The following is a 114,649-nucleotide window of genomic DNA, read 5'->3' on the forward strand; positions in this document are numbered from 1 at the left end:
GTTTTGTTGCACCAATCACTTATCTATGGTTATGATCTGATAACAGAGCTGGAAAGGTCAAAGAGCAGTGACATCCACAAACAAACACACACACACACACACACAATTCAAAGGTCAATGATTTCAAACTACAAAATGATGCTTTGACGACAATGAAATATTGTGAATATATATTTTTAATGTATGACGTGGTGTGACACATTAAATGTACAACACAAAATGTCAAACTTTTTGTAAGTTTGCATTACTGCTAGTTTAAGTTATATGAAGTTGTACAATATTTTATCCGAGACAAACGTGCTCATTGGTTCTTTAAAAATGATGTCAATATCGTCAAATCTCATACATGACATCAGTTAAAAGCATTACATGCATTAGCTGCAACTGGAATGATTTTTAAAACTAACATATTGTACACCCTGCATAGTATGGAATCACCTGTTGTTATAAACATATTTGTGTAGCAGTACACATAGTATGGTACAATATAACCAATCAAAAATTTATTTTTGGGTCCACACCCAAAAAACAGTACCCAATGAATCATTCACTGGTATTTTAACTATTTTCATTGAATATATTTAGTTATTCCCCAATATTTTTGTCTTCATTCAGCCATGAAATATATGAATGACCTAAGCGTGCTTTGTCACTAAAAGTCACTAGACTCATAGTGACAATACCTTAGGTCACGAGTATTTTCCAGCTCAATGAAGAAAAATATTGGAGACTAACATAATTATACAAGTTCCAGTAATATCATTGAAAAATCAGGGAAAGTAATGGCAATTTTGAACATTTTGACAAAACAGAACCAGTGGCTTAGACACATGTTGATGTGATATAGATGTGTTTTGTCATGACATAAAATGACCAGGGTATAAATTCCATATTTTTTGTTCAACTTGGCTTGTGCATGGTATAATGATGGTTGTTTGATTTTAAAAAAATGATATCTTACTTACAGCTAGTGCAGGTTAACAAAATATATTGCAGATTAAAGGTACCATGTGCTGGAACCGCTGAACACTTTTTCCATAATATTAGGTGTACAGATTACTTATATAAAACATTTTGTACAAATGTAATTGGTTTTAAGGATACATGCCCCAAACTGTGTTGAAATACGTCTTCTGGCATTATTCATACACGACAAATCGTGAGTTGGCCTCAGGGCTGAAGGCTCCCTATAATATAAACACTGACTTTGTACGGAAAAGAATTGCATTTCAAAAGCTATAAATATCTCAATTTCTTAAAAATCAAACACTAGTTATTCAAAAATGTGTGAAAATTAACACATTGAACTTCAGTTGGTAGAGAAGGTGATAACATTTGCTTCACATCAACATTTGTGCAGTTCTCTGTATTATTTGAGTTGGGGTCAACCCCAACAAGAAAAATATTGCTTTAAAGCTACATCATATCAGGTTATAATCTGAAGTATTCTGCCAGTAACTACCGATGTTCAGACATTTTTAGTAATATATACATAAATAATTTTTTGTTTAAAATTTTGTTTGTTTAAAATATGCAATTTTAAGTTCCAGACCCTGCCCCTTTAAGATATTAGACAGTACTGTTTAAACACATAGTAGCATTGATACGCAAGAAATGGCATGATTTTGACCAAACCGTGTGAATTCCATGGTCCAGCATTAGTACTATACTATCAGTTAGTTCACTAGGATCAAATAGAATCATTCATTTATTCAGAACCAATTTGATTAATATCTAATGTTCTCACAATTTATTTATTTACTTCCGTTTCCTACTTTAATTTTATTGTTGTTTGTTCTTTTTTGTTCTGTGAGCGAGTGCCTTGTTCCTACATTTGACACAATACATGTACCATAATAGTTCATGTTCAAATTCCATGTGATGAGTTGATCTACTCAACCAATGAGAATGCGTAATAAGCCAAAACATATGGGTACAGTACCCCAGAATGCTCTGTTTGAAAAGACCTTGAGCACAGAGTACAGACAATGATATTATTGCTATTGTTTGGTGGTTCTGTTTCTTTCAATTATGATCATTGTGTTATACTGTAAGATGGATTCTAATTGGCTACATGTATGTATGGTACTGAACGTGAACTCCTGTGGTATTGAGTCAGATGTAGGTACAAGGTGCTCACTGACGGAACAAAAAAGATCGTAGGAAACACTAGAGAGATAAATAAAGAAATCGAGCCAAGTCCACTACAACAGATTTTACTCAGACTAGTTCAGAAACAAATTTTTCTAAGGTCTGTGTGACAACTATTTTTTTATTACACCCAAATGCTAATCCCATTCTGACACTAGACAATACCATATCATATCAACACAAAATACAGCCCTTCATACCTGAGTCTAAACAAATGATCTTTACAGTTCATCATATATTGCACAAATTTGTAAAGTATAAAAATATGGCCACCATTTAGCCATACATCATACATGATATATGCATAATATAAAGTCATGGAAGTACATCCTGCACTGTGTAGCACCTTTGTACAAGGTTTGAATGAAATTTAAATCTGTTACACTTATCAGGTTCTTATGGTATCTGAAATTTTCAAAGAAAGCACAGTTTTGAAATATGACCTGTAAGGTCAAGATTTCAGTTCCCAAGAAATCTTTGCTCATATGGATGACTTTGCCACTAATAAGGTGTAGGCATCCCTGCTATGGGTGTTGACTGTATCGGCAAATAAGGGTTTAGTCACCCCTGCTAAAATGGGTGTATATCCCAGCTAATATAGAAATAGCTATCTCAGTTAACATGGGTATAGATATCCCTGTAATATGGGTGTATGTTCCAGCTAATATGGGAGTAGCCATTTCAGCTAATGTGGGAGTAGCCATCTCAGCTAATATGGGAGTAGCCATCTTGGCTGTGACACAGGTGTTGACATCCCTGCTTATATAAGTGTATATCCCAGCTAATATGGGAGTAGCCATCTCAACTAACAAGGGTGTAAACATCTTTGCTAATATGGGTGCTAACATATCACCTGTAACATGAGTGTAAACCATTTCAGCAAATAAGGGTGTAGACATCCTTGCTTATGTTATGGGTACTGCCGTTCCGGCTAATATGTTTGAAGACATCTCTGACTCAGCTAACAGTGCAAACATCCTGACTTCTAATGGTGAAATATGCTAGCTATTATGGGTGTACACATCCCTACTAATTATATTAGTGTGGACTGTGTTGGCAAATAAGGGAGTAGCCATCCCTGCTTAATGAGTATATATTTGCTAATATGCATGTATATGTCTTTTCTTTTATATGTAGCTCTATACGAGTAACTATTCTGCAGAAAAGAGCAATCATGTATGATATGGAAAAGTTGGTCACATTCAAAGAAATTTGATTGAGTTGCATAACAAAGTAAAATGACTCAATGTAACCCTGCACAATCTCACATTTGTGCCATGTTTGTATTTCTTTGCCATCATGGCAGAGAAATGGCTATGGATGGACAGATGATCACTTCCACACTGATAATGAAAAGTGAATTTATATCAAAATCTATTCTTTGACTAACTGTAGTTAGTCTGTGATTTCACTTTGATTTGGATTTAATTTTGGCACATTTGTTTTCTTCAAAATGAGCTAAACAGCATTACTGTGTTAAGATATATAAAAACAACATATCTATTCTCAAGAAACTTCTAACCCTACAGTGCCTCTGAACTCTCCATCCAAGTGAAAACTGGCACTTTATAAATTCACTGATTGATTGATTGATTGATTGATTGATTGATTGATTGATTGATTGATTGATTGAAACAATGGAGTGTATTAGTTACAAGGAATCACCATTGTAATGGCCTGATAATTATTGTAATTTACAGACAGACTGACAGACGGAGGCAAAAAGACAATCAGAGAGGGAGGCAGACAGACAGACAAACAGACAGACAGACAGACAGACAGACAGACAGACAGACAGACAGACAGACAGACAGACAGACAGACAAAAAATTTCCCACAATGATGGCACTCTAGTTGCCTCAATAGTGTTAGTACAGTCGTATTCTGACCAGTGATAAAGAATCCATAGCACTAGTACTCTCATGACCTCTTTCATAGAAAATGAATATATCATTTCCATATTTGAGAGTGTTTTGGAAACTGGTCATACAACTATATCCACTGTAATCTGGGTTAATAGCTAACTTTCCAGCCCAAGTAGTTCCATTGTCATAACTCCATTGTAAGTTTAGGTTTACACCTATAAAAGACACAAAGAAGAAATTTAGACTTCATTTTTATGGACATGGCTCATTGAATGTTAATATATGCATGCTAGAAATCTACAGGCCCGTGGCAGGGTTGGCTTGTCACAGGCATACAGCAGGCCTGCCACAGCCCTGATGGAACAGGCCTGCATCAGCCCTCATGGAACAGGCCTGTCAAAGCCATGATGAGACAGGTATGCTTCTTCGATTTTCTAAAAAGTACAAAAGGTATGTAAAAAATTGTTCTTGAACATACAGAAGTAGACTGTAAATAAAGTGTATAAACACAAGGAGGATTTGTACATGGACAACAAAGTATTCAGACCCCTACCTGAGATAGGGCGGGGGTTCATGCACATTATGTGATTAAACTGATGCCTTTGCAAACTCGGGGGTGGGGGTGGGGGGGGGGTGTCAATGTATACTTACGTTTACTCGTACTCATTGGATTACTGAAGAACAAGACATCATTGTGATAAAGTATACTAGCTGCACAAACTGGTTCAATCAAGGCTGTATCAAAATATAGATTATCAAATGAGAACGTTTCAGCACCATCAAAACTTCGGGTAACTACGCGACAACTACAATGATAACGTCCCTGATTTCGCATATTGACCATGATGGAACCATCGGGAAGTTCAACTGGCTGTGGGAGAAAAAGACATGATAATAAGTTTGTGTTAGATCATAACAACATTTAATGTGTGTGCACAAGGTTCAAGGATGTCACATTTCTACATACTTCATATAGCTCAGGAAACCCTTTCTGGTTTCCTGGCTCAATGACTACCTGGTAGTAATACTACACTAGCCTGGTGTTAGTATCAGTATGGGGCAGGCAGTAACCTGTCCAGTTCCTACCATATACTGTTGAGGTGTTGGCACCAATCTGGTGTTCACATCAGGCTGGTGCAGGTAATAACCCTTCCAATTATTGATGTTTGCTGGTAAGGTGTGCCTGTCTAATATTATCACTGAGCTGACAGCAAAATTGGAAAGCTCCTTTTGAGTTTCCAATGTATCTAAACAATCAGAGTTCAAGTTCAAGATTTTAATAAAAGTGACTCTACAAAACAAAGGTCAATTCTGCAGTTAACATTCATTGACTAGCATGTACCAGTAAATTAAGTATTCAGTACACAATGCAATCTGATCATAATTTGATCTATAGGCATTAACCCCCCCCCCCCCCCCCCCCATAGACTCATCTTTTTTTCTGTCCTTCTGATGTATTTATGTCAAATGTAAGGTGGAGGCTGACACCAACCATACACAAAGAGAATGCAAAGGACAAGCACAAAAGACATGAAATGTGGTAAACGAAATCATAAATTGAATCTTTGCCTGGATTTTAATCAGACTGTGAACATTTGGGGAGACTGGTGTCATTCTTGATTTGATCTTAGTGATTGGTTTATACTATTTTTTGATAGGGGAGGCTAGTTATAGGTAGGGTGACAATGGCCAATGTAACGGTATGAATGACAAACATTTGACTGCCAACACAACAATTGCTTGTCAATAAATGTTATTGAGATGGGTTTTCAAGACCTAGTTGAAAAATACTACCGGTACTTCATGCTGATAATATGGCTACACAATCTCGGACAGTTTAGTTTTTCGACAGGAGTTTAGGATTCACTACCCATAGCGGGAGGAGCAATGTAGTGGGCAAAGTGAGTAGACTTTCTAATGAGTAGCTATTCCTAACCTCTTTAGAAAATTAAACAAAATGAAACTGGCTGTGATAGTTATGGTTATTGTTGATAGACTGTTAGCCTTGTTTGGTTCATTAGCACCCTGCTGCATTGGTCATGTCACCCTACCTATGGCCAATCTCCCCAGTTGAAAAATAGTACAGTCCATGTTGCTGTGGACAAATTCACAACAACACCAGTTTACACAAAAAGAAAAAGAATGATAGCTACACTTTGAAAAAGATCTTCCTCAACTAGTTGTGAATTTTTCAGTCTGTTCAACTCACAACACTATCGTTTCCCTACTCTTGGTGTATTCATCTCCTTCAATCCCTCTGTCCTACACAGAGACATTTTAATAGGAGTGATCTATAGCAGTGTTCTCCCCTGGATAAGGATGGTGGCTAATTTGCATGATAATTTACATATCAATAATATGGTAATTTACATAATGATTCAAATAATGATCAGCATATAATATACATGTCTTCAACATTGAAACATAAAATGTTTATTTAACACATATACACATGGACATTGGGATCAGCCAGTTCTCTTCATGTGAAAGGATTATTATGATTTTTGTCATTCAAAGATTACTAAAGCTCAAGGATGGTAGAACACTTTTCAAATGGTATAAACCTATCAAGCAGGGCAGCCTGGGTGGCAAGGATGCACCATGCTTTAGTTATACTAGTGGTTAGAACACAGCTATTGTTGTTAGTAATCATGCAGAAAGAAAAAGTTAATTTTATGGGGTTAATCACCTGGCACTCATCTGGTTCAAAATCTCCACTTTTCTTGGGTTGGTTGTACGGAATACTTTTAATCATACCCCCATACCTCCACGTATCTCCATGATCATCACTCAAAAGACAAAACACTCCGTCCCCACTAATTGTACCATGACCACATACAATAAGCCGACCCTTATGAGGCGCATACTTTTTCTACAGATCAAATGACAAACCATGCAAATTCATAAGTAAAAACAAGTGATCACATGATAGTCACCTGACATTCATTAGGAATGAAATCTTTGTGTCTGGTTGGTTGATTAAATGGTATAGCTTTAACACTGCCACCATATCTCCATGTTTGACCGTGGTCATCGCTTAACAGACAGGCCACACCCTTCGAGTTATAGTCATTGTTGATTGTAAAATGACCACATACTATCAACCGACCTTTGTGTGGTGTGAAACGTTTCTGTCATAGATAAAAATTATGCATTTCAATCATTTTTTTCCAAACACAATGATGAAAGTTTGACAATTAATATGTTACCACTATACTGAAAACAGTGCCAAAAAGTCACAGCACAAGTGATTATACTTTTTTTTCATTTATCGTTGACACTTTGCTTTCATATTTTATAATTTTCCTACTACAGGAACAGTTTATTTCCCTTCCCTCTGTCATGAACCCTTATCGTATACTTCAACTAGCAATTTTTATATTTATGTTTTTTAAAACAAGAGAAAATTCTGTCCATTTCGTATGATGATGATTATTTATTGTACCATAGTTGTAAGCTAGCCTAAGTGAATAATCCTGTCATGAAAAAAATTCAGACACATTCTTTGTATGATGTATTTTAATAGTCACGGAAAATGCTTGTAATATTACAGGCCTTGCTTGATTTGTAGTACCCATTATGGCATACAACGTTGTAAGTATCTTCCAATTGAACAATACAAAATATTGGAAAGTAATTTTATTATAATTGCATTGGCTTGATTTTCAAAAATTGTGTAAAATAATGGTGATATAAATTTGATTTTGATAATTATTTTGACGCTGTAGAATCGACATCATAGGAGTATGTTATTTATTGAGACATAGAATACTAGTAACCAGAATCATAAAGCCTGTATTTTCTGTTTGACTATGTACAACTTGGCTTGTGTATGGTATAACAGTTGTTGTATAATAATGGTGGCAATCCTACCTGAATACCATAGCCTGGTCCAGGAGCAAACATCTTGGTACCAATTTGTTCTGATATGTTGATAGACTTACTCCAACTGACACCATCATCTAAACTCTTAATGACATGAGTTGTGGAAGTACTGCAGTCCTTGTAATGAGCACACATAGTGTACATTATAAAGACAATATCTTTTTCATGATCTGCAAGTATCACTCCGAGATTCAAACCATCTGTGACAGAACCGTCATCCAACAAGAAATCTTGAGACTTCCATGTGTAACCTACGATTGAATATTGAAGGCATATAGTTTTAGATCAAGGATGACACTAGTCTGTAAGGTACGCCATGACAAGGTGCCCTCACACATCAGCCAACCCCTCCCACAGGGTGAGAGGAGGCTGGTGAGGGTGGAATGTCATGATGTATCTTACAGTCTAGGATGACACTGTCATCCTATTAACACCTTAACAATTATGAATTGGTCCATTAATGTGACAAAAAAAAAAAAACATCTAAATTCACACTTCACATTTTAGGGGATGTTCAAAGTAATAAATACAAAGATATGACATGATGATTGAGGAAAGAATTTCATGATGAACTTCATGACTTTGTTTTAAAACTTTTAGATGTCAATAGTAGAATAACTGCAGGAAATCTGGCTTTGTATGGCTTATATAATGTTTTGTATAACAACATATAATAGATTGACCTTCATTTGAGGTGACTGGTGAACTGTTGGTGTACTGGGCATTGTGGATTTTATTATCTTACTTTGAGTGAGTGTGTGTGTGTGTGTGTGTGTGTGTGTGTGTGTGTGTGTGCTATTGTTTTTTTGTGTTTTTTTGTATTTAGTTTGACAGCTGTCATCTCAATTACCTCTTGTGGGGATGAACAAAATGGTCAACTCTGTTAAGGAAAAAGTGAATTTAGTTGAACTTGTGTATCTGAACTTTTCCACCCCCACCCCCACCCTCATCTACATGAGTGGTTTATGAAGCCATAAAGCTAACCTATGACTTGTAACTGGCAAAAAAATGATGAACAGTTACCTGTATCTAGGGACCTTCTAATTGCCAGAAACTTTGCCCCAGAATCACCACTAGGAGATTTCCTGGCTTCTGACACTGCTATCAAGGTACCCCTCGGAGTGGAAGTAATAATTGGTATCCTGTAGAGGGACACTTCTGCTTGCTCTTTGATCCATAATAACTGTTCTTCAATCACAGTGGGCGTTACCTGTCATACACAAAACGTTGATAAAAAATTTAGTTTTTCTTTTTGAGATCATTCTCGGGCAAGGAATTCCAAGTTCAAAGTTTTCTGAATCTACTTGAAATACACAATCTACAAAGAGGTAGTCAGTGAAATTGTACTAAAGTAAAATTTCATTTTAAATTACCACACTTTCTTTCTCTGTGAAATTAGAAATTTGAATAAATTAAATCACAACATTCATGTCTACTGTTGTGTTAAGCATATCAGAGACATATTACCTATTAGTTTGTTTGTTTGTTTGGTTTTTTTTTACACTACCAGTCATCCACGGAGAAAGTGTCTGTTCTGGTTCGATTCTAAAGAACCTGTTGTATTGATTTGGGAAAAAAATTCGTACATAGCTCTGGTGTAAATCATAACAATACCGTACAGGAACTAGCCTATGGATGTATATGCTACGAGGTTCGACACATCTTCCCTCTCCGCTATCGTTCCTTATAGCTGCAATAATTGTAGCGTTTTGCTGCAATTTTGAGTGTTTTTTCGTCTGTTTTGGCGACTTTTTAAGTTTTGGTGTTTAACCCGCATCAAACGTTTGCACAGTCAAACACCACAACTTCAAAAGTCGCCAAAACAGACGGGGAAAAAAACCCTCAAAATCGCAGCAAAACGCTACAATTATTAAGGGAAATCGTGTCGAAACTCGTAGCGTATATCCAGAGCAGAGCTAATTTCCTACAATGATGACAGTCATACGACTCTTACGAGTCATATGACTCTTGACTAGACTATGAGTGTTATGACTCACAAGGACACTGAGATCGAAAATGTCTACGTAAACAACACAAAAAGTAAAACTCACATTACGGTACGCAGTAAGAACACCTGAAAGAGCGAAAGAAACGACCAGTAACGAAATTATTGGGGTACACACAGGAGACATAATAAACTCGATTCAAGTCTCATGCAGTGCAGTATTGTTGTGTATGTTGTCGATCGGAACCTCAGAATCGATCACCTGACTATCACATGATACAAAAGGGATAGGGTCACACTCCAGGGTCACGTACACATTGCCATGTTGACTTTTGAGAGATAGACCTACTGCTCTTACAATAACTGCCGCTTGGGATCTCAACATTGTGTATATGGGTGTATGCAATGAAATGAACTATTAACTTGTAAAAAGAAATGGCAATTTTACACCGTGTCACTATGCTAAAACCCCATGGTGGTGGAGAAAAGACGCGGCGAGCATACCAACTCTGAAGAGGAATATCAAACTTCCGGGTACGTTGACCTTACTTCGCTGCTCACTTCGTGTTGCATGTATTTCTACACGTTTTAGCCAAAAACATCTGCTTTAGTAATTCCTAACCCATTCCTGGATTAAATGAACATACCAAGATGCCGGTTACAACACGATTACAAGCTGCTGCTAAAAAGAAGCAACGCGAATCGGGGATAACTGACGGGGGTGATCTTGGGACCGTTGATGGTGACAAAACAAACAAACGGGTCAGACCGGCTGGAGGTCGAAAACCAGAGAGTGGTGGAACGAAAACCGCAAATTCTTCTCCTAACGACAAAGAGTCGACAAAAGAGATCCTGGGTAGTAAACTCTTGCAAACCACCCCGATCTCTCGTACTCCAAGTGTGACAACTTCTACGGAATATGAAACATATAGTGAAAGCCAATATTCAGAAGAAAAAAGTACTGACTTGTCTGAATCTGATTTTCAAGATGATAGCGAGGACTCTGACTATAACGAGAACGACGATCAACTCCAGAAAACAGAAAATGGCAACGAATTAAGACAACGCTATCCATCAGAAAAAATTGATTTTGAGTATTCTGAAAATGAAGATTCCATGGTGATGGAGAAAGATATTGAAATAGCTACTAGAGAACTTGACAAAGAAACTGAGAGACAATCAGAGGGCCCTTCAGTATTTCTGACCCTGGGACCGAACTTTTACTTCTCCTTGATAATGACAGTCTTATTTTTTGTTGGTATTTTGACGTTCTATTTGTTTGCTATCTATCCAGTTCGCAAGACAGACCATTTTAAAGACAGAGCGAATGTCTTAGACACCAACATCAAAACATTGAAAGTTAAGTATGGTGGTCAAAGTCAACGGTTTTGGTCGACAATCCATGCACCGCTACGTTCAATCGTCACTGGTTCATCGCGAGGCCAACCAGCAGTCATTATGATAGCCGGTCTAGTTGGGACTGACACTGCAGACAATATTGCTAGAGATGTTGCTAACAGTTTTCCTCCATCAAACGGTAAAGCTGTTGAAATTGATAGTGAGGCTTTGGTGAAGTTACCATCATCAGATGACGCGAAGGAAGAGTTGGATACATTGCTTGAATCTGCTCTTGGTGGGGAAAGCAAAACAGCAGTTGTCTCTCACATAGAAACCTTACCACTCAAAGCCTTGTTGATTTTCTACAAGTACTGTGATAATGAGAATGCTCCGTTTAAACAATCTGTAATCATCATGACCGTCAGTTTACCCATTGAACTTTATGAAACAGAAGAACAAGATCGGGAAGCATTCATAGAAAAGTTCCTCATTGACAGTTGGAAAAAAAAATCTGCTGATGACATCAGCATTGATCAAATCAGTGCTCTTTTTAGTAGAATAGCAAACTCTGTCGCCATCACAACACTTGACCCAACTCATCATGATACAGGAGACAAAAAAGATTCGACTGAACAACTAGTACTGTACGAAGATAATCTTCACACCTCACTAGACTCTGTCCAAAAGGATGTAGAACAAGGTACTGGTGACAAAATAGTTTCAGAATCATCTGAAAACTTACCGATCCAAAGTCCAGATGAAGCAGCTTCAAAAAGTGATGCACGTCAGGAAATAGGTGACATAACTGTGGACTCTAATGTGAAGCAAAGTGGCAAAACTAAAGATGGCAAAGATATTCCAGATGCCTCTCCAAGAATGAGCACATTAGATAGCCCATCAGCTATTGAAACTGCTGGTGACACCTCTACTGAGACTGGTGAGAGTGCTGCACATGCAGATACAAAGGATGAAATAGACCCGACTGAGTCAGTCAATAATGTAAAATCTGAAACCTCCATTGACTCCAATGGACAAGAAACAGAAAAGGTTTCTGACAACAAAGTGTCTTCAGATGCCAGCCAACATACAAAAACATCTGAAAGCCAGCCAGCTATTCAAAATACAGAGGAGTAATATAAGATATGCATGGTTTGTAAGAAAAACAATGTGATGATAATGTTTTTAGTTTCAAAGCCATTTCTGGCAGCAGAAATGTAAATTACTCATTTGTAAGAAAAATAATATGATGATATTTTTTTGTTTTCATTGCCTTTTATGGCAGCTTTATGTTGTAATGCCAAGGACCATCTTCTCAGAATCTGCCTGCTGAGGTCTGATTCTCAATCCTCACCAAAAGAGAAATAATAAAATGTAGTAAATGTAAATCATTCAAGTGCAAATAATCTTGCTGTACATTTCATGTAGCTTGTTAATATTGAACTTTAAACGTGTGTATATAACAGATTTTGAAATATTTTTGAAACTTCGCAATAACTTTAAGTGTATTATCATTGTATCAATATTTCATAGTTTGTTGATATCAAACTTTGAACGTGTGTATAAAGCTGATTTGAAATTTGAATTTTGTATGAAGTATAAATTTGTTATTCATATCATGAAACCTTTGTAATTATCTTCCATATGTAAATATATATTTTAAATTCTTATACCATTTGGGAATAAAGTATAAATGCACTGGTGAAATACTCCTCTAGCTTTCTCAATAAACCATTTGAAAATGCAAATTAAGGCCACCCTTATATGACATTACTTTTTTTAAATTTTATCTGCATTTATATATAACAGACACATTTGAATGTGTGACCATGTCTGTGTGTGCACGTGTGCGCGCACATGTGAGTGTGTGTGTGTGCACATGTGTGTGCATGTGTGTGACCATGTGTGTGTCTGTCTGTGTGACTGTGTGTGTGACCATGTGTGTCTGTGTGCATGTGACTGTGTGTGTGTGTGTGTGTGTGTGTGTGTGTGGCAAACTCAAAAATTTCTTGACTAATTGCTTTGGTAATTGGAGTGGAGACATTATTAAGGGTGTGTGGATGAGAATTTGTTCAAATGAAAATGATCACGTGTGATTTGGGTAAAGAAAAGACAAGTTTTGGTAACATCTTAAAAAATTCCTCAGCAGGTTGGAAATTTGATGGGATGTCCTTAGGGATGTGTAGATGAAGAATTGCTCATGACAATGATCCAGTAAATCAGTGATTTGAAAATAAGGTATACAGAATTTTTGATAAAAAAAATTCAGAAACAACTGGACAGATTGGGCTGAAATTTGGTGAAGAATGTTTCGTTGGGTGTGTAGATAAAGACTTTTTGATGTATAAGAGACTAGCCATAAACAGTATTATATGTCAGATAGCCAAGGCTCTGGGTTATGCTATTTAATACCACCAGGTTGGGCTTGCTGACCACAATATAGTAACTGCAGTTACAACAACAACAACAACAACAACAACCCCCCCACCCACCCACACACACACATACAAACTATTTTAGAACTCGCCAGCTGGTGACAGTAGAAACGTGCACATGGTTTGTAATCAGTCTGTTTTTTGTCGTTTTTATTAAGAACTTATCTATCTCATTAATTATCCCTGGGAGTGGAGTAAAGACTCAACGAGCATATTCATTTACATTTCTGGGTTCATGACACTGCGACACTGCAGTTGTGTTGCATGTCATTGCTCCTGCTACCGGCTTTGGTCATTTAAACTGTTATCATATCGTCATGTCTGCAGTTAATCAACAGACTGCAACTCTACAAGGTCATCAAGATGAAACGGAGAAGACAAAAACTGTCGAAAACAGTGACAAGAGAGCAGAGACAGGTTGCGACAGACAAGCAGACTCTAATCAAGAAAAACAAAGCCCTGAATCTAAGCCTCCACCTTTTAGGCCACCTTTGCACCCTGATGGAATGAAAGCAGCAGACCATGATGCTAATAACATGCAACAGACAGGTGCCAGTATAAGCAGTAATGGAGGTCAAGTTCCCGAAGCTTTTCAGAATCAAACTGGAAGTGATGCAGCGACGACCAAGGAACCTGCGAATTCAGTTGAAACTAGCGCCGCAAACAAAGTAGCCAGCCCATCAGCTATCGAGACTGCAGTAGATGACACCACGATAATTCCAGACACCAGCCAGAGCACGGGAATGTCAGATAGCCAGTCAGAAATTCAAATGACAGAAGTTAGAAAGGCCACTGAAGTGAGACAACGACCCAAAGGAAGCCAACAGGGTGAGTCGGAAGACAGAAAGTCAGAAGTCATGGACAAACCACAGGAAGATAAATCTGATGGACGACTTTTCCCTCTAAACTTGGGTGTTAATTTCTACGTCTCTGTAATAATGATAATATTATTCATATTCTTCGTTGGCATGTTGTATTTGAAAATGTTTGCGAATCCACCAGAGCCCGAACCTCAGACTGAAAATCATGACACGACTACACCTTTGGATGGAAATTCACATTTGATTGACATGGTGACAGTCTTAGATAATAATATCAAAACACTGAAAGATAAATACAATGGTCAAAGTCCGCGATTTTGGTCGATTATCCATTCATCGCTACATTCAGTCGTCTCTGTCTCTTCACCAAGTCAACCAGCTGTTATCATGATCGCCGGTCTAGCTGTGGCTGGTACTACAGATAACATTGCTAGAGATGTTGCTAACAGTTTTCCGCTGTCAACTGAACCAACTGTTGAAATCAGGAGTGAGGCTTTAGCGACGCTATCGCCGGACAATGCTAAGGAAGAATTGGATACATTGCTTGAATCTGCTCTTGGCGGGGAAAGCAAAACAGCAGTTGTCTCTCACATTGAAGCCTTACCACCCGAAGCCTTGTTGATTTTCTACAAGTACTGTGATAATGAGAATGCTCCGTTTAAAGAATCTGTAATCGTTTTGACAGTCGGTTTACCGAGTGACTTTGACGATAGTATCACAGAGAAAGATGAAGGTAGCATAGAAAAGTTCCTCAGTGAAAGTTGGGAAAGAAAATCTCCAGATGATATCGGTATCGATCAAATTGACGATCTTTTTAGTATAATAGCTAACTCCGTTGTCATAGTAAAACCTGTCAACAGGCAAGATGATTGACGAATCGTTGCTGTGGTCAACCGAAGATCGATGATTGACGTCTCTTTAACATTTTTTGACAATCATAGTGCAATACGATGTTACGGCAGCTTTTTTTAGACAATTTGCGCACGCGTGTCGCCAAAAGAACTATTGGTTAAATTTTAGTAATTTCATACCATAAATTTACAAATTTGTTTATAATCTAGCATTCAGGTGTATTTTATGTCTTGTTAATGCCATTTTTTGCCTCTTTTCGCAAAGAATGTTTAATTTCAAAGGTTTCTGTATGAATTAAGATATTGGAAAGTAATGTATATTAATTATAATATAATATATTGATATGTATTTTGACAAATTGAGACAATTTACCCTGCAACGAGTTTGACAAAACAATGAAATACTAAACCCGCGAAAAAACACCAGTTTTATTACCTCCCGTAAGGGTACGGGAGGTATTAAAAGGGGAAGGTGTGTGTGTGTGTGTGTGTGTGTGTGTCTGTCTGTCTGTCTGTCTGTCTGTCTGTGTCATCATTTTTAGCACAACATACTGAACTGAGGTTCAGTAGTGCTATAGGGATCGCCCGGCGTCTGTCTGTGTGTGTGTGTGTGTGTGTGTGTGTGTGTGTGTGTGTGTAAACAACTTAAAGTCAAAAACTGCTGAACCGATTGCCATGATATTTGGTTGGTCCATTACCTTTGGTGTCTAGTTGGGAAATTGTTCAAATCAAAATGATCGCATCACGGGTGTACATGTGTGATTTGGGTCAGAAAATGTGATTTTTGGTCAAAAAATTTAAACTCAGAAACTACTGGGCAGATTGGTGCGAAATTTGGTGGGAAGATTCTTAAGGGGGTGGAAAGTAAGATTGTTCATGACATGATGATTCCATCAGTGATATGCAAATTAGGGCTAAAAATGTGTCTTTTTGGTTAAAAATCTATAAATCCAAAACCACAGAGCAGATTGGGCTGAAATTTAATGGGAATGCATCTAGGGATGTATGGACAAAGATATATTAAGCATACAATGATTCCATGAGTAAGTAGGTGTAAGAATGTTCATTTTTGGTCAAAAACTTATATCTCAAAAAGTACTCGGTCAATTAGTCTGAAACTTGGCAAGATGTTTCTGAAACTGTTATTCTGCAGATCTTCTTCAAAACATTTGACAAAATTGGCTCTAGCGACCATTACCACGCCCATAGCAACAGCCAAACGGTGGTGTATTTCACAAAGATAACAACAGGGTTTAATAGACAATTGAATAAACATCCAAAAAATGTATGTAAATTTGCATAGCAACAAGACCACGCCCATAGCAACAGCCTAATAATCACGTATATTGCAAAGTTAACAACAGGAATAGAAAGACAAATGAATAAACATTCAAAAATTGTATGCAAATACCCTAGTAACCATGACCACGCCCATAGCAACAGCCAAACGGTGGTGTATTTCACAAAGATAACAACAGGGTTTAATAGACAATTGAATAAACATTCAAAAAATGTAAATTTTCCTAGCAACAAGACCACGCCCATAGCAAATGCCAAATGATCACGTATATTGCAAAGACAATATCAGGAATTCATACACAAGTGTACAAAAACATACACAAATGTATGCAAATATATCTAACAACATGACCACGCCCATAGCAACAGCCAAATGATAGCATTTATCGTAAAGATAGCAACATGGTAGGATAGGCAACTGGATAGTTATTCAGCAAATGAACACCTATTGTTAGCATGGACTAGCATATGGATAAACATTTTTAAAAACTACAGTTGTACTACAACGCCATTGGCGCTATTTTTTAAAAATCGACTGGCTCAATTGTAATGAAATTTGGGATATATAATCTTTAGGGTAATAGCTAGACCTGATTAGGTTTTGAGCCAGATCTGTTAATGTTTAATTAGAGAAATTTGCATATTAATGAAATCAACTAATTAGGCAATTTTAATCATGATTGTGAAAAGAATGGGCCCGAGTTTAGTTCCCTGTGGGACACCTGCCCGAATTCCTTTCCAACTGGATAGAAAATTCCCTATTTTAACTTGTTGTCGACGCCCAGATAAAAAATGCGCCACCCAATTCACAATTTTGCTATTAATGCCAAGTTGTATAAGTTTGGCTATTAAAATGTTATGGTCAATCTTATCAAATGCTTTACTAAAATCTAGAAAGCAGATTCTAACCATTTTACCATGGCTTTCGAGTTGTTCAATCCAGCTTTGAACCATGTCTACAAGGGCAAGTGTAGAAGAAGACTTTTTGGTACATGCAAATTGCTTTGTATCTATTTTACCAACAATCTCTCGTTTCAGCCACTTTTCGATCAAACTTTCCATTACCTTGGCAATGCTACTCGTCAAGGAAATGGGGCGGAAATCGTCAAGAGACAGCGGGTTTGATGTTTTCGCTAGCGGTACAACCGTAGCATCCTTAAACTGTTGTGGTACAACACCTTCTCGGAATGACGCATTAAAAATATCAACTAGAGGTTGTGCAAATTCCTCTGCGAATTCACTCAAGAGTTTGTTTGAAATATGGTCGGGTCCCCCAGCTTTGTTTGAAGGAAGACGTTTCAGCAGTTTAACAAGACCTTGATAGGTAACAATAGGAAGAGCGTCATCCTCAGGAAGATCCTGCACACAACCAGAAAGGTTGAGGGGAACATAGTCCTTAGTGATGTTAACAAAGTGACTATTAATGGCATTAGCTAAGTAGTATCTGGTTGATGATTCATTCAAACTTGACTTGTTTTTGAGAAGACTCTTATGGCTCATTTATAAGTTAAACACTTCATGGGGGCCATGAACTGTCAAGCTTTGGATAAACGTAAAATGATGTAATGAAAGATAACAACAACTCTCTGCAGTTGTATTTTCAATACTTTATTTAACATGGAGAAAATAAATAAAAATGAATATGTAATATATATATGTGGCTAATAAAATATATAAATACATAAAATATATCATCTGCTTCAGTTTACACTTTGTAACATGTATTGAAGTTCACTTGTTTGCAATGGTCCTGAGTCCTGCTATAAATAGTTGTCAGCATGTCAGTCAATATCTTCACATTTGACTTTATGTAGAGGAAGACTTTCATCTTGTACAAATGTGTAATTTTTCATCTGTTGATAAGAGAGAACCAGAAATTTAAATTAGACATTGATTCCAATTCAAATCACTGCTGAGTAATTTCATGGGACAATTGTGGAAACTGTTTCAAAACAAAACAAAAATATAGGTGTGCGTGCAAAGTCTTGCATATGAGATAAAATTAAAGTTTTGATGTGATGGAACAAATCAGGTGATTTGTTACTAATTGTCAGTCACGGCCAACAAACAAGAAACCCCTGAACATCAACCAAATAAGTGTGCTGATTAGTATTTCTTCACACTAATACATGTTAAAGAAATATCGTTTCAATGGGTACAAAATACTTATTTTCACCAAATACCATATCACTGTTTTATCAGCATAAATATTGATTCTTAGTATTTCCAAGTCACAATAGTACCCACATTTGAATTTATATTCTCAACAAAAATATTTCGATCAATTTAGAACAAATTACATTAATTACAATCAATTGAAATCATACCCTTTAGCACGTTTTTTTGTTTATACAGAATGTTATTCCTTAGTTCACAACCTTACGTGTTTTAGCCAGTTATAAAAGATAATATACACATTTGCCTATGTGCTAGTCGTCGCCTCGCTCCGTAGCACTGAATACACCCGTACTGATAGGAAACTGTGACTTGCTGTGATGTTGCGAAATAATCAGTACATCGGTTATAGTATTGCTCCGGTTCGGAGCAATGCGACGACTTTCGTTTTAGATAAAATGTAGCAAAAAAGGCACGAACGAACGACTATCGACAGTGTACTAGTGACAGTGTAGTCTCGAGTCCCAATCAAGTAGCATAGCATGCATTGTGTTGAGAGGTGTTCAGTTTGGCAATTTATCCTTTAAAAAATTATATTGACAGTTCTTTTTTATCCAGCATGTAGTCAAAATTTAAAACTGAGAAAGAAGAGTACCATATTTACTTTGATTTTAAAAGCTCAGCCACGCCGAAAACTCCCGTAAGCCACGAACCATACACGCCGTAGGGTACGATTGACCATTGAAGTGCTCGACCATGTACACAGGAAGTTAGGCGTGGAGTAATGGATATAAGAACAAACGCGCGTAACCTCTGACACTGAAAAGATGACATCATCGATCCTCTCATTGGTACCCTTACAGACATAGAAGTTACAGATCCGACAAGCAGACACGTACACAAGTTGTAATCATTTCGTCTGCACACAGCGCTAACCAAATGATAGACACTAGCTTTGTCTCATTGCAACAGACATATGGACCCTTTAATTTCAATGGCTTGTTAATCAAACAAGCAGACAATGTCACAACTTTAGACATTACAACCAAAAAAACACCGGTGAGTTTGGTTGGTTGCTTATGGTAACCATGCAAAGACTAGACATGCAATGAATAACCACGACACGGACATCAGATGCCATAACTATACTGTTTACTGATCGAAGACTACGTACACATTACTGAGTCGGACAGTTACTGTTACATTATAACTTCCACCAGTATCAACAATTACCAGATTTAAACTGAATGCCTCCCGTAAGGGAATCACTAATTATGCAAATAACACATTAAACTAAAAAAAACTATGGTAACAGGCTTTGTTTTTTGGACAAGCGTGCTTTCTTAGGTTAATGTATGTAAGAGTGTATGACACTGCTTAATTACTGAATATCGCTCATTATTCAAAATACTCATAAAGGAAAAATTTGTAGCAACAAACTTCATAGGACAGGTGCGTATTATTATGGTTGATGTACGTATCATATTATACAAAATTTGAAGCTTGCATTTTTAAGATACAACCTAGTTACCTAAAATCATTAATTATGCAAATTTTTCATTAAAACTAAGCTATATAAAAGATTTTGTAGGACATATCCGCTTTGTTATGGTTAACGTATGTACTAAATTGTATTGAAATTGAAGTATGAAGTCTTAAGATATAGCCTAATTACCGAATATCATTAATTATGCAAATTATTCATTAACACTGTAAGGTACATCAAGTAACTTTATAGGACATACACAATTTGTTATGGTTAATGTATGTACTGAATTGTATTGAAATTGAAGTATGCAGTCGTAAGATATAGCCTAATTACAAAGAATCATTAATTATGCAAATTATTCATTAACACTGAAAGGTACACCATCAAACTTTACAGGACATATGTGATTGTTATGGTTAACGTGTGTACTGAATTATATTGGAATTGAAGTATGTATTCTTAAGATATAGCCTAATTACCGAAAATCATTAATTATGCAAATTATTCATTAACACTGTACGTTGCATCAACAAACTTGATAGGACATATGTGTTTTCTTATGGTTAACGTATTTACTAAAGTATGTTGAATTTGAAGTATGTATTCTTAAGATATAGCCTAATTACCAAAAATAATTAATTATGCAAATTATTCATTAACGCTGTAAGATACATCAACGAATTTTATAGGACAAATGTATGTTGTTATGTTTAACGAATATACTAAATTATATTGAAATTGAAGTATGCAGAAGTTTGTATTCAAGAATGTATAGAATGCTCACATTTTGTATTCATGGATGACACCACTCTATCTGAGTGTTTCAATCGAAGTTCGTCCTATTCTGCTATGCAGTTACAATTAGACAGGGTGAACAACTGGTCACATATTAATAACATGAAATTAAACCCCAAGAAATGTAAAGAAATGGTTATGTGTTTCGCAAAAAGTGTTACTGATCCCCAGCCCCTCATGCTCGATGGTATTTCCTTGTCATCAGTTGAAAATTTTAAATGCCTTGGAATCACTATTAATAATCAGTTAAAGTGGGAAAACCACGTTAATGAAATTGTTACCAAAGCTTCCATGAGATTACATATTCTACGGATATTATGTCGGTTCGGTGCTAGCGTAGAAGACCTCAAGCTCATTTATGTATCCTTAGTTCGTTCAACTCTTGAATGTGTTGTGTGGCAGGGGGGTCTAACAGAAAAGTTAAAGACGCAAATTGAGCGTATTCAGAAACGGGCCTTGCGGATAATATATCCTTTTTACAGTTACAATGAATCACTGTCCTTGTTGAATCTCGATTCACTTGAATCTAGGCGGAAACAAATCTGTCAAAAATTTGCTAAGGATGTAATTCAGTCCAACCACAAACTCAACTATCACATCCCAACTCCAAGTAATCATAACTATGCAACCAGAAATCGTAACCGTGTGAATTTTTCATTTCGCACAAAACGCAAAGAATGTAGTCCGATAGTGTACTGTGTAAATTTGTTTCGCAATAGGTAAAGTGTTTACTACATGCTTTTCCTTGCGTTCTCGTGTTTTGTGTATTTCATCTGTAAATTGTGTTTTGGAGTTCTGTGTCAATTTTATGCTATTGTGGTTTTACCATGTGAGAGATTCCTTTTTAAATTGGTTTTGTGTATTTCTGTAATTTGTGTTTTGGGTTCTGTGTAAATTTTTATGCTGTTGTGGTTTTACCTTGTAGAGATTCCTTTTTAAATTTGATTCAATTGTATATGTGTTTTTTTTGTAACTCAGTGTAATTTGGCCTTTTGGCCACAATGGCTGGGATTAATAAACCATTATTATTATTATTATTATTATACTTCAATAGAACAGATAAGCCAATCATTGAGGAACATGTTTGGTATGGTAATATCACAACTAAACTTTGTGGTACCTACATTGGCTGTCATTGTTACATGAAATAGATTGCACTAATCCTGGTATATGTTACAAGGACATAGTCAAGATCAACCTAGTAAATAGTCCAAGCTAGAAGTAGACAAAAAGAAGAGATTGAATTTTGTGTTACAAACCACCAAATATGTACAGAAGCTTGATAATGTTCTTTCCTGGAGAAGATTTATGAAGTGAGTTGAAAAACAGACTGTCCTTTTGTAAATGTATCCATATGGGACTGTTGTGATCACAGCAACTTAAATTTTATATTGAAGGTTTATTTCTGCTATCTCAATAGTGAGAAGGTCATCGACTTCCTCATACAATTCAATGTGTTTTTCTTTTTTCGCCTATTTTGTTTCAACAAGTTTCTTGTTTACTTCTAATCTGTATTCATCAATAGCAGTTAGATCATGAGGGTTGTCGACTTCCGGATGTAAATCCATCTATACACTTGTGGGACAGTCACAGAGAGCCTGATAGCTATAAAAACAAAACAAAAGAAAAACATTTGTATGGATCATAATAAAATATAACCATGCATACACAGCAGATAAAATTAACTAGAATAAATTTATAGAAATAACTAAGATGATACACATTACAAAATGACATTACTCAAAGTAAAATTCTGTTAACTTTGTCTTTGGAACTCGGGCAAATCTGGTAACATAATGTGCTGGGTATGATGGTTATCAGAGTACTATCAACCATATCTGTTGTTGTTGTTGTTGTTGTTACTACTATTAAAATTATCACATCTTGGATTACATTTTGTTTTATGGCCTGGTTTCAAGTGCATGTTTACTATGTCAGATCATAAGCAAGTGACACAAAGTAATAATAAGATATTGCAGTACGTGATATCGGAAATATGTCTCACATACCCTCTTACACTAGTCTCAATTTTGATATCTCCTGGCTCGATTTGCTTTGGCTCTGTGGATGGTGCTAGTAAGACTGACGATGATGCTGTCGGACGAAAAAAAATTCATTAGTACTCTATAGACCAATATTGAAAGCAGCTGGCAAAAATTGACACAATAATTTATCTGTAACAGTTACATTGTCATTACCTACCAAGTGTCAACATATGATTACATTTACGATTGTAAATGCTTTGCATACGATGTACGTCTAGTCTACGTCTACTCTACGCGTCTAAGGGACCAGTCAGTTTCTTCGGCCTGGGGGGGGGGGGGGGCGGTGGATTGGTAGGGGGGGGGGGGGTCACCCTGTTTTTGAAATTGGCAGTGGGGGGGGGGGTCATGCTGTTTTGAAAATTGGGGATAGGGGGGGTCATTGTGTTTTAAATTGTGATGGAAGAAAAAAATCCTTTCTACAATGGCACATAGCCTTGTCTGAAATGTGGTACATGTCAATATTTGTTCTTGTCCCTGTTTCTTACATGAATTCTTTAATATTACTTATTAGTTCAAACATAACTATACATATACATATACATGTATTACCTAGCTACCACACTAGTTACAGAACATGTTATGTAAATGCTTGGCTGTTTCACAATCAATGCTTCACTTATATTGCAGTTTGGGGCAAAAGTGAACTTGTGACTTGAAGGTTTCGTAATGGCAATTTTCATAGATAGTTTATAAATGAAGTTAATCTAAATTGTTCTACTCGTCATGTTATTGACACTACAAATCACCACATCTCATCAGATTCCAGTTTCTATTATACACTAGGTATGACCACCTAAAGTTCTCTAACATACCGGTGACTTTATTATACATATATTAATGCCCCTATACTAATGTTACATGTCTATTTATGTGATATAGGAAACTCATTTAAAACGTACATTTAGGTTAGCTTTTCGAAGCTTGGAAATATTACCTCAAAGGTTATGAATAACCTAAACATTGCCTTAGTATCTCAAGCAAAAAACTCCATATCTGCCAGGGGGAAAACCCCAAGGACTTCCTCACCCCCAGAGGTCACTCATGCATTCAACCAACAATCAGATGCACCAACAACCTTTTTACTGTCATAATGGTATTAAACTTTTCTTAAATATTTTCACCCTATTCTAATTTGAGATGATATTGTCTTTTCAAGATGTGAAATGTTTGCCAAGATAGTCTAAAATTGCCTTAATCTCCAAATCTCCCCTACCAATGATACTACCATTAGATGTGCTGACCTACATGTATATAATGATGCCATTTAACTTTTTAAGAACATATTTCAACCCTAAGTGTAAGTTATAAAGAATAGTTTCTGATACTTGCTGTCTTGTAAAGCATGGATTAAGTTATTGCTTGAAGGGTCTAAATAGCGTAAATATTGGCTATAAGAGTAAAAATCCTAGAGGGAGACCTCTCAGACCCCCCGCATGAGGTGAACATATCCCAGTCTCAAGCTCTTCCCCTCTTACTGTCAAGATGCTATCAAAGTATATTTCAAAAGTATTTCAACCCTATGTAGTTGTTTTTTTACATGTTGGTGTTGTCTTGTAAGGCTTGGAAATTATTGTCTGAAAGGGTCTGAATAGTCTCAAAATTGACTTTTCAGAGTTAAAAACCTCCTGGGCTTCTAGGAGGAGACCCCCCAGGACCCCCCATGACAGCTGTACATATTCCCTTCTCAAGCTTTCCCCCTACCTTTCACTGTCAAGATGCTATTAAACTCCTTTTCAAATATATTTACCCTGTGTAGTCAATAATTATAATTATGATAGTGCTAACCCGGGATCTTATAAAGTAGATGCAAGACAGTCAAGCAGTCCACACTGAGTCACGATCAAAAAATACCTGTCACTCATGCGAATATCATATATGGGGGGGGGGGGGGGTCATCATGTTTTAGAATTAAGTGATAGGGGGGGTCAGCCTGTTTTGGGTTTTACAGATAGGGGGGGGGGGGGTCAGTGACTTTTGTCGGCCCGATTTAAGAATCCACCCCCCCCCCCCCCCCAGGCTGGAGAAACTGACCGGTCCCTAATCCATTTACTCACGCATAAGCTTATATCCGACGATCGATCGACAATGACCACACAACACAACGAAGCTTTCATCCACATATCACGCATGTAAATAAGGCTTACGTTACCGTGATTACGTTTTCCAGAAATTCGTTTTAGAACTCAGATAGCTATTCCCTCACCAAAACAAATCTACTCCAAGAAAGTCAACAGGCGCTAGGCTGACAGTGACAAACAACGTGTCACACATAGTACACAGTGTTGAATACGTGGACACTCTCGCTCTGATCACCGAGAATTTACACTGCTCCCGAAAAAAACGCGCCCCATCGCGCCCCATTGTCTGACAAAATTATGACCCCTCGTTGTAAAGCTTGGAAAATCCTCTTTCAGACTGACTACAGCGATATATGCAAAGGAAAACCTCTAAAAAGACATTTAGTCTTACATATGTACCCATGAACTTAGCACGGACTTTTGAGCAAAATCTGACCTCGCTGCCAGACAGATCAATAGGTCAAAAAGGGATGATAACTCGTACGAGCTCGTACTTACCGCTTTCAGCAGTTGCCATCTTTCTTCGTACGTCGTATAGTGGCACGTGTGGCATGTTTACATCCGAAAACTACCGAATCTTTTAAACAAAGGGCGAAACTTCTGCCGACAAGTTCCGAAGACTTGGGGAAGAATGGCGGTGAGCCGTGCTCATGAATATTCATGATATTTCGTGACAGTGAACTGTCCATCCCGATGACATGATCAGTAACTTCGCCACGCCGTTTTTCCCCATTATCTTTAGTGACAATAGTGTATGATTGTAACATGAGTCACGGGCCATTTCCATGTCGTACGATAACATTTTTTTAGTGCCTTTCACATGTGCAAAGAAAATTATACTATTGACGGAGAGAGAGAGAGAGAGTGTGTATGTATGTATGTATGTATGTATGTATGTATGTATGTATGTATGTATGTATGTATGTATGTATGTATGTATGTATGTATGTATGTATGTATGTATGTATGTATGTGTGTGTGTGTGTTTGTGTGTGTGTGACCGTGTGTGTGTGTCTGTCTGTCTGTATGTCTGTCTGTGTGTGACCGTACGTGTGTGTGTGTGTGTGTGTGTGTGTGTGTGTGTGTGTTTGTGAATGGCAAAGTCAAAAACTGCTTGACTAATTGCTTTGGTATTTGTGGAGACATTACTAAATAATAACATAGTGTTAGCACATACAATAATAGTAACTGTACATAATAAACTATTTAATGCACATAATAACATAATGTTAGCACATACAATAATAGTAACTGTACATAATAAATTATTAAATGCACATAATAACATAGTGTTTGCACATACGATAATAGTAACTGTACATAGAATAATACAGTATGCACATAATAACTTAATGTAAGTACATAATAAACTATTGAATGCACATAATGACATAGTGTTTGCACATACAATAATAGTAATTGCACACAGTTTTTGCTTTCCATAGTAATCAGTCTATTTTTTGTCGTTTTTATTAAGAACTTTAAGCTATCTCATTAATTATCCCTGGGAGTGGAGTAAAGACTCAACGAGCATATTCATTTACATTTCCGGGTTCATGACACTGCGACACTGCAGTTGTGTTGCATGTCATTGCTCTTGCTACCGGCTTTGGTCATTTAAACTGTTATCACATCGTCATGTCTGCAGTTAATCAACAGACTTCAACTCTACAAGGTCATCAAGATGAAACGGGGAAGACACAAATTGTCGAAAATACTGACAGGAGAGCAGAGACAGGTGGCGACAGTCAAGCCGACTCTGATCAAGAAAAACAGAATCCTGAATCTAAGCCTAAATCTTTTAGGTCACCTTTGCACCCTGATAGAATGAAAGCAGCCGACCATGATGCCAATAACAAGCAACAGACAGGTGCCAGTATAAGCAGTAATGGAGGACAAGTTCCCGACGCTTTTAAGAATCAAACTGGGAGTGATGTAGCGACGACCAGGGAACCTGCGAATTCAGGTGAAAATGAAAGTGAAACTAGCAACGATAAAAGTGAAAACCCAAACAAAAGAGAAACAAAAGTGACAAGTCATATCGGAAACGATTCGATTAAGGGGACACAACAAGACAAACGTCAAACATCTAAGTCTGACGAACAAAATATAGAACACTTCGCTGATGGTGGTGGTGATGGTGATGGTGATGGTGTTGGTGATGGTGATGGTGATGGTGGTGGTGGTGGTGTTGGTGTTGGTGGTGGTGATGGTGGTGTTGGTGGTGGTTATGGTGATGGTGTTAGTGGTGGTGATGGTGATGGTGTTGCTGTTGGTGATGGTGATGGTGTTAGTGGTGGTGATGGTGATGGTGTTGCTGATGGTGATGGTGGTGGTGTTGGTGGTGGTGTTGGTGTTGGTGGTGATGGTGATGGTGTTGGTGGTGATGGTGATGGTGGTGGTGTTGGTGATGGCGATGGTGATGGTGATGGTGATGGTGATAAAGGTGTTTCAGGCGCCGCAAACAAAGTAGCTAGCCCATCAGCTATCGAGACTGCAGTAGATGACACTACGATAATTCCAGACACCAGCCAGAGCACGGGAATGTCAGATAGCCAGTCAGAAATTCAAATGACAGAAGTTAGAAAGGCCACTGAAGTGAGACAACGACCCAAAGGAAGCCAACAGGGTGAGTCGGAAGACAGAAAGTCAGAAGTCATGGACAAACCACAGGAAGATAAATCTGATGGACGACTTTTCCCTCTAAACTTGGGTGTTAATTTCTACGTCTCTGTAATAATGACCATATTATTCATATTCTTCGTTGGCATATTGTATTTGAAAATGTTTGCGAATCCACCAGAGCCCGAACCTCAGACTGAAAATCATGACACGACTACACCTTTGGATGGAAATTCACATTTGATTGACATGGTAGATAACAATATCAAAACACTGAAAGATAAATACAATGGTCAAAGTCCGCGATTTTGGTCGATTATCCATTCATCGCTACATTCAGTCGTTTCTGTCTCTTCACCAAGTCAACCAGCTGTTATCATGATCGCCGGTCTAGCTGTGGCTGGCACTACAGATAACATTGCTAGAGATGTTGCTAACAGTTTTCCGCTGGCAACTGAACCAACTGTTGAAATCAGGAGTGAGGCTTTAGCGACGTTATCGCCGGACAATGCTAAGGAAGAATTGGATACATTGCTTGAATCTGCTCTTGGTGGGGAAAGCAAAACAGTAGTTGTCTCTCACATTGAAACCTTACCACCCGAAGCCTTGTTGATTTTCTACAAGTACTGTGATAATGAGAATGCTCCGTTTAAACAGTCTGTAATCGTTTTGACAGTCGGTTTACCGAGTGACTTTGACGATAGTATCACAGAGAAAGAAGAAGGTAGCATAGAAAAATTCCTCAGTGAAAGTTGGGAAAGAAAATCTCCAGATGATATCGGTATCGATCAAATTGGCGCTCTTTTCAGTAGAATAGCTAACTCCGTTGTCATAGTAAAACCTGTCAACAGGCAAGATGATTGACGAATCGTTGCTATGGTCAATCAACCGAAGATGATTGACATCTCTAACATTTTTTGACAATTATAGTGCAATACGCATGTCACGGCAGCTTTTTTGAGACAATATGCGCACGCATGTCGCCAAAAGAACTATTGGTTAAATTTTAGTAAACCGATTGTTCCTAGCATAAATTTACAAATTTGTTTATAATTATTATTATTTATGGTTTATTCATATTGTACATAGCAGCCTACTGGCTGAATTGTGACAATATTACAATTGATAATTGTAGATAATTTAAAATGGGAAATATAATTGATATATTAAAATATTAAGTCATATTATTATCCTGTGACCACTTGTCAAATCGTTGCAGTTCTGCTTGCATGTTGTTGCGGCAATTGACTGATGTATTTTCGACCAATGTCAGGTCATCGACATATTTCAGGGCAAGCTTGCCCCTCTCTGTGGTCTCAGCTGCATCATTGATCATACAGAGGAAAGTGGCTGGTCCTGCATCTCGCATTCATTGTGTCTTGTTGATGCCTCTTTTCGCAATGAATATTTAATTTCAAAGGTTCGTGTATGAATTAAAATATTGGAAGTAATGTATTATAATGTAATGATTATACTATAATATATTGATATGTATTTTGACGAATTTTAATACCCTGCAACGAGATTGTCAAAACAATGAAATAATAAACCCGCGAAAAAACATCAGTGCGTTTGCTTGAATGAAGTGAGCCAAGGAAAGACTTCGTGCAAAAGACAAAATTAGTAAAATCAACAACACAGCTGATACAAAAACAACAGCGAGTGCTTCCTTATGTCGGATCACCCAATGCTTTCATCAGTTTTAACAGTCCGACTCGGTAATGTGTACATAGTCTTCGATGAGTAAACAGTATAGTCATGGGATCCGATGCCCGTGTCGTGGCTATACATTGCATGTCTAGTCCTTGCATGGTTACCATAAACAAGCAAACAAACGCATCGGTTGTTTTTTTTTTCGCTGGTTGTAATGTCTAAAGTTGTGACATTGTCTGCTTGTTTGATTAACAAACCATTGAAATTAAAGGGTCCATAGGTCTGTTGTAATAAGTCAAAGCTAGTGTTTATCATTGGTTAGTGTTGTGTGCAGACTGCGTGATTACAATTTGTGTCTGCTTGACAGATCCGTAACTTCTTAGTCTGTAAGGGGCGCCCTCACACATCGGCCAACCCCTCCCACGTCGGTGAGTCGGAACGTCACGACGTATCTTACAGTCTAGTAACTTCGCTACACCGTCTTTCCCCACTATCCTCAGTGACGACAGTGTGTGATTTTAACATGGAAACACAGGCTATTTTCACGTCGTACGATAACATTTTTATTTAGTGCCTTTCACTTGTGCAAAGAAAATTATACTATTGACGGAGAGAGAGAGAGAGAGAGAGAGAGAGAGAGAGAGAGAGTGTGTGTGTGTGTGTGTGTGTGTGTGTGTGTGTGTGTGTGTGTGTGTGTGTGTGTGTGTGTGTGTGTGTGTGCTCGTGTTGTATTGGGCACATACACTAAAAAAACTTATTGTAAATGAAATAAAGCGGACAATCTATGTACTGCCCGCGCCACGCTTGAAGAAGTTTTATTCTAACCACTTACCAAATATAACCGATGTAGAGGTCAATTATTTGTTTACTGGTACCTTTTTTTTCCTGTGTGAACTTTTTTTGTAATACTCGCAATAGTATACATATTCCCAATAAACGACACTACAACCAAAACGAATTGAACCCGGTCTTTACTGGCCTGAGGGAAATTCATGTTGAACTCCAAAACACCCCCTCGGCCAGTTAAAATTAATCGACCCCTTAAACTAGACCGAGAGACCAACCCAGGGCCTATCCCCCTAGCTGCCCCATACAAGCTTGAATACATTTATAGAAATCATGTGTTCTCTATTGTACAGCCTGTGGAGTCCTCTACATTCTTGCTCGATATCGGAGTCCAGATTCCGGCCGGGGTCCAGATAGTTGTCATAGTTATCATAAATACTAGTAATCTGTCTTGCTAAATGTCATTGTATGTGTTTTTTGAGCTACAATAGACAACTTACTTTAGGTCGCTTATTATTGTAAGAGAACTAGAAATATCCACCATTTTAAATACTTTCAAAGGAGATTTATGACTAGCGATTCAATTTCTAAGAGGGTCAACGTCATAGACCAACTGTTTAGTCCTTCTAAGTTCTGTACAATACTGATAAGCCTTGGAGGGAATTCCCCGATTTTTTACCAACGCATGACCTTGTTCCAAATAAAAGTAATCACATATCAGAATATCTTGATTAATTGTTGCTGCGTACCGCGCGTGAGTGTGAGTGTGAGTGTGTATGTATGTATGTATGTATGTATGTATGTATGTATGTATGTATGTATGTATGTATGTATGTATGTATGTATGTATGTGTGTGTGTGTGTGTGTGTGTGTATGTATGTATGTATGTATGTATGTATGTATGTATGTATGTGTGTGTGTATGTATGTATGTATGTATGTATACTATGTATGTATGTATGTATGTATGTATGTATGTATGTATGTATGTATGTATGTATGTATGTATGTATGTATGTATGTATGTATGTATGTATGTATGTATGTAGGTATGTATGTAGGTATGTAGGTATGCATATTGTGTATGACAATGCCTCTTTGCTTCTGTATACAATATGTGTTTATGCCTTTCAAGACTTTGTACTTGAGGGGCCCATATGGACACAGACACAATTGAAATCCGAACAGATGTAATATAGATTGATCGACCAGGGATTTACATAGAGTAATACAATCTACTATCACACATTTCCAGTCCACAGAACTGAAATAAATGTTTATGGTTAATTCTGCAAATTGTACACCCCTGGATGTACTGCCCATAATTATAACAATATAATGCAGTAAATTAAACTGTATCGTTAAAACATTATTGACCTTTGAACTACAGTAAATCTAAAAACTGTCATGATCAGCTGTGTGGCATGTTGTATATTTCCTATGATGAAAATATACAACTTGATATAATACGGTACAACCAACATAAAACAAATGTTTAGTTCCGCTTACATTTAGCTTTGATTAATAAGCTGTGGCGGAGTTGAGTTGTTTATTTCTATTCGGGTGAGGAGAAGAGATCGTGAAATACTTATGTGCGTGCGTGCGTGCGTGCGTGCGTGCGTGCGTGCGTGCGTGCGTGCATGCGTGCATGCATGCATGCATGCATGTATGTATGTATGTATGTATGTATGTATGTATGTATGTATGTATGTATGTATGTATGTATGTATGTATGTATGTGTGTGTGTGTATGTGTATGTATGTATGTATGTATGTATGTATGTATGTATGTATGTATTATGTATATATGTATGTATGTATGTATGTATGTATGTATGTATGTATGTATGTATGTATGTATGTATGTATGTATGTATGTGTGTGTGTATGTGTATGTATGTATGTATGTATGTATGTATGTATGTATGTATGTATGTATGTATTATGTATATATATGTATGTATGTATGTATGTGTGTGTATGTATGTATGTATGTATGTATGTATGTATGTATGTATGTATGTATGTATGTATGTATGTATGTATGTGTGTCTGTCTGTCTGTCTGTATGTATGTATGTATGTATGTATGTATGTATGTATGTATGTATGTATGTATGTATGTATGTATGTATGTATGTGTGTGTGTGTATATATGTATGTATGTATGTATGTATGTATGTATGTATGTATGTATGTATGTATGTATGTATGTATGTATGTATGTATGTATGTATGTATGTATGTATGTATGTTACAGTTACCAACATGATAGAGCTGAAAAGGGATTCGTTTGTTGGGGTTTATATGTTAAAACTCTACTTTGCCAGTATGGATTTGCTGAGATTTGGCAAAAGCAACGTACTGAAAATGACGAGTACTTTCTATAGCTATTTAAACCAAGATGTCATGATATTCACATGCAAGAATTGCATTCTGATGTAAACACTTCACCTAAATTACGTATGTATTGTAAATTTAAAACACATTTAACGTGTGAAAAATACTTGGAATGCATACCACTGTCTCACTTTAGAAATGCTTTATCACGTTAACCAAACTCGATTAGCGGAAAGCTATTTTTTTGGTCTCCTAAATTGCCAAAATTTATAAATAAGCTGCCATGAATTATATATATTTATTGATATTTTTTCTTTATTTTGTTGGCAATAAAGATTGATTGGTTTGAGAATGTCAACCCATGACCTTGCTATTGAAAAGGGTAGACATCTTGGTACACCACCCGAGTCAAGAATTTGCCCATTTGGGTGCAACTATATTGAGGACGAGTACCATTTTGTACTAGTGTGCCCTAAGTACAAACTTGTTAGATCTAAGTTTATTTCTGAATTTTATTACTCACCAGCATATGATTGGAAATTTATCTTCTTAATGCAGTCAACAAATACCTTCATCATTCAAAACCTTGCGAAATTTATTTTCTTTGTCATGACAATATGTAAACAGCTTTTGGAAGAAAATCTCTCTACATAAGCTGACTTGTCAATTTAGCTATGTTGAACATACCTCTGTAATCATGATCATTATTCTATGTTCAGTTATGTACATTTAAGGCCCATGGCCTACAGTACGGAATAAAATTATTATGTATGTATGTATGTATGTATGTATGTATGTATGTATGTATGTATGTATGTATGTATGTATGTATGTATGTATGTATGTATGTATGTATGTATGTATGTATGTATGTATGTGTGTATGTGTGTATGTGTGTATGTGTGTGTGTGTGTGTATGTGTGCATGTGTGCATGTATGCATGTATGCATGTATGTATGTATGTATGTATGTATGTATGTATGTATGTATGTATGTGAAAGAAACTGGAATTGAAACACTGGACTTTCAATGTATCAACGCCTGATATACGTGGTATACATAGGATATTTATGTTAGATTACTCATGTACATATACTCAGTACCTATGTGTACTATTTCTAAAAAAAACCCTGTACTTATCTAACGTCTAAATACAAGTCCTACCATCATATACATTGAGTACACCTAGAGGCCAATGTTATACTAATACTATATGAATAGTTTTTAAAGTAGCTCTATCAGCAACTTGGAGGCCTATGCTTCAAGTGTGACACCAGTTTGACAATAATGGATTATTTCTTTTCTCACACAAAATTTATTTCATTATATATCTTGCGTAGATGTAAGTATTGTACGTTTTTTTTACATTATAGAATATAACAATGCATAGTTTCTGTCGAGTTTCTGTTACCCCCCCCCCACCCCACATCATCCATCCATGTAGAAATGTCGTTAATCGTAACCCCCCCCCCTCCCCCCCCCACGTAAAGCTTTAAAAATTACTTTATATAGTTGGACCTACACTGAGATCAGGTTCAATAAACGTCCGATTTTGTATTTTTAAACACAATGTGGTTGAGATATTCTTATGCACTGGTTTATTATCTCTGAGTTGTGCTGTTATTTTTTATTGTTTCAACGTAGACTCAGACCACAGGTGCTCGTGAAGTTGCTATAGCATAGAGAGACTACGGCAGTGAGGCCGTCAGGCCGACCATAGAGAATTAGCTACGACCTCGTGATTTAGTTTTTTTTATGTGACTGTCTCCACTTTTAAAACTTTTGTTGACATGTATCATGTTTATGGTTGTTTTTTATTGAAGGAAACCCCCCCCCGCCACCACCACCACCACCTCACCCGAAACGCAGCATTGATCAGTGAACAGCTTATTTGATAATATATCAACTTCACTAAAGTTCCATGCCCCCTTTTCGAAATCTCGTGGCTGCTGTGCTTTGTCAATAACACTGAATACCGTGAGTGACAACATCTCTGCCTGAGGTCATGACCTTAAGCGACCTACATTATTACCATTCTGTTCTCTGTTCAATCAATAACGACTCCTTTCTGAGAAGCCCCTATAGGTTATATATAACCAAACCCACTATAGGCTGTTTGTCATGCACGTAAAGTCCCAGACGGTAGTTAATACGTGCACAGACACGCCGTTTGTATCAGTCCGAAGGCAGAGACAGACGCGGCAGTAACATGAGGTAAGTTATCAAGCGCTGATTTCACTCGTAAGATTGCCCGCCCCGTTCGAAATGACATCTCTGTTTTTGAGGATGGGCATATACTTGGTTTATTTTGTACCAAAGTGTTTGGTCAGTTTTTGTGTGAAAATCTGTGAACTTTGCCCGGGTTCTCACCGACAGCTCTTACGTGTATATGCCTTCGCCGAAACTAGTCAATGCCGTGTTTTTAATGTGTATAGAACATAAACAAACTACAGAGTCGCTGTACTTGGGTGTGAACTGGGTACGACGAGCATGTTAAAAAACTTGTTGGACATTTTTTAGAAGTTTTATAAGGGTACACAGCCTTTATTTAGGTCGCTATGTACTATATTGAATTTGCCTTTGTTATGCATGTCCGATTGAGTGAGGCTGTTTACTGCAATGTATACAATGCAATGTACGGGGACGATGTGAAACGGTAGAGTGGCCATGGACTTTGCCATGTCTAATAGCACCACCTCGAATGGGGGAGTGAGTACTCTTGTGAGTGTGTTTGTGTTTCGATTACGTCAGAAGAACTTTACGGTCCGAAACCGAAAATAAAAGTTACGAATATTTGGGTTATTGTGTACGACAATTGGAACTGGAATGTTGAAAACCCGGGTTTTACCCAGAAATAAAACTCGCGCAAAAAAAGGGGAATACCTGGTTTGAAATGAATAGTCGAAGGTCAGGGGTTGGACGCCATGATTTACAATGAAGGGTGTTACCTGTAGTATGTATAATAGTTTACTTTAGTATGTATACAATAGACACCAGTGGAAAGATAACCAACAAGGCGGAGCCGCGTTGTTTATCTTTCCACCGGTGTCTATTGTACTTATGCCCGACAAGTTCACAGGATAGCAGGATTAGTCCATCTCACCCTTGCTAGACTAGATTAAGATAAAGTACACACTGTCTCACCCCTTGCCAGGCTAGGTGATGATAATACTGAGATAACATTCGGATGGGGACACACACAGCATGCAGTGTTCACGGCGAAACAAATAAGCCATGCAACATTCACAAGCCCTGATTGGGCTGAACAACGAGACGTGTCTTATGTTATAGTGTAGCTCATATGAAGATATGTGTAAAATTCGTTTTTTAAATGTTTACCTTTCTTTTGAATGGTAACAGTTGTGCCCTTCATGAGTGTGTGCAGTCACTACATACTCCATTCATGGTACAGTAGTATGACTTATTTTTAATACTAGCCACAACTATTTTTCTCCGTAATTAAGTTCTCCTCGTAATTTTGGCAAACTATTTTGGTCCTCTTGCATTTCATTCTTGAGACCATGGAGGCTTCCCATATACTTCCATGTGCAGGCATATGGTTTCTGACTTTGCTGGACTGGTTTTACTTGCACTACAAAGGTCAACCCAATTCACACCTTCTAAATCCCCCTTTGTCTTACACTATCCAATACTGATAAGACCTCAGCAGCAACTCAGACAAGGAGTTGGTTATAACCCGCTACACAAACTTTAATATCAGCTCCGGTAGAGGACTGCTAATCCCGTACATGTCAAACAATGTGTCAACATTATGACAGATAAAGGGCATAAAATACAGTGTGGTATACGAGTAGTATAGGGATATTTATGAAATGTCCCGTATGAAGTTATCACGCAGTAAAGAACGACAAAATCTAGCAACTCAAAAGTCGAACTGAAAATAAATAAACATGAAAAAAGCCCACACCTAGTGAATACTCTGTTAGCTGAGATATTTATGACGGTGTCTCTGTTTAAAAAAACCCCTCAATGATTATTCTGACATCATTTCCGTTACACTCCTCCTCCTTCCCCGTACAGAGATTGTGTAAACACGGAAAGCATTCAAGCGAGTGGGTTTAGAAAGTGTTACTAAGGTAACACAACATACCATGACGTCATGAAAAATCACACTCTTTAAATGTATGAGTAACGTTTCTTTTTTCATATACACTAGTAGTTGTTTGTTTGTTGGTATAGTGTTTACTTGTAGTAAGAGCTTCTTTGTGTCAACATAGTTGAAAATGATCTGGGACTCGGATTGTTAAACAAACACATCTCTTCACAGTACACAGTGTCCCCATAAAAAATATGTACGTGTACCTTTCTGTTTCTGTCTGTCAAAATGTTGACATGGTGTTTTATCTCTTTGATATAATATTTTCATTTCTAGACCTTGGGTAACCACTAGGCATATATTGTAAACGATTGTGTTATGAAAATCTAACGTGACTTTTCATGAAAATTGTTGTAGTGATATCAAAGATGGCCGAACATTTGGACCCATGTGTCACCATGACAACTAATCTGTATGTTTTACATCCCATAATTATTCGTAAACACCAGAAAACTCGTACAAATAATCGTCACATTCCACTATGAGTATGACCTAAATAAATGTTTACTGGTACAGTGAGTTCGAGCACACGAGTCTGGCTACTTTAAAGGACTAGTCACAAATTACAGGGGGAGGGGTCTCTTCAGAAGTTAAGTGCGTAAAAAGATTGACTCTCCCACAAGTCTTTGTAAAGAAAAAATACTGACCGCCCCCCCCCCCCATTGGACATCTGCCATTGGACATATCATTGCATAAAAATTAGTGACCGTGCTCCAAACGTTAACACGGTTAAAATGGTGACCCGCCTCTTGTAATGTATGTCTACTCCCTTGATTGGTATTCATCATCTATCAGTTACTCGGATTCCATGTGACTAATACTAGTACTGTTGTCATAATCTGAGACCCTGGTCTCAGGACAGAATCCTTTAGTACACAAGAGCATTAGATTTCTTTCTCTCTCCCTCCGTCTCTCTCCCTCCCCCTCTCTATCTCTCTCCCTCTCTCCCTCCCCTCTCTCCCCCTCTCTCTCCCTCCCTCTCTCTACCCCTCTCTCCCTCTTTCTCTCCCCTTTCTATCTTTCTCTCGCTACCTATCGCTCCCCTCTTTCGCCCCCTCTCTCTCCCTCTCTCCTCTGTCTGTCTGTCTGTCTGTCTGTCTGTCTGTCTGTCTGTCTGTCTGTATGTCTGTCTGTTTGTCTCTGTCTGTCTGTATGTCTGTCTGTCTGTCTGTCTGTCTGTCTGTCTGGCTGTCTGTCTGTCTGTCTGTCTGTCTGTCTGTCTGTCTGTATGTCTGTCTGTCTGTCTGTCTGGCTGTCTGTCTGGCTGTCTGTTTGTCTCTGTCTGTCTGTCTGTCTGTCTGTCTGTCTGTCTGTCTGTCTGTCTGTCTGTCTGTCTGTCTGTCACCACATAAATATTCTGACGAGACATACATATACAAGTGACACATGCAAATAATTAAGACACTTGGGATTTCAATAGGAACCGAAACTCTTTTTTGATAACAAGCTCCTCATCTATTTCAAGTCATTATGACGTCATAGTGTCTGCGTACGACTACAAATAACAAGGGTGTGGTAGGGGTGTCCCCCTCCTAGGTGAAAACTTGTATTGAGTACAAGGACATGAAGGAGGCAATTTAACGTTTTACACGGTTGAACATACTTATGCATGATCTACTTCAATAGAAAGACTGGAATTATAATAATAATTTATAATTTATATCAATGAACGCCTTCCTTTGTACAGTTCTAGGCATAACAGCGATGTCCAAAACATGTAGAACAATAGCATGTGTGATCGAACCCTCGTATGTATTATATAATGTTAAAATACTAATGGTTGTCCCGCCCTTGCTTCAGTAAGTCGTAGGCCTGTACTATAGGTGGCACTTTTAATGTACAACAACCCCCCCAACCCCCTCCCCTCTCGCCCAAAAAACCCCAACAAAACAAAATCGCACGATCAACACAAACACAAACACAAACACAAACACAAACACAAACACAAACACAAACACAAACACAAACACAAACACAAACACAAACACATACACACACACAGATACAGATACAGACACATACACAGACATAGACACAGACATAGACACAGACACAGACATAGACACAGACATAGACACAAACACAAACACAAACAAATAGACAAACACAAACACAAACACAAACAAATAGACAAACACAAACACAGACATAGACACAAACACAAACACAAACACAAACACAAACACAAACAAATAGACAAACACAAACACAAACACAAACACAAACACAAACACAAACACAAACACAAACACAAACACAAACACAAACACAAACACAAAGCTTACATTCACATATTCGATGGTGTTTTAAAATAATTTCATTCGACGGAAATCCACGCGTGGCACGATACGAGGAGTATGTTGCCCAACCCAATCTCTTTGTATATGACTGCATAGGTAATTCTAGACGTTAAAATATTTGATTTGACTCACTTCAATACATGTACATTTATTATTCTTCACAGACCCATCGACACAGATGCCATTGACACACACGTGCCCGACACACCTAACGTCTTTCTGGGGCACAAAAATCTCCGACTCGTCGTCGAAACACCACGACTTGTAATCAAACCATGTACCTCAGTACAGACAACCAACCATCGCCAGTTAACAGTTGCAGCCTTTAGTACCGGGGGAAGGAGGGTCAAGCACGATGTAACAAAGACGAAGAAAGATGACAAAGTGAGAAGTGGTAAAATCGAGAGGAAATGCCGAACAGAACCAAGTTTGAAGATTTCTGCAGCAAATAGAGGAATAGTATGGAGTTGTTTCATAACACAACCCAGAAGAAGCTTGTCCTGGAACCTACCAGAGAGAGGCAGTCTTCGAACTTTGGTTGACTACCTTAAAGAACACTCGGATGACGAAGAAATTAGTTGAATTGCTAAAGGAAAACATGAATATGACGTTCAATTTTTTTGGACTGAAATGCTTTAAAGTATATATATACATATATAATATAGATATATATTTTGATAACATATTGTAAATTGTCCAGGAGTACAAATTATGGCATTCATTAAATGGATAGAATAATGTACTATTACTTAACTACTAGGTACAGGATACCCGTATGTTAAAGTTACACCGTTGACCCTGGGGGTCATTGAGATTGGTACTGATCACAGATTTAAATTTAAATTACACACAAGTATGACGTTCGTTGAACAGAACCACTTCCTATCAAATAGATGAATGTATATATCTATATATTGTATAACTATAGACAATATACTCATGTTACTGCAATACTAAGTTATGTTTATCATTTTCGATATCGATGTGTATACTGCCTCAAGTATCCGTCGTATCACGTGATGACTTTTTTCATAGATGACTAGACTGCCGCTGACGGCCAAACGCTGATCTCTGTATAAACAGAGGGTATGAGGCGCGGTCAACGACGTGCAGTAAATTAACTGAACCAGATGTGGCCAACAACTGAATTGTGGTAACCAGGCGTGGTTAACGACTGATGGTAACCAGACACGTCCAACGACATGTCGTTACCAGATGCGGTCAACGTCTTGCGACGACCACGTCCGCGGTGACCAGGTGCGGCCAATATCGTCCGGTAACCAGTGAAACGGATGAAGACAAGCGGAAAACTTGTTTGAATTGTCGGATTTCACTTAAGCCAAGCTCTGCCGATTATTGAACACAATCATTTGACTTGGGTTTCAAATTACATATTCATAAAATTTATAAAGTATTTCTGAAAGTAAAAAAAAAATGAAAACAAATCTAATTTACATCATAAGCATTTACTTGCATCTTAATTCAGTTTATTTTACTCTGGTTTTCAGACTACCTATCGAAGTTTTAACTGTAATGCTGCATACAGGTTTTATTTTCTACTCCGGTACAAATTCATTTATTTGATGTTTTTTGTTGTTTCTTTTTTTTCTCGAAGAGTTTTGCACTCCAGTAACAAAATAGAGAAATGTGATTTAATTGACACTTTCTCTTATTATGTTGCCAAGATGAAAAAAAAACACTGATTTCATGGAACATATCCTTGACAACTCGTGTCCTTAATGGGAAAATGCAGTGGCTGATTTCATCCTAGCTGTAATTCTTATATAGTAAATTTCACAATACCATTCTGACATTAAGCTTTTCTGTTTGATACAACTACACAGAAACCAATAAGAAACTGGACATGCTACACTTTACCAAGACTGGATGAGTACAGCTTCTTGCTACATTTTGTCTAAGTGAAATGAACTACATGTGCCACCATACAGACATCAAATGGACACCACAAAGGGCATTTTACGCGCTATTCATCGGGTGTTTGATGCTAAGAAAAACATTGGCACCGAATGTCTGCATGGAGTTGCAATATATTTAAATGGTTTTATTTCATTTTTAATGTAGCAAAACATGCGATCTTGCTATTGAAGTGTGGTATATACTGTTTCTTATAGGTTTCTGCATGGTTGTATCAAACAGAAAAGATGAATGGTGTTGTGAAAATCACTGTACTTCAAGTTATTTCTTCAAATTCTACATGATACGACATCGCATCTCTAAAATAGGAACATCGTTTATTTCTCAATGAAGGCCTCAGCATTGTTTGAGCATGGTTGTTCGCTAAGGCCGAAAAAAAGAATGATTTCTAATCAGGACAGTTTGTCTAAAATGGTGCTACGACGCGATTTTTGTTTATTCTTGACAAACCTGTCTTCACCGTTCCTTTGTAACAAAACACGGCACATTAAAGTGACCATATGGATGAGGAGTTGTATTCATTTTGGGTTTTGATATACAAAACAATTTTACCATGGCTTCATATTTGAAAAATCAGTGTGAAACAACATCATTGACTACGTCTGTGTTTGTAACTCAATACATTACAAAAGTCTTTATGAATCTTTTGTAATTTATTGAGTTCCAAACACAGACTTGGCATAAGTTGTTTCACGTTGATTTTTCAAGTAGGAAACCATGATAAAATTGTTTTATTAATTAAAAATCCAAAACAAATACTCAATCCTTATCCATATGACCACTTTAATTAAGTCTAGTTCATGTTAAAAACTTTTAAAATGAGTATAACATCGCCAGAAAGACAGTAGTTGTGTGTCTCCAGCCCCTAAACATATGGCTATAAAAGTATGCTCAAGTTTTATTATATTCTATTATATGTTTTGTTATTATTATGCTTATATTATCGATATCATTTTTTCTGTTCTTTATTGCTTATTTTAACGGTTCTATTTCATCATACCCAAGAGCATTGATATGAAATAAATGTTTATGACATGCAAACAAAATGACTTTCCGTTTAAATTATTATTCGTACTTTTCATCTCGTAAAATCCTGTACGCACCATACACCACGTACGTATAGCTGAAGAAGAAAGTAAAATGTTTGTCAGGTGGTAGGACAAAAGTACAGCTGGTGCAGAAAATAAAGTTTTTGGCTACACTACAAGTGCGTATATAGGCAAAATTATATCGTTTATCGTAGAAATTCGAGACGATACATTTTTCCTACTCATACATGTAGTAATACTTTTTTGCATCATAAACATTGCATCACAAACATATATAATACACACTTTGTGATATTCATCATTCTATATTAACTGTTTTTTATTAACAAATAATGTGGACCTAGGCTTTTGTAAGTCCACACAAACGTCGTTGCGGAAGATCTACTACGGCTAGACCGACTTGGCCAATCAGAGGCCTTGATTTCAGTTGGTTATAAGGAGCCTTAACCCTCCCAGACTCGTTGACTATGCGTATACTGTTGTTTTCTGCTTTACAACATATGCCTTTCGTTGGATACTCATGTACCGACAGAGGGCGTCCTAATGTGAGCGATCATTCAAGGTAAGATGGCGGCGTCCATGTTATCGTCAGACGAAATGAGTGATCCAGGAAAGTCCAGGTATTTCAGTGCATTTTCCCGACATGATACAACACTAAATTTCATTTTAGAAGGAAATTATACATCTGTTTGTCAACTTTAGCGTTTTTGATGCTGTGTAGGTTTTAGGAACCTGCAATATTGACTTGAACAAGCAAAGGGAACGAAACACATAAGCAAGTCGTGATGCTGAGTGAGAGTCGTTGATTCGCCTTTCAAGAGTCTGGGAGACGCTTAGTCGATGTCGCTGTGGGCTATAAACAGTGTACTAGTATTTGTGACATGTATTACATCACCGTAATGGCGAATTTCGAAGTTCCAAATGTACTACCATATTATATTTTCATAACATCGCATAGTGAATGGGCTATTATTAAATGTGTAGATGTTATTTTAGTTCACAGGAGGAACGGGGTCATGCAAAGTTCACAGAATAACAATGAACCTGAACCCGTGGCTGGATCATACTTTTCTAGTAGATCCTGTGATTTTTGTATTATATGACGTCACAATTTTATGACGTCATATTCTACAGCATGGCACGTTATACAAGATGTAATTACACTCAGAACTCAGTGCACATACTAATATTTTTCCTGTGCAGTATTAGCCATATTACTAGGCATGCTTGCAGACGGTGAACGTGTTTGACTTTTCTCCATATGCAACTTCGCAAGCTGGACTATATTGGCCATAAACAAATGAAGGATCATGTTAAAGTTTTTACAAAACAAAATCGTTCATTTTTACAGCCAACGGGAATATAAGTATCATGGAAGTATCACCCACAGTGTCGGTTCTACTTCCATGAGGAAATGAGGACACTATAACATCATAATATGTATATCAATGCTTCAATAGCATAAGACTATCACTGTTGGTGGTAAAAAAGGAATGTTGCGCTAGATAAAGGCATTTGACTATACAATGGCGTGAGAGATTATAGAAGATCAAGCCAATGTATAGACTGTCAACAGTCGCTCGCGCCTTTTTTTCCTACGTTTTATCATCGCCGCACTCCGATCCGGCGCAACACTACTACTATAATCGCATACTGATATCGAGGGCCGAAGGCCAGAGAGAATGAGGCCTGAAGGCCTGACCCTCGATTATAGTAGTATTGTGCCGGATCGGAGCACGGCAACGACTTAAGTTTAGATAAAATGTAGGGATAAAAAGGCGCGAGCAACTGTCGACAGTCTTGCCAATGTATAGCAACTAGACTAACTTAAATAAGGATGGCCTGGTGACATAGTTTACAGCCTGCATCAACAATAAATCATTATGTATGTAACAAAATTTTCCTCCAAAAATACTCCCTTCACAGCTGTGTAGTCTAGTTCCTGATGACCGTATTCCAATTGTACACTACGTTATCTTCACATTTTATGTCTAGTCAATGTCGTTAGGTTTACTCATGGCGTTAAATGTGCTTCAACCCCATGCTTGGCGAAGCGCAAACAGTGCATGTCAGTAGTAATCGATCACAAAATTGACAGGCTGTCGTCATCGCTCATTATTCATTAGTACAGCTGGACTGATATGATATGCAGGTGTCCAACAAGGACTCTATCTCTAGTCTGTTTAAACTAAAATCTCATGGGGACGCGACAACGTCATCATGTTTATATGAACGCTGTAGGGTCAGGGAGCACAGAATTCTGTGTGAGAGTAACGACATTGACTAGATGTAATGTGTGAAGATAACATAGTGTAAAAATCGGAATACGGTTGTCAGGAACTAGACTGCAGCTGGTGTAGCTTTCAAGTTTATTCATCTCATGTATTTGCATAACATTTTATATGAGATTTAATAATTCACCTTGATAGCTAGTGTGTGATATTTTAATCCGTTCATAATTTTTACATTTCAGTATATCAAGTTGAAGAATCATGTGATACTACCATAGTCCACACATACTTATACAGCTGCTAAACTAATCTACAGACATGGCCTCCACAACTGTAGATGCCAGTGAATTATTCAATCTGTTAGAATCCAATGATATTCACGTCGTGGAAGAAATTAAAACTCTTATTCATGAGAATCTGAGTACAGGTAAAGTCTACATACATGTCCATAGTTGTTAGAAAGACAAAAGGGTTTGTACTTTCACCACTAGGAGTGCTGGTCAGAAGCAGAAGTGTTTGCTCTTTTTAAAAAAAGAGGGGGTTGGTGGTGGCAGAGTGCTGTCAAATTGAAAGTGCATCTATTTTTGCCACTTACCACTGCACTTACAATGTACCTAGAAGGATGTCATGCAGTTTGATTGCCAAACAGTGCAAGATTTTTTTGGGGACACTGCACTGCTGTAACACTGAATCCATGAGAGCCAGTGATCACTGCTCTTACTATCATGAGACAAATTGATGAAAAAGAATTATAGAGAGTATCATTACTATTTTTGATATAATATTGTTGCCTTTGAAAGTTTGTATACATGAAGTATCTTTGAATTGTCTTTCTATGTATTAATTATGAAACTAAGTAAACTTTGCTGGCTGTGTTTTTTAATAGCACGTGAACCATGGCTGTTGAATGGATTGGTAGATTACTACATGGCGTCTAACTCACAGAGAGCTATAGAGATCCTTACTACAGTCAGAGAACCTCTAGATAAGGTAAGAATAGACTTATTTATAGATAAGGTAAGAATAGACTTATTTAAATTGTAGATGAGTTAAGACTTATTTATAGATAAGGTGAAAATAGACTTATTTATAGTCTATTTGTAGTGATGACTTGGCACAGACTTAAAACTATACTAACATAAAGGGAATGGATACTTTGTAACTAAAAACCTGGATGTTTAACAAGATAAAATGATTTGTTTCATTCATTTTTGCATATCAGTACAGAGTTGACATTGATCAGAACTTAGGTGGAATTACAGTGCAGGCCTTACAAGGGGACCTCTACAACTTATGTTATACAAATTACAAGGTATCCTTTCCCCTTTAATGTTTGTATTTTGTATGGCCCACTTAGAGTCCAGTATGTATCCATGGTACAGAGGCCATGAAGTAGGTATCCATGGCAACAGTAGACAGGCTTCAATCTCAAGCTGAGTACAATATAAACTTGCATGTATTTTTATCTTTATTTCAGCACTTATTTGAAAAACTCAACGAGTGTCTGAAAAGTTCTCGTAAAACAGTGGCGTTGACATTACTGGGTTGTACAGTAAGAAAACAACCCTCATGGCTACACAAGATAGTGCACACACCACTCTTCAACTCATTGCTGCAGTGTATAAAGGTAAGGGGAGATAGTTCTATGACGTGTGCCCTCTATTGCAGTTTGTTGCCCTGTCCATTACAATGTTGACTTCTTTTTTGTCCTTACTACATTTGAAATAATATTTTCATTATTAAACAGTGGAAAGACATGTTGACTTTTTTTAATTGTGAGTGACTTCTGAAAAGAAAAACCATAGTCTATGGAAAAACTAACAGCCTAAATGACAGAAAGTGTTTTTACTCCTAAATGCAGGATGCAGTCAGGTGACAATTATCCCTTATGAAAACAACTTGTACAGTCATCTGTGCGTACAGAATACACGTCGTTGTGAAATTGACAACAGGTCATTACTAACACAGATTTCTTTGCCTTACAGAGCGATACTGATGTTCTTGTTGTTATGAGCTCTGTTCTCATCATAACTACATTGCTACCAATTATACCGTCATTCGTTGGTCCATATCTACAAGATATATTCGATGGCTTCAGTCGTCTAGCATCATGGAAATTAAACCCACCGGGTAAGTGTCAGTCATCTACTCTGTAGCTGATGGGCGTGGCAAGACATGTCAATCAATCAATCAATCAATCAATCAATCAATCAATCAATCAATCAATCAATCAATCAATCAGTTTACTTCAGAACAATAAGGCCACAGGCCCAAAGAGCAAACAATGTTACAAGCGTTTCAGTTCATAGAGGGAGATTCCTCTCTATTTTTCATTTCGAAAATAAATAAATGAAGCTAAGTTATTTAAATAAGTTACTTTATCAGAATTCAAAAGTGAAATGAACTTATCATAGGAAGGGTTTAAACAAGATATGTCATATCTTACAGACTAACTGACCTGATTAGCATTTCCAGTGATATTTAATTCTGTTGAAGTATCTTTGTCAGTGAAGCGCCATTTGTTCATAATTACAAGCATTGAATTCACTTTGTAAAAGTCTGTTGTTCAATTTATTAAGTTGGTATAATTTCTTACATATTGTTTACAGGCATTGTGCCAGACATATTTATTCTGCATTTACAAGTAGCTGTTTATTCATTATTTCACCGTCTGTATGGAATGTATCCGTGTAACTTTCTGTCATACCTGAGAGAAAGGTATGGCAAAGATACCAACAAAGAATTCAACAAGGTTATTTTGGTAGGTACAATCTTGTCATTTTGATGGGTAATATTACCATAGGAATGCGGTTGCCATAGTAATAGGTTTGCTATACAAGTAAAAATGCTAAGGTTGCAGGTTACCATAGGACTAAGAGTGTCAGGATTGAGTTTCCTTAGGAATAGGGTTGCCAAAGGAATGGGGGTGTCAAGAATGGGGTTGTCATGGGAATAGCGTTGCCATTGGAGATGTACTAGTATTTGGTGTGTCAAGACCCAGTTAGTGAGTAGCTGTAACTAGGAATTTGTTTTTCTCCTCATCAAAATTCTACTAGTATTTCTTCAAAAATACTTTTTAGTGGTCATTTAGCTACCATGACTGTAATGGGCATCAGAGATATTTGTTACATGATTTGTATAATATATTTGTAATATTGGACTTGGACCCCACCATCTTGAATGATGCATCATGGGAAAGTAGCATCATTGGGATGTTGTATTAATCACATTGTGTATAACCACAAATCATCTTGTCTTTGTCATCAAGACCCAAGTTGAGGGCTTCCCATCCAATCAAACGAAGATATAACTTTGTTTGTTTTCCATCTACTTACAGCCTATGTTGGAACATGTCAGAATGCATCCTAACTTAGTGACAGGCTCTAAAGATATGGAGACAGATAAAGCAAGGTAAGGCTAACACCAACACCATACAACTATTAGACACACATACTGAGATAGTGACAATCAAGAGAGAGAGAGAGAGACAAAGACAGAGAGAGAGAGAGAGAGAGAGAGAGAGAGAGAGAGAGAGAGAGAGAGAGAGAGAGAGAGAGAGAGAGAGAGAGAGAGAGAGAGAGAGAGAGAGAGAGACAGACAGACAGACAGACAGACAGACAGACAGACAGACAGACAGACAGAGACAGACAGAGACAGGCAGACAGACAGACAGGCAGACAGACAGACAGACAGACAGAGACAGATAATTAGATGACAAGCAGCCAATCTTTTTACATAACAATTAAACTATATTGACATTTTATTTGACATAGATGGAAAAAGATGGAGACCCATGATATTGTGATGGAGTGTGCCAAAGTATCCCTAGACACATTGGAATCTACCCGGGATGATATACCATATCATGTACAAGTGATGAAATCAGCTTCAAAGTCAGGTTTGTTGAGTTTATGTATAGAAACATAACATGTACTTACCATGTATGCAATGACAATTTTCGTCCAGGTACACACTTGTGGTTTTGACATCATTCCATCATTGATATTGTGATTCTTTCCTGATCTGCCTGTAGGTGGTGCTATTATTTGTCATTTTCTGGCCAATTGCATAAATATAGGGTTGGTCAAATCATGAGAAACAGAGCTATAAATATGACCACCTAGGGAGCTATAATAATAAATATGACCACCCTAGGGGGTCATCATAATGCAATAATACATTAAAGCTGCACTGAGCTGCAACTGGAATATTTTTTGAAACTGTTTTGTTAGATCTACTGATTTACTTGTAATATTGTATACCATGCACAGTATTGAGCCACCTGGTGGTAAATATATTCATGCAGCTGTACACATAATACAGTACAATTAATGCAATCAAATTGATTTTTGGGTCTACCCCAAAAAATCAGCACCTCCAATACAATTTCGAGTGACTGTATTATTGGTTGTTGGATTGAAAAATAATACTTCAGTTGCAGGTCTAAGAGAAACTATTTTGACTTTCAAACTGTTGGTATTCTTTTATCACAGGTACTATTTCTCAAGATGGATCAGCTGAACAAAGACATTTTGAAAAAGATGTACGACTGAAGAACCAGTTGGACTACAGCACACCCAGTACTCCGCAACATCCAGTGAAATTATCCTTATCAAGTGAAGTGACAACAGTATGGAGTCCCTCTGTACTTTGTGGTCTGACAACCCCTCCCTCGCAAATATCACCATCCAGTAGTTTGGCTGATATTTCAGGATCACTGTACCAGTCAGTTCCACAAACTCCCACACATCTTAGTTCAGGAGGTACATCAAGTAGTTTCCAGTTTAATGAAGAAGCCACAGAAAGTAGTGGTGATCCAACTCAACGAATGCCAAGGGGTAGAGCAAATATTCTCAGTCGACTTACTCAGTCATGGGTGGTCAAATCTGCAACGCCATCACCACCACTTGAGAACGAGGACAAGTGTGCATCTCTGCCAGCGACACCAAACAGAGAGAATGTAGCAACGAACAGTGTCAGAGTGCAGAGTAGAGAGAGTCACAGTGATGAGACTAACAGTTCTGCTAACAGAGTAAAAGTGGAAAACATGGCTGAAAAACTGTCAGAGAGGTTACAGGAAGAAGCCGACAAAGAAGCAGAGACTAAGAGAAGTGATGAAATACAGAAAAACGTGTCTGTCAAAGACTTGTCCAAAGTTATCGAAGGTTTGTCACAGAGTATGGAACAAGATGAGAAAGAATTGGAAGGTGAGGACTCAAAGGTTAAAGGTTGAAGATCAAGGGTCACCAAATGAAAAATGTCTGTCAAAGACCAGTTTAAGTTATAAGGGTATCTGCAGAAAATCTTGTTTGTAAAAAATGTGTTGAAAGTTATAGAAAATTTGTCATAGGGTATGAAATGAGAATGATGCAAAATTAGAATGTTGGGGTATTCACATGTATGTTTAAAGACTTCCCAAACACAGGTTGAAAGATAAATAGTATGATGATTTCTTTGAATGATTTCAGATGTCAATGAAGAGATATCTAGCATAGTCAACACTCCAAGAAAGCCAGATGCTAAAAATGATGCCGCTGAGAGGTCCCGTTCAGTGACACCTTTCAAAAGTACCACTGAATTCCTCACAGGACCATCTAGCTACCCGGAAACAACACTACATCATGAGCATAGCGTAGACTACCGGTACGATGAAAGGATAAACTTTTGTAGTGACTTGGAGCCTCACATAGATGATTTGGACTTTAGACTTCGAGCTAGCAGTTACCCTGTCAGTTCAAAGGTCATGAGAAAGCTACAAGATGTGGACGACTTTAAAGCTGGTGGTACTTCGTTTGAAAAGCCTGATAGTAAGAGAGAAGAGTTAGAGAAAGCCAGTCGAACCAGTACAATAGATGCATGCGTCGGTACAGATGATAACGGCAAAGACATAATCACGCAAATCGTAACGTGTCAGACCACGACTGTTACAAGTACTACTCACAGCTTTACTCCAATACAAGAAGACAGTGATACAACACAGACTGAAATCCATAATAGAAATGTTGAAACAGATTCTTTCCCGTACATGAAACTGTTTCCGATGGTATTGCCACCATCAATGCTATCTGAGTGTATTCTACAGTTAGAACAGTCTCCGCAATGTTCCAGTCTTTTCCAGAGTCCTGGGGGATCATTTAGTTCTATGGGTGGAAATGTTTTGTCGGCATTATCACCACCACAACTACTAGACAGGCATATTGAATTAGGTAGTGAAGTCCACGCTGAAGAACTTAGCAGGTTAGTGTTTTCTATCATCTGTCAATATCATCAAACCTACTACACGTACTGTCACACAGTGCTCTCCCCACTATCGAGAAAGCACAGTGCTAACACCATCCTTACCACCCAGGCCGCCATGCTTAATAGGTTTCTCCCATGCTTCATGAATATTCAACCCTCCGTGAGCTTTAGTAATCTTTTGAATGACAGAATCATAATAATACTTTCACGTAAAGAGAACTGGCTGATCCCAGTATCCATGTGTGTATGTGTTAAAGACAAACATGTCAGTGTATGTTTCAATGTTGAAAACATGCATATTATATGCTGATCACTATGCAAACCAATATGCAAATTACCATGAAATGCATAAGGATCTGGTGAGACAGTCCGAATAAATAGATGTAATCCGACTTTTCGAATAAAAATTCTTTTTCAAGGTATTTATAGGCAAGACATATTAGGTAAACACCTGAATATATCAAATACAAAATATGCAAATTACCATATTAATATATATGCAAATTAATATGCAAATTAAAACCTGTGATGACCAAATCTTTCTGCAGTGAAAAGTCAACTAATCCTGATGTGTATAATGTACAATAATCTGTTTGCTGCAGTCTTCACAGTTCTTACATTTAGCAAGACTGACAGATGATGAATAGATTATCAGAGGGGTTTGGGGGGACTGACAGGTTTGTCAATAATTTTTAATTACCAGGATGTCATGTGATCAAGAATACTATAGTCTTGTCTACCAAAGTCATGTTTCTTCAGTCCTATAGTCATTTAAAGACGAAAAATATCCCATGAACATGTTTCTTATGTGAGAATGAATGTTCATGGACTTGGGTTCATATGTTAATAGTAATGAAAATTTCTATTCATGTAGTCAAATGCAGAGTCAGCCTCCAAGCCATTTTTTGACTCTGTGAGAAGAAATTTTCATTACTAATTTTTTTTTATCCCTGCTGATTTTATTGCCTTGTTACTTAGGTTACCATTGACGAGTCAACCGTCAGTCAACTGGACTCATTTTGGAGGTATGTTGTACACTTCTATACATGTCAGTATTGTTGTGATTTTAGTCCCCCCCCCCCCCCTCCCCATGGCACAACTAGGAGGAGGAGGACTATTACTATTGGTTCTGTTCATGCATACATCTGTACACAGCCATTTTCTTTCCATCCATACATCTGTGCACTGGCATATCTCTATGTAAGTGAAGTACATCCATAAAGAACATCACCAGAAATCATGCTAATACATCAAGTACACCACACTAGCATTTACACACCACATGACCACCTAATTACCATATCTAATTAGCATAATATTCATGTACCCTATATTCATGCGGGCTACATAGCCTATTTGCCACACCATGGGTGTTCTTTTATAGTATGGAGGTAGGGGTGGTTTACAATGGATTCCATACATCCATACATCACGTGGGTACTCTCATACCATCGGGGTACTCTCATAGTACCAACTATGATGTTTACCTGCAGCATTGTGTACATGGTACTAACACACCATAGGGGTACTCTCATAGTACCAACTATGATGTTTACTTGCAGCATTATGTACATGGTACCACCATGTACACAGTATTGCTGGTAAACATCAAGGCAGTAAATTTTGATAATACCAGTAATTTATTTCAATTCAGTTCTTTCTGTACACTGAGTCAAGATTGAAGGACTATTATGAGATTAACAGTAATCACAAAGATTACAATGACACAAAGCAATAATTGATGTTTCACAAATCGGTATTTTTATTAGTTAATAAAAAAACAGTCCAGAAGTAATAGTATGTAGACGAGTATTATTTTTAAAAAGTGTAATTTGCTAATCTTAGTATGAATAGCACTATATGTACTATTTTTATTATTATCATTTAATTTCTTAAAAGTACACTACACTACGTCTCAGTACTCTTTACACAACAAAAAGGATAAAATACAAAATATACCAACACTAAAATACTTAAAATTATCATACCATAAAGTATTAAAAGTGTCATCTGAAAACAAAATGAAAAAAATACTAAAAGTGCCACACAAAGAAGAGAGAGAAAAACTGTTTTAAAAAGTTACACTCCGTAATGAACTGTAGAAAGGTAGGTTTTCAGGGTGCATTTAAAAGATTCAGTTGTACCATTTACAGCATGTTGCAGGTTAGTGTTTACTGGTTCAGTTTGATGTTTGATACAAGCACTCAGAAACCAATAAGAAACTACACATACTACACTTCAAAACTATACTAGTTGTAACTGGGTATCATTTTTTTTTGAATCAGGCAACCAACAATTTATTTATTGAAAATTGTTAAAATATCAATAATTTAGACATTGTACATGTTAATTAGATGTCTATTTTATCTATCAGTAGTATAGTAATAAGTTGAAATTGTGATTTATTGGTGTGCTGATTTTTGGGTGCGGACCCAAAACTTAGTTGTATTGGTTATATGAACAGTAGCCAGCAATGGACTGTAGTATTAATTTTATTTATTTATATTCTTAATTATTATTAGTGCTACAAGTGTGCTTATCACAGGAATCAACTACATGTAACATTAACTTGTTCAAATGTAGCGAGGGAGGGGGTTACCACTGTGAAGCATAATACATGATTGATTGATTGATTGATTGATTGATTGATTGATTCTTAATTAATTAATTGATTGATTGATTGATTGATTGATTGATTGATTGATTGATTGATTAATTAATTAATTATTAATAGTACTTGTCATTGATCTCAAAGCCATATCATAATAGTTGTCGTTTTGAGTCTCAGTAAAATTATACATGTAAGACTAGTACCTGTCATTCATCTCAGAGTTTGTGAATTTCTGATTTCTAGATTTTGTCATAATACGTTTTGTAGTGAAGTGAAGGTTATTTTGTGTTGATGTATTTAATCAGGATAGACAAGATAACCAGTGAATATGTTGACAGGCCGACTGGAGGAATAATGAAATCCCAGATTTGTACCTGAGTCTAATACTAACTTGATTTCATCACCTTGATTTAGATGTAACATACCACTCTGAGATTGCGTTCTGTAACTTGATAATGATGATTGAAAGATTCCAAACTGAACAGAGTTGTTGTGTTTTAGCTTCACATTCAGATATTTATTATTCTGTGAAAGAAATGAAAATGAAAAGTAATAGATACCAGGTACTTGACAAGTAAACACACCAGTGTTGATATCAATATTAGCATTTTCTTGTAGAATGATACCTGTGTAGGTGATGGTTTGTTCAGAGGAAGTACCAGATAGACTAGCATCACGTTTCACAGTAAATGCCACCTTGACTTGTTGAGTAGTTTCACCTTTGTCTCCTTTTTGACCCAGGTTTCCTTTCACACCATTATCACCTACTTCTCCTTTAGGACCTATGGGTCCAGTTTTTCCAGGTCGACCAGTCTGACCTTTGACCCCAGGTTGACCTTAGAAAGAAAGAGTGACAGTGTGTGAAACTACTAGTTTAGAATAATAGTTTTTATAGTAAACCAACCTTTAACTTCACTTTTTAATGCAATGACTTTTTATTGTAGTATGTAATGAACAAAATTCACCATTTTCACTCGGCTACATACCTACCAGGTGTTACGGGGGGGGGGGGGGGGGGGGGGGGCAATTTAAAAAAACATAGGATGTTTTGGTTTCTGATATGGTCATAGAGGGCATAGATTTGTAATGTTTTTGTCAGGTTCAAGATATATTTATGGTGTTCAGCTGATAACAAATATAGAAATAGATAAGACAACACATACCTGATTCTCCCTTTGGTCCAAGGTCACCATTTTGTCCTTTGTCACCAGGTTCACCTTTTATACCCTGACTTCCTATAGGACCAATAACACCAGGTTGGCCTGCAAAAGAAATACCAGGTTGACCAGGAGGGCCAGTAGGACCTGATAGAGGGTAGTTCTTATCTTGTCTTCCTACTGGTCCATTAATACCTGGAGAACCAGGTTGACCAGGAGAGCCAGTAGGACCTGATAGAAGGCAATTCTTATCTTGTCTTCCTACTGGTCCAGCAATACCTGGGGCACCAGGTTGACCAGGAGGGCCAGAAGGACCTGGTTGAGGGCAGCTCATACCCTGTCTACCAACTGGTCCATTAATACTTGGAGAACCAGGTTGACGAGGAGAGCCAGTAGGACCTGATAGAGGGCAGTCCTTACCTTGTCTACCAACTGGTCCAGCAATACCTGGGGCACCCTTGGAGGGCTAGTAGGACCTGATAGAGGGCAGTCCTTACCCTGTCTTCCTAATGGTCCATTAATACCTGGAGAACCAGGTTGACCAGGAGGGACAGTAGGACCTGATAGCGAGCAGTTCTTACCTTGTCTACCAACTGGTCCAGCAATACCTGGTGCACCAGGTTGACCAGGAGCACCTCTAGTATCTGGCCATGAATTGGAACAAATACTTAAACACTGGTCATCAGTGGTCTGAGTAGTAGACATCTGTATTAACACTGCTAATGTTAAAATGACTACCAAAGTGTCCATGCTGAAATATCAAAATAGAGACAGTTTCCTTGGTTTACAAGCTGCTAGCAATTTCAGTGCAAGCTGAAGTTAATGCAAGTATTTGCACAATGACATCCATTAAAGTAAACTTGATACTGAATGCTGACACTGGGCGTCAATATTAATTTTCAATTTTTTTTCCAATCATACTTGATACTGAATGCTGACACTGGGCGTCATTGATCAATTCTAACTCATAAATCATACAACAAAACTACCACTTGACTGCACAACATCAATGTAAGAATGCCTTTATATACTAGTAAATAGAACTCTAATTATTTTGTGATTCGCACAACAAGTCTGATAAAGCTGTTTAGAAGTATTGTGTCAATGCCATTCAACACAATCCTGTAATACAGTTTTATCAGAATCAAAATACAAGTATACTCATTTTGTTATCCTGATCATGAAGAAATGAAAATTGTACGCCTTGTAAAATTGATGAATGGAGCTTCTATAGAAGATAGATATCAATTTACTAATTTCCCGTGAAATTTTACTATTTCGTGCGAATTAGTACAGAGGTCATAGCAAGGCCACAGCCTCAGCAGAACACTTAGAACTCAAGGTTGTGGTTCAAGAACTTCTTATTAATAACATTTGACTGATTGAAAATATATTGTTAGATACAATTATTGTTTATGAATACAAAATAATTCATGAATAAACATAACATATGTACTTGCACTGGTGCACATATGCATACTAGTGGTATTTGCAGTGCAGTGCAATACTGGAAACAACATTGCATACCTGTATGCAAATGAGGATGTGACCATTCTCTACACATGAAATCTTGTGATGACACTGTATGATTTTTATGATTTTTGTAGAAATTTGCCATTTCAGATAAACATACATGAATGTAAAGATAACAGAACCCCATGCCACATGAGTTCCAGTGTGGGTACTCAAGGGGTATTTGCACTCATGCTTGCAGTGTTTTCTGTTACACTTTCACTCACTAAAAATCTTTAATTCCAAAAGTACTGAACATATTGGGCTTAAATTTGGTGGGGATGGTTATTAAGGAACTAATCAGAACATAGTAATCCTATCAATGATATGCATATTAGTCTAAAAATGTGACTTTTTTTCCAAAAATCTTTTTAATTCCAAGAATACTAATTAGGCTGAAATTTTCTGGGGATGTTTACGAGATGTGTTGATGAAGAATTACTCAGAACATGATCCTATCAGTGATATGCAAATTAGGTATTTAAAAAGTGAATTTTAGTCAAAAACTTTTATCTAGAAAACTTCTTGGTGAATGGAGCTGATGAGCAAATAAGACAAACTGTACAGTTGTGCTACAACACCAATAGTGCTATTTGGATGGGTTTGAAATGTAAATGAGTCTGTTTGTCTTCGGTAGAATTACAAAATCTACTTTATTTCTGACATTTTCTTATAGGTGGACTGACAGTGGCTTTTACTATAAACTCATACATTTTCTCCTTCATCAGTCTTTTGATGTTGTCCCATAAAATTAACTTGTGTTCATTGATTATTAGAACAAATGTCCTATCATAAGAAATTGAACTTCCTGTCTTTGTGTCTCACAGTTCACAGCCATTATTCAGTCTTGGAACTACCATGATGGCAAACATTTTAGTCACAAAAAGAAAAATTGTTAACATTGAAATATAATAATTTAAGTTAAACTTACCTTTAAAATGAATGAAGTGTGTTTTTCCCAACAGATGAAAACTTTTTCTGTTAGAGTACAAAGAAGTCAGGCTCGTACTGAGTGAAAAGACTTGTGATGTCTCATTGTAATATTGTGTTGTCGGCTCAAACCATTCTGATATAGGGGATTCACATATAAACAACAACTTTTGTGATTTTGTAATAGCATTGACTTTGTAATTAGACCCAAGAAGTCATATTTTGTGTGAATTTTGTCCTAAATATCAGTACAGTCTACAGGTACAATATACGTCCTCAGTGTTATCTTTAAATCCATCTTTACCAAAAAACATCCTGCTATCCCCTCCTGTCACAATTATTGTGTACTTCATTCTCTGAACATCTTTGGAGGTCTTTAGACTATCATCAGATGGTACAGAAATAGTGCAAGTCTTATGATGATAAACATAAGACAAGAATTATTTCAGTTCAAATAATTGTTCACATAAATCATTCATTTTATTACATAGTGGTTCGTGATTTTGAAGACTTTCCCACGCGTCTTTCTTTCTCAGAAATACAATAACATCATGGTGTGATAAACAAGTCCAGCAGTGTCAGATTCAATCAGGCTGTATTTTATTTTATTCTTTTTTTTGTGAAGGATGATTACTATTTTTAGGATATTTGTCACGTCACTTCAATCGTATGAAATTCTAGAACATTCATGTAGTCCACCATAGTTTTATCATGAATCTTTGAAGAACACTCAGTCTGATGTTGTTATCTTGTGTCAATATTAATTTTCAATTTTTTTTCCAATCATACTTATGTGCTTCTAAGAAATTCTAAAGTGGTGCATTTTTGTGATCTTGTAACTTCTGTCCTTAGGTCTGTCCACAGTTGGTTCTCTCCCATGCCTGGGCCATTTTTGCAAAATTGGTACAAAATGAGATCCTATGTACCATATGTATACCATATGTGTACCATGTGTGTACCATGTATGTACCATGTATGTATCATGTGTGTACCATGTGTATACCATGTGTGCATCATGTATGTAACATGTGTGTACCATGTGTATACCATGTATGTACCACGTGTGTACCATGTCTGTACCATGTGTGTACCATGTGTATACCATGTGTGTACCATGTGTGTACCATGTATGTATCATGTGTATACCATGTATGTACCATGTGTGTACCATTTATGTACCATGTATGTACCATGTGTATACCATGTGTGTACTATGTGTGTACCATGTGTATACCATGTGTGTACCACATGTGTACCATGTATGTACCACGTGTGTACCACGTGTGTACCATGTGTATACCATGTGTGTACCATGTGTGTACCATGTTAGTTTTGCAATCTTGTTTAATACATCTGTAGTTCTACTGCCATCACTGAAAAGGTTCTTTTGCTTCTGTAGTTCTGTTACCGCCAAACAAACAAACAAACAAACCAAACAACAACAAAACAAACAACACCATACTTTGCTTTGCTGTACCTCAAAGTATTGGAGAGTTCATTAAAATGATCATATTTTGTTTCAGGGCCTCCACCAGCTGATGAAATCAATATTTTGAAAGGACAGATTCAACTTTTACATCACCAACTAATGTATGAACGTCATAAAAGAGAATTACATGCACAGCGTAATAGAAGATTACTCGGTAAAACTCATAAAGTAAGTTATTAAGTGTCAGAAACATACTTCACCCTAGACTCACAGCTCTGAATATACCAGCCAATATTTGTTGTAACTGCTATAGAACACTTTCTTTTCATAAATCTAAGCGTAACATGCAAAGTGCACAACATGATGGTTGGCATGCAACAATATTTGTGTATTGATTCTGAGATAGAAATTAAGATTAATATTGATCATAATATACCTAGTGATAATGCTGTGCCATGATTCGCTAGAATCAGTCACGTGATAGGAAGATAGAATGACTTTCCCTAGGGGAATAGTTCCATCAACTATTACATGGTCACGTGACCACCGCGAGTTCACAGCAGGTCAAAATGGCAGCTTCTGACGATGTCGTCTGCCACCGCGAGTTCACAGCATGAGGTATATTATAAAACACATATTGCCAGGCCTATATTCGGGCTATAGCACCCGTTCATTACCCCCTCGTGACTGTGAGTTACCAGAATCATGCTATTTCCCGAGCATGTGATTCTGGTAACTCACAGTCCCTCGGGTGTAATAAACGGGTGCTATAGCCCGAATATATGCCTGGCAATATGTGTTCAATATTAAGATTTACATGTGATAAGCAGTTGTCTGGTAGAGTTATCTTTGTCCAGAATAAAATAATGATCCTGTGTAATCCATATATGGCTCCACTGATAGGTCAATACTAGGAGCGAGGGATTGAATTATGGGCCTTTAACTATCTACGCTATTGTTATTGATTAATAGGCATCTGCAATGGAAGAATTAGCCAGGACTCGACTCGACGATGTTAAGTTACTAGAATCACAACTCAAAGATGCCAAGATGGAAGTGAAGAGCCTCAGAGAAGAAAATGTTAAACTCCGACTAACAAACAGAGATCGTGATAAACACCTTCAAGATTCTCTAAGGCAAGTTTAGTGTCAGGGATGAGGTTGTGTGTGTGTGTGTGTGTGTGGGGGGTGTGTGTGTGTGTGTGTGTGTATGTGTGTGTGTGTGTGTGTGTGTGGGTGTGTATGTGGGTGTGTGTGTGAGGTCTTGTAGAAACAAGATGGCAGCTCACATCCATGTCTCACTACATATACTATCATTTTATCAACATCTATGTAAACACTTTCATTCAAAAATTCGTGTTAAAAATACTATAAACACCAAATCATCAACAAGTAGAGCTGTTAGTGTAATGTGAAAGTATGCGTTCAACACCATATTCTGGTTATGAGTCCAGAAGTGAGGGCCAGAACAATATTGTACCATAAAGACAGCAGATGACATTAATAGCACTCATATTCTGTGTTGTTCCTCTGCTGTAGTGTTTTATTTGCGACTACCAGTAATCAAAACATGCCTTACCACTATTGTAATGCTCTTTGAAGAACTCAACAGAGTTTATACTTGACACACGTCATTGTGTATTGTCATACAATCAGTAGCTATGACCAAATTTTAACATTCGCTATGCCAAATTAGGGGGTACCCTCTTGTAATCCTTAAATGTGAAGTTGGCCAGAAGTTTGGTAAACGGAAGGTTTGCATTGAGAGGGATGTGTAGTAGTTTATAGTCACTGGAAAGATTTAGTACACAAAGGATAGGTTTAACAGATTCACCATATTATGACCACTCTGTGTCTTATCATTCAACAATGGCTAACAGATGGACTTATACCATGTGTATGCCAAATTGAACACATTCAAACAAAAAATGTGGAATTTATACCCTGGTTGACACCATATGTATGCCAACTTGAACACATTCAAACAAAAAAATGTGGAATTTATACCCTGGTTGACACCACATGTATGCCAAGTTGAACACATTCCAACAAAAAAATGTGGAATTTATACCCTGGTTGATACCACATGTATGCCAAGTTGAACACATTCAAACAAAAAAATGTGGAATTTATACCCTGGTTGACACCATATGTATGCCAACTTGAACACATTCAAATAAAAAAATGTGGAATTTATACTGTGGTTGATACTGCAGGTATGCCACATGTACGTCAAGTTGAACACATTCCAACAAAAAATGTGGAATTATACCCTGGTTGATACCACATGTATGCCAAGTTGAACACATTCAAACAAAAAATGTGGAATTATACCCTGGTTGATACCACATGTATGCTGAGATGAAAATGTTCAAACCAAAAAATTAATATGGGTATATACCCTATTCATTTTACATCACAACAAAATGTGTCTGTATACACCTATGTCTTTTGATTCTGTGGTGCTTCAAATATGAATCAAAACTTTCAAAATCACCATTACTTTTCCGCAGTCTTTCATAAAGTATACAGGTATGATTATATTATTCCTCACTAAACTATAAAGTACTCATGACCCTAAGGTCTCCTATATCACTTCAGTCAATTTTTCTTGGCTGAACCACGATATTGATGTTGAGGACATCTAATAGAGAACTTGCAAACGCGCCATGTTGAATGTTGCATCATGGGAAATGTGATAATAAATACTAATCAATTAGTATTGTAAACAATGTTGATACATTGTTTGTAACCACAAATAATCAATACATAGTTACCCTGACAATTGTGGGAGGTTAATTTTATCAGTAGCTCCAGATTAGGTATTACGATAACCACAGATATAATCCCATAGTCCTTTGCATCTGAGCATGCTCAGTCTGGATTGCAAGTTCCCTATTGTCTTGTGTAATTCTGTTTCAGTTGTTTCAAGGCTGAGAATGAAAAGCTGAAATATCAGAACAAAGAATTTACAGAGAAAACTAAACAGCAGATGCAAGATGTGGAAAAACTGACAATGGTATGGTTCAATTTTATCTCCCGATTTCAAACTTTTATTTTACGTTGTATTTGTAATATCATTCTTTTGCCATAATATTGGGCTGAAACTATATATTTGATTGACTTCATACAGAATTTTCTATACGTAGACACACAAATACGAGTTTCCCAATTGGTATGCCATTAATTCCTGGAATATATAATCAAAACATGATAGACAAAAAGAGGGGTCATGAATTTATACAACAATACGACATCAGGCTTGCAGTCATTTTTGAAAGCATGTCACACGAGGGCATCCCACATGAGGAAAAATGGGGGCTACAATACATGTCTGCTGCAGTATATGACACAGTTAACAAAATGTGGGGAACAACTCTACAAGAAACAATCAACAAATTGTGTCTAAAATTACTGTGAGTTCCTAGAAATTACGTGATCTGAAACAAACTTAGCGGAATGCTTTGATTGGTTGAAAATACAACCAATGTTTGCCATGAAACACTAGGAAATACTAATTTTATCAAATTGAAAATAGTACTGAATAGTCATAGCCAGCTTCTAATCAGGACTCCTCGTGGCCAAAGTATGCAATCTTTTGTTTTTCTGATAACTCAATATGTTTATTTTTACTGCTTCACTTTGATTGCAGGATCTGAAGTTAAGAAGTGAACAACTGTTTAACTGTACCAATGAAGTTGAGGATTTAAGAGAGAAAGTAGCACTGACGGATCAGTACAAAAATGAGGTGAGATATTAACCATGACAACTCAGTTTAAATTTAAGAGTCTATTTTCAATTTCCAAGATGCATTACTTGAGACAACATCGCTTGTCTTAACAAAGAGGTAGAAAGGTAGGAGACAGACATGTATGAATGGGTGGCCCGACAAAGATGGACAGACAGAGAAAGAAATTGTCCCAAAAAGACAGGTGGGAAAAGAACATAGAAGAATAGATATATGATAAACAGATAGACAAAAACAATTGATAGACAAGTATGAATAGAGAAATACATTGACCAGGAAGAGGTACAAGGAAAAGTTTAATAAACATGAATGGATAAATAGACAGAATGAAAGAGAGATCTGTAAACAATGATGGACAGATAAAAAGGCATGACAGAGAAAAATACTTACAGACACCAGGACAGACAGGTATGGATGGACAGATAGACAGACAGACAGACAGACAGACAGACAGACAGACAGAGCAAGACCATACATGTGCTGAAAGCATGAGACTATAAACTTATTGACAGTATGGAGAGTTGTCATGGTTACACTTACTATGCTTAGACAACCATGGTTATATAATAGGCCCTGCTTCCTAAATGCAGTGTATGATGTCATAGTGTTATTAACTGTATTTACAGGTCACCAGGTTAAAGAAAGAAATCATATTGATGGGAGAGTTTGCTCAGAAACTTCAAGACAAACTGAGCAAAGACAAAGACACTATCATTTGTAGTAAAGATGAGATTGATATGATAGAAATGACATACAAGGGAGAAATCACTTGTAAGTATTATTTTGTGTTATTGTCATTGAGTACATATACATCTATCATAGTTATGTATATGTGTGCATGTCTGAGACTATGTATGTGTGTATGAGTATGCATATGCGGTGTGTGTGTGTGTGTGTGTGTGTGTATGTGGGGGGGTTAATTCATGTGTGTATGTGCATGTGTTTTGGGGTAGATGTCTGTTTACATGTCTGTGTGTGTATGTGTGTGTGTATGTATAAGTGTGTACATACATACATACATGCATGCATGCATACATACATACATACATACATACATACATACATACATACATACATACATACATACATACATACATATGTATAAGGGTGGATGGATGGTCGGTCAGTATATACATGTGTATGTGTGTACTACTGTAGGTACGATATGTACATATGTTTGTGTGTGTGTGTGTGTGTGTTTTTTTTTCTGTGTGTACTACTGTATGTATGTATGTATGTATGTATGTATATATGTATGTATGTATGTATGTATGTGTGTGTATGTGTATGTATGTATGTATGTATGTATGTATGTATGTATGTATGTATGTATGTATGTATGTATGCATGTATGTATGTATGTTTGTGTGTGTATGTGTATGTGTGTGTGTCAGTGTGTGTCAGTGTGTGTGTGTGTGTCAATTGGGTATACAGATGGCCACATTTTAAGTCAGATTGCATACATACAGTTGGTGATCATGTCATGAGAAACATCTCAATATATTATTTTTATAGGCTACAAGGAGAAGGTACAACAATTAAACATTCAACTAGATGCATCTAAAGTGAGAATTAATGAACTAGAAGCTACTGTAACTCAAAAGGTAAGATTTGTCTTAGTTTAAGTATTTCTTCAAAAAATATTGTGTGGCTGTATTCTGACTGTAGCTATGAATTATTGTCATTCTGTAATATTGAGAAAGGAACAATTTTCCCAATGCTCATGTGCTTAACATTTCAATGTTTTTGTCAGATTTGGTGAAATGTGACTCTGAATCCAATCACCGTCTACACTACAGGAGGAATGAAGCTACCTTAGTGTTTCATTCATGGGACATGATGTTTTTTAACACAAAGATAGACACACTTCAACTGCAGACTAACAATAACAGAGACACAACACACACACAGCAGGATCTGTACCCAATCACATTGAACACTGACAAGCATTGCTATCTGTTTACACTGGTAGAAGTAGGCTTCTGCTGAAAAAATTACACATGTATGGGGTGATTTTAATGGCTTCAATTATTTACTTTCCAAATGATAATCAACGTAGTACTGGGGTAGCTTGTCTAGTCTGCTTCTACACCCCACTGTGTGCAGCACCTTGAAAGTTTATAGTTGTTTTTATTGCCTTTGAAGTTGTGTAAAAACATTGTGTCTAAATGAGTGAATCACCAAGGCAGCTTCATTTCTCCTGTAATTGATACATAACAAATTTCATTCCAGATCTAGCTATGATTATTTTCATATGTCAGACATTGGTCATCAAAATTTTGTTGTTTTTCATTCTGCAATTGTACATAGGAAACGGCAGCCACTGACCAGAAGAGATTTCTGGAAAACGTAAAGAGTTTATCAAAAGGACAGATCCAGGTAAGTTCTATGACAGAACCCCATGGTGTGCGAGTGTAAGTGTGGTGTATTGTGGGTATATGCATAAGTGCATGAAGTGTTCTCTGTGGCAGTACTAACTTTCACGAGTGTATTGAGTGAAAGTGCAGCAGAAAAGGCAGCAAGTATGAATACAAATTTCCCCAAGTACCCACCTTTGCACTCATCTGACAGGGTTCCTGTTATTATTACATGTGTTTATCCGAAACAGCAAATTTCTGTAAAAGTGATACTGTTCGATCACATGCTTCTGTGTACAACGAATGGTCATGCCTTCATTTGCATATCATTTGCATGCAGGTATGCAATAATGTTTTCAGTATGGCACTGCAGTGCAAATACAACTAGTATGGTTGTTGAGGAAGTGTAAAGGGCCATTGTGCCATTGTGCCACTATAAGAGATCCATGCCAGGGGTAATGGTTGTTAGCACCTGAAGCTCTACAGAGAACAAGCACATTATAAATAAACTTTATTAGTATTATCATTGGAAACCAACACTAGTTATCTATCAATGTCTGTTTTAACAGCGCCATCTATCATGGAGTGAACAGGACTGACAGTTTGTAGTCAAAATCTCTCTGGTTATCAACAGCGCCCTCTATCATGGAGTGAACAAGACTGACAGTTTGCAGTCAAAATCTCTCGGCTTATCAAATTATGTTACGTGTATTGGTTACATTTTAGTATTGTCTGTTTTAAAACATGTAACCTTTTAAAGAACTGTAAACATATTATATTAGTTGATTCTTTAAAATCCCTCTGTTTTCGAAAAATCTGTTTTTAGGCCATGGAAGCAAAATACCTTTCACTAAAGAAAACCAACCAGCGACTAGAAGCACATATACTAAAACTGTACAACAACCTTGAACAAAAGAAGGGTGGCATTACAATACCAGAACACCAATCAGCTATGAGAAAACGCAACGGAAGTGATGGTGTGAGGAATTCTAAAACAGATAGAGACAGCCCTCTCAGTTCATGGTCTACGACAACCACGCCATCATCGTCATCATCCCTCACTAGTTCACAGGAAAGCACTTCAGACAGTCCTACAAAACGTAATCTAAAAGTCAAAGTGCCATCAGAGGCAGGAAGAGGTGGGAATGTGGAACCAGTCAGACCCTTGTTTAATATTAATAGCCCAGGTATTACGTTCAGTACTTCATCACCGTTCAAAAGATTCCATGACGTGGATCACAATAAAACAGGCAAGGCAAACACTCTGCCAAGAACACATGATACAAATGTTACGAAACCAAGTGGACAGCTAGCGCGGAGTTATCCACCACAGGGGGCAACGTTGAACTTGAACGAACAACCATTGGATGAAAGTAAGGACTGACATCCAAGCTGCAAGACCAGCAAATCACATTAAAGGATGGCTATTTCAACAGCCATGCTGCATACCACTTATGTACTACATGTGTATTTAATAGGAAACCATGTGTTTTAGAGCTGAGGTATGAAAGCTGATAAAACTAACACCATTTTTTATGTTTTAGTAGGATTATCATGCTGGAACAGAGCCCAGGTAAAAAAAAAATATCTTCTTTTTTTTAAACCTGGGGTACTTGTGTAAATTTTACTTGCGTAAACTTAACACCAATAAAAAATACACTGGTATGTAGAAAATGATAATTTCTGTATTAGTTTCAACTGAAACATTTTTTGAAACTGTCTTGTTAGATGCAATGATTTCCTCCTTATATCATACTCTGAACTCTAGTAAATTACCCGTGCTTAAATGTATTTGTTCAGCTCTACACATGTTATAGTACAATAAATTCAAGAAAATTGATTGGGTCCACATCCAAAAATCAGTGTCTCCAATGAAATCACAATTTCAACCTGTTGATATATACTGTTGATTGGCTACAATCAACCCCCAAATTAACATGTACAATGTCTCATTTGGTTTTACCATAGACCTCCACTGTCTATGGTTTTACATATGTTTATCAAAACAGCAAATTTCACAAAAAATACATGTGTTGCCGTGATTTTGGATACATATGGAACAACCGCACACTCTTTTGTATACTAGTATACCATAATGTTTTCGGTATTGTGCACTCATTTTATACACATGGTTATGCAATACTGTTTTTTGGTATTGCACTGCAGCAGCAAATACCACTAGTATGCGTTTGCACAAGTATGCGTTTATCATTGGTATGTACATATGTAATAATGTCTGTAAGTTTTGGAAATAAATAACAATATATCCAGACTTTTTTTTTTAATTTGTCAAAGTGGTCGCTAAATAGACAGTTTCTCACTTGATGGTTTTTGGCGATTAATTTTTTTTTCATAGAAAAAAAAAACTTATATTATAATATCAATTACTGAAACGTTAATCATGTCTTGCAACTGGGAAAAGTTCTTATCACAAATTTATGTATGATATAAAAATTATATGAACGTTTTTTGGTTACCAATAAATTTGAAAAGCAAGTCTTCATTTCCGAACCTCATTGTGCAGACAAAACCTAAGTATTTTGACATTTCGCTTGCATTTTCACATAAAGGAGATCAAGAGCTTTGTAGAAATATATGGTTTAATGGGTGTTTTTTAAAAGTAAGCATATCACATGAAATGCAATAAATGTGACAAAACATTTTGTATGTTCTAGCACATTTTGTCTACTCAGATTTGAAAAATAATTAAGTTTTAGTATGTACTATGTATTATATATACTGGTGATAATTCAAAATGGCAGCTATCGACTGAGATTGTAAGATACATGTATGTCATGTCGTTCAGCCCTAATCAGACTTCACTTTCACTTCTGTATTACTCCACACATCTATCATACAGAGGTGGTACGATTTAGACCCTGCCTTGAACTTGAGAAGTTCAAACAGCAGGAATAAAACATGCAGAATAGTTTGTGTCCAGTGATAAGAATGACTATTGTCATGGTGATACTTTCTTTGCACTTGCTAAAGATACCGGACTTTGGTCAGAAAACTTAATGTTTACAAGTGATGCAACAATACGTTGAGTGGTCAATAGAATTGACATGGATTAGCATCAAAAGGCTGACATGATGGGTATTTTGACACCTTTTATCACAACTATATTTTGATTGGCTGTAGTGTGCTGGGAATTGTGCCATTCAGTACAGATGTGAAGTGGTATCTGATAGGGTGGCATGACACCTCGTATCTCTGTAATAGACTGTGCCATTTTAAATTTAGCCTAGGGACTCATCATTGGTTTTCAAATCATTTGCAATTGACAGCCTGTAGATGTGAAAGCCATTGACAAAGTCTCAGCGCTACTAGTACTTTAGATCTCACTCCACTGGTTTACTGCATTGACGTATATATGGTTTCCAAATAAGTTTTATTTTGTATTGTGTATTTCACATTTTGTGGACTATGTCACTTTAAACATAACTCTATTGTTGTACTGCGTCAACTCATATTGCGTTTCCTTTGATTTTGTAATGTATATTTTCAATTTTGTGAACTGACTTTAGTCAGAATTGGATGTCAGTTACAGACTGCATTGCGTTTATCTATTCTCCATTCCTTCATCTTTCTCACAGAGAGCAAGACACACACATACACACACACAGAGAAAAAACACAGAAACCCCTCCACACACACACACGTTTTGTTAGTTGTTCAGACATGACTCCATGTGCATTTATTCACTAAAACCCCCTTACATATCAGAAGAAAGAACTATGTACATGTATTTACAGAGAAATATCAAAAAAATTAGCAAAATTCTGATTTCCAAGTCACATTTTTCCCATAGTGTAGCAACCAAGACTTGTATCAGCCAATGAAATGAAAAGCCTTTGCACACACACACACACACACACACACACAGACTATATATAATCCATTAATATCAAGCAAGATACACACACAGTAGTTAATTAAAATAAAAGACAAGTCCTGTCATTCAAAGGAAACCTATTTCTGCCTTCAATCCACTTATCTTGATAATAACAACCAACTCTATGATTTGGGAGTGATAAAGTATGACCTTGGTATTAACTTACCTGACTTTGAAATCTTATAAAGAAGCACTACTGCATCTGACACGTGTTCAGTCATTTGGGGGATTTCTTTCAAAGGTTTATGGGAAAACCTTTAGTGATGACATCACAGTTTTTTAATACCCTATTATCTCTGTCTTGATAAATACACTTCAACTTATTAGCAGTAAATAAAAACATTGTTAAGATGGTTTATAGACTGTAAGATACGTAGTGTCATACTGCCCTCACTGGTGAGAAAGGTTGACCGATGTGTGAGGGCGCCCTATCACGGCATACCTTACAGACTAGGTATATCTAGGACTGAGAGAGCTAGTGGTTCTGCTGTATATTTTGTGACATGATTATATTATGTAAAGGTGGTGCTATCAATAAAGTTGATAATGTAAATAAGTTCATTCTCAGGCTTGTTTGATTTTCTTCTTGTTTGGTACACTTTCAGTGGAAGGTCGTTTTCTGTTCTTCTTCGTCTGTTGAAATAGACCAAACCAATATTCAAATAAGAAGTACTCATGTTTACGGTGCTGGTGGTACTCCATTTATACCATGTTGGTGTTGAGAATGTGAAAACGTTGGTATTTACGATCTGAAAATTGCACCCCACCCCCACCCCCACCCCCAATTGGTATCAAACAAGTCCCTCTATGACAGACTCATCCATGACATACATGTATGAAGGCCTAAAGAAAAAAATGTGTGGTCCAGGTTACACTCAATTTTAGAATAGCTGGGGTAGTAGATTTTTTTTTTTAAATTTTCTTTTTCATGTGTGAGTGTCTAGTTCAGGTAGTTATGTTTTTCATTGTTTTTCATATGGTCTCTGTGTTATTGGTTTCTTCCCATCAGATGTACAGCCATTACAGATTGCAAGAACAGTTACGTTAGTTTCCTCATCCACTATATTTCACAAGACTTCAAAATTTTCACGATTTATTTTTCTTCTCAAATACATAAAAAAAAGTTAAGGGTTGGCAGTGAAAAACTAGGTGGGGTTGGGTAACCGGAACAAAAAAATATTTTTAGGCCCAACACTAAACAATATATATCATTGTCATGATAAAAAAAAATCCAACCAAATATTCTCTCTAGTCACCTGTGATAAGTGAAGTTAGATGACAGAATCACTTAAGATTTTCTAATTGTGAAAGTTGCTTATTTCCTACTCTGGCTTCTCCTTGTTCAAAATATTTGCATGGCAAAGCAATGAGTGAAGAATGTATTTGAGAAGTGACAATACACAAGATTCACTTACTGTCTTTAGATTTTCAAACTTTCTTAGATCTGCACTGAACAACACCTGTCAAATTAAGAAGTAAAGTTATATGTAAATAAGCTGAATGTGAATAAATGTCAACATATGTTTTATGTTGGTACAATACCATGTGTTTTGTGGGTACAATACCATGTGTTATGTTTTATGTTGATACAATACCATGTGTTATGTTTTATGTTGATACAATACCATGTGTTATGTTTTATGTTGGTACAATACCATGTGTTATGTTTTATGTTGATACAATACCATGTGTTATGTTTTATGTTGATACAATACCATGTGTTATGTTTTATGTTGGTACAATACCATGTATTATGTTTTATGTTGATACAATACCATGTGTTATGTTTTATGTTGGTACAATACCATGTGTTATGTTTTATGTTGATACAATACCATGTGTTATGTTTTATGTTGATACAAAACCATGTGTTATGTTTTATGTTGATACAATACCATGTGTTATGTTTTATGTTGGTACAATACCATGTATTATGTTTTATGTTGATAAAATACCATGTGTTATGTTTTATGTTGATACAATACCATGCATTATGTGTTATGTTGGTACAATACCATGTGTTATGTTTTATGTTGATACAATACCATGTGTTATGTTTATGTTGATACAAAACCATGTGTTATGTTTTATGTTGATACAATACCATGTGTTATGTTTTATGTTGATACAATACCATGTGTTATGTTCATGTGGAAGTCATGCATTATGTTACATGTTAATATTGCATGTATCACAGTATCATATTGATTTTTTGTTAGATTTCATGTAATTCTTACTGGTGTAATTTGTCATGTTTCATGTTTCATGTGTGTACATCATGTTCTATAGGTTCATGTTATGTTTCATGTTCACATTGCATAGCCATGTTTCATGTGCATATATATGTATCATGTGAAATAGGGTTGTGTTATATTTCATGTGTATGTCTTGTAAATTGTCATGTTTCATGTATATATTGTGTTCTATAGGTTTATTATTTATGTGCGCCATACAGTCATGTTTCATGTAAATAATGTATCATTGTCTATTGGCTGATATTTTGTTTCATGTGCACATTGCAGTCATGTTTCATGTGTATATTTCATGTTTGATCCTCTTGGCATGTTATTTTTTTGCATCTTGTGTTATGTTTCATGTATATATATCATGTGAATGTGTCACGTAACTAGTCATGTATCATGTGCATAATATACCATGATTTGTGTGTATGTGTCACATTTAATCATGTGTATTATGTCATGTTCAACTGATGTATCAATTTGTGCAATATTCAAAGTAGACTTACAGAATGAGCCCAGCCTGCATAATCTCCATATAGGTTACAAAAGAAATCACCAATCTCCCGGTATACTTTGTCAGTCAATGATTTGGTTTGTGTCAGTTTTGGTAGATAATCTCTCCTGGCTATCTGCCATACATGTGTATCAACAGGAATAGCAGAGTGTTTATCCAGTGACATTAAACATACACAGTCAGCAACCTGTAAATTGTGAGTTACAAAGTGAAAAATGTATGTAGAAATAAAAACAAACTATCGATACACAATATCTGAAAAAGAACTGATGATTTATGTGATACAGCAGCGCGAAACTGTTTGAAAGAAGGATGAAAACTGATTACAACATATTCAGAGAGCGAATGGTAGCGACTGTGCCTCTGGTATTTAAATGACTGTTGCCATGGATGCGTTGTTGGGCATTTCCAGCCTCAGCAGTCATAAATAAACACCAGTCCTGTATTTTAGCCAAAAAATAACAGGCTATATGTCACATTACTGCATTTATGTATTTATTTATTACTTGGTAACTCAACCCAACTGTGTTTACTTCCCAGAGACCAGTTCAACAAATCTTTGTGCATCCACACCAGGTAACATCAATAAAACCCTTCTTTGCACCCACACCAGGTAACATCAATAAAACCCTTCTTTGCACCCACACCAGGTAACATCAATAAAACCCTTCTTTGCACCCACACCAGGTAACATCAATAAAACCTACCTTTGCACCCACACCAGGTAACATCAATAAAACCTACCTTTGCACCCACACCAGGTAACATCAATAAAACCCTTCTTTGCACCCACACCAGGTAACATCAATAAAACCCTTCTTTGCACCCACACCAGGTAACATTAATAAAACCTACCTTTGCACCAACTCCGGGTAACTTTAACAGTTCTGTATGGGCTTCTTCGTACGATACATTTCGTAAAGACTCCAACCAATTTTCATCCTGCTTCTCTAAAATACACTTTGCCGTTTGGTTAATGAACTTAGCTCTGTACCCAAAACTTAAATTCCGAAGTTCTTGTTCAACAGATTTACCAGCAAGCTTCTGAATGGATGGAAAAGAATAATACTGATGGCCATCTAGTTCACAAATCTTACGTCCATATTTCTCACACATTCTCTGCACCATACCACTGATCCTGGTTATATTATTGTTTGAAGAACATATAAATGAAAACAAGTTTTCTGTCGGGTCCTGACGAAGCATTCGGATACCTGTGAAATCTGCAGCTACTTTGCTAAAATTGTTGTCGCTCGAACTCCATTTTTTGTACAAATCTTTTAAGTTGACCTGCAATTGGAAATAATCTTGCAGAGTTCTTTCATCGGTTGTCTCAATTGCATCTACACATGTCCTCTTTTTTTTCATTTTTGCTGGCTGCTGGTCAGGTTGTGACAGTTTCTTCGATTCAGTTTTCATCTGTGTTGTCGGTTCTTCACTTAGTTCAGACTGCATGTTATGTACTTGGTAGAATAGTTCTTTATCAGTTTGTTTTAGAGTCCAAACTTTATCTCGCAGTACACTTCTCCATAGACCAGGTTCAACTTCTCTCCATCTGAATTGGACAAGAAAAAATCCTGAATAATAAATCCAACATTTTTTTTTTTTTTTTAAATTTATTTTGTGCTGGGAACTCTTTCCAGTTGTCATTTTTATGCAGACACACAGACACACACACACACAGACACACAGGCCTCTTTACGTACAGCATGCACCGTCCAAGACACACCACCAATATTTTCTTTGACAGCTAGTGTAGTGTGGCAAAATGTGCTAACTTCTGCTAAGGGACGAGGCACAAATTACATTGGGTGGGTTTTTTTTGGAGGTCACTATTATGCAAGTGTTTGATAGTTTTTATCATGTAGATATTCCAGAGGTGGGTCAACAGTTTTTGTGCAATGACTTGGGGGAGGGTCAACCTTTTCACGTACTGAAGTTCTGACACCCCCCCCCCCCACCCTGTGTCACAGGGGCACGTATTATTGCTTAGTTTGGCCATGGAAGTATATAGTGGGTTATACTTCCATGGTTTGGCCCAGGATTGACGATTTCTTAGGAAAATATCGTACGAATCCTGCTGTAGTACAAATGTATCAATCTGTATACTAGTAGAAATATTAAAGTTTTCTCCTTTACAGGTAGGAGGATATAGTCAAAAGGTTGTTACATTTACTCTGTAGACCAGGAAAACAACGATCTAAAAAATATTACACGCCCCTATGCCCTGTGTGTACAGTCCCTAAACATTTTCCCAGCGTGACAATGCTTTCTGCCTCGATGGTCTGACGATCGACGTGACGTGGCCCCTTACTAGATCTGTTGTCGCACGAACTCACCTGAACGACTGACCACAAGCAAGTACTATGTCAAGACGAAGCTCTGATATTTTGCACGGGATTGATCGCCACCTGCTGGATGACATTATGGCCACGGCGAACAACAAAGCGAACAACAAATTGGAAGTATGAACTCGCAAGGTCCAGCAGCAGGTACAGTTTGTCACTATTGACGAGTGAGGGCGCACGACTCTGTGCTAAAACATACATTTCAAGTTAGCAGCATTGCGGACGTCGCGTCGTGTCTATGAATTTGCTGTTTCTTGTCATTGTCCGTGGTGTAATTAAATAAATAAATAAGTCCACTTCTAAATGAAGTACGCAATCTATTTCACCATCACAATTTCAAAGTTGCCACATTGAAAGTACATTGTTACGTAAATAAGAACTGGAACTCGAAAAAAAAATTAAATAAACAAGAGTATTTTCAGAATTTCTAGTAGAAAATCATATTTTTGTCAAAAACAAAGTAGGGTTTTTAAGGTTATTTAATGGTTGTGAAGATAAAAAGTAAACAAGAAGTACAGAATTTTTTTTACAAAGAAAGTGAAAAATCAAAAATGTCACTTTTGAGGATTTTCAAAGGAATGAGCATGAGTTGATACATATTACTAAAAGTTAGACTACTTTGCTGTAGTTGTCAGAGTTGCTGTACTATCTGTACCCACATAAAAAGAGTCCCTTGTTTTCATATATATGCAATAACATGTGGTCTTTTTCAACTTTGAGATTTGATGGTTTGGGCTTTTTAATATATAAATTTGAAAAAACAAAACAAAAGTCTTTGTTTTATTCTTCGTTTGTCAAATATCTTACATGCATACGCGATTAATAACCCGAATGCTATTTACGAAAGATGACTTTCTCCTCCAGTCACTGAAAAATGTCTATATACTCGGGGTTTTTTACTGCATGGCATGCCACCACAGCAAGAAGTACGTGGTGAACTTTGACCTTATGCAAATACAGCCAGTGTCGCGGCAATTTCCAAAATGGCAGACGAGACGAGAACTTTAGTCTCCGTTCAAATGGTGTAAAATTTAGTAACAAGAAATATTGTCTAGCCGGATGAAAGTTGTCAAGGTCCTTTAGACACCACAGTTTGTAACCGTAATTGTTTTTGTTTTTTTCATCTCACGTAACTTGTAGTGGTCCTGGGACTCCATTTTGACAACAAATAGTAATAATTATACTGAATGACTTCCAACTCCACAAAGATGGAGATGCACAGATATCAGACGGTCAGACTTGCAATGTTGACATCTGACTGCCTTGATAAAAGATATAGCTATAAAATCACTCATCTCGACTATTAGCTAATAGAAGAACAAAATTAGGAGGTGTAGATTTTTTTCTGTTTTTCGAAATTTAAATAGTGACAGTATAAGATTACAAAGAATGGGGAGGGGGAGGGGGGTGTTGTCCCGTCCAAAGACAGCAATTTTACCATTCATTGATTCAGGCTGATTGTAATATCTAAATATTGATAAGGCATTTTATTTTTTTTACAGTCACTACTTATTTTCATGTTTTTGTTTTTGTTTTGCAGCAAAACAAACAAAAATGAGTCTCTAGCAAAGATTTCCAGGTTTACAGCCCGGGTTTACACAAATTACAGTATGTTATACATTCTCACAAAAAAGGCATTAAAATTTAATCCTTGTGAACTAGAGACTGATATAAGACGAACTTTGAATGAAGAGAGAGTAATATATTACCAAGTGTAAGATTTCCAGTTTTTCCATTTTATGATATAACTATATAATTTATTCAGATTTACAGAGAAGACGAGAGGTCCATGTGCAATGTAGTTGACAACTCTGTAGTGTAGAGAAATCTATACATAATGAGGCGATCTGCTGCACCATCTCAATTGTCTGGCAATGCTGCCAAAAGGGGTAAATTTGTACCCCCATTTTTAAAAGATCGATCACAGGCACCCTCATTACCTGTTGCCCCTCAAAATGTCACAGTTGATGAACAAAGTAATGTTGAGAAGAAGCTACAGACAAACCAAGCAAACATTATGGATAACAGCAGTGCATCAAGTTACCTTGCTAGACCAGTACAGACTAGTCAATCTAGCCGTCCTACAGAATCAGTAAGTATGCCAAGGGACAAGAAAGATGCTTACAAACATGATACAATTTTCCAATCTACTGTGTCAACAAGCCAGCCTACTTTGCCTACCAACCAACCTACTGTGCCAACCGACCAATCTATGGAAACAAACCAACCTGATAAGCCAACCAACCAGCCCACTGTGCCCACTAAGCAACCTGCTGTGCCTACCAACCAACCTAATTTCCATACCAATCGCTTCCGTCAACCTTTCAGAACAAAATCACAACTTACCAGTAATCAAATGCCAGCTTCAAATTCAGAAAACAACACTCATACGACTGTATTAAAACAGAAAAACTTATCAGCCAATAAAGAGAAACAGGATATTGTATACTCCAAGAATAATAAAGATGAAGCAATTGTACCAAAATATTACAATGTAATGTGGTAAGTAAATGAAAACATCAAAAATGAGATTTATTTTTTGTAAAACCTAAAGGATGGCATGAAAGTTTATATCACAATATACAGCGTGGTTGTGGTAAAAAAAAATCTGATGTGCATATGTTACACCATTGTTCCAAGAAATCTGAAAAAGTTGCATCATCAAAATTTATATAAATACATAATTATACTGGGTAGTCTAGGTATACTTTTCACTGTTAACATTGAACTACATAAGACTAGACTATATATCTGCTATGTACCTACATGCATGTATGCATGAAAACAAATCTAAAAAGAAAAGTGGATAGCCTCAACAAAGGTCAACTTAACAGGTTTCTAAACACTGACTAGTTTTCAGACTTCACACAGCATTATCACATGACTCAGCAAATAGAATACAGCATTAAAAGATGGAAAGAAAATCTGAATGAGAAAAAACACACTAAAATACTGTAAACTAGTCAAGAAAAGATTGCAATCCTGGTACAGAAGACATTTTAGTCACTGCATATTTTCACTTTTTAATTCTCTGAAATAAACGAAAATTGGTCTTTAAATCTCCATGTTTACAGTACATACATTGTTGTTTGGTATTTGTCTCAACAGAAAAGTCCATCTTGGACTGTGAATCAGTGACTGAATTATGAATACACATTTGTACTTACAGAATTATTGTATGTCCACACAGTATTGGGTCACATAAAAGGGTGAATTATAGATATTATAATTTAAAACTACTCAGAGTCTAACTTTTGTATGTCATTATTACTTACAGGGCAAAACTAACTAAAAAGAAGCACAAGAAATGGGAAGGAGACGGTAAGTGAATGGGTCTTAGAAACCATTTATACACCGTAGTTAGTCTCTACACACATTGTTAACATCTGAGATATGTTTACCAAAATGAGGGTGGGTAATTTGGTTTCCACGGAAATCCGTAACTCATCACGACTCATCCAAACTCCAATATTGTATCAATACCCAAAACATTTTCTTCCACTACAGTGATTCTTTATGTTTGATGAAAGTTTCAACCTTTTCCTGATTTTCTTTTCCAGCCATATTAATGACAAAGGGAAGAAGTACAAAGTTGGTTGATATGGAAGGAAAAGAGTAAGTTAAAATTTATTCTGTTTGATAGTTATCTTGTTTGAGTGACTGCTTTCATAGACTGTAAGACACTGTTTGGAATGTATGTTGAAATCTGTAAGTTAGTTAATGCAAAGGAAAACGTGAGTCAAGTCTAAATAGTAAGTTATCATAATTGAGTGACTGTTTTCATAGACACTGTTTGGAATGTATGATGAAATCTGCATCAGTAAATGTATGTAGTACTTGTTTGAAAGAATCATCTGTAGCAGTAATGAAACTGACAAATTTTTAAAAGAGTTTTTGTCAAATTTTACACTTTATGTTACTATCCTCTCTGAAATAATGTGAATCATAAAATAATAATTTTTGTTTCATCTTAGATAATAAAGGAATACCATATCAAAGCTGATAAACTGACAATTTTTACGTAAACACAGTGAAACAAACAGACAATATAGTGAGGGCATTGTACTTTTAGCTGACCCATAGTTTCGGTTACCCTCGTTTTTGTGGGCTTTTGTTTATGGTTATCGCCACCTAGAGAGTTTTGAAAAATAGTCAAATTTATTTGACTTCTGCCTTTGGTTAGGACAAATGCATCATGGTATAAAAGTGCACTGCCAAGAACGGGATACCAAGTGTAATCCCAGACAATTTGAGCTACTGTGTCACAAGTTTGACATTCAAAAGCAAGACATCTGCTAATTTCAAAGAATAGAATGTCAATCTACAGCCTTATTTGCATGAGTCTTGCAAGCTCACCAAAAGCAGAAGTCACATAAAATTTGAATACTATTTCCCCAACTTTCCAGGTGGTGGTAGCCATAAGTGAGAGCCCTCACACAGTGAGAGTCTGGGGAGACTAGCAGACCCACAGTAACTTGTGTGAACCCAAATACAAATGTTCACATCATTAACCCCAAAGTATGCTGTCATAATGTGAACTAAAAAAAACTCATACTTTCTAATTGGCAGGATTGGACATAGCTCAGGTTACAAGTTATCTGACTTACAGAATTTACAGGAAGGACAATCACTGGTAATTGGTGGCAAAGAAATTGAGGTAAGAAACCGGAATAGCTGTAACATGATATGGTACAGTACCAGTTATCAAAATCAACATTTCAGTGCACGCAACTCTCCACCATAAACTCCATTTTCACTATCCCTACATAGGAATGACATCATATTGAAATTGAGTAGTGACAAAACCCTGATCGAGTCACAACAAAATTCCAGCTGTATGAAGAAAAATATTTCGAAATAACATAATTATACTGACAAAAGCTGGCTATTTTGAGCGTTTTGACTCATATTTTGAGCATCACAAAAGCAATGACGAAGAACAACCACCATTTTAAAAATCCTGTATATTCTGTTTGAATGCATACAGCTTGACTCACACATAGTATAATGTATTTAAACTATGATTTACAGGTGATGAATGCTATATCAGAGGAGGACTGGAACACAGGGCAGTGTTTTACTACTCTTAGTACACAGAGTGATACTGCACAGCCAGTACACAAACCATCATGCAGTAAACCATTTAGAAATCCACTACAGGGAGCCAGTAATCTACAGAAGCAGGTAAGGTATCTGTGTAACTGACTATGATGTATGTTCTGTAATGTTACGTTATGTACTATAGCCATGGTGAGTATATGTGTTTGTTTGTGTATACAATGTGTATGTGAACACACAAATGAAAACTGAATGGTATCACCAAAACTCAACTCAAAGGGTTTCCAAAAGTTCGGAATATCTTTTGCCTTGTTAACAGAGTATCAGATCATTAGGTTAGTAAAAATGTATAATGTGTTTATGATATGCAAATTAAGTACAAACAGTAACTTTATCTGGAATGCTGTAAAATTGCAACATCAAAATTTGTTTAATAAATAAACATGCAAATGAAGAATCCAATTTTGTGACAAAACTTTGATGATCTGACTGAGAATCAAAAGCTCTTTCCTAACAAATTTATAGCAAAAATAGATTTATTGATTGATGATGCCAATGATGTTTCTTACAGACACCAAAAGTGACTGCTACTCCAAAATTTAATCCAAGTTCTCCTGGTGCTTTGGTCATGCCTAGACCAAGTGCAACTCATCAGGTACAGTACAGTAACTATACTTAACAAGTTTACAAATTACAAAGCCACAAGGGATATGGGTGCTAATACATGTTCCAACAGACTTTTGGGTATTAATGATTTCCCAAAGCCAGTGCATGTGCACCTCACGTCACAGTCAGAGTGACGGTTGCAGGAATGATTTGTTCACAGAGTGAATATAGACATGCAATGCTTGTTTTATAACACATTACACCAAATATATACCAAGTTGTACATGTTCAAACAGAAAGTATGAGATTTATACTGTTGTCCTACATCACAACAATGTACATCTATGTCACACTGTGTCCTCGAAATCTGAGTCCATGTTCAAAATTACCGGTAACTTTCCCGATTTTTCATAAATTATGCAACTATGAAAATATCATCCCAATATTTGTCTTCATTCAGCTAGAAAATATTTATGACCAATGGATTTTATCACTACTCATCTTTGACTTGTAGTGACAAGGCCCCTTAAGTCACTCAATTATAAGAAACATTGTGAATAGAATTATGTTCTCACATTGTATTGAATTTTAGTAATTTTTCATAATATTATGGCAAGTAAAATAATAAATTATATATTGATATACCTTTTAAAAGTATGCAAGGTTGGAGTTGATGACATTTTGTTTTTCATTTTGATCTTGTACTATTTAGTGGAAGTACAACTCACACAGTTTACCAGTAGTAGATGTTGTGGTGGACCCTCATGTCAGTGTTCACCTCCGACCTCACCAGAGAGTAGGAGTGCTATTCATATATGAATGTGTAATGGCAATGAGGACATCTACTGGAGAAGGTGCAATATTGGCGTAAGTTGACACAGACCACAAGTTTGCATCTGGCGAAAACTATGATTTGTAGCTGAATTCAGGATCCGTGGTAAAATGGTCAAATGGTTCATAGTAACCTTCTCCGACAGTCAAGATTCTTGACTGTAATTTTCATTTCCAAGTCATCCAAACTGTTATCAGTATGATTATGAAGTAAAAGTATCACCAACATGTACACCAACATGTACACACAAACCTAAACCTACCCATGCTACGATGAGAAAAAATAAAAAAAGGGTCTTGAAGTATTTTCAATGATATTTTGGCTAAACTACTAAACCAGTGCCACAAAAGTGTTTGTAACATAGTTTAATACTGACTTACACAAGCTATAATGCACAAGCAGTGAACAGTTTTTTAGCATTGAGTTTTCCATATGTCCTCATCGATCTACTGGTCATACTGCCATGTAGTGGTCATCGTAACAATGGAATTTGTCATTCTGAAAAGGATCGTTGTCAAGACAGATTGAAAGCTCAAAGCTGAAATACTTTGAACTACTTGCGTGTTATAACCTTTGTAGAGCATTTAATCTACCAAGTTGATAAACATTTTTGGTCATTGGCATACTAGTCACTATTAACTTTCTGACTTTGTCATGAAGAAATTCCACCAACAATATTCTCACAAACAGAGCTGTTATTTCTTCTGCTACACTTCGAAATAAAGGCGCATTAATAATGGTGCCGTAAAACGGGCCATGGTTTGCGACGATGACCAACAATAGTGAAACGTTCTGTTTCGATTTCATAGGGATGCCATGGGTCTTGGTAAAACATTACAGTGTATTGCATTGATATGGTGAGTAATAAATATTATCACTGTCAGTTATATTATAGAAACCCATGATGTGTAAAGTACTAGTGTGGTGTACTACAGGGTACAATTGGTGACAGTGTTTTCCGTACACATGGAGTCTAACAGAAACGTACTCACACACTAATGCAAATACCCCTAGTACCTACACTGGTACTCTTATGTCAATGGGTTCTTTTATGTTTATCCGAAATAACCTATTTCCTAAAGATTTAACTATATGTGTTCACATGATTTGCATACATGGACAGCTCACATGCTAATTTCCATTCAGGTATGCGTAATACTTTCAGTGTTGCACAGCAGTGCAAAATATCAGTAGTATGTACACACACCGATGTAGTATGTACACACCGATGTAGTATGTACACACCAATGTAGCATGTACACACACCGATGTGAGGATGTACACACCGATGCAAATAATAACTGATACATTGTCATATGTCATAAAGTATATCACGTAGACCAGATACTTTTCACCATCAGATTGCAATTCAAATTTTTCTTCTTCTTTTTTTTATCTGGTGAAATAAAAAAATCAATTCAATTTTAGATTGTGTTTTTATTTTATTTTTTCCTGCTGTTGAAGGTGGGCTAACATAGTTGTTTTGCTTATGCAGGACACTTTTAAAGCAGGGACCATATGGAGGCAAACCAGTGGCTAAGAGAGTGTTGGTTGTAACACCTAGTAGTTTAGTGAAGGTAAGTCATTGAAGAGTTTACTGTGTCATTGGACCTATGTGTTGGAGGGGTGTAACACCTAACAGTTTGGTGAAGATAAGGCAATGAAGAGTGAAATGTGTGACTGGTCCTATTTGTGTTGGAGGGGTGTAACACCTAGTAGTTTAGTGAAGATAAGGCAATGAAAAGTGTACTGTGTCATTGGACTTTTAATGTGTATTTGAGAGTAGAGATTAATCTCTTTTAGAATGTTTCAACTTGCACATACTTGCACCACAGGAATGTGTACTGATATCTCTGATTATTTGTCAGAATTCAAATTTGCGAATCATTCAAAATCCTTTGCATTTAATACTTGACACTTATCACTTATCTCTTCTTATTTTATTCCAGAACTGGTGTCAAGAATTTAGGAAGTGGCTGGGAAAAGAAAGACTGCTAGTTTACCCAGTAGGAAGTGATAAGTCAGCAAAGGTGAGTGTAGTTGTACCCTAGAGGTCCATTGTTGGCTTTTTAATTTAGTGATCCCAGCCTATGCCTAGATGTATCAGGTTTTCCAACTCTGAAAATGTTTTTGCTGAATTTGAAATTGCCACCAAGAGCTGTATTAAATCCAATTGGAATATTTATTTAAACCGACACTTGATATTATTACGTCCATTTGTGACTTAGTCTAGTCTGCTTGCAGTGCATAGTGGTCTTTCCTTTATCTCTCATATCATGTTTATGATCAGAATGTGAAAACGTTCATAATTACGAATTGAAAATGTGCGAGTAAGCCAAACCCTCAATAGTTGCTATTGTTCATTGAGTCAATAAGTGTTCATTGGACTGTATAGCTATCACATTATGTCAAATTCATAGAAATGGAATCCAAGTTTTAGGAATTAAATGTCTGACTATCAGAATTCCTTATCGTGTCTGCTCCATTATATTGTATAATTTGATCTTTCACTTAATACAGGAGTTTGGAAAGTCTACCATCTATCCAGTGATGATTATAAGCTATGAGATGGTTATCAGATCATTTAATGATGTTAGTCAAATCCACTTTGACTTGCTAATTTGTGATGAGGGCCATCGACTCAAAAACTCTACAATCAAAACAACTTCTGTAAGTTATGTTTTAAAAAATTAACAACAAAATTAACAGCTACATTAGATTCAATATTTTAATGTGTGTTTAAAAAGCAATCGTTTGTTAGATTTAATAATAACATCAGATACCTAGATTTTAATGCTATTATCAAAAGTACAAAGGATTCACAGTTGTCTGTATTTACGTGGGGTAGAATATGTTGGTTGGTAAATTAACCCTTTAATGACTTGTTTACTGTAAATCTGTTTAAATATAGGGCAGGGCTAAACAAATCATTTTGTGAACTGGTGGTCCCTGGACCAGTGCCTTAAAAATCCAGTGGTCCTGCTGAAAGAATTAGTGGTCCCAGGTCCCGCTGATGTCAAACATTAAATCTTGCCTATGAATCTATATCTACACAACTTTTTAACATAGTTATTAACAGTAAGGTTCTGGTCCGACTGACCAGATAAGGTAAAATTTGTGTGGTCTGCCCCAAAAAATCGCTAGTCCCGGACCCAGGACCAGTGGATTTGTTCACCCCTGTAGGGTGTCAGGTTATAAATTGTGAAAGACTGATTATTAATTGTATGATATACTGACCAATCAACAACATTGAATATTATTTTATTCATCCTTATATACTCTCGTTCTTTTTGTTGCTCTGTACGTCTCTCTGTCTCTGTCTCTGTTTCTCCATCTCTCTGTATTGTCTCCATCTCTATCTCTATCTCTGTCTCCATCTATATTTCTGTATCTCTCTATTTCTGTCTGTTTCAATCTCTCTCGTTCATATATTCATTCATAGATGATCAATAATCTAAATATCAAGAGGAGAGTTGTACTAACTGGTACACCAATTCAGGTAGGTCATGAAGTACATTAGAGTTTAATAAACCAAGATATCTTAGTTAGACCTTGTAGGTACTGTAGGACTGTTTACAGTGCAGTCATGGTGCTTCACTCATGAGACACAGTGTAGACACATTTCAACTCTAGACTAACAATAACAGAGACACAACACACACAGCAGGATCCTTTGCATAATCACACACAAAAGCGACAAGCATTGCTATTCTTTTACAGTACATTTTGTAGTACAGTAGAATACAATACTTTGATATGCAACAGTGTTGAAAACATGCATTGTTAACACATCACTGTCTTGAGAAGGGGTGAAGCCTTTGCCATTCAACTGCTGTCACTACGATGTATTTTTCATGGAATAGAGAATTGTAGCAATTGAGCTGTAATGATAGCTGTTGTTTGATATGTCTGGTCAGCAGAAGTTGATTTCTAACTATGGATACCGTAGTATTTGAAATATTTGTAAATGTTAGTAAAATGTTGCATATCAATTACAACTGTTGTTTCAAGAATTGACTTTGATATTCCAATCACATTGAAATGTATATTTTATTTTTCCCATCACAGAATGATCTTCAAGAATTTTTCTCAATTGTTGAATTTTGCAATCCTGGTATTCTTGGTAAGTCTTTTTTTTTGTCATTCGTATGAGTCTTGGAGGGAGAGACAGACAGACAAACAGACAGACAGAGACAGACAAATAGGGAAAGAGAGAGTGAGTGAAAGACAGACAGACAGACAGAGACAGACAGACAGACAGACAGACAGAGACAGACAGACAGACAGAGACAGACAGAGCACATGGGATTAAAACATTGGGCTTTAAATACCTCTACCTTTTCATGCAAATAGGTAGTCGTTCTGCTTTCAAGAGAGTATATGAAGACCCTATTGTGAGATCTAGACAACCGGAAGCTGACGAAGAAGAAAAAGAGCTAGGAGAAGCCAGAGCTAATGAGGTATAGATTTACTGAAATTAAAAATTTGACACAAACAACTTGACCCAAAGTCATTATGTAGATTATACAGTGCTTTGACATTGGAGCAAATCCATCCACTTCGTAAAGCCTTTCCTAAAGGTCCCAGACCAAACACTATATTCAAGATGAACTTAATTAGTAACTGGAGTTTTAAACCCATGGCAACAATATTTACAATGATATTAACAACTTACAGAATCCTTATTAGTCCCCGCCGGACGAAGTCCGAGACGGGGACTTATGGATTGGGTTCCGTTCGTCCGTCCGTCTGTCGCCGTTTCTTGGAGATGCCTGGACCGATTTTTTTTCAAACTTGGTAGAGGGGCGACATACTATGGCATACATATGCACGTCAGTTTGTTTCATGATACACATAGCAGCCATTTTGTTTGCGAATTTTCCCTGTCCAAAGCCATAACTCAGACATGCTTGAACAGATCTCATTCAAAGTTGGTATTAGGACAGTGTTCTATGACATACATGTGCATATCCATTTTCGTCGTGATACGATCCAATATGGCTGCCTGGCAGCCATTTTGTTTGCAAATTTTCCATGTCCAAAGCCATAACTCAGACATGCTTGATAAGATCTCATTTAAAGTTGGTGTTAGCACAGTGTTCTATGACATACATGTGCATATCCATTTTCGTCATGATACAATCCGATATAGCTGCCTGGCAGCAATTTTGTTGGTGCAGTTTTCATGTCCAAAGCCATAACTCAGACATACTTATATTCACAGTACTGTACCATAATACTGTAATGGCTAAGGGTGTTATTTGTATTTGATGTCTTGATTGATTAATGTCTTCTAGTAGTTTGAGAGCATTACTGTTGTCTTTTTTGAAAGATGCTGTGTTAATTGTAGATGTGATAGTATATCAATGAATTACGTAACATAGGAGATGGATCTCCATAGAAACAAATCCATGTAGTTGACATTATAGATTTTTCTTTCAAACATTCTCCCTCTCTTCCCAACATATCAGTTTTATTTTACATGCTCTAGAACTTTTGACATGATTTCATTTTGCACTAGCTGTCAAGGTTGACCACAAGCTTCACATTACGAAGAACACAGGAAGTCAACAGTTCTTATCTTCCACCAAAGGGTACGTAATAAAGTTGTTCTTTCACTGTACAATTTTGTGCACTGCCTTCAACAGCTTGCAAAATTTTTTGTAGCATTAGAAGATAATATGTAGCAATTTTTGTAGCATTAGACGATAAAATGTAGCAATTTTTGTAGCATTAGATGATAAAATGTAGCAATTTTTGTAGCACTAGATGATAAAATGTAGCAATATTCATAAGATTTTCATCCAGCCAGGCAACACTTCTTTTTAGGTTTCTTGATTTTTGTTGTAGTTACTTAGTATGCATTATACTTTTTTGTGCCCTCTCCATCTAGTTGAGAGTGTGGTGTTCTGTCAACCCAGCCAACTGCAACTGAAAGTCTACCAGCAACTGTTATCATCCAGTGTTGTAAGGTCATGTCTGTCCACCTACTACAACGGTACAAGTCACCTGTTGTGCCTCTCTGCTCTAAAGAAACTCTGTAATCATCCAACATTTATCTACACACATGCTAAAAGTCAGCAAGAAAGAAGAATTGATGGAGAAGAAGAAATACAGGTTTGGCAGATAGACTAAGATATGTCATGTTGAGTAGCGCTCAATGGTCTTGACATTGGAAGGGGTTGGCCTTTATTGCCTTTTTGTAAGGCGCTTTGAGATGTTTTTATATGGAAAGTGTTCACTTTTTAAGAAATAAATATTATTATTACCTTAGATTCTACTTTGAGGCAGCATTGCATAAGCAAAATATGTTTAACTGATTTCGTCTTATGTGATCATGGGTTCATGATATTACCAGTTATGTAAAAATAACTAGTAATCTGTGATGCTATCTATCTAACCTCAGCCTACTTAGAGAGTATTAAAGGAAAAGTCCAGTCAGACTTATTTCTGCCTTTAGTACACTTGTATTGATTACTGCTATCAACGTTAAGGAAATAAGCTATGCTGCACTTGACATGTATTCAGCAACTTATTTAACTTTATCATGTGGTTGTCCATTTTGGAGATTTCCTGCAAGGGTTTATGGGAAAACCATTGGTGACGACATCACATTTAGCATAATCTCTTTGTCTTGACACTCTTTGGATTTGTCAAGACATCTCATATAGATTGTTGTTAATCCACAATGGCGAATTTCTTTGTGAAATCATGAAAACAAAATTGTAATTAAAATAGATTGCTAGTTTTAATAATTATTTTGTTGTGTGGATTTTAGGAAGTCCTGTACAGAGATGTATGTAGTCTATACCCACCTTTGTTTGATGTTAATGATGTGAATATTGACGATAGCGGTAAACTTATGGTATTAGCTGCAATGCTAAAGTCATTCCACACTGCTACTCCAAAACAACGGGTTGTAGTTGTCTCAAACTACACAAAGGTACACATTTCAATTATACAAATCATTTTATGAGTCATAATCTTAAGGGGTCATTGTTAACTCTGCTACTCCAAGACAAAGGAATATTCTATGTCCTAGCAGCATTGACACCTGGATAAGGGAATATATACGCTTTAATAAAAATTTGGCATTGATGAGTTTTCTCTATTATTTTACTATTTTCGTATATGTCAGACTTTAAAGTGGTCATATGGATGAGGATTGGGTGTTTATTTTGGATTTTTAATTTATAAAACAATTTTATCATGGTGTCCTACTTGAAAAATCAACGTGAAAAAAATATCGACAAACTCTGTGTTTGTAACTCACTCAATACCTTACAAAAAACTAAAAAATGTGTAAACAAACTTTTTATTGTATGTACAATAACAAACATTTTACACATTTATCAGTCTTTTGTAATGTATTGAGTTACAAACAAGGACTTATTATATGTTGTTTGACATTGGTTTTTCAAGTAGGAAACTGTGATAAAATTGTTTTATGAATTAAAAATCTGAAATAAGTACCCCAATCCTCATCCATATGGCCACTTTAAACCTTGATGAAGTTATTTTTAGTATTTCCACATTTATTAGACCCTGTTCAAAAGTTATGTGACATGAATGGTAATATACATGTCTTGTGTTATTTTGCTACTTTCTGACATATCAGACTTTAGACCTTGTTCAAAAGTTGTGTGATACAAAGGGCTACACATACGGAAGATTAGATGGCAGTACACCAGCTGGTCAAAGACAGGATATAGTCAACAGATTTAATGCAGACTATGCTAACCAATGTAAGTTACCACTGTCTCATCAAAATCTTTCTGTCTGTTAAAGGGGAACTCCACTCCAGAAAATAGAGACATTTTCATAAACTATGGGTTGTAGAGAGTCATTTCATATTTTCACATAACCTACAATCAGTAGTGATTTCAGAGAAACATCAAGTCGATCTTGCGGCTTCATAGGTATCTTTGCTATGGGCTATTGCATCATGGGAGTTAACAGAAGTAATATATTCATGGTTGAACAATGAATATTCATGAGTCCTGAGTGCCCATTCCCCTCAATGTAAAATACCCTACATGGATATTCATTGTAAAACCTTGCATATATTATTTCTGGACAGAATATTACATGTAATTTGTGTTCACATTTCAAACTACCACTTGTAAAAGTTGTATTAAGGTATGTATCTCAGGTTCTTTTTCCTGTGACTACATCTAAATCTAAATCTAACCAAACTCTTCATTTGTATTCAACAGTTGTATTTCTACTCAGTTGTAAAGCAGGTGGTGTTGGACTTAATCTGATTGGTGCAGCTAGACTTATATTGTATGACATCGACTGGAATCCAGCCAATGATTTACAGGTATAGTGTATATGTGTTGTTACCTTGGTTATGAAAAGGGGTGAATGTGATTGGTGCAGCTAGACTTACATTGGAACCAGCCAATGATTTACAGGTATAGTGTACACATGTTGTTACCTTGGTAACAGGGATGTAGGGCAGGTCTGATTGGTGCAGCTAGGCTTACACTGTATGACATGGACTGGAATCCAGCCAATGATTTACCCTGGGTTTGGGTCAGTCACACAAAAATCCCATCTCCAGTGGAATTTGAACCCATAACCTCTCAACTGGTAATCCTGAGCTCTAATCATTATGCCACAGGGAGCCAGTTTAGCTTCTAATTTCGTACTGTTCCTAACAAAGCACTGAAGTTGGAGATTGTCGTGTTTTAAAAAAAATGGAAATATTGTATCTTTGAAAACTTACATTATAATCATACTACAATGTTTTGTGACTTGTGTTTGTCTGTTTGTCTTCCTTCATGCAGGCTATGGCTAGGGTATGGAGGGATGGTCAACATAAAACAGTCTACATTTACAGACTACTGACCACAGTAAGTACAGGACTGATGCATACTCTTTTAATTTGATATTATTCTTCAGTACCTTTCTTCGTTTACCCAAGGAAAATACAACTGACCTATGGGGCCTTGTTACTATGAGTCGGTTGACAAGTAGTGACAAAACCCATAGGTCACAAGTATTTTCCAGCAGAATGAAGATAGAATAATATAATTATACCTCCTCAAGTATAAGTTATGAAGAATCAGTGAATAAATAATAATAACTTTGGAACATTGTTTACTCACCAAGCTCATACTCAAGCACCACATAACCAATGACATAGAAGTTCTTTTGATGGAGAACCAGGTAATAAAAGTGATGCTTTTCGAATGTCAACCTGGCTTGTTTGGTATTGTACATTAGTGTCTGGCTATGAGGACACTAGTAGACATCAATTATACCTAGGTCTGTTAATTTCTTTAAGGCTGTTCATTTTTTTTTAAATTTCTAATGGCAGTATATTCCATAGATTGGGTGCAGCATGTGAAAGTGTGTATACTTGTCTTGACATTGTGTACTTGTAAAGCTAGAAACATTGTTTGATGACACTTTGAATATATCCATTTCTAAAACATTCTGTCTACAGGGAAGCATAGAAGAGAAGATTTTCCAGCGCCAGATCTGTAAGCAGAGTCTAAGTAACGCAGTGGTTGACTTCATCAAAGATAACAATGCTCAGTTCTCTCCAGATGATCTCAAAGTATGTAATACTATAATTTGTCTAATCAGTCAGCACTTCATCCACATACTGTATTGTTGTCCAGACATTGTAGATTGTTTTTTCTGTTTCTGTTTCCCATTTAGACTGTAAGATATGTTGTGTTGTTCAGTCGTATCAGGCTTCTTGAGTGCTGGCTGATAGCATGGCAAGAATGTCTGTATCTTAGACTATTTCCCATTATGCTGCACAAGTTTTACCCATTAATTAAGTGAATATTGTGCATGATTGTTTGGCAGTACATACTGCATTGTATTGTTCTCAACATGTCTGTCTGTGGTAAATGTAATAAGAATTGTCATCACTTGTACTTGAAATAGAATTTCACCATCTAGTTGCATCATAGAAATACTGATTTTTAATGGACACCATGACTTATACTCCAGTTGCTACACATGCATTGCATGCTCTTGGGATGCATGAAGATACGTCAATCTCTTTGTTCTAACTTAACCCTCTAGCATGATGTTTAATGAATGCTATTACAGGTAACAAGAATTATTTTCTCACAAGCTGTAGACTTGTTTGCAAAAATATTTGTCCAAATGCCGATCACTTGTAAACTGTTGTTCACATTGGAGCAAATGCTAGAGGAGTTCTGCAACAGTTGTAGTATTGATTTGACAATAACATCAAGATAAATAAAATGAATAAACTGAGTGGAAATACAAATAAATGATTGTGATAAAAGTCAAAGTACAACAGGTAAAAGGGATTCTGAAAATCTACAGCAAAAGTGAAAATTTTTAGAACCCTGATGAAGAAAGTCTATCTGTGTGTAGTTGAAATGTTAGTTATTTTATTAAAGAGCCCTTTGCTATTGGAACCACTGTCAATATTTCATTTTTTTTTGCCAGGATTTATTCAGTCTTTGTGAAGATACCAACTGTCTGACTCATGACCTTTTGGACTGTCAGTGTACTAAAGGCGGCAATCCTGCCCAACAGACCCCTACAGTGCCTGCTGGCCGCCCTAACAATAGACTACAGTCTAAATCCAAGGTTAGTGTGAAAACAGGGCACTGATATTAGGGAGCTATCATTATTTACAACCTGGGGGTGTGGGGGTGGAGGAACAAAAGGGGGTCACTCGAAAAATGCAAAGCTACAGGGCAGTGGGGTGTAAGTCAAATATTAAGTAAAATTTAAAAAAAATGAGGAGTGAAAGGGTGGGAGGGGGTGGCTACTGAAATGAAATATTTTGCAAACATACTGAAGTAAAGAACACACCCATCACACATTCCCAGTCAAGAATTTGCAAAATTTCTCACAGATTTGCCACAATGATATACTCTTCATGTTTAATAATGATGAGGCAGGTGACAGCCATGAAGATGTGTGTATGCCTTAACATCCCTAATGTGATATAAGCTGAGATTGGAATCGCTAGCTTTTTGAAAGATTTGGGTTAATATGCACTTTATATGAAAAGCAGTCCTAGTGGCAAATTGTTCAGTGTGTATTTTTTCTTATGTAATATTTTCAGAGTGCTTCAATGTCAGAATTAACGAGATGGCAGCATCATTGTGTTCCATTTACAGACAGTTTACAGGTACATGCAAATCGCATTTTTTTCCTTTCTCTCATTCTCTCTAAATATAAATGTGTCTGTATATCTGTCTGTCTGTCTGTCTGTATATAGAAGTGACTAACAAATACAACGTTATGGACCATTTTCCATCAAAATGTAAACTAAAGTGTTCAGAACATATACAGAGTATTTGTCTATTCTGAGCCAAATTATTAGTCCAAAATTGGCAAAGCCCAAGGGGGATTACTGTGGTGGAGTGCATTTGTCCATGTCCATGCAACTGCATCTCTGAAATGCATGAGCTGATGTCAACCAAACTTGGCACTTGAGCTGATTTCAACCAAACTTGACATATATGTCTGATACTATAGTAGGCATAGACATATCTCTTTGATATTTTGACCTTCATGATACATTTGTTGCACAAATTCACATTTTGCCCATTAACTCTACAAGTTTTAGTAGACTCTTCATTTGACATATATGTTTAAGGTCAAATAGCCCAAAATATCCAAAGTGTATGTGAACACCTGGCATGCAAGGGTAACTCTCAACTAAATCTGGCACAAATGTCAGATACTATAGTCTGCAGATGCATACCACTTTGCTTGACCTTTGTGATAATAGCTGAATGCGCCACTTTTATCATAGAAATTTGACTTGCATGGACTTGTTTCAAACATACCTGGCAGATACTATAGTCCAGTTGTGTACTTTAATACTTTAATTATGTATTTTGAAACATTCACCTAACTGGAGATCATTTTTCAGAAAAATCTTAAACATAACTAAAGATAATGTCCCACTCAAAATTCAAGATCATATATCGATATTTATTGCGATAAATCCTAATTTCTTTATGTCACTACTTATGTACCTTCATTCTCATCCATAAAGGCTTATTTCTTATATGTATTACAGGATGTGAGTCTATTACATGTTGCAAGAGTCACTGGAAAAGTTACCTTTGTTCTGCAAACAGAGACACAAACTAACCTACATTATCAGGACAATGTTGGAGTCCCAAATCCTGTCCAGTAGACAGGCCAAGATAAGACCTTACATTATCAGGACAATGTTGCAGTCCCAGATCCTGTCCACTAGACAGGCCAGGATAAGACCTTACATTATCAGGACAATGTTGCAGTCCCAGATCCTGTCCACTAGACAGGCCAAGATAAGACCTTACATTATCAGGACAATGTTGCAGTCCCAGATCCTGTCCACTAGACAGGCCAAGATAAGACCTTACATTATCAGGACAATGTTGCAGTCCCAGATCCTGTCCACTAGACAGGCCAAGATAAGACCTTACATTATCAGGATAATTTTGCAGTCCATGATGCTGTCTAGTAGACAGGCCAGGATAAGACAGACATCTTCACATCTTAAAACTTATTTTAAAAAAAGAAGTTTTGTTAGATACAACTTTTCTGTAATATCGTACATTGTGAAGTATACAGTATTGCATCACCTGTGGATAAGTGTATTTCTTGTAGTTGTATAAATGATGAATCAAATCAATTTGATTTTTGGGTCCACACCCAAAAATCAGCACCCTCAGCGGCAATCAAGATTTCAACCTGTTTCTATACTGCTTATGGATAATATCAACCACTGTTTAACGTGTACAAATTTCTCTTTCTAATTCATTGTAACCCCTCACAATCAACATCTAATTAAGAATGGCAATGCTGGGGTCAGGAGTAAAAGGGTCATCTGGTATGACTTCATGCCCTGTTCTCTTGAAGATTCCATTGATATCATCTTCCAGACACTTGTGTCTTTCAGCAGTCAAAAATTAAGGATTTCTCTTTAAATAATATTAACCAGTGACTGAAGAAAACTTTCAATAACAAATGAATTAGTTGTTTACTTAGACTGGCCCTTGGGAATTGTTTTGTGTCATATTCTACAAATATTTTGAGTTTGATCATTGACCCTACACGCGTATGGTCTGTGGTTTGATATTCATTTGTAAAGGAAAATATCTTATATTTTTCCCAGTTACTAGTAGTATCCCAAGGGGAAGGCTTTATGTGTTCATCCCACTGTTTCATAATCAGTCATTCAAGTTATCACATCACATAAAAAACAGCTGTTTTAAAAAACAACAACATTGCATTCTAATGAAAAAACAGAGACTTGAAGAGCAAGTTTACTATAATATACGCATACAACATTTTATTACTATCAAATCAAAGCAAGGTTTACAGCATTGTTAGACAATTTATCAAACTAAACCCAAAAATGGAAATTGAAACAAAAATTATGATATTCAAAAAATGTATGGACTTCAACTTAAGCAAACAACCTTTTTTTCATTAGCGGAAATAGCCATTGTAAGAAACTTGCAACTAGTTATGTCTCCAATGTAAAGAATCTATGATAAATTTGAAAAGTAAAGGTATCAAAGCATGCTTTCTCTGAAATCTGAACTAGACAACGTTTGAACTTTAAATCCACCTCTAATGTTAGATATACAGTGATATATGGATTTGATATCTGGAGTGACGAGTATACTATAATTGATTCATCAATAGAAATCTGAAATCTGATTATTGTGAATTAACAACAATAATAATAATCAGATACATTAAAATGATACTTTATTGTGGAAGGCATTTCACTTTGATTAAGATAATAAAACCAACTGATACCAGTCTGTCGCCTCATCTATTATACCAAACAATAACATAAATCAGCTACACATTTGTTTACATTCAAATGATACTTTACTGTGGAAGGCATTTCACTTTAATTAAGATAATAAAACCAACTGATACCAGTCTGTCACCTCAGCTATTATACTAAACAATAACATAAATCAGCTACACATTTGTTTACATTCAAATAATGCTTTCGTGAGGGAGGCATTTCCTTTACTGAAGATAATGGAACCAAATGGTAACAGTCTGTGATATGTATACCAAACAATAATGTATATCACCTACAAATTTAACAAACAATGTTGTAAATCACCGATAAGTTTTATGACAAAAGGCAAAAATAGTGCCAATGGCATTTTAGCACAACTGTACAGTTTTTAAAAATGTTTATCCACCTGCTAATCAACACATGGTATAGGTGTTCAGTTGCCTATCCAACCCTGTTGTTATCTTGGCAATATACGCCGTCATTTGGTTGTTGTTATTGGGGTGGTCATGTTGCCAGACATAGTTGCATACATTTTTTGTTCACATGTCTATGAATCCCTGATGTTACCTTTGCAAAATACATCATCATATGGCTGTTGCTATGGGTGTTGTCATGCTGATAGGTATATTTGCATACATTTTTTGAATGTTCATTCATTTGTCTATTAATCCCTGTTATCTTTGTTATATATTTGTTGATCTGGCTGTTTGGCCGTGGTCTTGTTGCTAGGCATATTTGCATACACTTTCTGAATGTTTGTTCTCTTATCTAAGAATTCGTTATCTTTATGAAATACACCATGGTTTGGCTGTTGCTATGGGTGTGCTCATGGTTGCTAGGTCCAATTGTGTCAAAATGTTTTGAACAAAATCTGCAGAATAACACTTCTAGAAAAATCTCACCAATTTCAGTCTCATTGACCAAATACTTTTTGAGATAGCATTTTTTTTTACCAAACTTCACATTTTTTACACCTAATTTGCATATCGCTGATGAGATCAGTATATGCTTAATATGTCTTCATCTATACATCCCCAGATGCATCCCCATTAAATTTCAGCCCAATCTGGTCAATAGTTTTGGGATTAAAGATTTTTGACCAAAAATACACATTTTTAGGCCTAATTTGCATTTCACTGATGGGATCATCATGTCATGAACAATTATTAATCTAAACAGCCCAAAGAATGTTCCCGCAAAATGTCAGACTAATCTACACTAGTTTTTGTGTTTAAGTATTTTGATCAAAAATTACATTTCATTACCCAAATCACACACCAGTGGTAAGATTACTTTGATTTGAACAATTTCCCAACTAGACACAAAGGTAATGTACCCACCAAATATGGCAATCGGTCCAGTGGTTTTTGACTTTAAGTTGTTTACACAAACAGACAGACACTTTTCCATGCCTATAGCACTACTGAACCTAGTTCAGTTGTGCTAAAAACAATAAAACAAAAAGAAATGGGTGACATCAGAATGAAACTAGAAGCCAGTGAGGAGTATTAGGGGGTAATGGTAAACTTGAGTCTATATATCATTATATTATCTGAATGCTAACCAATTCTAATCGATGATAGTCACTGTGAAGGTGGTAGGCTAGTTGGCATACTTGCGTAAGAGACATTTTAGAGAAAAGAGCCAACTGTTTTAATATTTATGGCCCTTCAATAGAGTATGTGCCTTAATTACTGTATTTTCAAGTCTAAGTCTAATGTTTTATTCAAATTTCCCTTTCTAATTCATTGTAACCCTTCGCAATCAACATCAGCACTTCTATAGTCTATACTGGAATGTACCATGTGTACTGTCATACGAGCCCTTCCGTACGTTACAGTGTACAGTTGTTAGTGGCACTTTCATAGATGACACTGGTCAGTCGTTGGTGGTACTTTGGTAGCTTTCATTTGGCAGTCATTGGCAGCACTCCGATAGACTATGTGAACTAATGGCCCTTAATTACTGTATTTTAAAGTCTAACTCTACTGTTTTATTTAAATTTCCTGTTCTAATTCATCGTAACCCTTCGCAATCAACATCTTATTAACAATGGCAATGCTGGGGTCGATCATTTTGTGCATGTCAGGAGTAAAAGGGTCATCTGGTAAGGCTTCATGTCCTGTTCTCTTGAAGATGCCGTCCATATCATATTCCAGACACTTGCGTCTTTCAGCAGTTAACTCAAAACCAAGGAATTTCACTATTTTCCCAACTTCATCAATAGTATGTTGTTTGAGATCTGAGTATTTCACCACTAACAAGGGTTTAGTGAAATTCAGCCATGTAGTTATTTGAACTTGCCATCTTTTCTGATTTCCATTCACAAATTCCTGCCATGCTGTAAAAAAAGAATAAATTGGGATCAACTATATGGTTCTATCAGCACCATCTTATAAATAATGAGTTTTATAATAATATTGATACATCCCACTTATTTTAAATCTATTCTTGTCATTTTATCATTTTATTTCCCAGTTATATTTAAATCATTTGATTAGTCAAGGCCTAGTCGTGATTTACTCTGTCTGAAAGCATCACTATTGAAGTGTGAACTATGATTTGATCATGAAGAGGTTGTAAACTAGAACACTGCTCTTTGGAAATTAGTCAGCATGTGCTTTGTTTTATTTAAAGTATGTACCAAATGATATTCAGTTTGAAGTACACATTCTTAACATTTAGCCTAGTAATCAAATTATTGAAAGTCATTTATTATGCAAATGAGACATTAAAACTACAAGCTATATTGTCAAACTTTATATGACACATGCACTTTGTTATCATCAATGTATGTACTAAATTATATTGAATTTCAATTTCTTAAGATATTGCCTAATTACCGAAAACCGAAGTATGTACCCAAAATATATTCAATTTGAAGTACGCATTCTTAACATTTTATCCTGAAATCATTAATTAGGCAAATGAGTTGTTAAAACTACAAGCTATATTGTCAAACTTTATATGACACATGCACTTTGTTATCATCAATGTATGTGCCAAATTATATTGAATTTCAAGTGTGCATCCTAATTACCGAAAACCATTAAATATGCAAATTTATCATTAATATTCATGTCTTTCTTACAAAAACGTAATTAGATCTAGCCATTACCCTAAAGAATATGTGCACCAAATTCATTCAGTAAGGTAGCCATTTTAGAGAAAACGATGACACAGCCAGACATGTACACACAGACTTTTCATCTCTAATATATAACCCTCCTTACTGAAGGTAATAAAAGTAATAGTTCAAATGGCTGCCAGTGAATGGATGGGAAAACAGGTGCAATACCTTGCCTTTACATTGGGTTATATGCCTGAGGGCAAGGATACGATCAACATGACTCGTACGCATAGCAGAGTGCTTGTGCACTGAAGGCATACAACCCAATACAAATCAAGGCTATAACATGTTTTATATGTCTCCATGAATGTTAGTGTTAGGATTATGTAATTAGGATTATGTAAGTGTAGTTTATATTTGTCTATGACTTTGCCAAAGAGTAGATCAAATAAAGACATCTTTCATAATGTGCTGAATTTGATAATAATATTAAATAACCAGTTCTTTACAAAATCTTTGCCATTTTTTTTATGGTGGGAGAACATTATTCTAACAATCCGTCTTACCTTTGCTACGAAAGTCTGAATGTGAGGCAATTCCTGTCTTTCCGGCTCTTTGTCGGTTGAATTCTGCAAGCATTGCCTTATATGGATCGCGAATAAGGAGTATAGCAGCATCAAATAGTGCAGTCCTTCCACCATGTATCTTGACTGTCAATGTCCTGCCCAATGTGTAGTCAATAGTTTCACCTTTGAACCCTGCAAGTTATAACAATGGTACCTCTTAACCTGTCTCAAGCTGTGCTAAAACTACCTACCAGCAGCAAGTTGCTCTAGTGATCACAGTGTAATATTTCACTCCCTTCAGTTTGTCAAACATATTTGTATAATGGAGAGGAGAAAAGTTGGTGTAATCATCATGACAGGAAAGCACTTTATGATGAAACTGAAAAATTAAGTTTGATGTATCTTACTTTTAAGTTTTAAATGCTGGACAGTTTGAGTTTAAAAGCAATTCTGTATGCAAATTATTGATACTACAGAATGCAATATTTGTTTGTTTGGAAATTTAAATTTGAAATTGAATTAATTTCCTCCCAAAAAGAGATAAACATACAAATAAGAAGTAAACATTAACATCAAAAAAAGAAAAAGAAAACGATGACTCATATATTTATCACTAAAGAAAAAAAGGTTGATTCTCTACCATTCGACTGTAAAATCCCACTTCCATAAATAGACCCTGTGTATATCCCAGTTGCTTGTTCTATGAGATGCCGTGCCCATGTGTTCCCGGATCCTGGAAAACTAGCCAATGCAATGGGAGGGTGGGTGTGTTCAGGGGACAGTGATACATTACATTGCACTTGACTATCTGGACAGGAAAGAATATGAAAAAAGAATAAAGTTTGTTAATTAGCATACTAATTATGCAAATTATTACACACAGATTCCACTCATGAAGTGTACCTCTACTAAGTATTTTGTCATTCAATCAAGTACTTTATATATGGAAAAATCAATAAATTATGTAAATTGATGTCGATTGGCGAAATTCATTTGACCTCAACCATCAAAAAATGGATTACCTCATCTCACTCACAACATTTGAGAACCCCTTTGTTCAGCAGTTTTTTGAATGACTGCCCACCCCAACCACTACCCAAAATCTCACATTTGCCAATATACTTGTCCAGCAACTAGACTGGGCATTCAAGATCATGCTGTCATCAATGTCAAGAGTTGGTCAATCCTTCCTACTGTGTGTATGCAAATCATAGCAAATTTGGGTGCTGCACCGGAATACAATGCCATTTGTTGCTATGGGCATGGTCCTGTTGCTAAGCATATTTGCATTCATCTTTGTAATATGCATCATTATTTCACTGTTACTAAGGGCTTGGTCATGGTTGTTTGGGCCAATTGTGTCAAAACTTTTTCAAAAAAAACCTGCAGAATATTACCTCCTGAAACATGCCAACCAAGTTTCAATCCCATTCACCATGCAGTTTCAAGATATGTTTTTTACCAAAATTGAGATTTTTCAAACATAATTTGCATATTGCTGATGAGATCACCTTGTGAATACAGCTTCATCTACACATCTCCAGATACATCCCCCCCTCGAAATTTCAGCCCAGTCTGCTCAGTAGTTTGGGAATTATAGATTTTTGACCAAAACGACACATTTTTAGATCTAATTTGCATATCACTGATAGGATCATCACGTCATGAAAAATTATGAATCTAAACACCCCTAAGATCATTCCCACCAAATTTGAGACTGATCTGTCATGTAGTTTTGAAGTTTACGTTTGACCAAAAATCACATTTCTTGACTCAAATGTATGAGATGGTGCGATCACGCGGATTTCTTTTTTCATTCTCAACAAACCTGTCACTCAGTCTACTATATGACAGTTACTGTTCTTTTTATTTAGTACTTTAGATCAAGTGTGGATGTATCCTGCTGTCTAGTCGTTAAGTTCACTGAAATAGGGAGGGTTAGTTTTGTGTTTCCCCACCACGGATCTGCAGACTGCATGGGCTGGACAACACCCACAGAAAAGACCGACGCGAGGGTATTTAAGTGATGCGCACACTGACCAGAAACAGTTCCTTTTTTAGGCCTTAGAGGAATGTCACTTTTGGTTGCTGGGGAATTGTTCGAGGTGTAAAGGCAGTGCAGTGTAAAGGTTGTAGTCACGCAACAAAGAGGGCGTACTCATGTGACCTCAGGTCACATGTTACTTCATATTCTTGCTTGGTGCTAAACAGACTACACAGTTAATATACCGTATTTGGTGAGTAATATATCATGTATTGGGGAGACTTGTCAATTTAATGTATAAGTTCATTAAAGTTGTTTATTCACATATGTATAGTGTTGCGTGACGAAAGTTTACAGAAATTGAAGTTTTAGTTTTACACCCACAACTAATTGTGCAACATTTCTCATTCAAGCTTCAAGTCGTAACAGTTTGGAGCTTGGTACTTGCTCTGTATATGAATACATATAAGTATAACAATATTAATTTATTTATTACTGATTGTGCGCACTTAAATAACATAACTTTTAATAATTCAAATCGAACGTGTCATTATACTGTGGAGTACGCCCTGCCTGTCGACAAAGTCATCTGTATATAGTAGTTTTGTGCACAAAACATAGGTCAGAGTGAAACACACCTCAGAAATCCACAAGAGTATGTCCGAACGTACTAAATTATTTCTAAATGCCAGTGTAACTGACTGTGACTTCACATATTTTGGACTTATTTGTGTATGATATGGGTTATGTTTGTCTGAACAACTTGCATCATAATCGAGTAAGACAGGCCACTTTATTGTTCTGTAATGAATGATTTATAAACTTTTTAAGGTGTCTATGACAATCCTAGTCTGTAAGGTACGCCGTGACGGGGCGCCCTCAACCATCGGCCAACCCCTGAGAGGAGGCCGGTGAGGGCGAAACGTCACGACGTATCTTACAGTCTATGACAATCCATGAAAACAATATTTGCAATGCGCCTTACTATAACTATTCTGAAATTGCCGCTGTTTTCAAATCATCGCAGACTTTCACAACGTACTGTAATAAATATTTCCTCGCTGTTCAGGGAATTCAATATTCCTCGCCGTTCAGGGAATTCATGTAATACAGTCCAGACTAAGTCTATTTATTCCTCGAAGCATTTTGTCAGCAAGCAATAGTACTAGTATATTGACAGCTACAATATGGATTAATTATACAGTGTTACAAAGTTTACTGAAAATTTTTGACCCTGACCTCGACGAGCCCGAGCACACTGAGCTAGCTGTGCGAGTGTGATAAAATTTGAGATTTTGGAGAAGCCCTTATAAAATGGTATGGCTGTAATCTTTGAAATTTCTATCTCAAAATAGACTTTTAACTGTGTCACTATATTTTGACTAGTCTGTATTCAGACGCGGTTCATATTTTGTCGTTTTTCTAAAATTAAAAACCTTCTGAAATATTTATTTATTACTAATTATGTACGCATATATATAACCCACAACATGCGATATAATGATCAGCATGCACATTCTCTGATCCATACAGATGATACAGAACGCGCACTATATATGGCTACTCACTAAGCCTTGGATTCGAACTCATATATAGTCCGACGTCATGCATCTTCACTTCATGTCCAGCGCGCACCATGTTTAATTCTATTATAATAATAATAATAATAATAATAATAATAATAATAATGGTTTATTAATCCCAGCCATTGTGGCCAAAAGGTCTGTATTTGTCCGAAAACGGTCCGTTGGAAATAGTGTTGTGGACTTTAGCACAAACCCGAACACCTGCCAAAATGACGTTCTCCTGGAAACGTAAAAATTAGTCACGTATAAAATAATCTCGGAATGTTTGGTTTTAAAGAGATCTCGAACTAAGTTTGGTAGGTTGAGTTATAACCCTGTTCAGAGTGTGGGAATTTTCATTTAATTTGAATCAAAATATCTCAAATAACAGGATTTCTGATCGTATCGCGTTATCATGATGTACTCAATGTATATAAATAAATAAATAAATAAATAAATAAATAAATAAATAAATATATTGTAATCTGTAATGCTGGCGTGTATAGGTTGACGACATGGTAACATAACGTGAATACTGAGATGGCTGTTTTCAACCTTTGACCCTGTCAGAGCTTGCAAATGGATAATGATTGGTTTATTATATACAATGCTGTTAATAGTGTCGCTGATACAGAATTTCTTTGAAAACACTAACTAGTCTATTAGTTTTAATGAAAGATGTAACGTTGCATATAATGTTAATTACTACATTATATACATAGGCATACGTGGACTTTGAATTGCTTTAACGGTTCCAAGTTTTAACTTATGTAAATTTTGTTGGCTACTCAAATAAATTTATCAATCTTTGAATCTTGAATATTAAAATCTATGACAATGTGTTTCTATATTCTTTATTCAATGTGTTCCATTTTTCTTATCAAGTGCATGCACTGTACATTGACAATTCCAAGTTTGAAAGTGTAGTTTTATTTCGAAATTTGAAACCAAAATATACCAGATTTAAACTGAATGCCTTCCATAAGTAGAAATACTTCTCCAAAACTACTGGGCCAATTGACTTTAAATTTATTTTGTTGGTGTCTTGGGATGAGCAGTTATAAGTTTGTTCAAGACAAATTGACTTGGTCATTAATATGAGAATTAGGTCTAAAAATAATTTTTGGGGGTAAAAATATTTTAAAATCTCCAAAACTACTGGGCCAATTGAGTTGAAAGTTCTTGTATAGGTGTCTTGGGATGCGAGTTTGTTCAAAACAAGTTTATTAGGTAATTAATATGCAAATTAGGTGATATATTAAAAAGGTATAATATTTTACCAACTTTCTGTGTGAAATGTGTTCTGTAGTGTGTGCGAGTCATCATTTGAAACTACTAACCACTTTATTACTTTAACAAAAGTACATAGTGGAAGAACCGAACAGCAGAACAACTGCTACACATGTTACAAAAACAAAACAAGAAAGAGCGGAGATATTCTGACTGATAGGTCGCTTGTTTTTCTAGGCCTTACCAAAACATGACATTTTTAAGCCTAATTTACGTTTCCATGGAAACAGCTATCCAATTATGAATAATTTGTGTTACGATGGACATCACATATTCAAAATGAATGCCAAAAGAAAAGAAATGTTTTCCTATTTTTTGTTTTCCTATGGTTTATAGCCAATTTTTGCAAAATTCGACATATTATGGTCATTTTGGTTACCATGGCAATGGATGTTTTGATAATAATTACTTTATGAACTCAGCATAACAAACTACCCCAAACTACATTTCATATAAGATTTTGCAAAAAAATCCACATGATATGGTGATTTTGGTTACCATGGCAACAGATGTTCGTAAAATGACCACTCACAGTGCTCGGATTTGAATGTGAACTCCCGATCCCAATGGTACATGTGGCATATTGTGTCCGATGGACTCATGGAACAAAAAAGAAAAAACGCCAATTCAATAAACGTAGGAAACAGAGATAACTAAAGAAATCCCTCCAAGTTCACTACATCAGATTTTAGTCAGATTGGCACTTACTCGTCATACTACCTTGGTTACCATTTACTTGTAGTGAATGATGTACGAATGGTGTTGTTGATGGTGGTGGTGGTGGTGGTATGAGTAGTCGAAGTGGTTTTATAGTACTCTTCTTTTCCAGTACACATATTATCAAAGTAACGCATACAACCACAAACAGGATGCCTTGCCTTTTAACCATAATCTTGTCTCACAATAAGTCGATACTCTGGATCAAAACAAATGTTGGACTTCATGTAGATTTTCAGGTAGATAATGCTACGTAGTGTTATATATAGTGTGCTAAATAAAGGGAAATAACTAAAGATCGACAGGCAGCAAAGGTTATTGGTCCCTACTCGATACAGTTTATAACCTTTATCTACTGCTAACTTTAAGATACAACATATTGTCTTTTGCTGTAATAGAACAAAAGAGAGAAAAAGAGTAGTTGAGTATCCAAAACAATTTATTTGACATCAAAAATATAATCTCTCTGTTTGAGTGGAGTGTTGCCAGCTGTTCATACTGGCAAAAATCTTACTGCACATACCACAACAACCAAAGAAGTCCGTCCCATAAAGTCAAGGAAAGTTGAGAGATCTGTCAGCACACGCTCTGTGGAAAATACACTTTAAAATAACACTTGATTTTGTTTGACTGCCAGTAGGTGCCCTCTTTTACTGTCAATATCGTAACCAAATGATACCATTCTGCGACCCCATGTATACCAAATAATGACATAAATCAACTCCAAGTTAGTAATGTAACACAAATAATTTTTAAAAAAATAACGTGTTCGCAAGAACTGAAGATTCCCGACCTTAGAGAATTAATCAGTATTAAAATTTGCATTAATTCCAATAACTCTTGACCAATATATTAAATACAGCAATGCAATAATTAGACTGACATCTCAGCCGTTGTTAGCGCGTACCAATGACGTCATTACAGTCTATTCAATAATACGGTATTTTAATTTTTTTTAAATTAAATGTACTTGTGACCTGATCTTTACCTTGGATTGCCTTTGTTATTAGTAATTAGATTAGCTTATATATTAGGCCAAAAAAAATATATCTGGTTCTGGTCAGGATAAACTTTCTAAAGTGGTGCGACGACGCGAATTTTTTTTCCCTAATTTTTTTTTGTGCAAATTAGTAAATACACATTTTTTTTGACACTTTACATACTCAGTTCTATCATCTTTATCTCTTGAAAAACTTCCCTTTTCTTCGAAGCAGTTTAGGCTGTGTATTTAAGCAGTCTTGGCATGTAGGGTAGATTTCAGCTGCTTGTTCTCCCGATATCAGGAATAAATAAGGAACGGGAAAGCAAAAATTATCGGAGAAAAAAGGATCGACGCGAGGGTATTCAGGGCACGCGCGCGCTGACCAGAACCAGATATATTTTTTTGTCCTTACTTTTGGTAATATTTGTAATTTTTAGTTGTATCTGAATGTACTTTTCGTTTATTGTACCTTTAATAATCCTATGGGATTGATTAAATTTCAAAATACAAGACAATCACGTGACAGCTATTGGTTAATCAATGCATTTAAACAAATATAGAGGGATTATCGATATACAGCTTGTACTAGCTGTGGATGGATGAATGATTCGTTCGTTAATACTGTCTGCAATATCACAGAGATCACTTTCCTTCCTCACTGCTTGATTCGTCAAAGTCAAAGTCTTAAAGTGGTCATATGGATGAGGATTTGGTATTAATTTTGGATTTATAAAACAATTCTATCATGGTTGTCTACTCGGGAAGTCAATGTGAAATGACAAAGACCAAGTCTGTGTTTGACACTCAATACATTGCAAAAAGTTTTTTTTTTAAATGTGTTATTGCACGACAGAGCCCATTCACGTTTATTAACTTTTCGTAGAATGACATAGCTCCCAACTTTATATATATATATATATATATATATATATATACTATTGCGCTCTGCCACTGCGGTATAGAGCACTGTCTTAGCAGATTGATATATATATATATATATATATATATATATATATATATATATATATATATATATATATATATATATATATATATATATATTTTAAATTCATTCATTTTAAATTATTATTAATCTTTTGCAATTTATTGAGTTACAAAAACACAGACTTAGTCAATGTTGTTTCACATTGACTTTTCAAGTAAAAATCCAAAATAAATACCCAGTCCTCATCCATATGGCCACTTTAATCATAGACAGTTTCATAATATTGTCTCTGTCAACAACGAGTGAAGAGATACAGTGTACCACTAACGTTATTTTGTATATTACACTTTGTGCATTGGAGACAACATCTTCGAAGGTTCAATGCATATATTGTGCTTCCAAGACGTAGAAGGCAAAGCATTGGGCGAATTGCATCAAGCAGCCAACTTACCTTTTAAAAAATACGACGGATTTCAACAATAAAATCAAGCAAACCAAAAACAGTGTTTTAGAATGATGAACGTAGAAGCCATGCATACAAATACTGACCATAATGAAACAATACACATACACTGAGAATTATTAAAGTTCAATAAATTACATTCACATAAGTGTATTGGACAACAAACCACCACTACCCTCAAATATGAAAACACTTGTTTGGAATGCTAATTAATTCTGAAATCAATTTGAATTTGATAGCGAATTTGTCTGCCACTGTGGTGGTATGGGAAGCCCGCTCTCCAGAAATTGCCGAAAGCTCCTATCACAGCATATAGGAGAAACAACAAAACCCTAAATTCAAAAGGACACCGCATGCCCACAAAACGACATATTGCTCGAAATATTGGCATGTGTATTCGAAGACTAAGATCGCTAATGGAAAGCAATGGGAAGTACACAAAAAGTACAAATCTCAAAAAGTCCAGGGGAAAAAACCAGACAAACGTGTCGACTAAGTATAATGCAGGTACAGAAAATACAAATAGCATTAGTGGAATCCTATCCCCCTTCACAATACCCTGACGTGACGATTACACGATTAAATTTAAGCAAATGCCATAAGTTAGTTGCAATATTAAAATTGGGCGGTTGATTGATTGGTAAAAATTTTGATACATCATTGAAACGTTTTACATTAAATAAAAAATTATTCCAACAAGTTACAACAATTCTGCAAAACTGTTGGTCCTTCTGAAAATCTACCGACATTAATTCGCATGCTGGTTATGTAAAGTCAAAAGTCATAAATTCAAAAAAAAATATTTAGGATATAGGTTTATAGTTCGTAGTGTTCCATAGGGTACCTGGATGACAAGAGGCATTCTGAAAAAGTAAGGATTGATGCTACCATACCTGACACTGTCGTTACAATACTGCTGCATAGACCAACATTTGTAAAATGACATCAATTGACACGATGACAGATGTTGGCCCGCCGCTACAAATATGGACGTGATGAATTGATCAACACTGCGTTGTGTTATTTTAAATGGAGTATTTGGACTCTATACACTTACAGGTCCCACAAAATGAGGAGTACTAAGGGGTGATAGTAAACATGAAGTTAATATTCAATTATTTAAATGATCTTTCATATTCTAAACATAGGTAGGCAATATGAAGATGGTAGCCTGACGTCACGAAATCCGAGTTTTTCGTGATTACATGTTGGGGGAGGGGCTAGCTACAATAATCGTAGCGTTTGTCATGATTTTAAGAGTATTTTCTTGTTTTGTACTTTTTTCTTTCCAATGTTTAACTGGAAGCAAACGTTGCAATTCCTTTAACGTTAACACAAATAGACGGAAGCGATTCAGATCTGAATCGCAAAGTTGGGTGGATTTTTTTCTGCAAAATTACGCCTCACAGTACAAATTTTCCCACAACTCTCTCTGATTTGTACTGCTGGACATCTCACCCACGTTTTCAGCGTGATCTCGTATATTTGCGTTAACATTACAGGAATTGTAGAGTTTGCTTCCAGTTAAACAGCACAAAACAGAAGAAAATACCCCCAAATCACAACAAACTCTACAATTATTGCAGCTAGGGGAGAGGCCACAATTACTGGAGAAATAAGAAAGAACTCATACACACCATACACACAGATGTCATAGGTTTAATATGAACTGGTCTAATTTCTCTCTAAATGAAACTATGCAACACATTGTACAGCGAAACTGCTTGTTCGAAAAATATGCTTAAATCTATAAACTTAGAGTACACTTGAAAATTGCTGGTTGTAGTAAATAAAACTACTCAATGTTGGATGTAAAGTAACTTTTGTCGCGTATTGTTGTGCAGAATTGGGGCACACTGCAATAGCTTACCCACAACTCTCTCTGAATGGTATGAGTAAAGGTTACTTACTTTATAACTTCTTCAAATACCATACTTTTCACCATTTCAACATTTTAAGCATAATAATTATGTTTAATTAATATGTAACAAAAGTACACTATCCAATCAAATATAAAGTTCTAAATTTTGCATAAAATTATACTAAGAACTAAATTAAACATGCACTTTGAATAAAACATTTTTCAATGTCAAAGTATCACTAACTTACATTTGGACATGTAACTTTCTTTTGTTATGACTATTCAAATAAATATATATCTTTGGTAGAGTCATAACAGGTGCATTTAATTTCCTTAGTTTCGTTGCAAGCATTGTGCATATTTTTCAAGAAAATCTGTTGACAAATTTCTAAAATTGCCACTCCTGCAATAAATCATTAATACCATAAGTTGCATAACCGATGAAAATGGGTATTCAGAAACTCATCAGTGATGATGATTCTACGCTTTGCAAAAGGCAATTTTTTTTTTACCAAACCCTGTACATAGGTGAGGTTTGTCTGACTTCAAGAAGATGGTGTCCAGCAGTACAAATCAGAGAGAGTTGTGGGTTAAATATTGTTACTGTACACTGTGTATACTGCAACACACACAAATCGTAGACGATGTTGACGATCGTTCACTGATGTATTAATCGCAGTCCCGCTTGAAAAACATTGAGTTTCCAAGCAATAACCGGTTTCAGATCTTCCCCGTACTGGAATCCAACGTCAAAATATTGATAAAATGGTGACTTGTAATTTAATATCACTTTACTGGTTGATAATATCCAGTTCGCATAGGTACTAATGAAGACATAGTGAAGAAAGCAAATAATCCCAATTTACTAGTACCTTTATATATGGTAATTTTACTTTGACGGACAATACAGATTCTGATGCAGAACACTGTGTAAACAAATTAATATTACAACTTATGGAAATTGACTAACAACAATCTCACCTATTTTTTTTCTTTTCTTTTCTTTTCATACGATTGTCTAAAGCAAAGAAAATGAGTTACAGATTTGAAGAGTTACTTTCAATAATTGCTGTACATGATATTGAACATACTACGTGTGTAATTATCCATAATTGCTGTACATGATATTGAACTTACTACGTGTGTAATTAAGAAGTATTAAGCTCTAATGCCCACATAACGCCCAAATTATGTAAATGATAAACTAGTCTCACTAAAACTATACCAACAATGGCACAATGACAAAAAGTCTCTAGACGCAAATGAAGACTGTAAATATTAAGTACTGTCGTTGGTGATGCTCTGACAATATCCACTGCACAGACGTTATCTGTGCTGCAATCAATACATGACGTTAGTGGCAGTTCGATAGTGTACACTTGGCAGTTGTGAGTGATACTTTGCTAAACTACACTGTATAGTCGTTGGTGGTGTTTTCATAGTCTACGTTGTGCCGTCGTTGGTGGCACTTCTATAGTCTACACTGGAATATATTGTTGTTATGGGCATTTCCATAGAGTACGTCGTTAGGGGCACTTTGATAAACGACACTTGTCAGTTGTTGGTGCCACATAGGTAGTTTGCACTTGACTGCCATTGGTGGCACTCTGATAGACTATGTGAACTAATGACTATATTTTAACGTCTAACTCTACTGTTTTATTTCCCTTTCTAATTCATCGTAACCCTTCGCAACCAACATCTTATTAACAATGGCAATGCTGGGGTCGATCATTTTGTGCATGTCAGGAGTAAAAGGGTCATCTGGTAAGGCTTCATGTCCTGTTCTCTTGAAGATGCCGTCCATATCATATTCCAGACACTTGCGTCTTTCAGCAGTTAACTCAAAACCAAGGAATTTCACTATTTTCCCAACTTCATCAATAGTATGTTGTTTGAGATCTGAGTATTTCACCACTAACAAGGGTTTAGTGAAATTCATCCATGTAGTTATTTGAACTTGCCATCCTTTCTGATTTCCATTCACAAATTCCTGCCATGCTGTTAAAAAATAATAATTTGGGATCAACTATATGGTTCTATCAGCACCATCATATTAATAACGATGCTTATAATAATATTGATGCAGTCCAGTTATTCTAAATCTATCTTAGTCATTTTATCATTTTGCTTCTGTAACGTGAAAATTGTTAGATTAAACATGTCCCAGTCGCAATTGAAAGCACGATTATTGAAATGTGAACTATGATTTGATGATGAAATCCCAAAACTGCTCTTCGGAAATTAGCCTCGAGTTTTATTGGTTTATAGTTGACGTAGGCATTGTTGTTGTTGTTGTTGTTGTTGTTGTTGTTGTTGTTGTTGTTGTTTACCTTGTCTACATCGTGGATATGATTCCACTTGGCTTTCATAGTGATGAGCGAACATATCATAGATATGTCATAAACTGAATGCGAGGTGTATAAAGTATGTAATGAATGTAGTTATTTGTCTATGACTCTGCCAAGGAGTAGATCAAATAAAAACATCTTTCATGAATGTGGTGAATGTGATAATATGGTAACCATTTCTTTACAAATTGGTTGCTATGTGTGTGTTGGTGGAAAAACATTATTCTAACAATCCGTCTTACCTTCGCTACGAAAATCTGAATGTGACGCAATTCCTGTCTTTCCGGCTCTTTGTCGGTTAAATTCTGCAAGCATTGCCTTGTATGGATCGCGAATAAGGAGTATAGCGGCATCAAATGGTGCAGTCCTCTTACCATGTATCTTGACTGTCAATGTTCTGCCCAATGTGTAGTCAATATTTTCACCTTTGAACCCTGTGAGTTACAATACAGAGGAGAAAAAGTTGGTGTGATCGTGACATAGAAAAACATTTTATGTAGAAATTGACAAATTAAGATGATGTATCTTACTGTTAATATTGTACTTGAAGAATAAAAATTTGATTCTCTACCGTTCGATTGTAAAAGCCTACTGTTACAAGCAGACCCTGTGTATATTCCAGTTGCTTGTTCTATGAGATGCCGTGCCCATGTGTTCCCGGAACCTGGAAAACTAGCCAATGCGATGGGAGGGTGGGTGTGTTCAGGAGACAGTGATACATTACATTGCACTTCATTATCTGAATAGAAAAGAATATTTAAAAAAATGAATTTAATAATAATAATATATAGAGTCCACTCACACAGTCTACCTTTGCACTTGCAAGTATTTTGTCATTCAATCAAGTATCAATTTGATGTGTGAATTGGCAAAATTCATAGCCACGAATTTTACTTAACCGTCAAATATTTGATTGTCCCTAGTCTGTATTTTGACATTATGGATTATGGTTATGGTTATGTGGAAGAAGCTCCTGTAAAGATATTTATTTATATATATGAGTACATATAACCTACAATATGTAATACAATAATCCTTTTACTTAGCTATCATGGAGCTAATAGTTGGAATAAGTTACCATACTCATTAAGATCTATCCATAGTAAAAAAAAAGAATGCACTTAGAGGGTATGTTGTCAACTCACCATGGACAGTCAGTGATTCATCTCATTCGAGATCATCACCACACGTAAATATGATTTCCGTTTGACTGCTTAACATGGAACCTCTATACATGGGGATTGGCCACTGATTAGCTCTTTTTTTTGCTATTTGCCAATCCCCAGGCACACAGATTTCAAAATTTAACTTGCGTCTTTTCTTTCATCTTTGTGATGTATGAATCTTTTTCTCTAGCGATGTAAGTGTATTCCTATGTATGTATGTATGTATGTATGTATGTATGTATGTATGTATGTATGTATGTGTATATGTATGTATATATGTATGTATGTATGTATGTATGTATGTAAATATGTATGTATGTAAATATGTATGTATGTGTGTATGTATGTGTGTGTGTTTGTTTGTGTGGATGACGAATAAATAAACAAATCCAAATGCAATCAACCTGTGTACATCGTGCGCCGAGTGACTAGAATACAACTCATTGATATAATCCAACTTGACATCACCGAATGCGTATACACCAGTGTATATATTACACCCAATCTGTGAAATTGCCCAATTCATGAAATGGGTAGATAACTTTGCCCAGTTCATGAAATAGTCAATCGTGTGGCCCAGGTTATGAAGTGGGTATGGTAAGATATGCCCAGTACATGAAATGAGCATCTTTTATTGGACATACACAAAAAGAATAAGAATCAAACAACTTTATTATCATGTATTTACAAACTCATCACTTCACAATTCTTATTTTATTATAATTCAGAGTAGCTTGTGTTTTGAATAGAGTTCGATAATCAACACCCCAGTTCAAAACTATTCCCCAAAAATTTAATTTGGCCCCTTTTAGATCGTAATCTATACTATCATTTGCATAAGGTTGACTATTTCATGAGTTGGGCAAAGTTACATGCACATTTCATGAATTGGGCAATTGCACAGATTGGGTGTATCATATACACATATTTTCAATCCAACAGCGCTACATGTACAGAATTCTAGTTCTAATGCTATTTTAGTAACAGTCAAGATTAAGCCCTGTCTGTGTTCCTCACGCCCCTATGGTTTGACCATCATCAACAATGGTGATTTCTGTATGCAAAGGCAGTCTAAAACTGTTATTTCAGCACAGACACAGGTAAGAATCTTACCTGTCAGTGTTTTCAGTAAAAAAAAGTTCCAGGTGAATGTTTCTCGGGTAAGTAACACAATAACCACATTACAAACTCTAAAAAAACTGCACACCATTTTTTTCAATTTATTGACTTAAAACCATAGACTTGGTCTATGTTTTTCCATATTGTTTTTCAATTAGAAAAAAAACATATAGTGAAGTTGATTTAATTGGTAAGAAACCAAAATAACTACTCGGTTCTCATTGACAAGGCCACTTTTAATGTGATCAAAAGTGCCTGGTAATGGTATGTATTCATTGACTTTTTCAATTCTTGTTCATAAGTGGACATTGTCATGCATTTGTCAAATTTACCTTGGTTACCATTTAGTTGTAGTAGATGGTGTACAGATGGTGTTGGTGTTGGTTGTGCACGTGGTTGTGGTGGTGGTATGACTATTCGAAATGTGTAAGTCATCTTCTTTTCCAATACAAATATTATCAAAGTAACACATACAACCACAATTAGTATGTCTTGTCTTTTAACCATAGTCTTATCTATAAGCCGGTACTCTGGAACAAAAAAAATATCCAGTTGACTTCATTACTTGTTTGCGGTCAAAAATGCGGTATCACTCCAGACATGCTGCTAACCTCTCACACCTCCTATTTCCTTTGTCTATACTACTTGTTAATCAAACATCACTGCCAGACGATCTAAATATCAAAAGTTCCATTTTATCATACCCCCCCCCCCAAAAAAAAAAGGTTTCCTGTGTTGACTTACAGACTTATTTTGTTTCTGGTTACTGATAGGTAGGTGACAGTCAATCAACTTGGGTATATGATAATGTGCTTAACTGTGTTTTAATGAATGGAAGTATCATCCACAGGAAAACAGCTGTAACAACTTCACCATTGCCACCGCTGTTTGCTTATCAATCGTATGGTTTGCCATGGTAAACAACAACTTCCTTTCTAACCTAACAATATTCAGCGGGGTATTATCATTTGTGTTTGTCGAGCACCGTCATCACTCCTATCAGTGCCGAGTATAAAAAACCTCAGACCACTCATAGACCCTACATGTCGTGTAAAGTCTATGGACCACTATACTGGTCTGAGAAAGAACATAGCATAACCTTCGAGTAGTCTATTTCCTATACATTATCGTTGCGATTTATACCTCAACTCACAGTATAGTCAAAGTCGTTACTCTAGAAGTCCTGTAGTCTAGTTCTAAACTGGTACAGTGTATTACGTATTAAAAATCTAGTCAAAACGGTTGTTCGAACATATATATCTGTGCTGCCCTCTCCCACCGTGTTCATATAAACACGACGATGTCGTCACACACGTCCCCATGTGATTTTAGTTTAAACAGACTGCAGGTGGAGTCGTAGTTGGACATTTGCATATCAGTGCAGTCCTAGAAACAGCTGATACAGCTATATTAAATGAATATTAATGAATGATGACAACAGCCTGTCAGTTTGTGATGGATTACTACTGACAAGTGCCCTTTGCGCTTCCCTCACTACAGGGGAGCACAACAATTTAACACCTTTCGTAATAGTCTTGACTAGACAGGAAAAGTGTAATGAAGTTTTTAATACGTAATACACCGTACTAGTTTAGAACTAGACTAGAAGTCCTGAGATGCATGAGATGCAATTTAAAATTTATCCACAGCAACCAACACAGTCATTAACATCATGTCTCTGTTGATCAATCTCAAAATTCTAACCAATAACACACTCCCTCATAAGGTTAGTGTTTATTGGGGCCGTTATGTAATGTCCAAATATGGTATATTTGTCAGCTGATGATGTTACTTATACACTGTTTATGTCATTATTACAGTTGGGGTTCACTGATTGGATGAACAACTTTTTGTGCTGATTCAGGGTCTTTTACCAGACGTGGTTTTGTTAGAAACCACGTTGGCATCCAGACTACCTTCAAGTCGTGGCTGAAAACTCTGGTATTAGTTAATGTAGTAATGTTGGTGAAAAGAAAGGAAATAATGACGATGCAACTTATGTTAAATGTAAGACAATCTTATGTGCCAGGTTACAATTATACGATTATGTCCATCACCGAGCTTACAAAAATGAAAAAAATAAAAAAATAAATAAACTGAGGCATTTCTAATCATACATGTATATTGTTTGAAAGCTCATCCACATTCAAACTTTCTATTTATCATATTGCTGATATTATATGTCATCTTGTCAAAGTTCTTGATGTAAGAATTAAGTTGAGTTTTTATTGTGCATTATAATAGCTAAGTTTAGGTTCCACTGGTACAATCTACGAAATATGAAATACATGGTAGGAGTGTAGGAAGTATGGTCGTCAGGTTTTTTATGGTTGCCCGCTTGTGAATATTGGCAAATACAATTAACTGATACGTTTGTCCTTACGATTTTTTATTGCCACTATTTGCAAATAATATTTGACAAAATGATTAATGGATAAACAGACAATTGTACATGTGTACACAACTCATTGTGTGAACCATATAGGCATGTTCATATTGCTTTTTTCGTGGGTTTTTTTCTCCGGCGTAAATAGGTGAGAACGATTAGTAAACAGAGGGGATCAGCTGTATGTGTTCACACACACAATGTGACACCATTATCCGCCGGCGTAAACGATAAGTTCAACGATAAGTGCATAGTGCGATCATTGTAAACAACATGAGTTGTAGAGACTGCCTTGTGTTGTTTATTGCTGTGTACGTTCATGCGTTCGAGAAATAAGCGAAGATGTCTTCTCAGATCTCATGCATGTTAACAATTTCACTCGTCGTCGCGTCGTGATGCCCAGTTTAACTTTTATTTCGACAAGCCACGCAACACGCTCGACGTTGACATGTCGACCAACGTGAATTCATGTGTTTTCTATTCGTACAAATTCTGAATTCAGTCACACCAGTTGTTACCTCTTTCGCTGTTGTGGACCATGGGTGTATTACTATTAGCGAGGGACATGTTGTATGGTTTTTCTCTACTCCCGTTTGCCCCTGACATTAAACGTCTCTTCTCAAATAATGGTAGTTTGTCGACATAGTACAGCCATGGTTCTACTTCCATGGTACAGCAAATAGCCTACACGGCGGAGAACCACCGCCGGTTTCAGTATGAGTAAACGGCAAATAACTAATTTCTTTTCTCCGGCTAGTAAGCCAGGTAGGAGTGATGGAAATGGTGAACAAC

At 36.3% G+C, this 114,649-nt stretch overlaps 8 protein-coding genes and 1 long non-coding RNA gene across 12 annotated transcripts; 4 read left to right on the forward strand and 5 right to left on the reverse strand.

Moving 5' to 3' along the window:
* Positions 1-193: 193 nt before the first annotated feature.
* LOC144440837 (sialidase-1-like) lies at positions 194-10,086 on the reverse strand. Of its 2 annotated transcripts, none has more exons than XM_078130254.1 (6): positions 9,953-10,086; positions 8,925-9,111; positions 7,890-8,152; positions 6,706-6,888; positions 4,668-4,887; positions 194-4,231 (listed from the first exon to the last, which is right to left on the reverse strand). In XM_078130254.1, exons 1-6 carry the CDS (start codon positions 10,031-10,033, stop codon positions 4,020-4,022), a joined length of 1,146 nt encoding a protein of 381 aa, XP_077986380.1. In that variant the 5' UTR covers positions 10,034-10,086; the 3' UTR covers positions 194-4,019. The 2 variants fall into 2 exon arrangements, with proteins under 2 accessions (XP_077986380.1, XP_077986379.1); XM_078130253.1 differs by lacking the exon at positions 6,706-6,888 and adding an exon at positions 6,953-7,147.
* Positions 10,087-10,257: 171 nt separating this feature from the next.
* On the forward strand, positions 10,258-12,744 carry LOC144441084 (uncharacterized). Its single transcript, XM_078130614.1, has one exon. The coding sequence runs from the start codon at positions 10,498-10,500 to the stop codon at positions 12,316-12,318; it is 1,821 nt and encodes a 606-aa protein (XP_077986740.1). The 5' UTR covers positions 10,258-10,497; the 3' UTR covers positions 12,319-12,744.
* Positions 12,745-21,965: 9,221 nt separating this feature from the next.
* LOC144441462 (uncharacterized) lies at positions 21,966-25,771 on the reverse strand. The gene is made up of 3 exons (XR_013481242.1): positions 25,608-25,771; positions 22,996-23,080; positions 21,966-22,591 (listed from the first exon to the last, which is right to left on the reverse strand). It is a non-coding gene; the product is annotated as an uncharacterized LOC144441462 (long non-coding RNA).
* Positions 25,772-34,607: 8,836 nt separating this feature from the next.
* LOC144441052 (uncharacterized) lies at positions 34,608-41,864 on the forward strand. Its single transcript, XM_078130567.1, has 2 exons — positions 34,608-34,723; positions 39,091-41,864. Exons 1-2 carry the CDS (start codon positions 34,719-34,721, stop codon positions 39,506-39,508), a joined length of 423 nt encoding a protein of 140 aa, XP_077986693.1. The 5' UTR covers positions 34,608-34,718; the 3' UTR covers positions 39,509-41,864.
* A 2,595-nt stretch (positions 41,865-44,459) lies between these two features.
* On the forward strand, positions 44,460-65,620 carry LOC144441175 (hamartin-like). Its single transcript, XM_078130723.1, has 18 exons — positions 44,460-44,568; positions 45,028-45,131; positions 45,619-45,768; positions 46,127-46,271; positions 46,751-46,902; positions 47,479-47,552; positions 47,915-48,039; positions 48,635-49,348; positions 49,610-50,378; positions 51,360-51,406; positions 58,115-58,248; positions 58,993-59,165; positions 60,942-61,038; positions 61,672-61,767; positions 62,394-62,538; positions 63,283-63,371; positions 64,078-64,146; positions 64,951-65,620. The coding sequence occupies exons 1-18, from the start codon at positions 44,460-44,462 to the stop codon at positions 65,506-65,508; spliced, it is 3,750 nt and encodes a 1,249-aa protein (XP_077986849.1). The 3' UTR covers positions 65,509-65,620.
* LOC144441183 (complement C1q-like protein 2) lies at positions 52,172-56,677 on the reverse strand. Of its 3 annotated transcripts, XM_078130734.1 has the most exons (5): positions 56,593-56,677; positions 54,731-54,900; positions 54,156-54,254; positions 53,712-53,828; positions 53,469-53,517 (listed from the first exon to the last, which is right to left on the reverse strand). In XM_078130734.1, the coding sequence occupies exons 2-5, from the start codon at positions 54,897-54,899 to the stop codon at positions 53,513-53,515; spliced, it is 390 nt and encodes a 129-aa protein (XP_077986860.1). In that variant the 5' UTR covers position 54,900; positions 56,593-56,677; the 3' UTR covers positions 53,469-53,512. The 3 variants fall into 3 exon arrangements, with proteins under 3 accessions (XP_077986857.1, XP_077986859.1, XP_077986860.1); XM_078130731.1 differs by having other exon boundaries at positions 52,172-53,828; XM_078130733.1 differs by lacking the exon at positions 56,593-56,677 and adding an exon at positions 54,647-54,709 and having other exon boundaries at positions 52,172-53,828; positions 54,785-54,899.
* A 2,220-nt stretch (positions 65,621-67,840) lies between the features above and the next one.
* On the reverse strand, positions 67,841-73,243 carry LOC144440954 (N-glycosylase/DNA lyase-like). Its single transcript, XM_078130428.1, has 5 exons — positions 73,113-73,243; positions 71,629-72,328; positions 70,766-70,960; positions 69,435-69,479; positions 67,841-68,652 (listed from the first exon to the last, which is right to left on the reverse strand). Exons 1-5 carry the CDS (start codon positions 73,196-73,198, stop codon positions 68,584-68,586), a joined length of 1,095 nt encoding a protein of 364 aa, XP_077986554.1. The 5' UTR covers positions 73,199-73,243; the 3' UTR covers positions 67,841-68,583.
* Positions 73,244-74,958: 1,715 nt separating this feature from the next.
* Positions 74,959-91,774, forward strand: LOC144440583 (DNA repair and recombination protein RAD54B-like). Its single transcript, XM_078129969.1, has 24 exons — positions 74,959-75,623; positions 76,399-76,442; positions 76,682-76,736; positions 77,691-77,778; positions 78,153-78,305; positions 78,751-78,834; positions 79,498-79,652; positions 80,427-80,474; positions 81,113-81,194; positions 81,567-81,647; positions 82,138-82,287; positions 83,060-83,116; positions 83,686-83,740; positions 83,971-84,077; positions 85,139-85,211; positions 85,511-85,734; positions 86,396-86,560; positions 87,236-87,362; positions 87,834-87,940; positions 88,410-88,475; positions 89,072-89,185; positions 90,061-90,204; positions 90,689-90,754; positions 91,655-91,774. Exons 1-24 carry the CDS (start codon positions 74,959-74,961, stop codon positions 91,772-91,774), a joined length of 3,030 nt encoding a protein of 1,009 aa, XP_077986095.1.
* Positions 91,775-95,388: 3,614 nt separating this feature from the next.
* On the reverse strand, positions 95,389-102,755 carry LOC144440585 (sialate:O-sulfotransferase 2-like). The gene is made up of 4 exons (XM_078129971.1): positions 102,575-102,755; positions 97,689-97,835; positions 97,028-97,219; positions 95,389-95,732 (listed from the first exon to the last, which is right to left on the reverse strand). Exons 1-4 carry the CDS (start codon positions 102,753-102,755, stop codon positions 95,389-95,391), a joined length of 864 nt encoding a protein of 287 aa, XP_077986097.1.
* Positions 102,756-114,649: the final 11,894 nt, after the last annotated feature.

This window comes from Glandiceps talaboti, chromosome 10 (genome assembly GCF_964340395.1).
Source record: "Glandiceps talaboti chromosome 10, keGlaTala1.1, whole genome shotgun sequence".
NCBI classification, from domain to species: Eukaryota; Metazoa; Hemichordata; class Enteropneusta; family Spengelidae; genus Glandiceps; species Glandiceps talaboti.

Coding starts and splice junctions, on each gene's coding strand:
- LOC144440837 (XM_078130253.1), bottom strand. CDS start 10,033: ATGTCTCCTGTGTGTACCCCAATAATTTCGTTACTGGTCGTTTCTTTC. Junction 8,153..8,924: donor TAGAAGGTCCCTAGATACAG/GTAACTGTTCAT, acceptor ATTCAATCGTAG/GTTACACATGGAAGTCTCAA. Junction 4,888..6,952: donor TCATTCCTAATGAATGTCAG/GTGACTATCATG, acceptor TTTCTCCCACAG/CCAGTTGAACTTCCCGATGG.
- LOC144441084 (XM_078130614.1), top strand. CDS start 10,498: ATGCCGGTTACAACACGATTACAAGCTGCTGCTAAAAAGAAGCAACGC.
- LOC144441175 (XM_078130723.1), top strand. CDS start 44,460: ATGGCCTCCACAACTGTAGATGCCAGTGAATTATTCAATCTGTTAGAA. Junction 62,539..63,282: donor ATACAAGGGAGAAATCACTT/GTAAGTATTATT, acceptor TTATTTTTATAG/GCTACAAGGAGAAGGTACAA. Junction 64,147..64,950: donor TATCAAAAGGACAGATCCAG/GTAAGTTCTATG, acceptor ATCTGTTTTTAG/GCCATGGAAGCAAAATACCT.
- LOC144441183 (XM_078130733.1), bottom strand. CDS start 54,899: ATGGACACTTTGGTAGTCATTTTAACATTAGCAGTGTTAATACAGATG. Junction 54,710..54,784: donor TTCATGGCCAGATACTAGAG/GTGCTCCTGGTC, acceptor GCTCGCTATCAG/GTCCTACTGTCCCTCCTGGT. Junction 54,255..54,646: donor TGGACCATTAGGAAGACAGG/GTAAGGACTGCC, acceptor TTTCTTTTGCAG/GCCAACCTGGTGTTATTGGT.
- LOC144440954 (XM_078130428.1), bottom strand. CDS start 73,198: ATGTCATCCAGCAGGTGGCGATCAATCCCGTGCAAAATATCAGAGCTT. Junction 72,329..73,112: donor GCTTGTGGTCAGTCGTTCAG/GTGAGTTCGTGC, acceptor TGTCCAATTCAG/ATGGAGAGAAGTTGAACCTG. Junction 70,961..71,628: donor TACCCGGAGTTGGTGCAAAG/GTAGGTTTTATT, acceptor CACAATTTACAG/GTTGCTGACTGTGTATGTTT.
- LOC144440583 (XM_078129969.1), top strand. CDS start 74,959: ATGAGGCGATCTGCTGCACCATCTCAATTGTCTGGCAATGCTGCCAAA. Junction 75,624..76,398: donor AAATATTACAATGTAATGTG/GTAAGTAAATGA, acceptor TATTACTTACAG/GGCAAAACTAACTAAAAAGA. Junction 90,205..90,688: donor GACTACAGTCTAAATCCAAG/GTTAGTGTGAAA, acceptor TAATATTTTCAG/AGTGCTTCAATGTCAGAATT.
- LOC144440585 (XM_078129971.1), bottom strand. CDS start 102,755: ATGGTTAAAAGGCAAGGCATCCTGTTTGTGGTTGTATGCGTTACTTTG. Junction 97,836..102,574: donor TAACCAAGGTAGTATGACGA/GTAAGTGCCAAT, acceptor TTTCCTGTCCAG/ATAGTCAAGTGCAATGTAAT. Junction 95,733..97,027: donor TTCAGACTTTCGTAGCAAAG/GTAAGACGGATT, acceptor CTTTTTTTACAG/CATGGCAGGAATTTGTGAAT.